Source organism: Ochotona curzoniae, unplaced genomic scaffold (genome assembly GCF_017591425.1).
Source record: "Ochotona curzoniae isolate NIBS_2020 unplaced genomic scaffold, NIBS_Ocur_1.0 contig_4877, whole genome shotgun sequence".
Lineage (NCBI taxonomy): Eukaryota > Metazoa > Chordata > Mammalia > Lagomorpha > Ochotonidae > Ochotona > Ochotona curzoniae.
The window spans coordinates 1-111,804 of NW_024466409.1; the positions used below are offsets into that span (position 1 = coordinate 1).

The 111,804-nt window shown below is 51.5% G+C and overlaps 3 protein-coding genes and 1 non-coding gene across 8 annotated transcripts; 1 reads left to right on the top strand and 3 right to left on the bottom strand.

The window, feature by feature from the left end:
* Positions 1-2,994: 2,994 nt before the first annotated feature.
* LOC121161847 lies at positions 2,995-3,116 on the bottom strand. The gene has a single exon (XR_005884730.1). It is a non-coding gene; the product is annotated as a small nucleolar RNA ACA64 (small nucleolar RNA).
* A 6,792-nt stretch (positions 3,117-9,908) lies between these two features.
* Positions 9,909-17,119, top strand: LOC121161826 (natural cytotoxicity triggering receptor 3 ligand 1-like). 2 transcript variants are annotated; one of them, XM_040988457.1, is made up of 3 exons: positions 9,909-10,376; positions 15,080-15,173; positions 15,918-17,119. In XM_040988457.1, the coding sequence occupies exons 1-3, from the start codon at positions 10,046-10,048 to the stop codon at positions 15,982-15,984; spliced, it is 492 nt and encodes a 163-aa protein (XP_040844391.1). In that variant the 5' UTR covers positions 9,909-10,045; the 3' UTR covers positions 15,985-17,119. The 2 variants fall into 2 exon arrangements, with proteins under 2 accessions (XP_040844391.1, XP_040844390.1); XM_040988456.1 differs by lacking the exons at positions 15,080-15,173; positions 15,918-17,119 and adding an exon at positions 13,540-13,824.
* A 5,633-nt stretch (positions 17,120-22,752) lies between these two features.
* Positions 22,753-24,338, bottom strand: KCNJ11 (potassium inwardly rectifying channel subfamily J member 11). The gene has a single exon (XM_040988432.1). It carries the CDS (start codon positions 24,252-24,254, stop codon positions 23,073-23,075), a length of 1,182 nt encoding a protein of 393 aa, XP_040844366.1. The 5' UTR covers positions 24,255-24,338; the 3' UTR covers positions 22,753-23,072.
* Positions 24,339-28,346: 4,008 nt separating this feature from the next.
* Positions 28,347-98,407, bottom strand: ABCC8 (ATP binding cassette subfamily C member 8). 4 transcript variants are annotated; one of them, XM_040988435.1, is made up of 39 exons: positions 98,213-98,407; positions 96,591-96,732; positions 92,295-92,416; positions 87,032-87,198; positions 85,541-85,780; positions 84,570-84,758; positions 79,035-79,199; positions 75,707-75,862; positions 71,903-72,037; positions 71,439-71,601; positions 62,952-62,992; positions 61,705-61,850; positions 59,474-59,579; positions 59,237-59,353; positions 58,818-58,893; positions 58,194-58,299; positions 50,397-50,429; positions 48,880-48,915; positions 48,225-48,323; positions 46,870-46,954; positions 46,145-46,225; positions 44,375-44,512; positions 42,542-42,667; positions 41,676-41,775; positions 41,293-41,534; positions 41,027-41,193; positions 39,990-40,059; positions 39,404-39,561; positions 37,481-37,573; positions 33,764-33,866; positions 33,140-33,253; positions 32,690-32,810; positions 32,469-32,599; positions 31,167-31,245; positions 30,890-30,998; positions 30,530-30,633; positions 29,761-29,894; positions 29,082-29,144; positions 28,347-28,584 (listed from the first exon to the last, which is right to left on the bottom strand). In XM_040988435.1, the coding sequence occupies exons 1-39, from the start codon at positions 98,358-98,360 to the stop codon at positions 28,447-28,449; spliced, it is 4,743 nt and encodes a 1,580-aa protein (XP_040844369.1). In that variant the 5' UTR covers positions 98,361-98,407; the 3' UTR covers positions 28,347-28,446. The 4 variants fall into 4 exon arrangements, with proteins under 4 accessions (XP_040844369.1, XP_040844368.1, XP_040844370.1 ...); XM_040988434.1 differs by having other exon boundaries at positions 85,538-85,780; XM_040988436.1 differs by lacking the exon at positions 50,397-50,429 and adding an exon at positions 55,840-55,875 and having other exon boundaries at positions 85,538-85,780; positions 98,213-98,360.
* Between the last annotated feature and the right edge of the window lie 13,397 nt (positions 98,408-111,804).

Consider the following 111,804-nt stretch of genomic DNA (forward strand, 5'->3'; position numbering starts at 1 on the left):
GGAAACCGAAATGGCCAGGAGGAGTAGGGGCTTGGCGTTCTGGCGGTTCTGGTGCCTTTTCCCGGTGCTGTGGGGTGCACTGCAAGCCTCAGGTAGGGCGGTGGGCACGGAGGGAACGGTGGGAGGCCCGGGTGCGGGGCGGGGTGCGGGGCGGGTGCGGGGTGCGGGACGGGGTGCGGGGCGGGTGCGGGGCGGGGTGCAGTGTGGGGCACAGGTCGCCGGCGAACGAGGGGATTAGCGTGGATCAACAGGTGGATGTCCCGCAGGCCTACTGTATTCAGGGCGGCATTTCTCCACACGGGGAGTGCGGGACTGCCTGGAAGAGTTTATCTGTAGGGATCATGTTCTTTAAGGCGCCCACGAGCGGTCCATGGTCTCCAGAACTTTCTGATCGTGGTCGCGCATTAGAGGGACAGATGATTGCGGTATTGTGGACAAGGAGGCGAATGGGACCCGGGGCTGGTGAATTATGGCCCCGGTGGGCACTCAGGATGAAGAGGAGGCGATGAATGACTTGCTCAGAAAGTGCCTTAAACACGGAGGAAATGCAGTAAACTTGGGCAACAGCGCTTCCGGTGGTTGGAATGAAGTGCTTGTCAGGACCAGGGCGCTTTAGTCCTGATCTGAGCAGATAGGCCAAGCCGAGAATGGGAGACCATCTGAGCAGGGGTGTGCCAAGCCTTGGGCCCCAATGTAGGAGCAGGATAGGACAGAGGAAAGTGAAATTTGGTGCTGCTCATGGTGAGGAAGACCATAACCACGAGGAAGAGGAGGAGGGAACAAAAGCTTCAGGGAAGAATTCTGTAAGAGATAAACCTCTAAAAGAGCACAGAACTCATGCCACAATAGGAGAGACAAAACCATAAAGAATCCTTGCAAACAAGCAAACAAACAAAAACACAACAACGCCGAGGAACCCGAAGGACCCCCATCTGTAGCAGGCATTTAAGCCTACAGGCCAGAAAGTGGAGGCCAATTCCTCAGTTAAGGGGAGAATCGACCCTGGGGTGGAGGGAAGCTCTGTAAGAAAACTGTGTAGGGACAGTGTGGTGCTGTGGCAGGCTTGGGCCTGGTTCATGTCCCGCCTGGGTAAGGCCTGGGAAAGCAGCAGAGGATGGCCCAAAGCCTTGGGCCCCTGCACCCACATGGGAGACCCTGAAAGCTGCTGGCTGCTGGCTTCTTCTTCTTCTTTTTTTTTTTTTTAATATTTATTGTATTATGTGACACAGTTCTATATAGGCACTGGGATTCCTCCCAACCCTCCCCCCGTGGTGGGCTCCTCACCCCCGTTGCGCAACCACAGTTCAGGTTTAGTTGAGATTCCTTCATTGCAAGCATACACCAAGCAGAGTCCAGCATCTCATTGTCCGGTCAAGTTCAGCGGCTTCTTGGGGAGACCCTCCCCGTTCCAAAGGCAGAGCCAACAGAGTAGAATCTCGGTCAATTAAAAGCCCCAACATAACATCAGCAACAATATATAACGTTAAGGGATGAATTGACAAAGTATTGAGCAACCAATTTGTCAAAATTGGGTGCATGGTCTTAACAACTTCCTATGACTATTTCAATGACATTTCAACAATTGAGGTGCGAAACAGTGTTAGGAAGGGTGTGCAGAGAAATCTTCCATACCTTGGTGAGGAGTACTTAATCCCCGTGTCCTACCTAGTAAGGTGTGTGTGAGTCCATGCTGACCAAGACTTCCTTGTTGTTCTCTGCCTATCCATTCCAATTTGTGAGTGTGTGTGTGTGTGTGTGTGTGTGTGTGTGTGTGTGTGTTGGGGGGGTGCTCTGGAGCGTCCCTCATGACCATGAGAGGGTGGGGACCCGAAGTTGGAGCCAAGTAAGAACCAGAGATAGTTTCTCTCCCTAGTCCCAATGGGAGTCCACTGTTCTGTTTCTGAAGACCGCTCAGATTTCCTGGTTGTTGTTCCGATGGCCTTGGATCCTATGATGAAGGATTCAGCTTCTTCCATCCCGTGTGGTAGGTCCAAAGGCGGGCAGGGGAGGATATTCTCTGAGTTCTCGGCCTCCGAAGGCATTCCAATCCCCCGTGGTCTCTTTGGCAGTTGGGATGTGGTCCTTGGCACCCATAATGATAGCCCTTGGTGGGGATCCGGGAGACTCCAGGTTTGGGACACAAGCCTCCTCCTGTCCACCTGCTCTACTCTGTGGTCCCCCACTGCTCTGTGCACATGACCTCCTGCCAATAGGTTGTCAGGGTTGCTCTTGATTCCCCCTGTATGTCTTTGTAGTTTTACTGTTGTCTAATGTTGTCTTGAATCTATTGTCTACAAGTTACCTCTTATGTGCCTGAGAGGTTACACTACACGGCTTCCTCACACGTTCACAGGAGATGGAAGGTTTCTTTGCTCTCCTGCCCAATTTCTGAGTAGTAAAAGGTTTTGAAAATATATTTGGTTATACAATTTTTTAAAAAGATTTATTTTATTATTATTATTATTTTTATTGGAAAGGCGGATATACAGAGAGGAGAGACAGAGAGGAAGATCTTCCCTCCGATGATTCACTCCCCAAGTGAGCGCAACGGCCGATGCTATGCCAATCCGAAGCCAGGAGCCTCTTCCGGGTCTCTCACGCGGGTGCAGGTTCCCAAAGCCTTGGGCCATCCTCGACTGCTTTCCCGGGCCACAGGCAGGGAGCTGGAAGGGAAGCAGGGCCGCCAGGATAGAACTGGCGCCCATATGGGATCCCGGGCGTGCAAGGCGAGGACCTTAACCACTTGCGCCACCGCACCGGGCCCGGTTATACAATTTTAAAAACACATGGGTTGAGACCAAATTAGGTAGAGGTCCATCGGGGGAGATTTACATCATCAGGAGTCTTTAGGGTTGATTCATGTACCCAAGGCCTGAAGGTTCATCATGGAGCTTTCTAAGCAGTAATCATAGAAACCAAATCCCACAGCCCCCATGCGGAGGCTGGAAGACTCTTTGGTTTTCTTTTTGCTCCTGCTTGTCATTTGTGTTTTGAGCCTGTCGGGGCCTGGGGCTCACCTTTCCACACAGGCAATGGGAGATGAGTTGAGGCTCCTGTTGGCGTTCGGCGCTGAATCTCATCCATGGCTATGGCCAAAGCTGCTGGCTTCTTCTTGACTCAAGTCTGGCCCAGGGGGGCTGTGTGCACAGTGAACCAGCTGATGGAAGACCTCTCTTTGTCTCTGTCCTTCTCTGTGTGGATCTCTACTTTCTTTTTATTTTTTTTAAATATTTATTTTTATTGGAAAGGCAGATATACAGAGAGGAGGAGAGACAGAGAGGAAGATTTTCCATTTGATAGTTCACTCTCCAAGTGGCCACAACAGCTGGAGCTGAGCTAATCCAAAGCCAGGACTAGGAGCTCTTTTGGGTCTCCCACGTGGGTGCAGGGTCCCAAAGCTTTGGGCTCTCCCGACTGCTCTCCCAGGCCTCAGGAGGGAGCTGGATGGAAGCAGGCTGTCGGGGTTAGAACTGGCAGCCAAATGGGATCCCAGTGCACTCAAGATGAGGACTTTAGCCTTTACACTATCATGTTGGGGCCCAGAACTCTACTTTCAGTAAATAAATAAATAATATTAATCTTGTAAGACAAGAACATATGGAGTTTGCTTTAATTGTGCTTCTGACTTCATTTCTCTAACTGTTGATATCTGACTGTCCTCTTTGGAATGGGGAGTGAGATCATTCCCTTCCATGTTTGATAAATGTTGTCCATCCGTGACAAGGATATGTTATTCAAAATGTCTGTTTAGTTGTTAAAGATGGAATGTGATCTTTGCTTTTTGTTTCTTTTTGAGATTTCTGATTTGAAAGTAGAGTTGCTTAGAGAGGGAGAAACAGAGAGGTCTCCCATCCACTGGTTCAGTCCACAAAAGCCACAATGGCCAGAGCTAGGCCAGTGTGAAGCCAGGAGCTTGTGGTTTCATTTACGAGTTCCATGTGGGTGCCTGGTTCAAACACAGGGGTCATTTTCTGCTGCTTTCACAGGCACATCCACAGGGAGCTGAACCAGGTTTGGAGCAGCCAGGACATGAACTGGTGTCTGTTTGGGTTTATCTGTTAGGCCACAGCGCTGGTCTCTGATTGTTTTCCAAAAGTGTTTTCTGCAGCTTTGTATGCCACAGTCATGCATCTCATGTTTAACACAGACTCTTGAGAACAGCAAGAGCCACATTGGGCGGCTGTCTTAGACCGGGTAGGTCTGTGCAAGTGTGCTCCATGTTGTTGCCCAGGTGATTAAATGCACCACAACCAGTTCTCACAATGTAGCCCCCTTTTCTTCAGAGATGCTTGCTTGCATCCAGAAATTGGGAAGGCACTGTCAGCAGAAATTTTAGAATGTCCTAGAAAATGAAATGGAATTGCCTGCCCATCTTAGACTGATGAAGTCAGCATAAGAGATGGCACAGATTGGATGGCTTGCACAGAAATGTGCTTTTGCCTGATCTGGAAATCATAGATACCCAGAAAAAATAAAAATATTGTGAAAGATATTCTGTAGGAATTTATGTTACTGTTTTCCCTTAAATATATTATGGATATAATTGTTGTATATTAAAAAACTCTATCCCGTAACAACTGATAAAGATACATTTGCAGGAGAGTTTGTTGACTTAATGTTTTAAATTTGCTTTGTAGAGAAAGGTACTCGTTGCTACTTTGCTGTTTTGAAATGTTGTACAATGTTGAATAATTTTACAAACACCTGTCCACAATGTGTACTTGATGTTGCATGATAAGTTTAGCATGATAACTCAGCACCAAAGCAGAGGGTTTCCATTCAAGATGAAGTAGCACAGGTCTGACAACTTTTCCATATTAACCCTTCATTTTCTTATGCCAGCTGAGATAGCATCCCCAGGATGGTTTGAGAGTGGGTTCACTTGGCAAGAACTGTGTACCAGTGATGCACCTTGGCTTTCATGGGGTGTTGTGGCTTTTTCAGAGCACCTGTGGTACCCTGACACTGGTTTGGCACTTGGTGCTGCTGAACACTTTTATCTATGCTCCCATGAAACTGTGTGTGCCAGCACTGGTATACTGCCATGTGGGATGTGTGGGCTGCTTATCATGTCCTTATGTTGGGATGAATCTATGTAGAGAAGTTCTGACATCAAAAGCCAGACACTGGGTATTGAATGTGAAGGCAGAAAACAAATCAAAAGGAAAAAGTTACTATTAAAATTTGGTTTTGGTCCCAGCATGATAGCCCATTGGCTAAATCTTCACCTAGCATTTGCCTGTTTCCCACATGGTAAATGGTTCATGTCTCGACTGATTCACTTCCCATCTGGCTCCCTAGTGTGGCCTGGGAAAAACAGGAGAGGATGGCCCAAGAGCTTAGGACTGTGCACCTGCATGGGTGACCCAAAGGAGATTCTTGGTTTCTGCCTTCAGATTGGCTCAGCTGTTGTGAGCACTTACGGAATGACCTAGCACATGGAAGAGCTTTCTCACTGTTTCTCTTTTTCTCAGTATGGATGGCTTTCCAATAAAAAATAAAACAAATGACAGAAAAAAATTTGCGTTTAATTCCTTCTGTGTCTTCACCAAATGATTTTCCTCTCAGGTTTAACAAATCTACCTGAAGGGGTTTGTTGGGCATGTTTTAGCCTTAGTCTGTCCTGTGTTAGTGTATTGTCTGTGATGGATAAGACCACATGTGTACGGAAACTAAAGTGTACAAAAGTGTTGGAATTCATCACTATTGCAATTTGAGAAGTAATCGCATACGGATATTGGCTCTGTGACATTCCGGTGCAGCCTGACCTGGCTACAATGAGTGGCACAACGTCCTAGGGCCTCAAGGTTTATAGCAGCATAAGTTACGTTGAATACAAACTATCATGTGTATCTCAGGAGATTGGGCTGCTATTCCATGACAGGGTAGTGCTGCCTAGCTTGTCCCAATTCCTATTCGAGAGGGAATCAATGGGTTTTGAAAAATACAAACTGTCTAAAACAAGATAATATGAAAATGAGGTTGTTTGTGTTTTTCATTTTCTGTAATAGAAAGAGAATCCCAGCTGCCTTCTTTGTTTTTTTTTTAATGATTTATTTATTTATTGGAAAGTCAGATATACAGAGAGAAGAAGAGACAGAGAGGAAGATCTCTGTCCGATGATTCACGCCCCAAGTGAGCACAACGGCCGATACTATGCTGATCCGAAGCCAGGATCCAGGATCTTCTTACGGGTATCCCACACAGGTGTAGGGTCCCAAGGCTTTGGGCTGTCCTCGACTGCTTTCTCAGGCCACAAGCAGGAAGCTAGAGGGGAAGTCGAGCTGCTGGGATTAGAGCCGACGCCAATATGGGATCCTGGGGCATTCAAGGCAAGGACTTTAGCTGCCAGGTCCTCAGCTGCCTTCTTTAGAGAAATTGCTGGGCTGCTTCCAGAACTCAAGGAAATCAGAGTGAAAGCCAAGCAGACCACCTTGCAAGAGAAGGACAAAGCTGCAGAGGCTTTCCTGTGTGTTAGGGAGGGCTGAAGGTGTCAGAGCAGGAATGACCAGAAGGCAGAGAGAACAAGTGGGCCCTCCTGTGATGCACAGCACTTGCTTAGCCCAGCTGAGAAGTTGTGCTGAGCTAGAAAGCAAGAGTGGTAAGGAAAGAGACAGAGAACATTGCATTGAGTTCTTTATTGAGAGACCTACAAGGTTGTCAGGTGTATATAATCTTTTCATTAACCTTTGCTGGCGAGCATGCTTACTGCTCAAAAAGCAATAAAAGCCAAAACGTGTTGATTCCTCAGAGGAGAAGCAGGCTGTGTTGCAAGGCCGCAGAGAGACCAGGTGGCTGGAGTTGTCTGTGCCCACTCCTGGGAGTATATTTAAGACAGATATCATCTCTTCACCCTACACACACACACACACACACACACACACACACACACACACACACACACACACACACGATAGAGCTTCTCATTTTCGTAATAATTGCACCCAGTGGAGCAGAGGAGGCCAAGAATGCAGCATGTGTTCACCCCACAACCCCAAACACTGTTTTCTTCCCTTTTTTTTTTTTTGATTTTTATTTTGACATTTTTTACATAGTTAATTAGGGTAAGCAGGTTCAAGGGCTACAGGAAAGTGGATAAGACTAGTATGTTTTCCATATTGTTACCTTCATGTTTAAAGGGGGGTATTTAAGGGAGAAGGCCCACCCGTTTTCCCACCCTCTCCAGGTACCGGATGTAGGGCATGCTCTGAGGTTCTTGCTCAAGTGGTTTTGATATTTCAACAGTTATGAATTGCTGTCAGTGTTGCCACTGCAAGCACTATGAGGTCTTTGAAAAATCCACTGATTGACATAGTCCATCATAGCTGAGATGGTTGGTTGACCTGTTCTGTCTTCTCTCTTTTCTTGGTTAGGGTTCTGAGTCCAGCATTTAGATTAGGAAGATCTCCAAAGAAACTTCTTGTATGTGCTAGCAAGTACAGGGCCTGGCACCGTCCATCGCTCCAATCAGCTGGTGGTTGCAGTTGCTGGGTTGGTTCTGTTTTCACTCCCGACTTCCACTGGAACCAATGGGTGTTGCAGTCCAGCCTGGTTCTGCCCTGCACATACGTGGCCCTCACATAAACCAGTGGGAGCTGCAGCCTAGTTGGAGCGACCCGCAATAACCCCCACCAGGCCCACCCCCTACCCTGGTTTGCCAGTAAGTGTAGCAGTAGTCCAGTCTGTCCCACACCCCATTCCACCCCAGCCGCTATCTTAGTTTTATGTCCTCCTGTGGAAGTGGTAACCCAAGAGGGATGAGCCCACTATTTCCCTCCCAGGCCTCTCCCACTCCCAGATTCCAGTTGATGCTGCGTCTAAGGCCAAACAACCCTCGCCCACTTTAATTTTGTTTGCACCAGTAGGAATAATCTGCCCAGCCCGGCTTTTCCCTGATCTAGTCCACATGAGGCATGCAGGTGTGGTAGCTCTGCCTAGTCTGGTCTGCCCCCATCCCAGCCTATGCTCTCTTGCGGAAGTAGCTGTCCAGCAAAGGAACCCTCCCTTATTCCCCTGCCGGCTCTGCCCACTTCCTTTCTTGTTCTCAGGCTGGTTGGGCGCTGCGGTCCCTTCTGGTACAGGCAACCTCACCTTCGCATTCCATAATGTGCACTAGTCTTTGTTGTGACCGACCCTGGGTCGACCCACACTGGTGCCTGGATTTGCCAGTGGATGATGTGGACAGATTCAGCCTGGTCTTGCCCCCACGTCTGCCAATTGTATGCCAGTGGGTAGTTTTCCATGGCCTTTTCTGGGCTGTTTCCTATCATGTTTCTTGCGTTTACCTGCTGGGTCTGTGTCCTGCCAGAGGAGTTGCCCAGGCTCCTCCATCAGAACCTCTCCCAATGCCAGGTTTCACGCTTACCAGTGGGTCCATGAGCCAACCCTACTCAGTCCACCTCCTGTCATAGCAGGAACTGTGGCTTTTCCTGACTGGCCTTCCACCCAATCTGGTTCTTGCTGTTGGATGTTCCAGCCCAGCCATGGTTTGTCCATACCCACGTATGGCTCACACATGGCTCAGTAGGGGTTTGAGACCTTGCCTAGTCCATCGCACATCTGCCCTGGTCCTCCAGGACACCAGGGGGTGTTGGGGTCCGGCCCGGTTCGGTGCATCCAATCCCAGTCCACAGTTGTGCCAAGGGAGACTACAACTGTTTCCAGATCAGAACGCAGCCCCCCTTCCAGGCCACGCGCCTCTTGGTGGGAACCTCAGCCCAGCTAGGGATGTCCCCTTTGCTCCCCAACCGGGTCTGTTCCCAGCCATAGGTCACTTGCCTGCCAATGGATGCTCTGACTCAGCTTGGCACAGCCCTTCCCCTGTCCCGAACGCTGCCATAGACACTGTGGCTTAGCGTTCCTGGCTCCCGCAGACCAGTAGGTACAAGAGCCTAGCTCGGCATGACCTCTGCTCCCTCCTGGTTTCTAGTTTTACTTGTGGGCTAAGGTTTGCTCAGTCGTGCCTGATCTACTCTGTTGCATTACCAGTTGACACATTAGCCAGCTGTTGGAGCTACTTTTGCAGGACAGGCCCCAAGCCATAGCTTCTACATGGACTGGTATTTGGTGGTTGGCATTATTAGTGATTACAAGTTTTACAAAGGAAGAGTTACTGCCTGTTTCAGGTCCAAGAAGCACAACGGCTTCAACCTGGAGCTAATTAAGCAGCGACTCAAAGAACCAAATCCCCAGAGCTCCCTGGCTGGGCGGCCAGCAGGCGGAACCTGGCACCAAATGGCGCACTAGCCGCACGGGGAACGGCTCACCATGTGCACATGGTGGCTGTCTGGGACCCAGGCATGAGATGCCCCGTCCTGAGACCCACCAGCTGCCGGGAGGCTGCTGGAGGTTTAAATAACCCAGGCCCAAGGTCGCGCCCCTCCCAAATCCCATTCACCACCCCATGAAGGCGGCGGGTGGGTCCCGGACCTGCCCAGTCCCGGAGGCCTCCCCCCTCGGTCTACTCACCCTGAAGGAAACAGCCTCTGGAACCCGGCAGGCCCAGGAACAGCTCACCGTACGCACATGGCGGCTGTCTGGGATCCAGGCATGAGACGCCCCGTCCTGAGACCCAACCCCAAACACTGTTTTCAAATTCCCTTGTTAAAACTTCTCATGAGACATAGCCACCAACCGCGCCCACCTCACCCTCCAGGCTCCCTGCTCTGAGGGGCTGTTCCTGCTGAAGGAGCCCTGCCTGGCTGCTGTCCTGTGAGCTTTCCCTTTGGCCCATCATCCTCTGCTCTTCCTCATATACGTCTGTGCTAGAAACTGCCCTCTTGCTGTGTTCATCGGCCTCATGCTTCACAGCGTGCAGCTAAAGATTCCGGGAACCAATAGGTTGCATGGGCCTGGATTTGAAGTTCTCCACATTGGAGCTGTAACAGGGCCATGGACAAAGAACCTGTGTCCTGAATCATTCCCTGTCCACTTCATGAAGTTGTGCATTTGTAGTTATGTGGTTCTGCTTGGAGTTGCAGGCGTGTTTGTGTCAAGGGTCTCTGTGTAACTGAGTTCTCCTGTTTCCACAGGATTTCGGGTGGAGATGGCAGGGAGGACTCAGACCGTGTTTCTCAACGACAACATCACCATCACCTGCAAGATCCCTGGTTCTCCCGCTCTGGACATCAGCACTGTGGGTGTTGTCTGGTTTGTGAGGAAAAAAGGATCAGAGGAGAAAGTTCCTGTGTTTGAGTATTATGGAGATCACGAGAAGGCATACCGAACTGGAGCCAACATCTCTCCGGAGAAGCTGATGAGGGGAGAGGCCTCACTGCACCTGCCAGCCATTCAGCTCAGTGATGCTGGAGAGTACTTCTGTAAGGTGGTGGTCACCCCTGAGATGGATGAGAAAAGTGTGCAGCTGGAAGTTGTGGGTGAGTGCCTGAGGGCAATGCCCGGGATCCCGTGGGCTGCAGGTGCAGAGTGGGATGGATGTTAGAGGCTGGTCTGGGGACCCACCGTGGGCTAGAGAGCTGGGCTTTGGTGGGTGGTGAGATGACTCTGGGCAAGGTGTGAAGCCTCTGAATCTCGGTGCCCTTGCTAGAAACAAATGTGATGGCATCTGCCCAGGAGGAGTGGGGAGAGATGGCATGTTGGGAAGATGCAGGTGAAATGTTGGATGTGCCCCTGTCTATGACACATAGTGAGTGGAAGACAGCAATAGTGGTTATTGCATTATTCCCACTGGGTGTGGGTTGTCATTTTATCTGAGCAGGTTCCTTGGGGAGGCAGCTGGGAAAGAGAGGGTTGCTAGACTGTGGTCCCCTTCAATTTTTGTGCTTCTAAGTGAGTGAGATAAACATTTAGCATCCTTGCACCTGGATTTCCCATTTCCAAAAAGGGATTCTTAGGAAGATGTTATGCAAGATGTGCAGTGGAGTGAGGTATGATGAAGCCTGACAGGACAGACACATCCCCAAATTCCATCTTGAGCTCCAGTGTGGTGTGTTACCCAGCAGTCTGGTGAATAGATGCTGGTGAGATGGGGAGAAAAGGAAACTCTTGCAGACAGTGACATGAAAAGTGTTTGAGCCCTTGTGGGGAACAGTAGGAAACGTCTTCAGATCAACTGAAATAGGAGGTCAGGGTTGGGCCTAGCAGTTAAGATGGCTGCATGTGGGGTCCGTGTTGTGTCATGGTGTGTTGTGCCCCTGGCATCCCTTAAGGTTGCTGGTTTAGTGCAGCTGCACCTCTCCCAAAGTAGTTCCCTGCTCTTGTTCCTGGGAAAGCAGCCCAGTAGGCCTGAGTGCTGGGGCTCCTGCCATCCATGTGAGAGACCCAGGATGGAGGTCCTGGCTTGCAGCTTCAGCCTGGCTTAGTCCTGGTTTGTGTGTTTATCTGGGGACTTAGCAATGTATGGGAGCATGCATTCTCTCTCTTCTGTTACTTTGCCTTTCATATGCATATATACATAAATCGTTAGACATGTAGAATGGAATATTTTCATAAGCATTAAAATGGAGAGACTCGGAAGTGATGGTAAGTAAAATAGCCATCCACTCAGACATGCTGCTTGTTTCTCTCATATGTGAAGTTAAGAGCCCTGCATTTGGACAACAGAGCTGATGCTCCCTGGCTGCACTTAGTGGTAAGTGGCTGGGGCAGCGTGAGTTGAACGAGGACCAGTTGGCTTGAAGAGCACAGGTGGTTTCCTCCCATTTGAAGGCTGTATCTGAGGCAAGGTGTCCGTATTGTTGGTTCTTTTGAGTCTTCTTTCCCCTGGCCTTCTTCTCTCTCTGTCTTCCTTAGCAGGCTATGGTGTGTTTCTCTTATAGAGTCTGGGTGTGTCTAATATATATATGCGTGCGCACGTGTGTGTATGTGTGTAAGCTTAAAGGCTATATGTGTGTCTATATATTTCTCTCTATATTTTTATTTGCATGTGTGTTTAAATTTTTATTCATTTATTTGTGAGGCAGAGAGAAAAAGAGAGAGAATGATACCTTACTAGTTGACTTTGAATTGTGTGATGCAGGCAGTAGGCCAGCTGGGAGCTGACTCAGTCCTCACCCCTATTGGGTTGAATGGACCCTGCCCTTGAACCATCACCACTGCCCCCTAGAGCCTGCAAAAGCAGATAACTGAAATCAGGGGTTGGTGCAGAGACTGAGCCTGAGTACCGTGGTGTGGGCACAGGCATTCTAACCTGCACCTGAACCACGAGACCGAATGTCCCCTTTGGCCATGTGTACAGGAATGTATGTCATTATTTTAATCTCCAAGTTCAGTTGATCACTACTGTTCTGTAGACAAGTAATTGATTTTTGTACATGGGCTTCTTATCTTGAGGCTGCTACTATCCTTACTAGTTCTCAAAGCCTTTTTTGTTTGTTTGTGGTTTTTTTTGGTTGAATCTTTGCGATTGCTGTCTATCAATCACATTATCTATGAACGAATATAGTTTCATCATGTTTTCAAGTCTGTGTACTTTTATGTTCCTATCCTATTTTACTGGTCTGGAGTTCATTGCAATGTACTAGGAATAGAGTGTAGAGGGAGCATCCTGCCTACTCCTGAAATTTTTTACTTTCTTCCTCAGGATGTTGGGCATAGATTTTAGGTAAAAGTTCTTTATCAGCTTGAGGAATTTCTCTGATGCCACACATTGTTCTTTGTTTTGTTTTGTTTTTGTCATATGGATGGATATTGCTCTTGCCAAACAGTGATTCTGCCATCTCTAAGTGGAGCTGCCATCTGATCATGGTACATGGCCTTTGTATTCCCAGCCATCACAGGGGAGTCCAGCCATTCTGCAAGGGCAGGGCACACTTGTCATCCTCAGGACACACTTTGATGGATGTGTGCTTCCAGGGAGTTGCTCTCACCACATTTCAGTGAATCTGGAATGACCAGACCCTCAGTTCACATGGCCAGACCAACCTTCCATGAATTCAGATGATATAGGCTTCATCTGGATGTGTTGTTTCTAACTGAAACTATGTAACAGAAATTAGGAATCAATGAGCATTGTGTCCCACAACAGTGCTCTAAGACTTTCTGCAGATTCTCCCAGATGTGTAGGAAGCAAGCAAGATGTGTGAGGAGACTCAGCTGCACTCATACTATGAGCATTGGGCTCTAGCATGGTGGCATGCTGCTGGCACTGGCCTTGACATTTAGTCAAAGCAGAGTCTGATTCAGTTCACTTGTTCTTCCTGAGGTGTTCTTCTGTGTCAGAAATCAGGTGGGTAATAAGCTTGTCCTCCCTTCCCTAGAGTCTGCTGTGGCTAGTGGGTGTTTCTCAGTCAGGTAAGCTGGGCATGGCTGCAGAAGTACCTGTGCCCCAGTGTCCATCTGTACAGTGAGTGTGGCTATCATGTACTGGGTCTTGTCTTCTTACAGAAGCAGTGAGGTGCAGATGTGTGTGTGTGGTAGGAGTCAGTGAGTGAGGGCAGGAAGAGTTGAAGCCTCATTCCAACTCAGTGTGTATCCTCTCTCTGGCAGCTACTCCAACCAGCAAAATATTTCAGGACCAGGTCCTGGAGAACTCAAAGCAATACACACGCATTGTGTGCAAGTGCAGTGGTTTCTACCCAGACTCTGTGAACATAACATGGGAGATTTGTCTCCAGAATGTGGCCCAGCCTCTGCCGATATCTGAAGGCATCTTCACTGGTCATCATGTCCAGAATGAGGATGGGACCTTTAATGTCACTAGCTATGTGACACTGAAGTCTCCTCTGGAAGATGCTGGGGCCGTGTACCAGTGTGTGGTGAGCCACATTTCCCTACACAACACCCAGAGACTCAACCTCACACTGAGTGTGACAGGTAAGCCTCTTTCTGGACATGTTCCCTACTCCACGATTTGAGGCAGTGCAACTTACAGCTTAGGCTCACAGGCATGCCAGGCGCTGCACTGGGAATTGAAGGAGAAAGAGGTAAAACATGGTGAAGAGGGAGCAAGCTGGGACAAGACCCAGCTAAACCAGAGTCAGCAGCCGAGACTAAGTCCCTCTCCTCAAAGGCAGAAGGTATGGTCAGCTCGAGTAGAGAGAGTGGTCCAGTGCAAATGGGCTACTCATCAGCTTGTGTCTCCTGGAAATTGGTTCTCAATGGTCTTTGTGGCATGGGGTGGTAAGCTTGCGTGCCTCTATGGGGATAGGGACAGGATTGTATCCAAATGCCCTGAAGAGAAGGGGTGGGCCCGGGTCAAGAAGCAGCCTTGCCACATCCCTCCCAGCAGGACTAGATCTATTGTAAATGATTTCCTGGTAGAAGCCAAGTAGTAGTCCTATGTTCTGTCCTGAGCCTGTGCCAGGCAGGTCAGATCTTTAGTGCAACACAGCTCAGCTTCTGCAGAATCCCTCCAGCTGTTGTTGGTAGTGGGAGGGTAGTCATTGAACTCATCATGATTGCCCTGGTCATGACTGTGGTGTTGTTGGGAATGACTCTGCTGGTGAAATGCATCTTCTTGGTTCCAGGGGAGTAAGGAAGGCAGAGTTCCAGGGGTAGGCGGTCTGGGTGTGCCAGATGAGACCTTGGATGTTCCCAGAGGGAAGAAGGAATTGTTCTTGGGCATACGGGTATTTGTGGTGGCTTGTTGCAAGGAAGTGCATGCAGTGTGTGGGGGAGGCACATGGAGTGGGAATGTCCTGTGTGTGCATGTCTGCATGACTAAGCATGTGTGCTGACACTGGCTGTAGAAGCTTTTTTTTTTTTAATTTTGCCTGCAAACATCTTTTTTTTACTTTTTGTTTTAATTGATTACATTGCATCATGCGATACAGTTTTACAGGCACTGGGATTCCCCCCTCCCCTCCCCAAAATGTGCCCTCCCCGCCTTCTCTACCCCGCATACCACCCCCTCCCCCGCAGTTGAGCTTTTTTCCCTTGCAAGCATACTGTAGAAGCTTTGAAGCTCTGTGTGGCCTGTGTATGTGGTGTTGCATCTTGCTGTGCATTTCTGACAAGGGCTGAACACACTGACATGTCAAGTTGCATGTGATAGGAATGGAATAGCTGTTCACCTGGTAGGGGAAAGGGAACAGAAACCACGTTGGACCTGGCATTGGTTGTGTCATGTTTTGGCCTTTGCAAGTAGCTTCTTCTTAACATTATTCTCTTTCTTTTGCAGACCCTGTGAAGAACAATAGCTACGTGATTGTTTTACCTATTGTTGCAGTGCTGATTTTAGCTATAATTATTGTGGTTTACTGCAATCTAAAATGGTAAGGGACTGCTGAGCAGAGTTTAGCCCAGTCTTGAATTTGCACTAGGAGATCAGGGTCCCAGTCTAGAGTGCTGTTGACGAGTCCTCAGAATTGATGCGAGGCTGTTATACATGTGGGTGGTTTTCCTTGTGCTGGAGAAGAAGTGTTCCATGTGATTTCCATGTGGTGTTGGGGCTCTGGGAGGATGCAGTGGCAGCTGCCCTCTGTCTGTGTGCTGCACAGGCTCCCTGTGAACTGAATCTGAGCATGCCTTTTCTGGCCAGAACTTGTACCTGTATGTGTAGACCAATATGTGTAGACCTGTGTCTGCTGTTGTCACTCATTGTGGGCCTTATCAGAGAGAGGTTTTCCTTCCTGAAATTGCTTGTATTATGTTAATGTGTCAGTTGGCCTACTTACTACAGTCTTTCACTGACCTGCAGTCATTCATTTTTGTTTGACTGATGCTACATGTTTCCAAGTGTTGATGAGATGGTTCAGGATAGTGAAATTGCTCCCAACAAGGCATGGTTCTGTCATGCTGAAATGGTGAACAGGAGCTGACCAGCTCATTGGAAATGCTTCAGGGAAAGGGGAATGATGTGTTCTTACAGGGATAAAGCTGCTTATCTAAAGTCAGCGGACTGATTCCTGGGACCAGTTCTGGTTGGAGCAAAGACAATAAGAGAGCAGGATGTAAAGCTGTTTTCAATTATTTGTAATTGATACATATTTCTGTCTTTCCCTGGTCCTGATATCCAGGCGCAAACAGAAAAAGCAGACATCCACTAGCATGAAAAAGATTTATGAAGCCGTGGACCAGATCTGAGGCATGGGGGTTTGTTGCTTGGAAAGCGAGCCATCCATATCTGTGTGCTCCTTCAAGTTCCGTTTGCTCTGCTCTCCATCCAGCTTCCTACTCATGCCCCAGAGAAAGCAGTGAATGATGACTAATGCCTGGGTCCCTATCACCTATCCAAACAATCTGGATGGAGTTCCTACCTCGGGGCTTTGATTCAGCACAGACCTCTGAATGTAGCCGTGTCACCTCGTAGTGCCTTCCATCATGGACTGCAGCCTTGACTGTATGCTCAATCCCATGACCTGCTTCATCCTATGCAATGAAACAGTAGTGGATGTGTGTCAGTCCCAGCCTAGACCTCAGGAGGCCATGTGCATTCATCCTTGGACTTCTGTGATGCTTCTGGGCTTGAGCAAGTGCCTAGTCCAAGCCTGACTGCTGGTGGAAAAGGGAGAGACCAGAAGCAGAGCCACATCATCCTGCTTGCTCTCAGGACACCAGCCTGGATCACTGGAAGCTCTGTAACAGCACTTGAACACCCTAGCTGTGGTCGGAGGAGCCTCAGAATCACCTCTCTCCACTGCAGCAGGAATATTTATCTCAAAATGTTTACGGTTTGTTTGTTAGGCAGCAAAACTCACTGATAGAGCTCCTTACTGATCCTTCTCTTAGGCAGTTGCCTCATAAATGTTTGAGGAAGTAGCAGATGGTGGCCCAATGCTTGGACTGCTGTACCCCTAGGGGAACTATGGAAGAAATTCCTGGTTCCTGGTTTCAGCTCAGATCATCTCTGGCCTTAGTTGCTATTTGGGCATTGAACCAACAGATGGCAGAGTTGTCTCTTTCTGCCATTCTTCATCTGTTAATCTGCCTTTTAAGTCACTTCAATAACTGTTGAAGAACAATTGGAATTGATGAAATGAAGTAAAGTATCAAGAAAGGTGCACCTAATCTGCACACCTAGCTTGCCAGATTGAGAATGACATAGTGCTGTAGTTTTAATGACACTGTGACTATTTTAAACTATCAGTGAGTGAAGATAAGCCAGTCTTCATTCGATTACTATTTATTCCATTGACTCTTTTTCTTGCTGGACTAACTTATTTAATTTATTGAACTCGGTCATTTACAGACCAAATAAAGCTTAGAGTATAAGGTGAAATTTTGAATAAAGTCTGGTGTCCTTGGTGGGGGAGCCGGTGGTGTGGGGGGAGGAACCTGAGGCCACTTTGTGTGGCAGAGAACCACATTTCCTGGTTAGGAGGCAGGTGACTGCTGGATACAGGCTCATCAGGGCCTGTGGCTGATGGAAGCTGATGGCTGCACTGATGTGTGTGGTGCCTCAAACAATGGTGGGACAGACCGGAGCACTGCAGGTGCTCTCTCCTTGTCCTGTTGGCATCATTGCCCACAAAGGAGAGATTTGCGGCAAAGGGAAATACAGCAGCTCACAGCCCTACACTCAAGTGGTCACTGGGCATGGCTGGAGTGGCACTGGGGGGTGTGTAGGGAGCACCTGCTTCCCTCTCTGTGAAGATAGTGTCCCAGGTGGTGTTCATGGGGGAGAATTTGGGGATCTCCTGAAATATGCATGGCCAAGCTGTCTGTTGATCCAACCACTCCAGGTGGACATAGATGGAGGCCTGAGCTGGCAGAATGGCAATGTAGAGAGAGAGTGGGCCTAGGAGAAGTTGGGTGAGTCATGCCCAGACAAGTGAGGGGTGCATGTGGTAGACTCCATGTGGGCCTCAAGGTGAAATCAAAGGCAGATCCCAATCCTCAGGCATTGGTTCTTGGCAGTTTTGTAGTGAGCCCGCTGGTCGTTTTTGCAGACTGGCAGTTCCATTGCTGGAGGAGAATGACCTGGCTTCCCTCCCTTGCAGAGCTCCAGACTGAAGCCCAGAACCTGCATCCCAGCATTCAGGGGAGCTGTGACCGGATATAGCAGGTGTCCCCTCAGGCTGCCCTGCCCCTGGGACTGGCTGGGGAAGAGCACCCTAGTAGGCGGGGACAGTCCTCCTGTAAGACTTCCCCAGGCCCTGGACCAGAGCCAGAGTTCCAGAGGTGCTAGACCTGACATTGGGACTGTCACAATATGCTGAACCAAAGTTCTGTCTCAAGGCAGGGCTCACAGGGCAACCCAGGGGATTCCTTTTTAGTTGCTGCTGTTTTTGTTTTTGTTAATTTTATTGGCAATAATGTTTGTCTAGTTGATCGGGGTAGGAAGGGTCGAGGATCTGGGGTAGTGAGACCCTTGTTTATACATTTTCTTCTTGTTCTTCGCATGTATAGTGGAGAGGGGGGTACAAGAAATTTTGGATATAAGGTAAAATGTTATTTCAAAAGAGCAATACATAATTTACTAATTTTGAATAAAGTCCACCAAGCTTCCCAGCGGCTTCATCATCCAGAGGATTGAGGAACTGCCACCTGACGTCAACCCAAGTTTCCTTTCGTGGAGTGTTTTCTGGGGGTTTGTTCATGTATTCTTGATAGTTCTGAGATGCAGCTGATATCACTGCTCCATGGATGAGGGAATCTTTCTGAGTTCGATTGGCTGTCATAGTCTGCCTCTGAGTCTCCATTGGCCCAGAAATTTGCTGTCAAACTTCACTGGGGTAGTTGATCCATCCTCAGCATACCAATGAGTGCTGTGGTCCAGCCCAGCCCTGGCCAACACATGCTTGATCCTCACGTACTGCAGGGGGAGCTGCAGCCCAATAACCTCCACTGGACCGAATCCCTCAGCTCTGGTTTCTGTGCCTGCCAACATATGCAGTGGACCGGTCCGGTCTGCCTCACATCCCACTGGGGTCTTGTATACATCATTGGACATAAAAGCCTAACTCAACCCAAACAACTTCACCCTCCAGCACACGCTCATGCCAGCGGGTGCCAACGCCTGTCCAGCCAGGCCAGCCCCAGTGCTGGTTCTCATGTTCACCAGTGGGAATTGCAGCCCATCAGAGAGGAGGCCACAACCCCTCCACTGGACCCACTCTTTGCCCCTGATCTTGCACTCTCTAGGTGGTTCTGTGGTCTAGCTAGATAGGGTCTGCCCTCTGTCCTAGTACTTGCCAGCTGATGCTGTGTCAAAGCCTAACCTGCTTGCCCTTATTCTGGCTCATGCCTGTACCAATGGATACAATTGGCTTCCCTAGCCTGGCTCTCCCCATAACCAGGTTCACATGTAGGTCAGCAGGTGTTGTAGCCCTGCCCAGCCTGATCTGTCCCCAGTTCCAGCTCTCACTCTTGCCAGCATGAGTTGTGGTCCAGCACTGCCTGGCTCTGCCCAGTCCACCCCCTTCTAAAACCACCCCTCATGGCTGTGGACAGCAGGAGCTACCATGTCTGGTCTGACCAACACCCAGACTTGAGTCTTATGTTCACTAGCAGGAGCAATTGCCCATCAGGGAGTTGCCCTAGTTCCCCCCCAGACCCACTCCCACACCCATAGTCCTTCCGTGCCAGTGGGTGCTAGGCTGTTACCAGTTGTAGGTTACCTCCTTTGACCTAAATATGTATGATTGGTGGATGTTGTGGCCTGGCCCACCCCATACCAGAGTCTTAGGTGTGTCTGTGGGTGCTGCAGCTTGGACCAACATAGTCTGTACCCAACCCCAGTACCCATGAGTGTCAATGGTTCCATGGGCAACCTATCACCACTCCCAACTCCAAGCAAACCAGTTGAAATTGCAGATCTAAGGGGTGGGCCCACACATTCCCTACAGAATCTGCCTCAAGACTGAGTTCTCTTGCATGCTGGTTAGGCACATGGTGCAGCCTAACATTTCCCACCTCTTGTTTCAACTCTTCTTGGTGAAAACTGTGATCTAGCCCTGCCAGGTAGGCAGTTCCCCTGCCCTAGCTTCAGTGTGCCCCTGTGAGTGGTATTTGGCATTGGTCATTACTAACTACCCCAGTTCCGCTATCTCTCTTGGGCTGCTGTGTTGCTCTGAAGCCTAAAAGTCCATGTATTCCCCTCTCAAGACCCCACCACTGGGTGGCCCGGGTGCCAAAGGCCTGGGAGCTCAGAGACAGGGCTAGCCGGCTGGTCTGGCTCTGAGCAGCTGGCAGGCCAATGGGCTTGGGCCTCCCTCCACACCCAAGCCCCGCAAGCCAGGGGGTTCTAAGTACATTTTGCTTATTGTTCTTGGGCTTTGTGCATCTATCCAACCTTCTCATGTGTAGGATTTTCTTTGCTAATCCTTAAGTCTGGGATCTCCTTTGGAGCCAGATGAAAAGCCTGGAAACAGTGACCCCAACTTTTCTGGGATCAAGCAGGTCTACCCTGTAGCCAGCAGGTGGCGCTAGGCCCTCAAGTCTGCAGGCTGTGGGCTCTGTCAGCAGTTTCAGATCTCAGCTGGTTTGCTGGAAGATAACCTCAGCTGGTAGTCCAGGATGCTGTTGCTGCCCAGGGTTCCTCATTTGTGACCCTGGCGCCTCCCATCCTCCTTCAGGACAGCCAAGCTGAGTCCTGAGAGCCAGATGCCACAGCCCTGAGCTGACAGTGTGGCCCCAAGCCATTAATGGTTCAGCCCTGTCTAAGAGGGCCTGTGCAAGAGAGCAGCTTGGAGCTCAGGTCACCAGCAGCAACTTCCTGGTCCCCAGGACCCTGCCTCTGGGCTTTTTAGGAAGGACCTTCCCAATTAGATAAAACATTCAGTGCTGGGAACCAGGAGCTTCTTCCAGGTGTCCCATGAGGGTAGCAAGGGCCAAGGTACTTGGGCCAGCCTCTGCTGTGTCTACAGGCCATTATCAAGGAGCCAGATGGATAGTGGAGCAACTGGATCTCCAATCCACCTGCTTAGCGGATGCTGGTGTTGCAGGCAGTGGATTTACCAGCTGTACCACAACATGAGCCCTGGATCCTTATCTTGGGCATCACTCATTTCTTGCTTTACTCAGCACCTATTCGGTTCCAGGCTCAGTGCTAAGTCAGACAAAGTCACTGATCTCAGGGATCCACAAACTTGCGGACTAGGGACAGGTCCACAAACATAGGACAAAGGAGAGTGCCAAGGGCCCAGAGGAGAGAGAGGCAGCCATCTCTTTTCGGAGAAATCTGGGTAGGGTTCAGGTGACATCATTTGTTCTGAATTTTTACGGATTTTTGTTGACAATAGATGAGGTCTGAATAACCCACACTAATGAAATAACATAGGCATAGGCTCAGTGGCATGGAGCTGGAAGCTGTGAGCATGGAGGGGATGGACAGGAAGCCATGGAAGTGAAGACTGGACGCCCAGGGTCCTGGCAATACGGCAGCAAGCTCTAAGGTTGGAGAGACAATCAGAGCCCACAAGTGCTACTGTGGTCCAGCATGCTTTGGGGACACCAGTGAGGGTGCCTCACATAGGAGGGGGTGATCCCAGTCTCCGGGGACAGCATACAGCAGCTGTAGGTCAGACCAAGACAAGGTTGACCAGATGACAGCCATTGACAAGGCACCTATTATCACAGACTGGGCTGGGCATAGGTGGAAAGTAAGAACCAGCAAATGTCTATGTCACTGTGGAGAGACAGAAATATGCTCTTTTCCCTTGCTTGGTCTGTTTTCTCAGCTCAGCATCCATGACAAGTGTTAGCACTCACTGCGTACTGATTACACAGCACACATTTAGGTATTTCCATTTTTGGCACCTGCTGCCACAATAGCAGGCCATTCAGCCACTATCAGTGAAGGTAAAACAACTGAGTCAGAGGGTAAGTCCCCAACTCCAGCTGAGCAGCTCCAGCCCAGCCCTGGCCCCCAGGCAATGCTTCTGCTACAATCACTGCTTACTTGCTGCAATCACTGTCCCCTCCCCTCCCAACAACAGATTCCCCAGAGTGGAAGCAGGGCTCACGGCTACAAAACCTAGTCAGGGCCCAAAGGCTGAGCAGGCTAGGCAGGCTGGCTGGGCCACAGGATCCCTTTCCTGGCTCGCTGCTGGGGCCCACAGCTCCTCCTGCCAGCCCCTGCCCTCCCTCTCTATCAGCATGCTTGCTGCCACCGTGGCAAGAAAAGTCCAGTGTGCAGATTCGGAAGGGAAAGCTTTATTGACTATGGAGAAGGCAGAATTCTGGGCAGCACTGGCCCTGAGAGTCCAGCTTCAAGCCTAGCCCATCAGGATCAAAACTTGGTGCACCTTATGGCCCCCACTCACCAACACCCTTCTGCATTTTCCAACAACTTTTCCAGCAACCCAGACACACACACCCTACCCTTGGTCACCCTTCAGATAACACGAGTCACAGTCATCATGGGGAAGCCAGCAGCTGAGTTGGGGTGGGAGGTCATTGTATAGGAAAGGCCTGTCTCTACTTTGCACGCCAGTTGTCTGCCCCCCACCCACTCCAGACTCACAGGATGGGGACAGAATGGGGGAGCAGACAGATGCAGCAGCTCCCCTCCAAGGGACTTTCTCAGCAGAAGGCTGGCATGTTAAGGGTGGAGGGGGCGGACACAGGGAAAGGGTGCCAGGCCCATCCCCTGCTCTCTGTGCCCGAGCAGCCCTGTGTCATTCTTCCCACCATGAACCTGTCCCACAGACAGGAGCCTAGTCAGCCTGTGCAAGCTGCACAGAGCCAATTCTCCAGCAGATACGTGCCCTCTCATCCACTAACCTCCTGCAGTGCCTGGCCCCACTCCTCATCCATTCTTCCAGGGACCAACGGCGCTGGAGACAAACCAGAGTCAATTTCTGGGATCACAGAGACACCACGCTGGGTCTGTGTTTACCCAGCCAACTGCGCAGCTTCAGGAAGGGTGATCGTCAGGGTCCAGGCTGGCCTGAAACCCAGCTTCAGGGCCCAGCACCTCCCACAGCCGCCCCGGCCTTGGGTAAAGGGCTGTGGGGGTGAGCCAGTCCTGAGCCACAACTGGGAGGAACAGGGATAAAAATATCCCAGTACAGGCTCCTCTGAAGCCAGAAATAGTATAGTGACTAGTGCCTTGTAACACCCTAGGTACGCAGCCAGCCGAGTAAGGCTACCTAAGGGGCTCCAGCTGCACGCCCGGTCTTGGCCTGGCCAAGAGGCTGGTCTACTCTTACATACCATGTCACACCATCCACATGCGCACTCGCAGGTGTGAGGGGACCGCGGAGGGACCATGATTCAGGATAGAGGTGCTATCCTAGAGATGCATCCTCCGGGGAGATGCTAAACCTGGGCTTAGCCTTGGCAACAGCCACACTGCGCTTGCGCAGGGGCCCACGAGTGGAGGCAAGGGTCAGGGCGTCCAGCAAGCTGCGATCCTCATCAAGCTGGCGGGCGGTGCAGAGTGGGGTGGGCACCTTGACAGTGTTGCCAAACTTGGAGTAGTCTACGGAGTAGCGGCCGTCTTCCTCAGCCACGATGGGGACAAAGCGCTGGCCCCACAGGATCTCGTCAGCCAGGTAGGAGGTGCGGGCTTGGGTGGTAATACCCGTAGTTTCCACCACACCCTCCAGGATGACGATGATCTCCAGGTCCTGGTGGTGGTGCAGGTCGCTGGGTGCCAGGTCGTAGAGCGGGCTGTTGGCATCAATGACATGGTAGATGATGAGCGGAGCCACCAGGAAGATGCTGTTACCGCCCACGCCGTTCTCCATGGGGATGTCCACCTGGTGCAGGGGCACCACCTCGCCCTCAGGGCTGGTGGTCTTGCGCACCACCTGCATGTGAATGGTCGCGCTGATGATCATGCTCTTGCGTAGGTCTCCCACGCGCAGCATGAAGCAGAGGCGCCCGTGGCGCAGGGCGATGACGGCGTGCTTGCTGAAGATGAGTGTCTCTGCCCGCCGGTGGGCCTGGGCAGTCTTCATGAAGATGCAGCCCAGCATGATGGCGTTGATCATGAGTCCCACGATGTTCTGCAGGATGAGGATCAGGATGGCCAGGGGGCACTCCTCGGTCACCATGCGCCCGCCAAAACCGATGGTCACCTGGACCTCGATGGAGAAGAGGAAGGCCGACGAAAAGGACTGGATGCTGGTGACGCAAGGTACGGTGGTGTCCTCACCGGAAGGCGCCAGGTCACCATGGGCGAAGGCGATGAGCCACCAGACCATGGCAAAGAGTAGCCAGCTGCACAGGAAGGACATGGTGAAGATGAGCAGCGTGTGCGGCCACTTGAGGTCCACCAGTGTGGTAAACACGTCCTGCAGGAAGCGGCCTTGCTCACGGATGTTCTTGTGGGCCACATTACAGTTGCCTTTTTTGGATACAAAGCGGGCCCTGCGCTCCCGGGCCCGGTACCTGGGCTCGGCAGGGTCCTCGGCCAGACGCGTCAGCACGTACTCCTCCGGGATGATGCCCTTGCGGGACAGCATGGTTGCGGCGACCCCAGGCAGGGGCTTCTCCCATGAGGCTCACCAGAGGCCTGGGATCCTCCCTGTGGGGTTCCCTGCTTGGGCACCTGCCTCAGCCCGTGGCTGCTGACCTCACTGACTGATTCTAAAGGGAGCCCCACCTCCACCTGGATCCGGCTTTCCTTTTTTCCTCTCTGCCTCACACTACGGCTCACTTGTCCATTGCCTACTCAAGCTCCCTGGCCCTGCGGATGCCCCACCTGACCCGGATCCCTGCCCAGCTCTCCTACCTGCTGGCTACCCTGAGCCTGCCACCCTCCCCAGACTCCTAGGCCCCACCCAGCCTGCCTTCTCAGCCACCTCTGAACTTGGCACCTGAGATCTTACCAACGAACTGGGTTGCACACCTCCCCCACGAGTCTCCCGCCTCACCCATCTCTGTCCCCTTTCCCTCCGGGATCCAGCTTCACGTCCGGGCCACCTCATGCTCTCCACGTAAGCCCCAGCCTCCTACCCCACCCATTCTGCGGCTCGCCCTTCGGATCCCCCTCCAGCTCGCGCCCTCTCTGTCTCCTTGGGATCTCGCGCCCTTCGGAGTCACCACCCTTCCCAGCTTGCGCCCCACGCGCGACCCCGCCGATCTCGCTCTGTCCGGGTCGCGGCCTCCCGGGCTGGTCCAGCCGCACGCCTGCCCGTCCGCGCCGCGGCCCCCGCCCGGCGCCCGGTGCCCGCCCCGCCCGCGCGTCGCCGCGGCACCTGCTCCTGCTGCTCAAGCCGCGGCCGCCGCTCCCCCTCCCGTCGCCCTGCTGCGCGCGGCCGGCAGATTTCCCGTCGCCGTGGGTCTGTCGGTCCGGGCAGGACGACCCGTGCTAGGCTGGGGTGGAAGCCCGCGCGCCAGGGGGGCGTCCGGGGAGCCCAGAGGGGGCGCGGGGTCCGCCAGGGGGAGCCCGACCTGTGCCGGAGCGGGAGTGGGGCGGGCACAGGGCGCACGCTCCGCCCATCGCCGATCTCACCGCCCCCCAACACCTCCTGGCGCCTGGGACTCCACTCCCAACTGGCAAAGAGGGTCTTGGTGCCGGCCCTCCCAGGCTGGGATGGCTGCCCCCCTGGCCCTGGCTTCCCTCCTTCTTCTCTCCCATGTGCAGTCGGGTCGGCGTCGGTCTCTCGCCCAGCTCTTGGGTTTCCAGGGCGAGAAGCCGCTGAGTCCCCGCTGTCGGGTCCGGGTCCGTTAGGTGGCCCGAGGACTACTAACAGTCCTTTTGGATGTGCTCCTGATCTTCTCTCCATCCCGGACCTTCTGAGAAGACTAGGAAATCTCGGACTCCCTCTCCACTAACAAAACAAAACAAAACAAAACAAAACAAAACAAAACAAAACAAAACAAAACAAAACAAAACCTTGCTTTCCTAGGCGCAGTCCGCCTCCGACCTAGTACAGGGTGGCCGGGGTCCCTTGGACCACCCCGTGCCCTGCACACGTGTTTCATGAATGCTTTGAGGACTCCCTTTAATCCCATTTTCCATCACCTTTCTGAAATTCCCTCGTTTTAACCTGGGAAGCAGGGAGGGGCCGGCAGGATGAAAGCCCCAGGGGACAGGGAGGAACTTCTGAGGTTGCTACTGTCGCTGAGCCTTGTGAAGAGGAGTCTGGGTGAGCCTCCAGCCCAGTACCACCTGCCTGTCCCTCCCCATGGACGGTGGTGCGGAAGGAGGGTGGGTCTGCGCTGTGGGAAGGCTGGGGCTGGGCTGAGGACACTGGTTGGATCAAAGTGGCTTCTCTTAGAGGGGATGTTCTTGGCTGGAGGGTGTGTGAGCCAAGGCTGGTGAACACTCTGGTACTTTATTGCGGGGTTTGGGACTGAATGAGGATTTGGGCCTTGGGTGTCCAGCAAGGCTTCAACGCGGGTCCTTATGTGCCCCACTGCTTCCCTCCAGGCCCTGGGGCTTTGGTGGATGGCTGAAGTCCTGAAGGCCTGCTTCCCTGTGCTCCTTTCCTGAGAGATCCCACGATGCAGGGGAGTGCAGAGTCCCAGGGTGGAGACATCTCAGAGCTGGAAGGGCTCAGCCTGGAGGCTTCCCCTGTTTCCTGCTGTGCCATCCAAGAGGGTGCAACTTCCGCTTCTGCTTCCTCACGCTGCTCCCTCCCTCCCACTGTGCTGCTGCGGCCCTTTCTGGCTCCAAAGCCCTTTGTGCTCCATTTGCACTTTGTGATGACATCCAAGGCGCTCTGCTCTGCTCCCTCCCTTGCCTCCCTGGTCAACCAGCATTCCTAACTCACCCTAGGCCCTGGCTCCTGCTTCCCCTTTTGCCCTCATGATCTCTTCTAACCTTTTGTCCACCCAATGTGAACGAACTCCTTTCCTGTCCTTCATGCAAAATGTAACATCAACAGATACATAGGTAAACATATATATATGTATTCATCTAGAGGAGCTGTGTAATAAACACCAGCATACCAAAGAAGTGAAGATACATTGCAGCAAGCATCTCTATTCCTGAATAAAAGATGGACTCCCAATGAAACTGTTAAATATGTCTTGACAGTAGATGCTGGATTGTCAACGATTTTCTATATACCTACAATGTCATGATACACTTAAATATGGACTTATAAATGTTGCTAAAGGACTATACTATTATAATAACAGAGGAGAACAGTAGGGGGTTGGGGGAATAGGAAGGGTGGAAGGGGAAATCTCTGAGCCTATAAAACTGTATCATGAAGAATATAAATAAGAAAATAATAAATCCTGCCTTTCCCAGGCAGCCTGCCAGGCCTCAAGGGACTCTCCCTTTCTGAGTCCCTCTGGCTTCTGGAACCTCCAGGAGGGTCTGCCCTGAGCCTCCCTTCAGTGACAGAGGAGGGATAGAGTCCTCATGTGGAGTCTGATCCCCTGGATGCAAGCCCAAGATCCCTTGGCTTGTGCCCCCATTCTGATAAGCCAGAATTGTAGTCAACATGTAAGTTAAAGCAAAATGATGTGCAAACAAGCACCTGCCATTTCCTGGCCAAGGGCAGATGAGCACTTCCGTGGGGTGATGGAGAGGGAGTCAGGACAGCTTTTGTTTTGGCCTCCCTGGTATCTGGGCTCTAACCTCTCCCAACCACCCCCTGGCTGACTTGTGGTACAGGCACTGCGTGTTCTCTCTGAAGAATCAGACAGGGATGGGGATTGGGGCAGAGAGATGGGGACATCTGATCCAGGGTGTATTCCAACTCTCTGACTCCAGGTATTGGGCAAGGGTAGGAAGGAGTTTCAAGTTGGTACATTGAGGCTTTTGCTGTGAGTTTGGGGGAGGAACATAGCTCTTTCTTCTTGAGTTTTCCAGGGGACAAAGTGTAAATGGTGTGGTCATCCATCATCCGCAAGGGAGAGGAAATGGAGCTTAAACATGGAGACCAATGTCAGAAGGTCCTCAAAGTGGTACAGCCAGCCACACTCTATAACAACCTCATGTTTTCATTTGAGGTGGGTTCCTGTCATTCACAGTGGAAACATTAACAATTCAGGATATCCAGCTCATGTGATTTCAATCCAAGAATGACAAGGGCAAGGAAGGGGATCCAGCTGTATGGAGATATCTTAAGTGAATCATAGCAATGCCATCAATCACCTTTACTATGGACCAGAAGGCAGCCACTTTTCCCTAGCTCATAGCTCCTAGCCCTAGGTGACAGTAGAACTGTGAAGTGTGGTCATCAGTTTCAGGGAGGCCAGAGGGGTGGGTCTCCAATCCAGTATGACTGATGTCCTTATAAGAATACATACACAGTCCAGAGGCAGGTGCAGAGAGGAAGGGCCACGTGAAGACGCAGGGTCTGTCTGGAAGCCAAGGACCAAGGTCTCGGGAGAAAGCAAACCTGCCAACACCTTGATCTTGGATATGAACCTCTGCAATGGTGACGTGAGTTTCTGTTGCTAAGGTCTCCCAGTGTGCGGTATTTTGTCATGACAGTCTAACAAATACAGTCCTTGGTTCACAGATGAGAAAACCTCCTTTTGTCCATGCCCATGTGGATCCTTCAGTTCTGCCCCATGCCAAAGACAGGCGGCTCCTGATACCCACAGTCCGCTCGCTGCCCACCCCTGCCCATCAGACATATGGCTTCCAGTAGCAAAGACAGAATCTCTTTATTCACAAGCGATTGGAAGGTAGAAAACCCAGGCTGGGGGGCCAGAGGACAGGGCAAGAACAACCCCAGCTCTGGCAGGTCACTTGTCTGCACGCACAAAGGAGGCGAAGACGCTGTCCTTGCGGCTGAGCAGCTTCTCAGGTTTGTCAAACTCCAAGATGGCACCTCGCTTCAGGACAATCACCAGGTCCGCGCTCAGGATGGTATGTACACGATGCTGGGTAGGCAGGAGGGGCTGGTCAGCGTAGCAGGCCGGGCGGGGGTGGGGGGTCAGAATGTCTCATCTGTGGTAATTGCTTCTTCCTGAGTGGCTCTGAACCAAGCCTGCCATCCTCAAATATTGCCCTCTCCCCTCACATCTCTGTTCTCCCCTCACCTGACTGCAGCACCCAGAGGTCCCCATAGCTCCCCCACCCAACGCCTACTTTCTATGGATTAGTAACCCCGGCCTAGCTCACAGGGCCTTGGGATGGGATGGACCTTGGAACCTGGAAAAAGAGAGGGGAGGGCCAAGGGAAGCAGGTGCACCCCAGCTCCCTACCCTGCAACCCAGGCTCCCTGCCAGTCCTCCAGACTGCTGGCTCTGACCTGCTCCAGGGTCCTTTCTTGATTATAAGGACCAGGCCAGCCCTGGGGCTGCCCATGGATGACAGTCCCTCAGGAGGCCAGTCCTTTCTCTGGGGTCCCCCTACACCCCTTTGAAGGGCCGCTTACCGCGATGGTGACCACAGTGCGGTCTGCAAAGGCCGTCATCACCACCTTTTGGAGGATGTTCTCCTGCCGGGTGGAGGCAGCAGCTGTTGGCTCACATGTCCCATGGATGTAGTACCCAGGTCCCATTTGACCCCAACCCTGGCCCCAGCCACCTCTTATCTGATCCCAATCCCTGTAAGTCGAGAATTTGAGAGTTAGACTCAGACAGTCAGTGTCTGCATGGGCTGGAGATGGATGACAGGTGTAAAGTCTATGTGTGTGATGTGTATGGTGGTTTGATGTGTGGTCTCATGTGTGCGACTGTATGTGTGGTTAGTGTGTGATTTTATATGTGTGATTGTGTGTGGTTTGTAGTTTTGTGTGTGTGTTTGTGTGTGTGTGTGTGGTATGTGTGTAGTTCTGTGTGGCTGCTTGTGGTTATATATATGTGTGTGATTGTGTATTATGTGTGGGTGTATGTAATTGTGGTTGTGTATGTGTTTGTGTGTGTCTGTTTGTAGTTTTGCACATGTGTGGTTTTGTGTGTGTGTATAAAATGTCCCTAAGACTAGAGGGAGTCAGGCCCGCAAATCCTTTGCCTTTTGGATCACACACAGCTCTTAGCCTCAGCACCAGTGTGTGCACACCTCTCTCTAACACCTTCCACAACCCTGCCGAAGGTCTGCCTCCCAGCACCGACCGTGGCCATGTCGATAGACGCTGTGGCCTCATCCATGATGAAGATGCTTGTCTTCCGCACAAAGGCCCGAGCCAGGCAGAACAACTGCCTTTGGCCCTGGCTGAAGTTCTCCCCACCTTCCGTGATAATGGCATCTGCAAAGAGCCCCCAGACAGGGAGCAGGATCATGTTAACCCCACGCCACACGTGAGCCAGACGGGGCGGCTTAGGGAAAATGCAGACTGGGTACAAATAGGTGGATGTGGGTCCGTGAGCTCAGGTGTGTGCAGTGTGGCTGCAGCTGACCCAACAACACAGCCTGCAGTAAGAAGGGCACTGAGTACATTAACACGACCCTGAGCTGCCCTGGCTGCCTCTGTGTAGGCTTTGGGATGGGGACCAGGCCATGAGTGAAGCTGTCCTTTCCTCTCCTGGGCAGGCAGGCAGGTAGACGGGGCAGGGCAGGACTGAGGACACTGCCGCGGTACTGAGGAACCTGCCATCTCTGTCTCATGGGGACCCACTTCCAAGGTCCCCCTGTGTCCTGCAAGAAGGACCATACCCAGGACTGACAGGTTGTGTGACTGGGGCAAATCCCCTGAGCTCCCTGAGTACCTGCATGGGGAAAGGAAGAACTAAACGGTCTCAGGGTGGCAGGGACAAGGGAGTCCTGCCAGATCCCAGGCTGCCAATAAGGGCACACCTAAGCCATGGGCACATGGCTTCCCTCTCTGTCCCTGATGGTTCCTTTAGTGCCCAGCATCCCAGGGACGTGGCCAGGAGTAGTTACCGAGGCCTCCTGGCAGTGCCTTCACCACCAGCTTCAGTTGGGCAATCTCCAGGGCCTCCCACAGTGTGCTGTCGGAACACTTCTTCTCGGGGTCCAGGTTAAATCTGGAGGGGCACACAAAGCCCCCGTGGAGAGGGCAGGAGGGGGCAGAGTGAGAACTGATGGCCCTGAGGGAGCACTGGAGGTGGTGTGGCAGTGGCTGTGGGACTTGTTACCAGCACCTGCCTGGGTGGTGATCACCACAGACAGGCCTTCCTGTGAGCTGCCCGCCCCATCCCCACCCTCTCTATGCATCCACTCTGTGGGAGCCTCCCTGCCCTTGGGATAGGAGGGCCTGGCAGGGCAGTAATGGGTACTCACCGGATGGTGCCGCTGAAGAGGACGGGGTCCTGCAGGATGATGGAGAGGCGTGAGCGCAGAGTGTGCAGTGGCAGCTTGGCAATGTCAATGCCATCTATGATGATGCGCCCTGTACAGAGATGAAGGCACAGGGCCAGGGCCAGGGTTAGCCTGGGATGGGGCACCTGGTTAGAATGTCCAGGAAGGTAGCAACACCTGACTCTGTACCGAGGCTGGTTATTGTGAATGTGTGTGTATAGGAGGGATGTGTGTGACCCGCCAGTGCTGTGCAGCTCACCTTCAAACATGTCCACCATGCGGAAGAAGGCAAGAGAGAAAGAAGACTTCCCACTGCCCGTGCGGCCGCAGATGCCAATCTAGAATGAGAGAAGCAGGTGGGCTTCGGAAGCCTTGGGGTTGCTGCGGCACCATCCGGCTCTGCACTGTGGATGTCATGCACGGTGGGAGGTCATAGGGTCCCCTGCTGTCCAGGTCTTGTGCCCAGCCAGCTTTCTTTGGGCCAGGGCTGGGTTCAGGATGGGGTTTGTTTCCTGCGCTGAGTGCAGCAGGGGCCCATGGTGGAGCCCGAGAGAGAAGCACAGGGTGCAGATGTCCCCTGGCCGGGGCCCTCGTGTGGGTCTGCATGTGCTCCGTGTGAGGCTGCTGCATGTGCCACATTGTGTCTCTACGTGCACAAACTTGTGAGGCCGACTAAAGCATGCAGGGATGTGCCTGTATGCCCAGCTTAAACTGCAGCCATGTCTGTATTGCCTCCTGGTTCTCGGGTAGTGGCAGAAATTACAGTGAGGGGCTGGGTCTTGGGCGTGGCGGTGCACAGGCTGCTTGGGACACCTGTATGCTGAATGGGAGAGTCTGGCTTTGGGTCTTGGCTCTGCTTTCAATCCCAGCTTGCTGCTTACATGCACCCTGGGAAGCAGCAGTGAGAGCTCGAGTAACTGGGTGCCTGTCATCCCTGCAGGAGACTCTGCTGGTGTTTCTGCTCCTGACTTTGGCCTGGCCCAGTTATGGCTGTTGGGGGCATCTGGGGAGTGTGCTAGCAAACAGCAGATGACTGTCTACCTTCCTAATCAATGAAAACAAGTCATAAAAACCAGAATCAATTATAATCAATAAGAGGCCAGGCCAGAGACACGGATGGACAGGAGCGGATGGGACGGGGACGGGGATTATATTTAAAGGCTACAGTGAGGAGGTCAGTCACAGACAATGACAGAGACAGAGATGGAAGGAGAAGTAGGGGAGCAGGGGAGGTCAGGAGGATGATTTGGGTGGGAATGCTGGCCAAGCTGGATCCCTGACAAGGGCAGCCTTACCCTGTGCCCCTGGGGCTCAGGGGGTTGTGCTCTAGGGAAATCCCTAGACCATTTGCAAGGAACAAGATCCTGACCGCACTGCCCCTCTCCCATCAGGAGGAATCCGGGTCATCGCCTCCTTTGTGGATAAGCCAGGAAACAGGTGTGTGTGTGTGTGTGTGTGTGTGTGTGTGTGTGTGTGTGTGTTTGTGAGGAGCAGCAGCAGGAGAGGCGAGGACAGGGAAGGTGGCCTGAGCCCGGCTGGCAGCTGGGGATGGAGATCTGACCTTCTGCCCCGGGGAGATGAGAGCGTTGACGTGCTTCAGCACAGGCTTCAGGGAGCTGTCGTAGCGCACACTCAGGTTCTGGATCTGGATCTTGCCTTGGTCTGGCCAGTTCTTAGGGATCAGTGAAGGAGCTGGGGGCCGGGCTGGGGGTCAGCCAGCAGGCGTAGGCCACAGCCAGGACCTAGACTCCCACCCATTCTTGCTGTTGCTGCACCCCTCACCCAGCAGCCCCTCGTAGCTCTCTGCTTCCGTATTCAGGAGCCCGTGGATCCGCTTCACAGCCCCTAGCTGCAGCTCCATGTCTGCCAGGTTTCTCACCATCCAGTTGAGGTAGTTGGAGACCTGTGGGGATCATGGCTGTCATTGGTACTCAGCTGTCATAGCTCTGTCCCCAGCTGTCAGGATGGTGGAAGAGGCTCACAGCCCTCCCATCCTCCGATGTCCTTGCTGCCTACCAGCTGCCCACCAGTGGCCCATGTTGGAGGGTCACAACCAAGATAGCTTCTCACCTATCACCTGGCTCCTGCAGGCTGTCTCCCTGTTCAGTGCACTGGTCCCTCTGAGATGAGACTCTGCTTATCCTCAACTGGGGTGACTCACGTGTCAGCTGGGGAAGGCACAGTCCTGGGGCTGGAATATGACCCCACCCCTCCCAGCCCAAGGTCACTCACCATGAGGGCATATGTGAGGCCCAGGCCCACAAGGCCAGCAGAGAGCTCCCTGTGCAGGGAGTTGGAGATGGAAGTTGCTGCCGCGATGAGCACTACACATGCACCAATGTACTCCTGCAGAGAGAACAGCCGCCTGGGCCCTTGGGGGCTGGAGCCACAGACTCCCATCTGGCTCGCCCTCCTCCAGGGCAGACAGCAGCTCTACTGTGCCTGGCTCCAGCTTTGCCACTCATGCAAATGGCAGCAGCTGCAGGAGGCCTTGAAGCCTGGGGTCCCTGGAGCCAGACTTTGCCCACATCCCAACTACCTGCACACACCTGTTCAGGTGGTCCTGCCCAGGTAAGCCTCATTAGTTGGCCTGTCATGCACACAATACACATGCATCATGTGTCCCTCAGCAGTTTCACACTCATCACAGTTACACACACAGTTGTCCTGGCTCCTGACACAGTCCCGAGAGAGCCAAGCCTCCAGGTAGTAACTGGGGGTGAAGTTGCTGGGAGGACACCAGGCCTGAGCTAGGCAGTGGCTCAGTGGCCTCGCAATCCAGCTCCCACCCCCTGGTTCATGTTCGGCTCCACAGCCCTATCAGAACCCTGGACTGTGGCCTGGAGTGGCACTTGCCATGCGAACTTCTAGCCACCTGTTGGCAGCCGTGAGGAAGAGGGAGGCGATGTTGTTGGAGTCTGTGTATTCAAGGAGCTTCTGCTGGAACCGGGCCTCATACCTGGGAGGGAAATAAGGGCCCAAGAAGGTCCAAGGAGCATGTGGACTCTCCATCCCTATGGAGGGGCCACCTGAGCCTCCACAGACGCCAGACGTGCCATTCCCACCTGGAGACCCCTGGCTCTTCCCCACCTGTGCCATTCCCCTCTGGAGACCCCTGGCTCATCTTGTCTGATCCAAGCCTGATGAGGATGCTGTCTGCTTTACATTCCTGCCTTCCCTCCAGGACCTGTTCTTTTCCCCATGTCTTTCCTGTTAAAATAAAGGACACTTCCATCCCTCTACCCGGCTGCTGAGGCCAGAAACCAAGGCATCACCTGCCTCACTCCAGCCTTCTCAGAAAGTTCCCTAATGTCTTCTTCAAATAGTCCTTGCCTCTGCCCACCTCCCTGCCACTTCCTACCCAGTACAAACTCCCCCATGGGCTGCCGCCTCAGCTCCCTAACAGGTGCATCTGCTGACTCCCTAGGTGTACTCCACCTAGCATCATTGTTCTACATCAAAAACCATGCACCATTTCTGTGCTGCTCAGAGAACAGTCTCCCATTGCTTTTGGGATAAAGAATTGTCCCCTTGCCAGGGGCCTGGGTGAGTTGCTCCTGCAACTTTATTCCTTGCCATAAATGCCTTTGCTCACTATGCTGCCCCAGGCTTTTAGGAACTTTGTGACAACACTGAGCTCTTCTGCATCCCAGGACCTTTGCACATGCTGGCCCCTGTGCCTGGACCATTTTCTTTCTCTGCTCTTTCCAAAGCTCCTTCTCCCCCTTCAGCTCTTGAGTGGTATCTTCTGAGAAAGGCCTTTCCCAGCCACTACCTTATCCAAAGCCTTTTGTCAAATTTAAGCTGTGCCGGTCTCCCTCATCATCCTCTCTTTGCAACCTGCTCGTGTCGTAGGGTCTGTTTGTGTGATCATTTCTCTAGCTGCTTTGGTTCCATTTCTTGCCCTGGAAAATCCATGAGAATGGAGGGCAGGCCTGATTGGGCACTGCTATATCCTAGCACCTGGCACTATCTGTAACTATTTGTTGAACAAGTAAATAGAAGCTTCCTGACCATCTAAGGCAGATGAGATCTCTCTATACAGAGAACTCTAAAGGGTTCTATCCCACCCCCATGTCCTCAACGTGTTCCCCTGCATGACTGTGCTTGGACCTGCCTCCTCTCTCTGACCAGTCTGGGCTCCTCAGCCACCTCCCTCAGGCCTTGCTGGTGTTTGCTGAGAGAAGCTGGCAGGAAGTGGAGGGAGTGCTTGCTAGAGTCTGAATTCGCAGAATGGATACTGGTTGATGACTGAAGGGACAAATGGAAAGCAGTTTCTGGAGAGGACCAAACTCCAGGGACACAGAAGGGCTCCAGAAAGTACCTTACATTGGCTGCTCCCTCCCAGGAAGTGCTTGTTGGCATTTGCTTGTTGCTGGGCGGATGGTGTGTGTCTGGGGAGACAGGAGTGAATCTCTGGGCAGTGAGAGAGTGTGTGATTGCACAGCTGCAGGGTGGCTGGGGCAGGTGTGTGATGTGTCAGAGGAAGTGTGAGCTTGAAGAGTTTGAGCAGTGTGTGCTGAAGAGGTGTGTGTGTGCGTGTGTGCATGTGTGTGTGTGTGCATGCACAGGTGTGGAAAGGGCCCCAGCTTTGCAGCAGTGCACAGTCAGATTGCATGCCGACCATCAAAACCTGTGTGTTAGGACCAAGCCTCCAGTTTCCTCATCAGCAAAGTCGAACTATTACTAGCCCAACAGGAGATGACTTCTGAGCCCAGTGCTGGGCTCTCCCGGAGCTCCCTGGGGGAAGCAGCAAGGAAAGTTCAGGAGGTCAGACTAGCCCTGGCACTCAGCACCTGTGTGACCTCGTCTGGGTGCCCAGCCAGTCTGTGGAGGTCTCAATTCTGTAGCTGTGGAGCATGGCTCCTTGTACCTGTGCCATGGGGCTCTTGGGACGCTAACTGCAATGATGCACACACAGCACTGAGTAGGATTCCTGGTGTGTGGTGCGTGTGCAGGCAGGAAATGCCACTTAGCTCTCAACAGGGCCACCTGCTGGGCTAAAGCCAGGAAGCGAAACACACTCATGGATGATTAAAAAGTCTTTTGTCAAATTTAAGAATCATTTGCCATGTCAGTGTAGTGTAGTATGTGAGGCTTTGCTGGGCAACAGCTCCTTGGGCCAACCACAGGCTTGCCTGGCGCTGGGGACAGACAGGATGCTGGAAGTCACTACTTATGAGAGGGTCTGGTGTCTTCCCCCTGTGTCAGCCCGGAGCTCCCTGGGATGCCAATGGTGAGAGGGAACATGAGCAAGACCTAGAGTAGAAGTGAGGCCCAGCAGAGGGTCCAGGACCGGCAGGCTGAAGGCACTGGGGAAATGCAGGCTGGAGACGAACAAGGGGCTTGCATGGGGTCAGGGGAAGTCCAAGGGGCTAAGCCACAGCCAGGGGGAGCATGGTCTATTTCATTTAGCTTCATTCCCACACGACCCATAAGAGGGTGTTACCCTGTGGCCCCTGGGCTTGCATACTGAATGTAGTGCTGCCCAGGGGCCTGGGCACCTCCTGACACTGGGCTGGACTTCATAGGTTAGGGAGGAAGACACCAGCCTCACTGGGGAAGACCTAGGCTATGTCCTGAGAACAACCCTAAGGTTACTCCTGGCCACAGGGCTTTGTATCACATGTAATTGTCATGCCCACAGCAGCTGTGCCATCCTAAAACAACCCACTATCACTCACTGGCTGAGACTCAGAGCCCGGGGCTCAATTCTCTGGGCCAGGAGTCTCTGGCCTGTCTGGCTGGAGGAGTGGTGCCCGAGACCCGATCCTGGGGCGGCTATTGCTTCCTCACTCCCCGGCAGCCTCAACACTCCCATCCAGCCAAACGTCACTCTGCAGGGTGGCAAGTAGATGGCAGGACACTGACTTTTTTGGGAAAGTCTTCCAACCTGGTGAATTTCTATCCATCCTTTGAGTCCTGGGTCTGATGACACCTCCTACATGAAGCCCTCTGTGACTGCTTCCCTTCTGTGTTCTCCCACAGCCCTTGTCTTTCCTTTCAGAGTGTCTGCTCAAAGCTTGGCCTATAAATGCCTGCAGCTTCACCTGACTCAGTTTTTAGTGCCTGACATGGAACACACAGTAAGCACTCAGCGAATGACTAGTGAATGAACTGGTAGGTTCATGTGTGAGCTTTGTGGGGCCTTTTGTAGAAAGTTCTGCAATCTCTCTATAAGGTGTCTCCTTGTTTGTGCAATGGGAACAGTCGTGCCCACCACCCAGGGGTGCCATGCAGCATGAATAAGAATAGCAGAGTGCTCAGCATGACACAGTTGACTAAAGAAGGCCTCAAGCCTGGTCCACATCGTCTAGAACTTTTCTAGCATGTACTCAAGGCCTCATCTCAGCCTTGTTTCCATGTGCCAGGGTTCACAGGCATCCAGGGTCTGCCTGCAAGGCTTGAGTTTTCTTCTCTAGATCCAATAGCTGATGCTCACCTGGCCTGTCCCAGCCACTGCACATAACCAGTTCTTAGGGCCTGAGGAGGGACCCCGAGAACTGAATCTCATGACCTGAGACCTGGCCCCACCCTCATGCCACTGCTACCCTAGGGGAATTTGACTTGTACCTGAAGGCCCGGATGGTGGTGAGGCCTTCCACAGTCTCAGCAAAGTGAGAGAGCAGTGGGAGTTGGGTGGTGTCATCCAGCTGTTGCAAGTCCCTGTGCCGGGGACAGAGAACAGTGGTTAAAGGTGTAGGCACAGAGCCCAGATCAGGTCCAAACTCAGCTTGACCCAAGGCTACTGTCTGGGCCTTAGAGAGACCACCTGTCAGGCTGTTGGGGACACTGGGCCAGATTTGCATGCAAAGAGTTTTAACATTGCCCATAGGTACAGGGCCTGCCATCCTGTGCATGACTGGGGACATGTGTGGACCTGTGCATGTGCATCTGCTGCACAGCCTCCTGACCCAGTGAGGCCCGACAGTGACAGTCCCACCCTATAGGAGGACAGTTTGAACCTGAGACTCAGGCCTTCTAGGGCCTCCCTCTCCAGTAATCACAGTAGGCTTTGGCACCTCATAGGGCAGAACCTAAAGAGGGAGGAATGGCCAGAGATTTCCATGGTAACAGACCCACTCCCCACCTTCCCTATAGGTCCACACTGTCGAGTGTGCGAGGACCCAGGTGGTAGGGCTGGGATGCAAGAAGTGGCTTTCTGTGCAAACCATCTCAGGACCTGAGGAGCAGGGAAAACATCTCTGCAGAAGGCAAGAACTGTGGACAACAGCTTGTGCCATGTTCAGGAGGTGCCTGTTGCTGTGCTCCGAGTGCATGCTTAGTGATTAGGGCCAACCCAGACCAGCCTCTGTGTAGACAAAGCTAGATCCCAGGGGGCAAGTAATTGTGGCCAAAAGGCATCTAAATTGAATCATCATTATTGTTAATCAGTCCTGGGACGGTTCCTTGCCAATTCTGTGTACCAGGGAAAAGTAGTTAGCCTTCCTGATGACAGCCTGCAGTAAGAAGTGCGTTTTACCTCACAACTCAGTGCACACATCACGTCCATGACCTGGATAAAGGTTTCATGAAGCAAAGCTTATGAGTACTCCATGAGTACAGTCTGATATTTTCTGTCCTACTTATTTTCTACAAACCAGGCTGTGGGGCTGGCATTGAGGCATAGTAGGTTAAGCTACTGCTAGCAATTCCAACATCCCTTATCAGAGTGCAGGATCATGTCCCAGCTGCCCTGCTTCTGACCAGCCCTTTGCCAATGTGCCTGGAAAGCAGTGGAAGATAGCCCAAGTGCCCAGACCCCTGCCACCCATGTGGGAGACCAGACTAGAGTTCCAGGATCCTGGCTTCCATCCTGCCCTGACCATTGTAGTCATTTAGGGAACGAGCCAGCAAATGGAAGGATTATTTCTTTCTGTTGCTCTGTCTTTTAAATAAACAAGATGCTGGTTGGGATTCATAATATTCATTTCACAACCCACTGATGAGCAGTTGTTGGGTGTTTGAGAAATACTGGCCCCAAACTTTCCCTCTGATTTTCAAAGCTATTAGCTTAATGGAGTCACTGCCCAGAGGATGTGGCAGAGAAAGTTCTCAGGAGGAAACTCAGAGTGGGAAAGCAGGGTGCATGTGTGCACGGTCCTAGGGCTCAAGAGGGCAAATGTACCCAGAGCAGATAGATGGCTGGCAGAGGCTTGCTGCAGTGCAGGCACAGGAGCTGTGCACTGGGCTTTCTGTAACACTCCATACCCCAGGGGCCCTGGTGTCACACATTGCCCAGCAGCCTGGCCAGTGAAATCATACAGCCTTCCTAGAAAACACGAATGATGGGCACAGATTTGACCACACTCCACAGGAGCTGATTCAGACATGATGGTGTGGTGTGCGTGCTGACATGTGCTTCCCTCAGGGCAATGAAACACAGGCACTGGGGAGCAGGACTCCACTGCAGTTATGATGACAATTCTAGGAGATGAACCAAGCCGTCCACTGCCGAGCACCCTTCCTCCCACCTCTGAGGCTGCCAAATGTCACCTGGATGCCACCCGGAAGTACTTCTGGATGAAGTAGCACACGATGGCCAGGGGCAGGAGGGCCACGAGGAACACAGGTGTGACGTAGGAGATGACGGCCAAGGCTGAGACACAGAGCAGCGTGGAGCGGCTCAGGCACTCCAGCGTGGAGGGGATGTGCTGCAGGAAGCCAGGGGGCAGAGAGCCTGGTGAGGTTGCTGTTGGAGGTCACCTGGTCTGCACACTGCTCTCTCCCTTCTCACTGCAGGCCCTCATCTCATCTCGCTCACTCAGCCATTAGCTCTGGGCAGCAGGACTCAGGCCTCTGCTTTTGCATCATCTAGGACAGTGGCAAGACCACAGACTGCGCCTGGAAGAATCTCCTCCACACAGTGAGCCAGGTAGATACAGAATCAGCCAGCAGGTCATGGATCTTGCTTGTCTTGGCTTTAATATGAAGGTCTTAGGGTGGCCCCAGACCTTTAGGCAGCATTAGAAGCTGATGGGGGACCCCCCAGCTCCTCTAACATGGGGTACCCACCCTCACAAGGAGAAGCCCCTGGTCTGATCTCCCTGACCCTGGGTGGGTGTGGCACAGTGCTCCATACCTGGTCAATGGTGTTACAGTCAGATGAAAATCTGTTCAGGATGCTCCCAAGGGGCGTGGTCTCAAAAAACCTAAGATGTAATCAGAAGAACAGTTCCTTAGCCGTTCATCGATCTACTCCTATTGAATGGAGTGAGTCACCTTTCACTGCAGTGTCTTTGAGGCCATCCACAGGGATAGCTTTCTGGGAGCTGTTGGCTTTGTGGGTCAGCAGACATCTGGCTCATGTCCCTGAGCATTCCTGTGCCTGTCCAAAGTGGGGCTGGCCTCTCTCTGGCTCGCTGAATCAAGTCCATATGTGGCCACTGTCACCTTCCTGGCTGTTGGCTGGGCTTGACTCACTCAGCAGCTGCCCTCCAGACAGACAGCCCATCAGCTGACTAAGCCTGGCAGGCCACTCTGGCTGTCAGTGCTCCAGCTGGGACCTGAAGTCAGTCCAAGCCCAGGCAGAGGGGCAACCACAGACTGGGGGCAACAGAAAGGAAAGGAAGCTTGGAGGCTACAGGGGAGCTCATGAAGCTGCAGAGTGTAGCCATGGAAGAGGGGTCAGTTAAACTGTGCACCTGTTGAGATTTTACACAGAGTTGGAACCAGTTCGGCAGTGGCAACAAGACACCCCTTCCACACCCCATAGCCTGTAGGATTTTCGTCCACCCCATTATTGGGGATTAGATCAGCTCCTGCAAGCTGACTGAGGGAGGAGGGAGCGGGGAAATGAGAGCTGAATTTGTAAATGGGAGGACAGGCAGGGGGCAGTGCCTCAGGAAGGGAAGTAGTTTTTCCCCAGATCTGCAGTGCTTATTTGGAAGGACTGTTGTGGCAATTCCATGTACTAACCATGTCAAGTGCCTAGCCCGGTGTCTGGCTGAGTAAATGCCAGCTTCTCCTTGCTTCTTGCAGGAAAACGACACAGGTTTACACTCACTGTCCCACTGCCTCACTCCCACAAAGCGAGGACAAAGTCTAGCCTTACCGCCCATTTTCGAGCACTGAGAGCTGAGGAGGCAAGCAGGAGCAAAGGCCAGGAGCTGGGGGTACCTCATGGGCGCCAGGATGATCTGGTTGAGCAGACTGCGGTGCAGCCTCTTGGCCACCTTCAGCCCCGTCCACTCCACAGTGACAGAAGTGACAAGGCACAGCACGATGCCTAGGCTGCAGAGGACTGTGAACACCATGGCGTAGACTGTCTGGTCCAGGGTGCACTCCTAGATGGGGAGAGGGTTCCGGGTGTAAGGTGTAGGTGGGGCTCAGTTCCCTCCTCCACCATGACCCCAGCCTCCCCTCCATGGGGCAGCCGTTCACACCTGGGTAAGGGAGCAGTTCCTGGCAGTGGGGTTCAGGGTCAGGGCACTGTCAGTCCACTTGGCCAGCCAGTAGTCGATGGCTACCAAGACCATGTGCTTGAGCAGCTGGGAGAAGACAAGCAGTGACAGAAGCAGGACGCCGGCTGAGGACAGGTACTTGGCACAGGCTCGCCATGGGATCTTGGCACGCTGGTGTAGCACTGAAGACAGGCTGTCGTCCTCCTCGCTCTCGGCCACCTCCTCTGCAAGCCCCAAACCCGTCCCATGGGGCATTTTATACCCAACTTACAGATGGGGAAACTGAGGCACACCATAGCACAGGCTTTCATCAGAGGCACCCAAGTTCAGCTAGAACCCTTTGCCTGAGTCCCTGCTGTTTGTACCTTCCTCCTCTTCCTCATCCTGCAGGAGGCCGTCTCTGGAGGACATGGCCCGGGGCAGGCCCTGGGAGGGCTCCGTGACTTTTCTCTCCACAACAGTCTCCTGAAAGACAGATGGGGCCAGGCTCATGTTCCCCAGCTGTGCAGAGGAGAGAACGGAGGCTAGCAGGGCAACCATTCTCGGTGCTGCCCTGAGTTGAGCAGCCAGTTGGCTCCTGCCTGGGAGAGGTTCCAGACAGCCAAAGTTCACCCCTATGTCCTGATGGGGCGAAAGCACCCCAGTGACCCTGTGGGGAACTACCCCTCCCTTCCTGTAGTCTCTATGACTCGGGTGGGGCTGGCTCCTCTCCCTGTGAGTGGGGCACATAACCCAGGACTCGCCAGTCCCCACATTCTGCAGCCCTGGCTACCAGGATGCACCTAGCCATGGGCACAGGACCAGCTTCCAGGAGAACCAGTCCTGGGGCTCTGACTGAGCCCCTGTGACAGAGGCATCCCCTCTCTGGCCATGTCTTGAGCTGGGAGGAATGTGAGCCCATTACTTTTGCTGCTCCTCTCTCCTTAGTTTTAAGAGATAATCATTCTTTAACTTCCCACCATTTCCCCCCCCACCAGTTGGATTTGTTTTCTGGAACTTTGCAATGAAATGGTATTTCCTGGTGTCAGAATGAGGGAAAGGTGCCCCGGTGCTTTTGCCCTGGATGCTTGGCACAGATCTTGGCTCCCCTGTGGCAGGAGCAAGTTCATGCCTGCCCAGCTGCCATGTCTGTCCTTGGGAGTAGTGAGGCCAAGAAGGCCTGTCTGAATACACCTGCTAGCAGAGCTCTCCCTGCCAGAGCTGGCCAGCTAGACCCCTGGGGCGACCTCACCTTCTCCAGCTCTTGGTCCTGCCGGTTCATGAGGGTCTTCCAGTGCTCAAAGAGCTGACTCTCACACCTCTGGAAGTCCTTGAGGGTTCCCTCCCTCTGGATGGTGCCGTCCTTCATAGCAATGATCTAGAGGGGCAGAAGCATGCCATAGTGTGAGAGGGAGGCACACAGCCCCATCGCAACTGGGAGTGGCCTTTGGCTTATCTAGGACAGTGAGACCATCAGGAGATCCACCCTACCCCCTCACGCTCCCAGGTCTTGGAGCTGGGCACACTTCAACAGTCGAGTTGCACAGTAACTTGGTGCATCCTGGGCAAGCCCATGGTTCACTCATCAGGATGCCAGCAGCAGCTGCAATGTACATACAACCCTGGAGCCACCGGCAGGCTACCCTGTGTGCTGTGTGAGTGCATACACCCATGGTCACCAGCAGGCTACCTGGGTGCTGTGTGTGTGCACACCCCCAGGGTTGCCACCAAGCTAATCCTGGTTCCTCCTATGGTGACTTTCTAAGGTCCCGCCAGTGCTTGGCAAGACATTGGTTGGTCTGTCCATGTGAACATGCCTCTTTAAACCCAACAAAACTTTCCATTGGAAATATGCAGGGACAATACACAGTAGAATCAACAGGAGTAGACACCTACCCCAGCTCCCCTCGCCCCACCCACCCCACACTGGGCTTTCAGGAGAATGCCAGAGAATCCTGCTCCCTGACACCTCACAGATCTTCTGTGTCTGCCTTCTCAGATGGGACTACACTAAACAACCTTGTTGAGGTTGCTGCAGAAGAACAGAAACACATTTTGCACTTGTTCCAGGAGCTTTGAGGAAAAAAAAAATTTTGAGAATTTATCTGCTTTCACAGTAGAGGAGGGTCTCATTCATCACACATGGAAGGAAGACTTATTGGGGGTGGGCCTGAAGCTCAGAGAGGGCCTCAACTCCTGGCTGCTGCTTCCAGCAAAACTCTTACAGGAAAGGGAAGCACCTACATTTGGAAAGTCACACAATCACCTATCTTAAAAATGAATAGAAACAGTGTGATTAACCAAAAAGTGATGATTTTCATGGGGCTGGCTAATTCTCTGCTTGCAAGTGCAGGCATTCCCATAAGGGCATCAGTTCATATCTGGCTGCTCTACGTCTTGTCCAGCTCCCTGCTTATGGCTTGGGAAAGCAGTGGAGGATGGCCAAAAGCCTTGGGATCCTGCACCTGCATGGAGTACCGAAGATGCTTCTGGCTTCAGATGGGTTCAGCTCCTGCCGTTGTAGCCATTTGGGCAGTAAGCCAAATGATGAAAAATATTTCTTTATCTCTCTCTGTAAATCTGCCTTTCCAATAAAAATAAATGAATATTTGAAAGAAAAAAGAAAAGAAATAATTTTCTAGCTTCAGCAGAGCATGGGAACTGAGACGGTGTGGGGCCTCACATTACACTGACCCCTCTATGCCCATGCCCTGTATTTATCCTCTGACCCCAACATGAATCTGCCCTTGCCTCTGGGAAAGGCCAGTAGGTGGGAAAACAGAGCCTGCATTCAAATAGGTACCTCCTTCCCTACCCTGGCTGGAGGCTTTGCCTGGGAAAGAATCAGAAGGTGGGATCTGTGAGTCTGCTTCTTGCGGAAACCTCGGGCTGCCAGCATGGGATGCTCTTCCAGGGGCCCAGACAGCACATCTGGGTGTCGCCATCCCCTGGCCTACCTTGGATGTTTCTGAGCCTCACAGGCTGCAGGAAGCCATTACAGCGGAGACCCCTGACTGACTCCCTCAAAGCTGCCCAGCTGCATGTCTCAGCCCCTCCTTAGCTTGACCCCCTCCTGGCCCCTCACCCAGTCTGCATGAGGCAGGTACTGCAGCTTGTGGGTCACTAGAACCACGGTCCTCTTGTCATCCCGAAGCATCTCCAGGATCCCCACCTGCATCAAGTGGTCACTCAGATGGACGTCCAGAGCTGAGAACGGGTCATCCTACATGGAGGGGAGAGAATGGGGGCAGGTGTGAGGGAGGAGCTAACAGTAGTGTAAAACTTTTCAAGAGTTCTAGCAGTTTTGCTTGGGCTGGGGTGTGATACTAGCTAGCTGTGTGGCCTCAGGCACCTCCCTTAACCTCTCTGAGCCAGAGTTATCACTCTCAAACAGATGTGATCATTCGGTCCCTGACTCCTACACCATCAATGACTTCTCACCATCTATAAAGTCCATAGTACTCGACCCTTCACAAGCTTACTCTTCTGTCTTGCCTTGCTTCTCATCCATCTTCCCCAGGCTCCCGACAGGGGATAGATAGGTTTTAGAGGAACTGCCTCTTCAGGCCTCTGCCCTAACAGCTCCTTCTACCTGCAGTGCCATCTGCCTTTGGTCTGCCCAGTGATCTCTCATCCTTTACTTTACAAGCACCACTGCTGCCTGTGTCCTGTCCTGGCCCTCAGCCTCCCATTCACTCCCTCTCTGTGACAGAGGTACCCTGCACAAAGTTAGATCAGAGTTAGCTGTCCTAACCATGAGGTCCCTGAGCACAGAGACCCCCTTGTGCCTACACGTGGCAAAGAGCAGGGGCTTAGGAGAAGTTTGTGGAAATGCCACCACTCACATTACTTTAACAGGATTGCTTGAATTTCAAGTGCAAGCATGCACAAGTCAGCACTTTGCACAGGGTTGTGGGTGTGTCAGATGGTAACAGAGACAGTGAATTTTTACATTAGATAGTGTTGTAGGCAAGAATTGCTCGTGTGTGTGTGTGTGTGTATGCACACATTTGGGAGCACATGTTGAGGGGAGGAGAGAATGAAGCTGAGGTCAGAGACCTGAGGTTCTTTCTTCCAACTCCCTGTCCACATCGCTTCCCTCTCCCTTCCTGTCCAACTGATTCTTCAAGGCCGTCCTCAGGAAGCCTTCCCTGGTGGTGTCAGCCCTCAGAGTCATCTTTCTGGACAAGGGCCCTCATAATCTGTGCTACAAGTTGGTTTTGAACTTGACTGTACATCTTGAATGTGGGTGAGTGTTGTCTCTCTAACCAAACTCCTAGTCTGTGAGGTCAAAGGCTGGATGGGGCTTAGCATTAGCCAAGATGCATCTTAGCCAAGATGCTGATGTAGAACGTGGTGTCAAATAGGGCAGGGGTAGCTAGTAAGTTTCATCTCATGGTTGATATGTGTTGGTTCTCTAAAGAAGGGTTCTGAGTTCCATGGGAAATAATACAGCGATCAATTAGTGATGCTTGCTTTGGGCATACAGTGGGAAGCAGCAGCAGGAACAGCGTGTGTTCCAAGTATTTGCTCACCAGGCGGTTGAATTGTATAAGTGTTGACAGCCTGGAGCTGCCCATAGAGAGGCAGCCTGAGCTACTTGTCTTCCTTGCTGGCTATTGCACAGCTCAGAGAGAAGTCGGCCGTAGTGTTCTTGCCTGCCTGTTCTTTTCCTACCAAAAGAGCAGGGAGTCTCAAATGGAGTGGTTTACTCCTGGAGGCAGTTGTTACATGATGCCACCTGGGTGTGGGTGTGTGTTAGGTCAGTGAAGTGGTCCCTCTTGGATCCCTCTGCACAAGGGGGACCAGTACCACATACAAGGGCCCTCAGGTGTGTGCCCGCTGGTAGACTCACCAAGAAGACAACGTGGGTGTGCTGGTAGAGTGCACGGGCCACGCTGATCCGCTGGCGCTGACCACCAGACAAGTTGATGCCCTGTCATCAAAGAGGAGGAAATAGTCATGCCCTTGGCCACTCAGGGGAGACTGACCCCTCCGGAGGGTGAATCCATGGGACAGAAGCCCGGTTCTCACCACCACATGGCCCAGCTTCTCCTTGTGCATACAAAAGGAACTTGAACCTGTCTCCTTACTTCATTGGGAAGGGGACAGCATGACTGCTGAATTTTGAAGACTCAACATGCAGATAGCAGGGACCAACTGTCCACTGTCCAAAAAGACAGAGGAAGTGGGCTTGAACTTATACACGAAGGGGGTAGCCACAGGAAAATCTTATTTGTCTATGTTTATGGAAAGGAGAACAAATAGGAACAGCACAACCTCTGACCCAGGGCAGAGTAGAGTTGGCCCTCAGAGCACATGGAGGAAGGCGACCTTGTCATCCTCTCTCTGGCCTAGGATGATGACCTTACCCCCTAAACAAGCCTGAAAACCCATCCAGGGAATTCAGCCTCAAGAAATGATGGTTGACTCCACTGCAAGCTTTCCCCTCACTCCTGGTTTCCAGTTACCCAGTCTCTCTGTGAAGGACCTTAAAACCTGGTGGGATGTGGGTGTGCAGGAGATGAGACCAGGGCAGGGAGCCTGGCTCGGAGAGACTGACTAGATGGCTATACTAACCCGCTCCCCAATCTGGGTCTGGTCTCCATGGGGCAAGATGTCGATGTCCGGCTGCAAGGAGCAGGCTTCGATGACCGTCTTGTACCTGGAGCAGGCGGGGGTGGGGGTGCAGCCCATCAGCTTGGCCTGTGCTTTCATGGATGAGTGCCTGGGGAGCTGCAACCCGGTGCACGTTGCCTTTGATGGGCCTCCCGTGTGGGTGCAAGCAAACAACACGTGAGCTCAGAAAGAGCTGAGGTCAGCACCCCACACAGTCATGGGGAAGATTAAATATTTGAAAGGCAAAATTGGATGGGAGCAAATATGCCAAGTAAGTGCCCAGAGCAGGTATGCGGCCGTGGGGAAGTTTGAAAAAACCATAGCTAGAGCCCGTGCTTGGGCTGCCGCCTGGGAAAATCACTGCTGGCTGGTTTTGACAGTAATGATGATGGCTGGGCAAATATTTGTCCAGCCTACTCCTCTCAGCCTCCTCCTGGTCAGCCTGTCACCTGGGTAGGTGCCAGCTGGGGGCCACGAAAGCCTCAGAGTGGCTTGGCGACAAGCTTGCACGTAGGTGTCTGTTGCTCATTTTTGGATATGAAACCCATTGCAGTCACTTCCTGGCTCAGAAGGCTTGGACAAGAACATAACCTTTTTTTTTTTAATTTACATATTTAATTAGCCTGAGTCGCATAGAAACTGATACAGATCTCCCATCTCCCCAGATCTCTGCAAGAGCTGAGAACTCAGTCTAGGGGTCTCATGTGGGTGGCAAGAATTTAACTAGCCATCACCTGCTGCCTTCCAGGATACAGGAGGCTGGAATGAGAGCACAGCTGGGATGCAAACCCAGGTATCCCAATAAGAATTGCAGGGTGGTCCAAGTAGCACCTTAACCATTGTACCAAATGCTCATCCTTATTTAAGCTTTCTGAGCCTTGGCTTTCTCACCTATAAAGTGGAGATAACAACAGTACCGGTCCACTGAGGTGGTTGTGAACCTTAGAGGAAATTGTGTATCCAGAGAGCTGAGCCTGGTGCCTGGCACCTGCTAAGAGCTCAATTGATGCTGGCTGTTGTGATCACTGGAGGGAAACAGGACCCCAGTCTCAGAGCTGGGGTGGGAATCGCAAAAGCAGGCAACCCTGGGGAGAGAGGATCTGCCTGCATGCCAGCCTCAAGTGAGGCCAGCATCACTCTCCCTCCCCTCCCCCAGCACTGGAGCTCTTCCAGATGGACCATATGGAGCTGGCTGGACTCCAGGGCAATGGCCTGGAGAGCAGGGTGTGGGTGATGGGGGAGAGGCAGGGCTCTGTGCTGGGGCTCAGGGCCTACCCCCCCTCCCCGCTGCCCGCCTGTCTTCTGCAGGCTTTTACCGCTGCTTGTTGAAGGGGCTCTCAAAGGTGATGTTCTCTTCCACAGTGGCGTTCAGCAGCCACGGCTTCTGAGAAGCATAAGCCACGGGGCCTCTTTTCCTGGAAGCAACAGGGGAGGGTTGGGATTGGGACCTCCCTGGGCGCTCATCCTTAGAGGGGCTAATCCAGCCAAGGGCTTAGACCAGCGTAAGGGGTAGCGCCCAGATGGAAGATACTCTTAGCCTGTTGACTGGAATCTACTGTTGGCTTCTAAGTGGTCTCTTCCATACCATCTCCAAGGCCTGACCAGCTTTGGGAGTTCTGAGTCCCAGCTGATTGGGGGAGACCTCATTTGTTCCTGCTCAATTCCCAGCCAGCCAGGGACCTCTGATTTCCTCCCAGCAGAATTGGCCTGGAACCACTCCATCCCACATCCATGTGCTTTTATAAAGTGGAGCCAAGGCTATCAGTGTGATGTGCTGTTAGGGCCCCCGGTTCCCAACAGTGGCAGGGAGCAAACAGCAAGATGGAAGTAGTGGTAGCTCTCAAGCCACCAGTTGCAGGACACAGTTCCTCCTGACCAACCCCAGTACCCCAGCAACAGGAGATGGGTCTTGAGGCCACTCTCCAGGGCCACGTGGTTCCCTCTATGGACAGTGCTCCCAGCACCTGGTACCTGACGTCTGAGTCGGCTGTTGTCTCCTGCTCTGGGCTGCAGAAGGGAAGAAAGACAACTGTCAGAATCCTCCCTCCATGCCACAAAACCCCTCCGGGTTTGTTCTGCGATACAATCTGGAACTCCCTCAGTCCCCACCTGAGCCATCACCCCTGAAGCCAAGTTCACAGCCCCAAGGGTTGCACAGAGAGGTGTGGCAGGGGTGGGGTAGGGTGGGTAAGTGCGTGTGGCCATCCTGGGAGAGCCTCCCAGCCTGTCTGTGGACTTGGGTGTGGGAGGAGGTCCAGGGTCCTGGTTAAGAAGGACAGAGGAAGAATGGGACACATGATCCTGCTGGATCAGAGGAGGATGCGGTCCCCTGCGTGGTCCCATCAGGCTCAGCCTCTGCACTGGGTTCGGATGAGCAGGCTGAGGTCTCGGGCAGAGAGCTGCACCATGGCAAGGGTAGGGAGCTGGGATGGGCCAACAGTGGCAGCTGCACTTTGTGGCCAGGAACCCAAAGCTGACAGAGCTGATAAGGGCACTGAGTAAGGTCGTAGTCACATGTGGCCTTGTCAGAAGACAACTGTGGCATATAGGGACTCTGCCAGGGAAGCCTCATGAGCCACAGGGCCCATGGCTGCAGCACAGCCCAAGCTGCCCTCAGTGTCAATGGTGGTGTTACTGTGTTCTTGTCATGCAGGCTTGTACTTGTCACATGCCACACCTGACCTTTGGCTCGAGAAGTGAGAACACTGTGGCTGGATGGGCAGGGCTGTCATCACGCCCAGGCACTTGGGAACAAAGTGGGAGAAAGGGCGGAGGCCATATCAGGAAGTGGGGCCCATGTGGTACTGGAGAGGAAGGTGGGAGGTTTGGCCTAATTGACAAGGGCGGTCTTGCCTGCTTGCTGCCCTGTTTCTCTCCACTGAACTTAGGACACGTGGGGGCAGGAGGGTGTTTGGAGCCTCAGCAGTCTTGCTCTGTGCCTTGAGGCTTATGCATGGAACAAATCAGCTAGGCCACTATGTCTAGCTCCTCTTTTGACCATCTTTCAGCTTCTTCCTAGAGGTATTGTCATGTATTTTCTAACTATCTCTTCCCAGAAGCACTCTCTCTATAGCTCAGCAATTTTTTTTTTGTTTTTAACATATTCACAAGGCTGTGTGGCCATCACCACCAGCTAGCTCCATCCATCACAGTCATCAACCAGTCACCCCCAAAAACCTCCACAAGCATTAGCAGCCCCTCGTCTCTCTCTCCACTCTCTGACAACTAATAATCTACTTTCTGGTGGTATCCACTGTGAAATACTAACCCCACAGATATGCTGACTCTTGTTCACATATTATGAGGCCCTTTACATGGGCACAAAGCATTGCAATGCCCACATCCCCCGCCATGCCCTTACTGAGAATGCATTGCTTTGGTTCTCCAGCTCTGAAAGCAGGCTGCTAACCACGCCCACAAGCCTCCCATCACCAGCTGGTCCCTTCCCTTCACTGGGACCCATTTCTCACCCAGTTCCGTGGCTGTACCTGTGGTCATCCCCCGTCTCACTGTCAGCAAGGCTGTTGAGACACAGAAGAGAGCGGTCACAACTCACTTAGTATCTCATTACCTTTGCATGAAATCTGATCTTCAGAAAGAAGCAATCTCCACCCTCCACCCTCCACCCTCCTACTCTCTCACCCACATCTGCATACCAAATAGCTTTTGGGGATCAGGTACTGTTCTTCCCAACCCCCAACCCTCCCAACAGCCCCTGGACAGGCACCTTCCAAGCAGCCTGCACATGACATCAGTGTACTTGGCAATGACACAGAGACGCCGTGAGGCTTCTGAGGTGTCAAGATTGTTGGCAAAACTAAGGCTCAGAGAAGCAAGGGGATTCTCCCAAAGTCACAATCATTTCTCATAGTGCTTCTCAAACTGTGCACAGGAACCCAACAATCAGGTAGGTAGACTACCGTGGCTCTGAACCAGAGGTGGGGGAAACATCCGTGTGTGCTCACGTGGGTAAGATCTTTCTTATGTGGGTCAAGTCTTCCCTCTTACCAACCCATGCATGAGCATGACTGAGAGGACCATACTATAAACTGCATTCTGCATCATGGGTCAACCCAGGGGACATTTTTGGAAAACACCAGGTGGGGTGACCTGAATTGTGAGCCAATTTGGCCAGTGTTCCTTCTGCTCCAGGCCATGGCTTTCTAGGAACCAGAGAAGTGTGTGCTCTTGTTATGCACAGGGGTGACAATCCTCTCCGGGCCATGCAGATTTCACTCTTATTACAGTGAAAACAGCCAGCAGTTACTGAACTTCCTAAACCCTGGGGCAAGACTGCAACAGGTTTATCTCTTTAGATGTTTAGATAAAGGTTTCTAACTTTACAGACAAAGCAGTGAGACACAGAGCCGAGTCATTTGCCCAGCCCCTCCGCCAGCAAGTGGCAGAGCCAGTAGATCTGACTCCAGCGCTTTCTGCTCCTGTTGTCCACAGCACATGATTTCCCCATGGCCTTCCTGCCCCATAGCTCTAAAATGTTCCTCCCTGCAGGAACTCCAGGATGGCCGACACCAGGGAGAGGAAGGAGCCTGACCAAAATCCCTCTTGGGCTGAGGGCAGAGGACCAGAGGCAGAGACCCCTGGGCTATGTGGTTGCCTGGCCTCTCCATCCTGTTCTTGATCTCTGCGGTCTCATTTCACTCTCTCAAGCTTGCATCCATCTCACCAGATTGCTGTAATTTACAATTTGCAGATAAGTTGGTAATGTGAGACAGATAAAACCATTAAGCTGATGAATTCCAGCTCTGCAGCCACAGCCCCCATGAACAGATCCCTGGAGTCCTCCCAGCTTGACTGCTTCTGGGTCACAAAGTTGTTATTCAAGCCTTCGTGGCAGTGGCTCTCAGAAGACCAGGCTCCAGCCCTAACTCGGTGGGTATTATGATCTGGATCAATTACCCTCCTAATGGGCAACCTTGTTCCCTGATCAGCTCGGGGGTGGACCTGTCACCCGAGTGCATATCAGGGCTGGCAGGGCCTGTCAGCCCCCATAGTGTTCAAATCTGTAACAAACAGAAGCAGCTGACTCTCACAGTGATCACTAGAAGGAAGGAAGGGAGCGGATGAACACCGTGCAAGGCTGACCACACTCAGCAGCTTCTGGCAACCCTATCTCTTCATCCTCACTTTATAGGCGGGGAAACGGAGGCTCAGAGCTGGCACATCTGCCCAAACTGATGCAGCACCAGGAGGAGGGGAAGTTGGGGAGTGAGGCCAGGGTCAGATTCTCTTCTCAGCATGTCCCCCAGTCTCTTAGCTTGAGTATCTGTAAAGCTGTGGTGTATCTACCTGAGCAGGGAGGCATGGCATGGAGTAACCAACTGTCAGGCACTTCCTCCTAGTGAGTGCTGAGATTTCTCAGTGAGGGGGAGAACATTCAACTCGCCCTCTGTCTACACTTTGGGGACCAAGCCCTGGATTGAAGGGATGTTTCTCTCGGTTCTCTAACCTCACGACCTTCCTCACGACAGTCAACTGGAAGCTAGGTAGGTGTTGCACCAACCTGAACCAGGGCACAGAAACTGTCCTGTCAGGGCTTACAACCTGGCAGGGCAGACTGCTCAGATAAAGAAGTCAGGAAGTTGTAAGAACTGAGAAGAGCAGGAATGGCAGAGTACTGGAGAACTTTCTGAGGCACGCACTGATGCTCAGAGAAAAGACCAAAGGCTTCTGGGTGATGCGGTGTTGGGTGGTTTTTATCCTTTCTATGCTTTTTCTCCTAATTGAATGGGCATTTTTTAAGGGTAAGCAATCTAAGAAAAACATGATTTTAACAAAGCAGTTTGGAGGAGAAGGAAATCTAAGACAATAAGGGAAAGTATATAGAGAAATTGACAGCTAGGAAGAACTCTGATGGACAGGAAGGAGTGGGACAGCGAAGGCGGAATGGGGACAGCATCGGGAGACAGGCAACGAAGAGGCTGGGGAGGAGGATGGGTTCCAAGCACGTGTGTGCTTCAGGCTGCTCTGGTCACTGTGAAGTCCAAAGCTCCTGTACTTAGAGGAACTTCTCTGTAAAATGGCAGTGAAGGTAAAACCTCACAATGATACAGCTGTCACTGGGTCCCAAGGCCAAATCTCCCAGGGAAGAAATCCAGGATCTTCCTCATGTCTGGAGGAGGAGACAGCATCCGAGAGAGGTGACATGACCTGCCCAAGGTTACAAAATTGGCAGAGGCAGAATCAGGACTGCACCTGACACCCTCTGGTCCCCAGGTAGGCCTGCCTCCAGGCGTTGCTTCTGCACACTTCCCTCCTCCTGTCTGCCGACTCACTCACTTGCTGCACCTGCCAGGAAACACTGGTGCATCTGAGCATCTGGCACCAGCTCTTCCAAGGCTCCAGGAACCTCATGGGCAGATCAGACCAACCAGGGTCTCGGCAGGCAACAGACCCTGGGCCTCCAGAGTGGGCACAGAGAGACGGGACAAATAGTCCACATGGGAGGTTTCATTAGGGAGTGCCCTGAGACAGGAGCTGCAGCCCCACTTGGGGCAGCAATCTTGAGCCAGTTCCTCAGGGCTTTGCTTCCTGTTGGCTCTGTAGCAGCATTAAAGGGCACTCCACCATGCAGAGTAATGGCCTTGGTCTTTATTCCTAGTAAAATGTATGCACTAATATTGACTTTCCATTAAAACGTTTTCCTCTTAAGATGGCCCAAGTGCTGGGGCCCCTGCCACACATGTAGGAAACCCAGATGGAGTTCTGGACTCCTGACTTGGACCTGGCCCAGTCACATTTAGGGAGTGAACCAATGGGTGGAAACCTCTCTCTGTCAGGCTGCCTTCCAAATAAACATAAGCAAAACAAATGTTCTCCTTTAGGGATTCAGGGTGGTGGTGATGGTGGGGTGTTTGCAAATTCCCAAGTTGACAATTCACACAGAGCCAAGCAGGGACAGGGAACTCTTACAGGAAATGTTTGTGAGCCCCATGGCCCTGAGGCCCTGGATTCAGGCTCCACACCAGCAGGATCACACCGTGGATCCTGCATGCTCCCCCTGGGACTGTCTCTACGTCCCTTTCCACCTAAGCCTTGTAAGCAAGGGCAGTGAGCAGATCTCTGCCTCTGTAGCCTCCACAGGGCAGCTGCATGTGGACTCATCCCCCAGGATCCCAGGAGGAGGAAGATGAGATGATGTACCAGCACATCATCACAACATGAGCCAGGCACTCCACCCCAGTGGGCAGAGGAATTTCTGGTTTAGGGAAACCCTGTGGGAGGGAGAGAGCTCAAGAGGTCTTTATAATGTCAGACAGCACCTTGAAGGCTGTAAGCTGTTCCTGGTTCAACCTTTCTGCGAATGACTCAGTTAGCAAGGCACCAGGGCTACAGAGAGATAGGACGTGATTCATGTCTCCAGGGAGCTCACTGCCATCTCTCTCAGGAGATAGCCTGGAGTATAATTAGAGAGCCTCAGTGGGATTTTGTTTCTGGCAAAGGATGCTGTTGAGTAATGATATTTGCAAGGTATTCCCTCCCTGCTTGGTGCATCCTCCCATCAACCTTGTGGGTCACAGAGGGGGAAACTGGGGCTGACATAGAGGTCATTGTCTGTTCTAAAGCACACAGCCCAGATCTGAGCTTGACAGCCTGGCTCTAATGTCCCAGATGATCCTTGCCCAGCCACTGCTCCCTTGGTCAGTGCTGGAGTAAACAACGCCTTGTGCCAATCAACTAAGCACCTTCTCTGTGCTGGATCTCTAAGCCCCTCCACATCTGCCTGCTGCCTCTTGGAACTTTCTGGCTGCCTGGCTCCCTGGACTTGGCCCTGCTGTGAGTGAAAACCATGGGAGCAGCCCCTACATCATCCTTGCCTCTGGCTGCAGAAAGTGGAGCTTGGGAGCAGTGGCCAGGTTGGTCCCCTTAGCTAGTGTATCAGCTCTCTGTGGACCTGGCTCAGTGACAGCTCCAGGCGGTCACCAAGGGGAACCCCCATGTGCAGTTCCCCTGTGCTTCGTTCACTGTCCAAGACAAGTGGCTTAGCAGAGCCAGGATTGGGGGAGAGGGCAAACAGCTGATGAATCCAACTAGATCATGTCTACCTAGAGTCTCCCTCCTCTTAGCCACTGGGATGCATTCTTAACTGTGTATCCCTTCTCCTCCTCCCCCAACTCTCTCCTTCTCTTCTTTCTGCATCACCAGCACGCTTCTATAGCCTTTCAGTAGAATCTTATTTCCTGGGTCTGAAAAGTCTGATCTCAGACAAGCTTACTGCCTCAGTCCCATCTCCAACCCGCACACACCATACATCTAGTGCTCTGGCTGGTAGAATCGTTATTACCAGCAATCCACTGCTCACACTGCCACCCCTGCCTGTGACGCCTTCATCTCCCAACACTGTATCTTAAGTGTCTCTGCATTCCTGATCCTGGACACAGGATCTGGTACACAGCAGGTGCTCAATAAATGAATGAAAAAACTAGAGCAGGAACACACACTCAGCTTCCTGTGAACTAACCCGATGCCCCTCCCTAGCTAAGAGAGAGCAAAGTGGATCCTGCAGAAAGGAGAATTTTCTCACCACCTCCCCTTCCCAAGGATCCAACAGAGCCGGGGCTGGGGCCTGGGACACCGTGAAGGAAAATAGGTGTTGACAATGAGGACAGAGCTGAGAGACCTGGGCAAACGGCTCTGCTGAGGAGGCAGGTATGTGTGTGTGTTAACACGGTCAGCGATGCTCTGTGCCCCTGCTCTTGGGACACTAGGGGAAAGCCCCTGTGTTTGGGTACCAGATTCCACTTCTGCTGCCAAAAGCACTGTGCGGCCTTGGGTGACCTGTTTCGCCTCAGTTTCCTCATCTGCAAAAGGGGCTCATAATCACAGCTGTCATACAGAGTTTAGTGAAGACTGGCTGAGGCAAGGAAGTACCTGGCACAGTGCCTGGCACATCCTGAGGGGCTCAGTGTGTGCTGCCCTGGAGGAGGTCCTTGTGTCTCTGGGTGAGAACTTGAGGGCTGGTACAGCTTGTAGAAGAGGTGGAGGCCTGGCTGAGCCCCAGCCACATATGACTGCCACATCGGCGGAGCATAAGGAGAGGTGCTGATGCCGGCATAAGGGCACCAGAAGTGGGTCAGGAGTGGAGGAGGGGGCAAAGAAAGAAGGCAATGGATGTGGCTGGTATTTAGGGCAGTGTTGTTACTTGGGATGCCGACACCTCATACCGCAGTGCTGGTTTGAGCCCTGGTTCCTCTGCTGCACATCCAACTCCCTGCTAATGTGCACTCTGAGGGAGCCAGTGATAGCTCAAGTACTTGGGTCCCTGCCACCCATGTGGGAGGCCCAGATTGAGTTCCAACATGCTGGCTTCAGTCTGACCTAGTCCCAGCTGCTGTGGGTATCTGGGAGTGAACCACTGGATTGGAAATCTCTGTCTCTCTGAGTTGCAACTAAAGTGAAGATAAATAAACAAAAATTAACAGAAGAGAAGAAAGAGGGTAAAGGGACCAGGGGAAGCAGTTTTGATTTTCATGCTGAGCAGAACACTGGCAGCCCAGGGGAGCCCAGGGTCAGCTACAATCTCTGAACTCTGTATTCCCATCTAGTAAAAAGTCTGCCCGCATGGCTGACATTGTGGTGTAGTGGGTTAAGCCACTACTTGCAATGACAGCTCCTATATAGGTGCCAGTTCAAGTCCCAGCTGCTCCACTTCATTTCCAGCTCCCTGCTACTGTGCCTGGAATAGGACTGGAAAATGGCCCACATGTATGAGGCCCTGTACCCACATGTGAGACTTGGAAGAAGCAGCTGGCGCTTGGCTTTGTTGGGGCCTTGACTGTTGCAGCCATCTGGGGAGTGAAGGTGCAAATCACTCTCTAGCTCTCCCTTCCCTCTCTTTGTAACTCTACCTTTCAAATACCTTACAAAAAAGGACAGAAAAGATAAAATGAAAACGCCTCCTGGGAGGAGGGCACAGATCCAGTCTGCTCTCTAAGATTAACTCCTGGATCTGGGGTTCCCAGGACTCCAGCTCAAGGCAGTGGCCAGGATTGAGGAAAAGAACTTAGGTGTAGGGTCCCTGTTCCACACAATGGCCTGCCAGGCACCCAACCTCTCTAAGCCATAGTCCCTGCCTCTATGAAATGAGTGAGAACACACACCTCCAGGCCTAGGGGGCTCATGCTTACAGTGTGCTTGGCAGAGGGACTGGAAAAATGGCCACAAAGCCAACACCTGAGTCTTCCTGTCAGACTGTGCTGAATTTCACCCCATAAGATGGAGAATGGGGGTAGGGACACTGTTGTCCTACACAATACCACAGTCCACAATGTGGTTAAGGCCAAGAGATGCACCAAGACTTCAGGAAACCAGGGGCTCACCTGCCAGTCCTGCCAAGAAGGGAACCTTGCTTTCTATTGGTCAGGGGCAACACCCAGGACATTATAGAGACAGGAAATGGGGGCTGCCTGCTGGTATCTAGAAGTGGGGCTCAGGATGTTCCATTCTGCTTCATGCTTATGAAAACATGGGATTCCAAATGATCATCCTTCCTGGAAATGACTGGAGGGAAGACCTATCTTTCTGCAGAATTGGCCATGACCTTTATTCTGGAACAAGAGTTGCCAGCCCGTATCGGATGCTCTTTTTCCTTAGCTCCGGTGCCAGGCTTGGTGCTATCCTCTGCCCAGCTTTCCAAACACCTCGCAACCCTCCTCATACCTCAGCTCTTTTCTTGCCTTTTTTGAAAGGTTCTATTTTATTTGCATGCTTTATAAAAGAGATTCAAGTGCTTTTTGGACATCGATGAACATAAATAATTGATTTATGATTGATTCAGCTCAAGCTTCTGGCTCTTTAATTAAGATCATGATCTTTTTCCAGAAACCAACTTTTGTCTGGGCTGTCTCATGCTCCTTCAGGCACCCACTGAATGATCAGTGTCATTTCTGCTGTGGCTCACGGTGGCACTGCAACTTTCTACCTTGGGAGGCACAGTTGCTGAGCATACAGGGCAATTGGAGTCACCCAGAACTGAGTTCTAATTCTGGCTCTGCCACCTGTTAGCTGCATGAATTAGGCCAAAGGGTCTGCTCCTTACCCATAAGGTGAGAATTGATGGTAACCTTCACATTGCTGATTATCACAGGGATTAAATGAAGTAAGGCAAATTGAAGATCTAGCAAAGAACCCAGCACATAGTGAGGTTTGGATAAATACTAACAATAGTGATGAGAAGAACAATGAGCAGCATTTATTGAGTACACAGAGAGTGCCTGATACATGCATGGTAGGAAAGAGGAGCACCTGCCAGAGGGTGCATTCCTTACCTGTTCCAGAAGACGGCCCCTGAGACCTTCTGCATCTCCCCCAGTGTGGCAAGCAGCAGCGAGGACTTGCCGCAGCCCACCTGCCCCACAATCATGGTCAACTGGCCTGCAGGGAGAGACAGAGGCGTGTCTCATTATCCAGAAAGACAACCAGGCAGACACCCTCGGCCCTCTCCCCCAAATCCCTGTGACATCCTCCTTCCACTCTGAGCCTTTCCTCCCCCACATCCATGCCCTCCTCTGGCTGCACAGGATCCCTTCCAATCTGCTACCTGCCCCCTTCCTTCCTCCGCATGCCCTTCTCACTTCTGATGCTTCCCAGTGTGAGCCCAGCCCCTTGTGTTCCCCTGGGGACCATCCTGGTTCTCAGCCCTGCAGTGGGATCATGACACTGCTCATGATGGGACAGGCTGGCAGGGACCTCACTCATTCTCAGAAACCTCCTTCCTCACTATGCCTCTCTTGGTTACTCCACTGGGCTCCTTCGAGAACTGAAGTCCCTGTCCCTGCTCCCCAATCTGGCCTGCCCTGTCTGTGCAGCCGAACTTGTCTATGGATTTGTCTCCTTCTCTACATGTCAGTGCGATATGGTGATAAGCCTGATAGGGGAGAGTTGAGCTGTACCTCGGGGGATACGGATGGTGATGTTGGACAGTGTTGGGAGTCCATCAGGGGTCCAGGTAAAGAAGCCTCCGATGATCTTTGTAGGCCACACCCCATCGCGTGGAAGAAAACAGACAGGCAGCTGGAGGTCTCAGGTGTCTCTTGCTTCCTCACTCCCATGAAAGTCAAAAGACACTGACTGATCGATTCCAGCTCCCAACTTACTTCTGAGCCAGGTGAGGGAGCTTGCCCTGTCCTGCTGATCCCTGCCCAGGGCACCCTCCCGAGAAGATAACTCCGTGGAGTCTCTGCTTTTAGGACTCAAAGGGACCCTCCAGGCAGACAGGCAAGGAGGCCTCTGGAACGCAGACCCAGCAGCTTGGTCTCTGGCCACTGGACCTGTTCAGGTGCAGCCTGTACATGTTGAGTCCAGGGCTCACCTGGACACAACAGTTGTCGGTGTCGCCTTCTGCGTTGGGGGCCAGCCTCTGCAGGGGGTTCATGAGTTCCCGACAATCCTCTCGGGCCGGGCGCTTGCGGTTCACCACCTTGAGGGGCTGGGGATGGTCAGGAGATGAGGGTCCATGGGAAGAAAGGTTGAGGTTGGACGTAGCCAGGCACGATTGGCAGACTGTACAGGATAAGCCTGGGAGCAGCCAGGGAGGCTGGGCACTCACCACCGCCTGGTACTTGCTGGCTTGGCTCTGGGGGGTTGGCTCCCGGGGGGCACACTGCTCCTCACGGATCTCTGCGCTGGACAGGAACTCGCTCAGCTTCTGTACGCTGCAGAGGAAGCACAGAGATGCCCCTCACCCCTGCCAGGGACAGAGGAGAGGGGCAGGGAGCAGGACATGCATGGCCCAAGAGCACAGCTCCCAGAAGATTCCTGTCCTGAGATGTGGCTCTTGCAAAGCCCATGCTGGAGGGGCTGGACCAGCACCTCCAAGAGACAGGTCATGGGCATGGTCAAGGTGTGTTAGCCTGGGGCTGGAGCAGGTCAGGGTCTGGATGAGAGGTGGGATTGGTTTGTTTTAGAATTAGAGGTGGGATGGGTTAGCTGGGATGACTAAACTGAAAGATGATCAGTACTGGGCTTATTAGTTACTGTCAGAGCTAAAGTTAACCTGTGGGAAGAGTTGCTAACTTAGCATTGGTTATTAACCACAGTAAAAAATGTGTAGGCAGCTCCCACACACCACCAAGTTAATTGCTTTATAAGCAGGATAAAATCTAAGTCCCATTGCAACCTGTTGTGGGGGTGGGTGGGACCCTTCCCTTCCCTCCCCTCCCCTCCCCTCTTCTCCCCTCCCTTCCTCTCCTCTCTCTTCCCCTCTTCCTCCCTATCTTCCCTCTCTCTTCTCCCCAATTGCCCTGTGGATTCTGCTGAGGCCCTGGACTTATCTCTTTCAGTTCCTTCTCTCTCATCCCGGGGAGTTGGGAACCATCTAGGGAGGCTTGAAACTAGTCTGTGTTCCCATTTTCTCCCTTTCCCTAAACTTATGACAGCTTGGAACAAGACCATTCCAAAACTTAGGGAAAAACAGCCCGGGCTGCAACCAGGCTGTGGTTCAGTGCACCTGACCCTGGGAGGAGCGGACATCAGGCTCCTGCCTGCTCACCCCCATCCTCCCTCTGGAACTCTCCCTGCAGTTTTGGTGAGTGGGAAGTGTGGCGCTGATCTTCAGCTCTTGAAGTGGAGCGTCAGGCTGTGTCTCATCCTGAACTTCCTCCTTAAAAAGGCCTTGGCTCCCCTGGTGCTCTGTTCTTAGAAGTCACAGATTGAAACAAGAGAACATTGGGACAGGCCCAACAGAGTTTTAGCGAGTGTAGGATCCTGGAATCTTTGTTTTCTACACAGAACCACAGGGCTGGAGCAGAAGTGGCAGGGAGGGGGACAATAACCCAAAGTCATAATGCCTTGGTCTATAAACAGTGAAGAGAGCTGAGCTAATCACACCGTCAGGCCAGTTGTTCAGGTCGGATCCTTCTTGAACCATCATCTCACTGAGATGTGCTCCCTTCCATCTTGGGGCCCCTACTAGTGCTTCTTCATGCAAGTTAGTCCTCCACCAGCTACTCCATTTCAACAGCTACTCCTTTGCTACCAGCTGCCCAGAAACACCCCTCCCCCTACCCCACCACTGCCATGATTCAAGGATGCCACTTCCTTCTAGGCTGAAGAAGGCACATTTGTTACCAACTGCTTCCACTAGCACAGGAAAAGGACAACCAGCTCCCCCAGAGACGTGTCAGGCCCTGGATGACAGGAGCTATTTCAGAGGACCGAAGAGGTCTCCACGAACCAGGCATGGTATTCCATAGCCAGTGGCACAGCCCTCCACCTCCAGATCTCACTCTCAGAGGATGATGCCTTCGGGAGAGTGGCTACATTACCACGGGGCCTGGGAATAGGGAACTCTCAAGGTTGCAGGCCAACACATCATGACCAGCAGGCACTCGGGGACATTGCTTCCCTGACAAGGGCTGGCAAGGCTCTGGGAGTCTGGAAACCCCAGAGGATGCTAGCTGGTGAAGAGAGGCATTCAGGGGGATACCTTCTGGCATCCAACGGGCTGCCATGTAAGGGCACTCATTCTGGAAGCAAAACTAAATCAGTGAGTAGAATTTACGAAGATGCCAAGCTGGCACAACAGAATTTTTCAGAGTTGTCTTGGTAATGACAAGGGATAGACTACAACAGGTTCTCTGCCAGGACGGTGTGCCAGGAACCCCCAAGGCTGGTGTCTTCTGCCCAGCCAAAGCCAGCTTCCTGGAGACCTGGATCAGCGGGGTGGGGGTGGGGAAATCCTGGGAACCAGCAGCCATGACTCCAGGGGTCGTTAGGGCAAGTTCTGGGGCTGGTGTGTGAGCTGTCCTCACAGTGCCCCAGCCTAGCGCCTTCTCTCACCTCACCAGAGCTTTGACTGTTGAGCGGACCACACTGGAGAGCAGAAAGAGCGGAGTGACCAGGATGTGGAAGAGGGACAGGGAGGCGAAGGCCACTGAGGGTGAGAAGTCGGCCCCTTTGAAGAAACTGACGTGGCCCACGAAGGTCTGGGAAGAGAAGCATGGCTCGGCATGTGGGCCCTTTTCATCTGGGAAGCATTCAGCCCCTCTGCCCCTGTTAGAGACACCCTCATCCTTCTCCTGTTGAAATATCTCCAGCAAGTGCAGGACATCAAGCTGCAGAGCAGGACTGACAAAGCCCCTCCCGGGCCAGTGCTGCCCCCTCTTCCCGCAGCAGCCTAGCACCAGTGGGAACCAGGGTAGACACAGGAGATGCGAGGTCAACTCCCTGCCATGCCTGACCGGGCTACCTGGCAGTCCCAGAGGCCCCAGTTACCCACAATGCCCCACAGTGCCAGGCCGCCAAACAGCCCAATAAATCAGGTCAAAAGAGAATTCCCAGGAGTGCTTTGACAGGCTGTGAACCTGCCACAGCTCAGGGATACGAGCCCTGGCGGGAAAAAGAATGCTTCTTTTTAAAGAACTGCATCTGTCACAGTCAGGGGTGGGGAGGGAGGTGGCTGGGGTGGGGGAGGCTTGGCTTTTCTGGAGGGGATCTGTGGCTAGCTCCACGCCTGAGCTCACCCACAGTTTTGGGTTAAAATCACTTAATAATAATAAAAAAAATATCTTGATAGTTCATGACTTGGAGAAATGGGTATGGCATGGGCTCAAGTTTAAATGAATAAAAAACAGAACTGGTTACAAAACGGTATGTGTGGCACAGCCCTATTTCAGTCAGGATAACATATCCTGTGCCTTAAAAAAAGACTGGGGAGAAACACACTGAAGATGCCGCCACAGCCTTGTGGGCGATTTCAGTTCTCTTGGTCTTCCATGGTTTTTATCATAATCAGTACAAATTATCATCATGAACACACTGGATAGCTACTCTGGCACGGTTAGTTTTATCTCTGGATTCTTAGCCTCGAGTCTCCCAGGCTGGATGCCGAGGCCTCTGTGTGTCCAGGGGAAGGGAGGGACTTTGCTGTTTTCTCCCTGTTTCAGTCCTGCTGTTTGGCCTGCCTCCCGAAGCAGAGGAGGTGATCTGGGCAGCCTCTCCTGACATCCTCCTGCCCAACCTGTTTAAGCCTCCCCCTCCACCTCCCGCCCGTCATCGCTGGGAGAGGTGGGCATGCGTGTACTCACAATGAGGACAGCTGCGATGGGGATAGCCGTGTTCATGAAAACTGTGGAGGAAGCACACGGGCCTGTTCAGTGGGAGGCAGGAGGCAGATGCCCAGGATGGGCCCAGGAGCAGCAGCCCCGAGGTGCAGGGTGGGCTCCTTCCCCTGTTCTTCAGGGACTCCTATCGCACATGCCATGCCCCAATCCCCAATTCCCCCCAACAGTAAAGGAGAAAATACTGGAACTCAGCTCTGTAGGGATGGGGGTGAAAGTGCCTGGGGAACCTGGTAAAGGGTAGGGCTGGAGAACTGCAGGTGTTCCGGAGGGCACCAGCGTGCTACTCCTTTCTCCTCCCTTTGCCCTCCCCACCAGTCCCTGCAAAGCCAGGCTTTCTATGAGGCTTAGGGACCTGCTGATGTCCCCCTGGTCTGGGGACAGTTTGTGCTGCTTCACACTGCACAGGTACACAAGGACCTCAGCTGGTGAGAACATGCCTTCCTGAGAGCTAAGGCTACACGTTCATGTTCAGGAGGCGTTGAGGTCCTTTATGGAATGCAGAGTGAAGAGAGCTGGCAGCAGTGGGTGCAGTCCCTGTTGTCACAAGCTATGTAACCCTGGGCTTGCCATTTACCCTCCTTGTACCTCAGTTTCCCCACTTACTATTTATAACCTTACACCTGATTACATATGCCCCCATTGTTTCCGAGGCCCAAGGACATCACGTAGGTAATGGGCTCTGTAAACCTTAAGTGCTGCCTATCACACAGCAGGGACTCCTAGCTTAGCCCTGCTCCTAGATCCCTTTGCTCTGATTTAAGGAGAGGTACCCAAGGCAGCCCTAAGCCCAGGCTTTAGTTTTCAGAGGGAGAGAGAAGAGACAGAAGCTGCCTGGAGTGAGGGCCGACCATCCAAGCTGCTGCCTGCCTATCTCATCTCCCTGCTCCCAGTATCTTCCAGGTCAGCCCACATAGAAGTGTGGTGCTGTTATGAGCCAAATTAAAGCAGCAGGAGTGAGGAGCCCAACGACCAAGGTCAAGGACAGCCTGCCCAGATGGCTGCTGTCAAATGGGTGAAGTCCAGCCAGCCCAGTTCTGAGAGGCTGATTGTCCACTTACCCCAAGAATCCTGCATTGTGCAAAGTACGCATCGGGAATGTGGCCCCCAACTTCCAAGGCACCCCAAGTGGACAGACCATGGCCCTACCTCAGGGGATTTCCCACGCTGAGGAAAGTGACAAGAGCTGTGCTCCCAGAAGATCCTGATAGGACGGGGGAGACACAATACGTGGCGTTCCCAAGCAGACAGGAAAGACATGAATATTACCTTTGGAGAAGCCCTAATCTGAAAGCAGAGGTGAGGCCCCTGTCACTGGAGAGTTCCTACTGTGGTAGAGGGATGAAGGTTGGAGCCCTGGAGGTGTAGCTAATCTCTCAGACCACAAAGCTTCTTAATATGAGCATAGGTCATTCATCTCTGTGTTCATACTGCCCTGTCCCATGAGGTGCCCGCCTGCAGTGCCACAGCCCCAGTTCCAGTCCCCAGCTGTGGGCTCTGCCCACAGTTCAGGAACCCAGTCTGGGACACAAGACATGGCGTGGCCATCACTGCAAGGGGAGAATGGGGAGGATCATGGCCATCAGGCTTGGGCCCTTGCTCGTAAGCAGTACGGAAATCTCGGCACAAGCAGCCCTGTCCATGCCCATATCTGACCACCACCACCAGGAGCAACTGTCCCAAAGGTGTCCATGGGGGCAGGAGCCTCTCTTCCACTCCTTCCCTTCCCAACACCACAGATCCCAACTGAGGAGACAGCTCGTGCACCATCCTTGGCCCTCTGCCCCACCCTCGGGCCCGTCTTCCAGCTGAAGAGTGGGCTGGAAGTTGGCTTGTCCCATAGCACAACCCGCATGGAAAGCAATCTGGTGCCTGGTAGCTAGAATGCCACAGAAGTTCAAACCTTCTGATCCTGCACTCCATCTCCTGGGAACTTCTCATAAATAATCATTCCAGGGGAGCACAAAGCGAGCAGCAAGATGGTGTTTGTTCCACGCAGTCTGTTACAGCCACACAAAGCCGCAACCACAGCAACAAATCAGCCCCGAATGAAATAAATCGAGAGAGTCCAACGGGAGTGGGAAGGAGAGGGCGTTCTCGCAAATGACCGCACCTCCTTGCTCTGGGAGGCCTGGAAAATGTGCAATAATTGACATCCCACGGCACCTTCTCCTTCATCATGGCTTTCTTTATGTTTTTTAATTTTATTGTCTTGTTTCTTGGAGCTGCCTGGATTCCTTTGAGGGATGAGTCAAGCCATAAACACATTTAAAAATGAACATTTCAAAGCGGAGGCAGCAACACGGAGCAGGCTTATGAGATAATTGCTTTCTACCCTATTCTGGTGGCTCTATGACGATGAATGGGGGTTCCCTGCAGGTGGGCAAGGGAGGAGTGAGATCCCAGTTGCCTGTTAGGGTGGGTGTAGCTAGGGATGGGGGTATTGGGGGCTTGGGACCAAGGGGGGCTCTGCTTCCTCTCTGGGACAGCAGCCAGCCCTACAGGAGCCCTACATCACCCACATGGAGGGTGATGGAGCCAGGGAGCTGGCCTCTAGTTGTGGTTGTTTGCAGATCTGAGGCCTTGCCCCCATTTTCCTGATCCCCTCCCCCTACAAAACTCTCTAAGATTTGCAGGTGGTAGCAGGAGTTGGAAACCTGACTAGGAGCCTAGCCACAGGGCAGGTGACACATCTTGATCTGATTTAGAAAAACAAAAACAGAACGCACAAAATGGCAGGCATGTTAGCACTCAAATTATGAATGCGAGGGAGCAAGAATCACAGGTTAAGCTGTGTGAAGTTAAACAGAGGTTACAGAAATGGCGTGTGGGGGCGGTAGTGATATGGAGAGGTTTGATGGCAGGTAGGCGGGCCCAGAGGCCACCAGCCACAAAGTGCTTCTGCCACTATGCAGAGAAGCAGGCCCTTGTGTGTCATCTCCTCCAGTAACGTTCTTTCAGAGCTATTCATTCATAGGTTATTTCCCAAATGTCTCCTCTTCCCGGTCTCAGGGCACAGGAGTAAGCCTGTATATCTGTTTTCCTTGTCTCTCGTCTACCAATTAAGCAGAATTGCAACCCCAACTCAAGCAGGTCTCAGACCACCCACTCTCCTGCCTGTGTCCAGGGAATACTGTCCGACTTGGCACCAGCAGCTTCTGGTGCTTCTCCTCGACAAAGTACAGATAAATATTTCAGAAGTTGTGTGTCCAGGAGGCCCTGCCAGTTTTGTCCCCAAGGAGGGACCAGAGAGGGGCTGTGGGCTCCCAACTTGGCCCTGACGGTAACTTGCCTCTACAAGGAATGAGGGGGAATGGATTTTGAGGGGCACACCATCTTTTCCCATTCAGTCTGACAACCAGGGACATCAGCAAGGGGGAGGAAGGGAGGCAGGTTCCCAGTGTGTGTCAGTGTGTTGGCTGCCAGCAAATAGAGGCCGTGCAGCCAGCGGCCCTGCAGTCACATTAATTTCTACCTTCTTCTCTGACTGACTGAAGAGTCCCCTGGCTCCAACCAGGCCAGGAGATGCATCAGCAACCCACAGCAGCCGCATTAGCAGGCAGAAGGAAGAACAAGTGTTGAAGGAGCTGTACTCTTCAGTGTCAGGGCCCCTAGTGAGCAGGACAGAGGAGAGCAAGGGTTTGCAGACAGGTAAGGTCCCTGGTGTTTGTGGACAGGGACCATGTTGGCTGTCTCGGGTATGGGTTCGCTAGCACCATCCTGCCCACTTCCTACCACCACTCCCTGCCCCCGCCTCACCACCCTGAAGGGTGGTTGAGCTGGGGAGCTTGGTTTGGTTCTGGATTATTTGCTTGTGTTTTAGGACACTCAATGAGGCCAGTTACAATCATCCTTGGAGGTCCTGCTGAGCAGTACAGACCCCTGAGCCCAGAGCACTGAAGACTGTAGCCAGCAAACGTTTCTCTGGCTTCTCCTCTCCTCCTCACATGACTTCCGCCACAACAGAAAACCTGAGAGCTGAGCCCAGCACACAAGGTGCTGCCTGAGGTGGTCTGGGTCTCCACTCCTCCCTGGATTGTGCTGGAGTCTTGACTATGCTGGGCTTATCCATACCTGCAGCCTTTGCGGCTGGGACACTCCTCTCTCGCCTGGCTGGGTTCACCTGGTCATCCTTTGGCACCCTGTCATGGGTGAGCCTTCCTGAGACTCCTGTCCCTAACAGCTCATAACCCTATGGCTACCCAGGGAACCCCTTTTGGCTTGTGTCTTTACAACACTGCTGTATGTCTGTTCCAACCTCCCCATGTAAAGTAGACTAAGCAACCTGCAGACTGGGACCACTATGCCTTCTCATTACCACATCCCCAAGGGCCGGCACACAGTAGTGCTCAGTTAAGTAAGTGGCAGATGGGAAGAAGCAAGAGGCTCAGGGCCTGGCAAGTAATGCACAAGACAGAGGTATTTACAACAGACCCCATGGCTCTGACCACATGCACAGCCACTGTTCCCATGGTTGGTCATGGTTGGTCACCTGTAAGACCATGAGCTCTGGGACCATGGCCGTGCTCACTTGCTCTTTAGTGGCCCCACCTTCTGCAAAGCCTGGCTCTGGGGCATGAGCTGCACACAGAACAAACCGACAGCATCTCAGCTGGTTGACTGGAAGATCTAGGAACTTTTTGTCCTCACAGAGGAAGCACTTAGAGTCACTGCTTCTGCAGGATTCAGGGTTAAACTGACTCCTAGAGCAAGAGGCCACAGCTCTTACCTCCAGCTTGTTCCCCCACTTTACCTTGCACTCACCAACCTCCTTTGTGCTAGGTGCAGTCTGATGGTCAACTATGGAGTCTGTGTGAACTCCCAGCCCACGTGGGCTTCTCTCTCAGTGCTCTGCCATTTATTCACTGAGACCTTGGCGAGGCATTTCAACTGACTGAGCCTCACTCCTGTCTGCTGCAAAATGGGACAACCGAGGAGCACATCTCACGACATTGCGATGAGGGAGCATCACATGCTATCAAACTTGTTGGGCAACTGGCTGTAAGGTTTAGTGCTCACTGCATGGTAGTTCCTGAGGGTGGTGAGGCATGCCTTATTATCCTCTGCATTCTTCCTGGAGCTTGGAATAGAGCAGGGCATCCTGATGGGCTCATTCTGGGAGACACTCTGCCCTCCTTGTCCTGTCCAATGAGGCTCAGAGCTCCATACCCAGGAGCTCTTGGGCCTACTGAGGGCAGGAGAGGGCCAGAGGCAAGCTGGCCTGCCAGTCCGCCTGCAAGGTGCACAGACAAGCAGATGGAGAGCCCCATATACTCCCTTGCAATGAGCCTATCAGGAAATGTAACCCTGCAGCTCTTCTTCAGTCTACATCCTGAACCTGGCGCCAGTGGGAGACAAGAGATAATCATTACTTTAGTCTAACTGCCTGGGTCCTGAGCCCTGGTAACACAAGAATGGAAGTCCCGGAGGAGGGGAAAGAAAACACATTTAGAGCAGGCATAGCTGGGAGGTGTCCCAGAGCCCAACCCTCTAACTATCCCCCACTGCCAGCTAGCGGAAAGGAGCACATCCCAGAATGAGCAAACACACTGAGCAAATAGCACTGGGCTGCACAGATCCCCCGGACAGCCTTCCCCCACCCCTTGCCTTTCATCTCCCCTCTTCCAGGGGCCACGCTGGAACCACCAGAACTCCTGCATAGGTGACAGGCACTGGGTGTTGCCTGCTTGCTTTCAGCAACCCCCTGCCTCTTCAGAATCACCCAGCTCTGGATAACATGAAGCTTCCTGTCCCCAAGTCCTGCTGGTCCCAGGCCAGTCACAGAGCCAAGGCCTGAGTGCTAAGTGTCCTGTGGGACAAGCAACACCTAGGACATAGACTCCAGGGGGTCAGCCTGGGCACCAAGGCATACTAAGTTCCTGTTTATGTGGGAAAGCCTGCCCCAGTTTGCTGGTGGGAAGGCAAGAAGTGAGTCCTGAACTCCACCTGTCCCCAGGAATCTTGGGGAGCTAGAGCTCCTCTCATTTTTTTTGCTGCGTCCCTTCCCTCTACAGCTCAACAGCAGTGAGCCTGCCATTCTCAGCCTGTTATGCTGGCGTCTAGACAGGAAGTGCCTTGACTACCTGGAGAAGCCTTCCCTCACTTCCACAGCTATTCTCACTGCTGGGGGGCTGCCCACAAGTCACTTGTCTGAATCTCTGGGGTAGGAGAAGGGGGAAGTGATAAACAATGCAGTGACAGCTAGCAGCACCACACCCTGGTGGGCCTGGGGCTGAGGACACTGGCTTTTATGAGCTCTGCATATGTTCTCAATGCATTTCTCATCTTGGAGAGTACTCAGGCTGATGGTGTTCACTGCAGCACAGCGTCAGAGGAAAGATCCAGAACTCGGAGGCTCTTGGTGGGGAGGAGCCTGGGGAGCCATGGCTGCTGGCCATGCCTGCAGCTCCAGTCTCAGAAAATCAAGTGTGGCAAGACTTTCTGCAGAAAGACTCCATGGCTTGAGCTATGACTGGTAGATGGCCTCACCACTGACAATGGCTGGACAGGGTCCTTGCCTGAGTCATGGCACACTGTGGTCTGGCTGGAATGACTAGGCTATGAAGCCTTATGTTGGAAGGTGGCTCCTGGACCCATCTAGGCAGCACAGACTCCAGGAACACATAGATATCTTGTTCATGAAGTTTCAAGCCATCACTGGCTCAACTGCTGCCCTTCCCCTTGCCACCACACAGGTAAGCCTCTTTCCCAGAACAGCCTTTTTGACCAGCAGTCTTTCTTAATCTTCTACCCTATTTTTCATCTTGCCAGAGCCCAGGCTAAGAGACAGTAGCTTCCCCAATGTGCGACGAGTCTTCTTTACTTCACACGGGTGTCCAGCTTTCTATGGCAACAGTGCACTAAGCTGGGAACCAGCAAGTGTCAGAGGCTCCAGCCTGAGTCAGGCTGCTGACCTCAGGGGCACACTCCCCTATCGCCTTGATTTCCCATGGGGTAAGTGGTCCTCTGCAATGACAGAAAGTCTTTTCCACTTTCCCTTCTCACCACAGTCTGTATAATTTCCACAGACGTCTTCCAAACAAAAAAAAACTCTCTTTAGTGATTTTTTTTTTCACTTCATCTACACACTTTCTTGGTTTAATTTCCTCTCTTTGGGAGCTTCCACTGGGCTTCCTGACCATAAACTGGACAATGAAGGAACAAGCAGGGGCTCTTCCAGCAGCTAAACCTCTGCACCGAAGAGGTAGCCACAGTGGGACGGGCCTCAAGTCCAATTGTGATGACTGCCAATTGCCCGACCTCTGTAAGCGCTCCCTCTGGCCAGGGGGGCATTATTTCCTTAATGGATTTCAATCACTGAGGTTTTAACTTATGGAAGCTCTTTTGGTTCTTTAACCCCCATACTTTCCTCTGTGACCTTAAGTATTTTTTGCTTTATTTTCACTATTTTTTTTCAAGATTTATTTATTTTTATTACGAAGTGGGATATATAGAGAGGAAGAGAGACAGAGAGGAAGATCTTCCGTTTGATGATTCACTCCCCAAGTGACCGCAACGGCCGGTGCTGTGCCAATCTGAAGCCGGGAGCCAGGAACTTCCTCCAGGTCTCCCACATGGGTGCAGGGTTGCAAGGCTTTGTAGTGTCCTCGACTGCTTTCCCAGGCCACAGGCAGGGAGCTGGATGGGAAGTGGTACCGCTGGGACTAGAACCAGCACCCATATGGGATCCCAGCGCATTCAAGACAAAGACTTTAGCTGCTAGGCCACCGCATTGGGCCCTGTTTTCACTCTTTAAATACACTATTTCAGATCTGTTTTAGACGATGCTGTCGTCTGCAGGTACTCAGGGACTACTTCTCTGGGGAGCACTTTTTTTTTCTCTTATGGCTTTTGACTTTATTATTAGTTTAATACTCAACAGGAGACATTGTTAGGGGAGTCTCACTGTGTCTGTCACATGGTTTTAATGTGTCTGCTGGGACCTTAGGAATTTTCCCAGTGTTTCTCTTGTCTTTAGAGCTTCCAAACCACCGGGCTAATACAAATTCAAAGCCTACACTAATGAGACACCAAGCTTGGCTTCTGATCTTCCAGGATAATGAATTTTTTTTTCACAGGGTCCATGGAAATGAAAGCTTCCTTGTAGCTACTTAGGACAGGGGAAGCTCTATCTGACTTATTGAGAAGCCTCCCACTCTCAGAATTCAAAAACTGCTTATTTGGTTGCTGGCTGCTGCCTGGTCAGAGCATAAAAACCCCTGGAGAAATGGGATCTTGTGTGCTCCCCTCATCATTGTATCCTGATGGCCAGCACAGTGCACAGTACCCAGTTCATTACAGTACCTGTTTGCTGGATAAATGAGTGAGGGGTTTCAGCTACCTCCTAGGGTTGGGTCTCGAAAACCATCCTAATGCCGTTCCCCCAAACCCCGACTCTCCCTCCAGCATATGGGCAGTAGCAGCAGCCGCCAGTGCTGTTGGATTGTGACTCACTGGAGATGGAAGTGTAGACAGCAAAGGCCTTGAGGCTGGTCATCTCCTTCCTACGGGTCATCTCCACGCGTGCGCAGAAGATGTTCTCCCAAGCATACAGCTTGAGCAGCTTGATGCCACGAAGCATCTCGTTGGTCTGCTTCAGCCTCTCATTGGAATACTCCTGTGGGCATTGTTGCGTCTGAGGGGAGCATCCTCTGCTCCCACCCCACCTGAGACCAAGGCCCCCTGTCAGCGCCCTCACCACCCTGTCCCGCTCACAGCCCTGCAGGGATGCACCCTGCCCTCTCCAAGAGCCCCATTTCCCAGATGAAACAGCTGAGGCCTCTTCTTCAGAAAGTGACTTACTAGAGATCCAATGGCATGAGTGTCTGAGTAGACCTGCTGTTGTGAGTGGCAGGGGGACAGGCAGACATGGGGGGTGGTTGGGACAAAAGGACCCATGCACCCCCTTGCACACTCACCAGGGTGCTCCGCTGGGCTTGGGAGAGCTTGGTGGCCACGAAGTACTGCACAGGGGCCAACAGAATGATGACTGCTGCTCCAATCAGGGCACTGACTCCGAGGATGTAGTAGAGCAGGATCACACCCACAATGATCTACAGAAGGGGCCAGGGGGAGTGTCTCCTTCAGCAGAGGGTGGGTATTGGCTAGCACCATCCCCCACATCCCCAGCTCCCTAGAATGGGATGTGCATGGGAGCCCAGGTTTTCCCAGCTGTCTCTGGGAGGAGGGAGAAATGCGATTTCAGAAGGCGGGATTGTCGTGATGGGCACTGGCTGCAGCCACGTTTCTGGGCTGGCACCACATTGCATCTCATGCAAGCCTGGTGACCTCCTCTTTCTGTGAGGCTGGCTCAGCGCTCACCCTCTCCTAGTTTAAACCAAAGTCAGAAGTCTACATGATGAATGTGACAGCTGGCAAAGCTGACACGTCAACTCTCCCTGAGACAAACATGACACACAAAGGGACGAAATCTCAGCATCCAGGCCAGACCACAGAAGCCCAGGGTTGGAGAGACTGCTCTTCCTTGTCATGGTACTGGTGTCTCTCATTTTTTGGTGCATCTAGCCAGGATTCTCTGAAAAGCAAACTCTTTCTGCTTCCAGCTCTATGTAAATGACTGCCTACTTTGGAATATTTATGGGAAGTGCAAGTGACTCGCACGAGTGCCCACGGCACTATGATGGTGTCTCATGTTCCCTTCAAAGACACATGCCTCTAAAGATGGGGCTTCTCCTAGAATACATAAGCTGAGCTGAGCTTCTAGGGTAGAAAATGAAGGGGGAAATGCCACCTGGCTTGGCCCTGCTGCTCTAGAACCCACACCAGCTGCACACTGCTCTCCCTGCACTGCCTCAAGTGGTGGTGGTGTGGGTATGAGGCTCTGGACTTGCCATTCATGACTGAATCCTGCCTGGCAGGTAGCTGAGAGGCTGGGAAGAGAGACTCCTTCACCACATGCCTCCAACAGTAAATACCAGCTTGGACAGGCAAAGCATGCTAGGAGACAAAGGAATCTCCTACCTCTGCTGGTCAGCCCCACCTTCCTTCTGGAAAGTTCTCCCTGGCATGCAATCCTGTCACTAGCTTTGTTCATGTGGGAGCAACAACGGGGTGCTTCAGCCAGCTGGGCTGTGCCAGACAAAGAGGAGGCTCCCAGAGCATCACAGGGCTGCTAACAGGGCACCTGCAGGAAGGGGTCAGTGCTCGTGCCCATTCACCTCCAAGGGGCTGGCACAGCTGGGACAGGAGATCGCCTTCCTGCTCCCTAGACTCTTGGGTCCCTTTGTCCCTTCTGCAGGGGTCTGAACACCTCTCACAGGGCGAATGCCAGAAATCAAAGGTTCTTATGTGCAAAGCAGGGATGAAAGCTAGGGAGCCGTTCTGTTGCCTAGTCATAGGTCAGGAGGAGCTTGGTGTTCCTGAAGTCTGCAGCCTGTGACTGTGGCCTCAGTACTTAGCAGCACCATCTTGGGCAAGCTGTACTATCTCATAGGAATCTCAGCTTCTTCATCTTTAAAGCAATGATAATAAGGCCCACTTACAGTGAAGGTTAAATAAAGGTCTGTGCTGAGTGCCCAGAGCAGTGCCTGCCAAATAGCTGGAGAAACACAAGGCAGCTGACCCCAGTTGAAAGGAAAAAACAATCTTTCTCGGAGGTCATCCACAGACTGGAGCCACCTGGGTGTGGTGCTGCTGTTGGCTCACTGTGTGGCCCAGGTAAGATTCCTGCCCTCCCTGGGCCCCAGATACCTCTGGAATAAGGAAACACAGAGATGTCTACCATGGCCAAGTGCCTTAACCTGGTGTCCTTGATCAATTTCAGAAGGGCCCATGAAGCCCCTGAAATTGTAGGCTAGTGTGTGAACTTTCTTTTTTGAGAAAGTGGCATAAGATCTTCAAAAGTGTCTGTAGATAAGTGGTTGCTAGGAGCTGGGGGTAAGGAGGAGGCTTACTGAAAGTGTGGGGAATTAAAATGTTCTAGAAGTGTGGTGATGGCAGCAAAACTCTGTGAATATTGTGAAACCACTGAATTGTCCAAATGAATGCATTCTATCTCAGTATGGCTGTTGTTGTTTTAAGTGTATGTGACAAGAGGAAAAAAAGACAAGGCCTCAGGTAGAGCGCTTGGGATTTGCCTTGGACCAGGGCTCTGGAGCTAACTGCAGTGAGGAGCTGTGTGTGTCTGTGGCCGGCCAGCCTGCGGACAGAATTCTGGGCAGATGCAGTCTCTGCATTTGGACTGAGATGTGTCAGTTCACAGTAGCAACTAGCTCTTCCATTCTGGTTTAATTTCTAAGTCCCAAAGGTATAGTCGTTGATGAAGCAACTGATACTTCATGATGAATAAGCAAGGTCAAAACCTCCCCTCATACCCCAGTGCCTGGTTGGGAGGTCAAGTGACACAGGTGAAAGGGGCTGGGCCAGGGCCAGCACAGGGCAGGGGCCATGCGTTAGTCCTACCAGCAGTAATGCACGCACAACAAACAATGGCTGTGATTACAGAGCTGCAGGCTTAGTGGATGAGATTAGATGAGACAGTTTGTTCAGAGGCATACTCGAGAGTCTTGGGGATAAAAGGCTGTGACTATCACATGAGCCTTCAGCCTTCGGACAGCTTTGGGCATCTCTGATCTATACGGCAGCATGGGAAGGGTCAGATTGGGCATGGGTAAGTGCTAACATGGATGTCCGATATGACTCTGTTCTTGTGGGAAAAAAAAAAGACATCAGCTTTCCTCCCAATCTTGCCTAGTTTTCTGCCTGTACAAGCCTCTCCTACTTTGATCTAATATCTTCTACTTGCAAGCTTTACAAGTAAAGAGGACTAATACAAGCCACAAGAACCAAGAAGCAATGGGTTAGCATAGCCTCACTCAGATCAGACACGTGCAAGTGAGAGGCAAGTGGGTTTCCTAGGGGCCACTCTGCTAGGCACGCCACCTGATGCTTTACTAACACTGTCTAACTGAGTCAGCACAACAAAGGCTAGGATGCAGGAACCAGCCCCATTTCATAGGTGAGAAAACTGAGGCTCAGGGAGGTGACATATGGGAAGCTGCCTGTCCCATCCAGGTCCTGCCACTCTCTATTACACCTGCATGCTGCCACGCAAGCACCAAAGGGAAGACTCATCCTCAGGCCTGGTACATCATCCAACTCCACTGTGGAAGAACTAAGGATGGCAAGGGGATAGCAGGTGAGGCTAGGGCAAGTCCAGAGGATTCCCCTGCAGCAGGGAATGCGCCTCCCAAAGCTTGTCATGTCTGCATCCCACCACCCCCCCTCCAGGTACTCCACGTTTGCTGAAGACTTTGGAAACACACAGAGAACAAAAAAATTATCTGTACCTCCACCAGACAGCTTTCTAGCTCTTTTTGTTGCAGGAAGCTGTGCAAAGTATGCAAATGGGAACTCCAGTTCAGAAGGATGCACATTGTACAAGCTCTCTTGTGCTTTAATCTTACTTTTAATGTCTGAGGAAGCATTCTGTGTGTGGTTACTTTATGATTCAGTTAAGACTGGTTGCCTTTTACAAGTCTTAATAAAATGGCCTTCTCTGACCACCAAGAAAGACAACATACTCTGCCTGCAGAGCAAGGCATCCTATAAGGGCCCCCCCCCCCCAGAGTGCACCCCACAGAGACTCCCGGGGGGGATGGAAGTCATAGGCAAAGAAGGAATAGAGGAGGGATAGTTGCACTGGCTGCCCACCTGTCCCCTCACTCCCCTCCCTCCCCCAGCCACAATCCCACATCTGGTACCTGTACTGGCATGGCCCAGAGGTTTGGGCACAAGAAGAAAAACCACATGAGTTGGTTGGTGTCGATGGCAACCAGGTTACAGATCTGGCTGGCGGTCATCTCCCCCATGGACAGGTTGGAGGTAGACAGGTGCATAATTTTATTGTAAATCTTGGTCTAGAAATGACAGCAGAGAATTTCTCAGTGGTCAGCATCACCACCCTCCTGGGTGCCCCCAAGACTACCTGTTGGTGCTTCTCAGATGCTCTAGGGGCGAAGGGAGGATGGGCACTGCATTGCTATGCTACAGAAGGAAGAAAGGCAGACAGGCTCAGGGAGGCTTTGGTAAAGACCCAGGAGGCAGCATCTGGGTGAAGATCCATGCTGGCAGGGCGAGCTACTTCCTCAGCCAGTGAGGGCTCTCCTCACGGGGAGAAGATTTAATTTGCCCTTAAATATTCATAACAGATCTTCACATCTAGTTGCTATCTTGATTTACGAGGGGCCATAGAGCACACATTTCAAAGCCATAAACATGATGAAGTGGTTCGGCTGTTTGACTTACTATGTCCACCACCTCCCCGCTGGGGAAGGGGTCCATGTCTGGGCCAAGCTCCTGTCACAGTCAGACCTCGCAGCAAAGCAAGGCCTATGTCTGGCTGATGTGAGAAACGACCATGAGTGTGGATCAGCCTCAGTGCCATCTCAGTGCCCCAGCATGCCCAAGGCCACTATAGGGGCAGACTGGGAAGCAACCACAATAGTGGCTTGGCCTAAGTGTGGAACCTCAAAGCTTGGTACACAGACTGACTGTCCCTCCCAGAGAGATTGCCAGGCTGCATGCACAGGAACAAGGGCAAATACATTCCTGTCTTCGGTGTCTGAGCAGTGCCTGCTTTGGAGAGAAATTCTCCTGCGCATTCTGTTGTAAAATGGATTGCGCTGGATTCATCTTTTGTGTGAGCCTGGGCCATTGTGTGCAGCAGATCTCCCTAAGGCATTAAGCTAGTCTACATTTTTATGAGCTGAGACGCATCAGGGGCAAGTTTTCAGATAACGGCAATAATTTTTTTTTTTTTGACAAATCTATGTTCTTCCTAGGTCATGTGAGATCAGGCTTCCAAAGTCTGTCACCTTATTCAGCAAAGTAGACATAGAGACATGCATCCAGTGGAACCCTACGAAGTCCAGAAAAGGCTACACAAATAGGCACACCCAAATGGTAGAGGGTATGTTTTTCAAAAACTATTATCTATAATTCAGTAATTTTGCTTAATCGCTTTAAATGCAAAAACCATGATGATTCTCAAACTCATGAAGAAGCAAACTCTCCTTGATTGGGGTAAGTTTTCTATAAATAATTTTCTGTAAATCTCTGAAATCAGGAAGAAGGTTGTTTTCTCATCTGATTTGCTTTTGTAATTAATGCTGGTATTTCCTTTTTGTAGCATATGAATTAGTCTCTCTTATTAATGCAAAAGATTTAAACAGTTTGATAAAAGCAATTATACGCTAAAGCATTAAAAAGCCATTTTTGGCTCTCTCAATGTAATTGGAAAATACTTGGGTTGGTGAGTGATTGATGATCTACAAGTAGGAAGTAGGCTTAATCATAAAACTGCCCAACTTCCAACTTGGCTGATGCTTGTGCTGTGTGAGTCAGCCCTTGCTGGAGAGGTCTGAGTAGAGGCTAGAATTTTTAGGTAGTATTTCTGAATTGAAAAACAGTTGTGTTCCTCCTGCCAACGAGCACCCATGGGTCTTACAATGTCACAGATTTTGCTGGGTTCTTTCTACCTTCACAGGATAACATTCCCCATGGAAATGCTCTGCTTTTCCAGTGAAAAGTCACTGGTGGCAGGCAGTATGGTCAAGTAGCGCATAACAGGTTGCACACTGAACAATCACAGGGAGCACCATTTATGTGGACTACATACCAAGATGGCCCGAGTTGGGTTCCTGGCACTGTCTCTATGCCAGCTATCTCCTCCTGCAAGTCCCCTTTCTGTGAAGCTTCTGATCTTGGCTCCCACAGGACCAGTGTTAATAGTTGGGAGGATACATGAAGGTAACAATATGGAAAACATACTAGTCTTATCCACTTTCCTGTAGCCCTTGAACCTTCTTACCCTAATTAACTATGTAAAGAATGTCAAAATAAAATAAAAAAAAATAGTTTGGAGGAATATTTTTAAGAATATTCCTCCCAACTAGTTTGGGGGTAGTTTGGGGCTCTTGCTACAATTTTACGGCAATTTTGGTTATGGTGGCATTCCCTAACTATTCTCCTCAATGTCCATTTTCTCTTTTGTACAAAGATAATTTCTTGTATGATATACATGATTATTGGTGACAGAAATCACACTTCCTAGTCTCTGTGAGGATGGCCATTTGGTCAGTTTCTCACCAATGGGATGAGAGGGGGAATGTATAACTTCTATATTATGATTCTATAAGGGAGAAGCACCAGAGCCTACCGCTGCCCCCAAATGAAGGAGACATCATTTGTTTCTCTTGTCCCTTCTTCCTTCTTGCTGGTTTGCATGATGGCATGATAGTGACAGCTCCACAGCCAACCTAGGCCATGAGACGAAAGTCACATAAGAAGCTTGGCCGAGCAGCAACAGGGAAAGAACCCAGGTCTCCTTAGCTGCCGAGTCAGCCCTGACTTGACATGAAAAATGAGCAAGTTTGTATTGAAAATGCTGACTCCTGGGGCCTTTTTGTTCCCATAGCTGAAGTGAAATTCTGATGAAACACTGGAGTTGGCACAGCTGCCATCACCACTTTCTGCCAAGGAACCTGAATACACTCTGGCTTTGATGATTCCTCTTGCTGATTCTAAGAAGGAAACCACAGATGGCAGCCCTGGGAGTCTGGCCCACCCAGACAGAGTCCTCAGGACCTCAGGTTTAAGTGCTCCAACAGATGCTCAGATTAGGCAGACCTGGGACGTATGCAAATCCCTCTTGCTTCAAAGAAAGACTGGCTGATAGCAGAATTATGGAACAATATCTGCAGAAGGATTCTGAGTTGGCATCTGAATTCACAGAAAGGAGAGCTGTGATGGATTGGTGTTGTCTGCCATGTCCAAGGATGGAGAGACCCAAGGGCTGAGCAGAAGACATCCCTGGTCCACAGCAGAATCAGAACTAGAACTTGTACATGCCCCCCAGTCCAGCCCAAGACTCCTGCCACCATCCACCCTGTTTTGTCTACAGCTATTATGCCAAAACCCCATTAAATGACAACAACAACAGCAGCAAAGCTTGAAGCAGAATTATTCTTGAGTGCCCATGAAGAGGAATAGTGTGAGCCTTCCTGTGAAGTGAACAGCTTGTCCGAGTACCTGTATGGCACCTCGCAAGTTGATTCCAGTTTCAATGGCGACATAGTAGGAGGCTTGCAGGAAGGTCCTTTGTAGCAGCAGGGCGAGGAATAGGAGCACGGCTAAAACATAGGCATTAGCCAGGAACTCTTGGGAGGAGACAAAGTAAACTCCGAGAAACTGCGTCTGTGGCAAAGAGAAATTCGAGGGCAGCGGTCACCAGTAGCCACTCACCTTTCCTAAGTAAGCCTCCCTGGGCCCTGGAGCCATGACAAACACAGCCTGCGCAACAGTTCACATGTGAACAATGGGACTGACAGTGCCAACACAGCACTCCTCTAACTACAAGGGGATGCCTGTATTCCCTTCCTTTTTCCACCTGGGGGCTCTCAGCACTGTGGTCCCCAAGTCCCAGGGAGTAGTTTTTGAATGGCATAAGAATCAACAGAGCAAACCAAAGAGCAGGCCCATGCACAACTGTTGGAGTCACACGTCTGCTGTGTGTTTTTGTCATGCAAGCAAAGGCAGCTGAGACCTCAGATTGTACTCATGGGCAGCCTGCACCAATGGCAACCACGGCCCTGCAGTGCTCCCCAGGGAGCGGTGGGTACTGTGCAGATTTCCGGCTCCCAGCCCCCGTGTCCCCAGTCTCTCCTGTGGGATTCCAGGTCCCCTTGCTGCACTTTCAGCATGATCTCAGGCGATAACTTGTGAAAGAAAACATAAACTTGAACTTTGTTGCTGAAGATGCCCCAGGGGAATGGCAGTGCCCCTGTTTCCAAATTCGGCCTCCGTGATACAGCCAAACCTGTGGAGCTGCTGCTTCTGGGAACGCGGAGTGTTACCCTGTCTCTGCCCTGAATGCTTCTGTGCCACTGGCAAGAGAGTTGCTGTGGGGCAGATTGCAATGGGAACCGAGTGCCAAGAAGGAGCCCGAGGGCATGTCCTTCACCTGCACCAGGCATAAGAGCAAGGGGGTCTTTGCTTTGGTTAGAAATTCCTGCATCTTGGCTGCAGGGATTCCTGGTAGGAGAAAAGTCTTCACTTCCTGTTTTAGTAGAGGTCCTCCAAGCCAGTCCTCACGTCCCCTGCTCCTGGGTACAATAATCTTTCCCTGTTAGGGACAACATAGAGAGATAACAAAGGGATACAGGAAAGAAGGGCCCTCTGAGCCCTGGAGCCCCTGGTGCTCTGTGCCAAGGGAGGCAGAAAGAGGAGGAACAAGGTAGAGGTGGGAGTGGGTGGGCGGCAAGGAGGCTGCAAGGCCACATTATTTCTGGGGTGGAGCAGAAGAGACTACAAAACCCATAGAAGTGTTCTGCTGAAGGGAAAGGCCAGGTTGGTTACAGTGCATGTGAGAACACTGTGTACCCAAGAACACTGAAGAACACACTATGTCTCCAACAGTATGGAGCACTGCACATGTACTGCATCGCAGTGACACCAAACACGAAGCTAGGCATTAAGGGCTGCAGAGTCAGCTGATTACATATGCTCATAGACAGACCACAGGGAGTATTTGCTAACTATTTGTACATTTTAGACAAAGCAGTACAGTCTCTTTTTGCAGTTCCAAAGGCAGCAACTTGACCCCTGCACTCCCCACCCGCTTCCACAACTCTTATTTACCCTGGGTCATAAAGTCACATCCCTGTGGCTCAAGAATTCTGTGCTCCTGTCAAAATGAAAATCTTCTAGCAAGTAAAATCATGAAGTCATCACCAGATCTCTCTTCAAACATAAATTTATAGCTGGCTTTTGATGGAGAAGTAAGTACCAGGGAACCAGTGCTACGGCACAGCTTCCATATGGAAGCTGGCTCAACTCTTTGAGATTTATTAATTTATTTATTTTAATTTAGAAGGCCGATTTATAGAGGAAGGAGAGACTTTCCATCCACTGGTTCACTCCCCAAATGGCCACAATGGCCAGAGCTGAGCTGATCTGAAGCTGGGAGCTGTCCTTCCATGTGGATGCAGGATACCAAGACTTTGGGCCATTCTCTGCTGCTTTCCCAGGCCATAAGCAAGAAGTTGGATCAGAAGTGGAGCAGTTGGAACACAAACGGGCACCCACATGGGATGCTGGCACTGGTAGAGGATTAACCTGTGGAGTCATTGAGCTGACTTTAGCCCTAGGTGGCAACATTTGAGCAGAGTCTTGGTGGCTAAGAATGGGTGGGTGAAGTATAACAAGCATGCCAGGGCAGTTTGTCATAAGTATCATAAAGAGGCCAATCCACAAAGTCACAGAAACACAAATGCATGTAACTTCATTAAGCCACCAAACATGGCCAGCCAAGTGGGGTACACATACACACAGAGGAAGGGAGGTAGAGAGGGATAGAACTGTCTGTAGTCCATAGCAGAAGCCATTCAAAAACAAGTGCTCACACATCCATGCATGTGCGCACACACACACAACCACACACACACACACGCTTTCCCATTGAGCATCAGAGGCCTGAGATCCAAATCAGTTCTTCCTTTCTTTGGCCTGGCCAATGGCCTGGAGCAGTACTGGCAGGCCTCTGAGGAGGAATCCAATTCCCTCACCCTGCACCCAGATCAGTGGCTTCCATGGCAGGAAGGCAGGCGACAGATTGGGATGGGGGTTGGGCGGGAGAGGGGGCTGCAAAGAGCCTGCTGGCGAATGGAGCCAAGCCTGGTACCCAGCTTTCCCTGGCGAGTGCTGAGGCAGACAGGGGCAGCACAGGTGGGGCACAGACCCTCTCAGTAACTCAAGATGTCATCAACAGCGGTGACCCTGGAGGATGCCAAAGTGTGATGTGATTGCTGCTAGCCCTGAGGGGTGTGCAGCAGACTCAGAGACAGTGAAAAAGTGCCAGATGCCCAGCTGTCAGGCTGCAGCTGGACGAATCCAGGACAGCAGAAGGAAGGGCTCTGTCGTCCTGTTGGGGTTAACCTCCGTGACTTGTAATGGCGATTAGCGTATCACCCCACTCTCAAGGTTAGAACTGCTGGGAGGCAGGAGAATGTACGAAATGACCCCCATCAGTGAACCCCTCTTTCTCCACATTTTCTGGGTTCAGAAGTCCAAGTGAGGATGGGGCCCCATCCCAGGCAACCGCTCTCTGGGGCTTTGCTATGGAAGCTGGAGGCTCTATTTACTTTCACCTCTTGTTTCTATGTTGGAAATTTGCTGATTGTATCTGGGAGGCAGGGAACAAATATTAAATCTGATAAGGGCCATTGCCACTGAGGCAGGACCATCTGTCTCTGGGATTTGTGTGCTGATAAGTAAATGGGACAAGAACATTCCAATGAGACAGCAATAAACCTCAGGGTCTGTGTATAAGGAAAGAGGAACAGCATGGCCAGGCGATGAGGCGACGGGCAGGCAACTGAAGTTCTAAAGGGAGGCTTGCCCCAAATCCTTGGCACTGATTGCCACAGAGCTCTCTGCACAGCAGAATGGCCCGAGGGATCAGAAAACATGATGAGAAGAGGGTGGCGTGGAGAAGCCATTAAAAGCGCTGGCCTATGTCATTTCCCCCAGTACTGACATCATGTTCCACTATGCTGCGGATTGCCGATGTCTAGCACTTGAGCATCACCTACAGTCCATGACACTCCTGTGGACAACTGAGGCAACCTCCCTCTCTGCTGTGTGGGCCTTGTTCAGAGCTCCAAAAGCCAGAGAACATCTAAAGAAGCAAAAAGCACTTACGCTTGACTGAAAAAGAAATCTGTACATCTCAGCATGGCTAACTCCTACTTATTCATCAAGGCCCCATTCAAATACTCCCTCCTCAGAGACAGGTGGTGCTGTAGTGTGTTAAGCTGCTATTTGCAGTACTGGCATCCCTTACGGGCACCTGTTCACTGCTGCTCCACTTCTGATCCAGCTCCCTGTTAACGCACCTGGGAGAACAATGGAGGATGGCCCAAAAGCTCGAGTACCTGTGCACACGTGGGAGACCAGGATGAAGCTCCGGCTCGTGGCTTTGACCTAGCCCAGTCCTGACTGTTGTGGTCACTTAGGGAATGAACCAGAGGATGGAAGAGCTCTCTCTGTAATTCTGCTTTTCAACTAAATAAAATTAACTTTCAAATATTCCCTCATCTAAGATGTTCATGATCTCTGGTTGATTGGTCACTCTCTCCTAACGGTCACAGGTAACATCTCCCCCATTGGATTTTGTCATTCTTGCAGCTAGAAGCGAGGGCTTGATTGCAACAGTCTATTTAGAATCATGGCTATTATTGCTTAGACCATAGAGTTAAAAAGGTTTGGACTGTGTAATCTGCCTGTGACTAACTGGGAGACCCTGGCGAAAGTGGGTCCATCTCTTTGAGTCTTATGTTTCTCATCTAGCAAATGGGGATAAGCATTTACATCTCATGAACTGTCAAAACAAACAAACAAAAAAACCAAAAAACCAAAAACCAGAAACAAAATCAAAAAAACACTGTCAAGGGTCACCTTTGGGATTCAGTGGCAGGTGGATGACTTATGTACATAGTCACATATGTATCAAGCTGTTGCTAACTGACTGTCACTGTAGCCAGGGCCTACATTTTCCCACAAACTAATACAGGTCTGGCACACAGTAGGTAGGGCTCAATAAACACTGGCTGAACAAAATTACACAGACAGACAGATGTGGGCAATCTTACATGCCTTACATGTCTAGGCCATTCGGCTGGTACATTACATTTCCAGAACTCACGTAAACCTTCTGAAGGTTAGCTAGCTTGCAACTGCAAGATAAGTTCACATTATGCGAGGGGCACTGTAAATTATTAAGAGCCCTGATGATGACTCCTCCACATTGTTTCAGGCTGTCTGTGGTGGAGATGTAACAATGGCATCCTCATCAGGCAAATAAAACTACAAGCCTCATTAGAGATGAAGCGTTTTCCATTGTGTGGCCACATCATCCCAAGAGCCTGCCAGAGGACAGACAAAAGCATAAAAGAACCCCTGGGCCTAGAGTGGCCATGATGGCCATGAGCAAGAACAACTGTGCTGGATGTTCAGTGCAGTTCATACCATCTCTACAGGTGAAAAGACCCCTGGACTACACCTGGCTTAGCAGGTATCCAGTCATTTCCACGGGACCCTATTTTAAAGAAGAAATCTTAATGAGAAAGCTCAACACATTCATTGTCCTGGGATAGCTGTGAAGGAGCGTCAGAGTGGAGGAAAAGCCATCGGTTAAGGGGTCCCTTTCTCCTGTCCAGGCAGCCCCAAGCTAGCCCTTGCAGAATTTTGAGAGCGACAGAGTTGAGGGCAACAGAGCCCTGGAAAGCCTCTCAGAGTCTACGCAGATAACATCAGCTGAAAGCCAACAAAAGCAGCCATCATAGAAACTCCAGACGCTGGGGCAACAAACGGACTTCCTGTCACGTTCCAAATGACTTAGCAACCAGTGGAGGTAGTGCCAGGGGTGGGGGGTGGGGAGGGTGGCATTTCTGCAAGGGTCTGTCCATGCAGGAGGGGCCACCACAGCATGGCCACAGCTTGCACACCCTGGCCTTGATCACTCTCACACCATGGTTGAGAATCTTCCCGAGGGTAGGGGAGGCCTACCTTAGGCTGGAAGACGCGGTTCTCCTTCCCGAGGTGGTCCACGATCCCAAAGATGCACAGCGGCCCAGCAAAGCCTAGCAGGTCTGCCAGGATACGGAAGGTGCTGCTGAGGACCAAGCGTCTCCCAAAGGCGTGGCACAGAGCCTGCCAGATAGCTCGGGCACCCTGTGGGCTCTGGACATCCTTCCGCTGCCCAGAGAGACCAAGGGCCAGATCAGAGGGGCTGAGGGCTCCTTCACGACAGGGCCTGGCCTCCCGGGATGTTCCTGGGGCCCTCTGCCTGGAGAAACCCCGGGGTCATGTATGTCCTCTATAAGCAAGTAGACTCCAGGGAGAATTCATGTAACAACCAGGTATACAGAGGAGTGGTTGCCATCAACACTGACATGGGCTATAATGGGGGAGGGAACTGAGGCCTGTGACCGATCCAGGTGACTTGGCTGGGAAGTGACTATGCACACTCAAGGGAATGAATGTCATACTGAATCACAACCACTTGCCACCAGGTCTGCCTTGGTGTCTCCTGGGGTTCTAGGGCAGACACAGGACAGGAGCATGCACTGGGCTCACTCACAGCTCTCAACGCTGGCGGTTATAGGCCAGCGCTGGGCAGGCACAGCTTCTCTTAGAACCTCAGTTGACTTCACAGTGTGTAGTGCTATGGAGTAAGCCCTGTGTGGCCCAACTCACAGACTTAGGGCCTTCACATCAGTCTGCAGGTCCCCCATCTGGGTGGTAAACCAAATGTCCTAAGTGGTAATGCCCACTTTAACCATGACTGCTTTGTGACCTGAGTCCTGGAGTTGTCCCTAGTTCACCTATGTGACTTAGGTCCATCAGTGGGCCTCAATTTCCCAACATATTCCCTCATAAGGGATTTGACCTGACGCCTTTTGAGGTTCCTGTCTGTGACCCCTCCTGCACTGCAAATAAGGGGATGGGCCAGGTGCGGTTTTGCCCCGACTGACCGCCTGTGCATCAAAGGCCTCACAGAGCCTCCGGTAGTTGGTGAGGGCCCGCATGGCAATGGGTAGCTTCCCGATGGCCCGCAGGTCGATGGGCTTCTTGTGGGCAGTCTTGATGAAGGCGTTCATCCACCAGTAGGTGCCCTTGGACAGCAGATTCACGAAGGGCTGTAGGAAGCGCACCCCCAGGTCCTGCAGATCCTCAGGGGGCTTCACCTCCCGTGGTGTCTTGAAGAAGATGTATCTCTGTGGGGCACAGGGGCCGCAGCATGGGGACCTGTGACTCATCGCCAAAGTCTTGCTGCCCCAGCAGGATCTAGGGCTGGGACAGACTGAGTCCTTGACCTCTAGTAGATGAGCCATTTCTTGCCTGTAAGGATTCCCTGGGAAAGGAACCCAGCTCCTACTAGTCACCCCCTGACTGTGCAACTGTACACAGAGCATAGTAGGATCCCATTTCAGCAACAGTGAAACAGATGCTAGGTGGGGCTGGGGGAGGAAATCTATTTGGTTACATGTGTTGAGAAAAAAAAGTAAAGTATCCATAAAGTCATGTGTTTAAATTGGGACGTGTGTTATGTTCACAAAAGCAAAGCAGGAAGTGACTAATAAGGCTGTTCATCTGTTTACCTGGGGTGGTAGGAACAAGCGCAGAAGAAGGGAAGACAGACTAGGGAGGAGAAGAGAGAGCGAAGGGAGCCAGTGAAAAGGAAAGCAAGGGGCTGGCGTTACGGTATAGCAGGTAAAGCTGTATCCTGTAACACTAGCATCCCTTGTGGGTACCAGATCAATTCCTGACTGCTCCACTTCTGATCCAGCTCTCTGCTAATGGCGTGGGGGAGCAGCAGAAGATGACTCAAGTGCTTGAGCACCTGCACCCACGAGAGAGACCTAGATGGAGTTTCAGACTCCTGGCTTTGTCTTGGCCTAGCCCTGATCTTTGCAATCTTTTGAGGAGTGAGCCAGCAAATGAAAGCTCTCTCTCTCTATCCCTATCTCTTTGAGTAACTCTGCCTTTGAAGTTAATAGAATAAATCCTTTTCAAAAGAAATAATAATAATAAAAGGAGGGGAGCGGAAATGAAACAGTGGAAGATGTGTTTAGTTACGTTTACTCATTTGTGTGGTATGGGACCACATGTGTGCATCCAACAGCCACAGTTCCTCTAACCTCCATAGTGAGACCAGGAGAAGTCAGTCCCTCAAGGGGTTTGTTCTCTCTCTGTGAGTGAACTCTGTCCCGCTCCACTGGCTCCTTGCATCCTCTCCAGCCCCTCCAGGAGGAGGAGCACAGGCAACAGGCCCTAATGGAACCTCTCTGCTGAGACTTTAACCACCAGCCTCAACTTCCCTTTGGGGGAAGGCAGGACGAGCTGGCACCTGCCTAGGCCTAGTTGGACAGCTGGGTGGGGAGGCCTGCACACATGGGTCTAACAGGGGATCGGACCTCCCACCCCCAGCCCTGCCCTGACATGTGTGTAGCCAGACATTTGCTTACCCTCACCCTGATGACGTTGATCTCCACAAGGAGCAGCATGCCATAGAGGATCACCAGCAGCCCGGTGAGGCAGAAACGCAGCTGCGAGAAGCTGATGGCGTGTTCATAGAACTTGACAAACTTGATGGTCTTGGTGATGAAGGCCAAGGTCCAGTAAATAAGCAAGGCTGCAGAGGAGAGACGGGAGGGAGGCGTGTGTGCATGCTCCTGCGGGTATGCGCAGTGGGTACAGGTGCATGGGAGAGGAGAGAGAACTGTGGCAGGGAGGCAGGGGTGTGTGTGGTGCTGTGCAGGGACATTGCTGTGTAAGGGGCCGTTCATGGGTGGCTCTATCAGAGCTCATCCCTGTGAACTGATGCACATACACTAAAACATCCCACCTAAACTGCAGGTGACCTGGCAACAATTTCTCCTTTCTAGAAGGTTCTAGAAAGATCTGCAGTGCAGACTAATCAAGGGTGGGAAGACCATGGACCTGAGCCAAATGCTACTCAACATCTATTTTATAAACAGAATTTAACAGGAATAAGCCCCAGGACCCATGTTCTTGACAGGCAAGTTCCAGAAGATGCAGTCGATGCCTCAGACTGGCCAGAGAAATATCCCTTCACTGTAATGAGAAACATAGGACAAATATCTCTTGGACTGAGCACCATACCAGTAAGTACTTTAAATACATTATCTCATGGGTTCCTTACAATAGTCTCATGAGGGAGGTATTGCTGCCATCAGACAAAGGCTGAGGTGATGTAACTGATCCAACTCAAGAAGCTGTGAATGGCAAAGCTGGGTGAGCCAAGGCCAGAGCCTGTGGATAAATGCCACTTATACTGACATCCTTGTCTCCAAATTGGTCTCCAACTGGAGAGATCTTAAATGCCCACCTATCTAGCCATTCGCTTTACACATAGAAAACTCTGGCTCAGAGAGAGGGTGTGACCTGCCCAGGCTTTCTGCCAGCTCCTGACAAGCAAGAGGATGCAGAGCCCTGTCCCACCCCAGCAGGATGGTGTTTCCAGAGGCCTAAGAGATTTAGAGGGGAGTGCGGTATGGAAAAAATGAGTCACTGCCCTGTGAGGCAGTGTTGGATGGTGGTTAGGGAAGGAACTGTAGCCAGATACGTCCAGGCTCAGCTCCTGTAACACAGTAGCTGTGTGACTCTGGATCTGTCACCTGAGCCAGCTAGACCTTAGCTTCCTCATCCATTAAATAGGCATCATGAAAACACAGGATCAAATGTTGTTGTGAGCAATGCACAGAGAGCTTTGGTCCAGTGGGTCAGACACCCAGCAGATGCCCTTTGGACATCTGGTATCATTTTCATCTCTAGACGGCAGACTGAGCATAAACATCAGAAATTCAAAGAAGATTCTATCTGGAAGTCCCACCTTCTCCCACACCCCGCATTCCATGCTAAGCCCCGTCAGTGTGCCCCAGCAAACCAGTAGTGGCAAGTGAAGCCACCTCCTTCGGGCGCAGTCTGCCCTGTGCCTCCTAATTCTGAGAGCTGTGGGCAGCTGAGATGGGCATCATATTCCCCACCTCCCACAACACCTCCTTGGAGGGCCACTGTAAGAGAAGGAGCCCTTCATCTTTCCCTCCACTCCAAGCTGGAGCAGGTCACAATGCCAGGCTACCTCCTGGGGAACAAAAGCTGGGGTCCATTGGTCTAGCTCAGGGGTAGGAAGCAGATGGAGAGGTTGGGCCCCACCATATGCTCAGGGAGGAGCACACTTCGCTGGGGACAGGGGTTGGGGTCGGTGCCATCCAGTCCTGGTCCGAGGAGGACACCATGACTGAGGGACAGAGGGTCTACTTTCTGACCCCAGTTGTCAAGATTGGGATGACAGCCCCAGCTGTATCTGGCCTCATGGAGCAGCCATGGACCACTCCCCCAATCCCTGAACCCCCATGTATACACTCTCCCGGGGAGACTAGACCAGGCACTAGAATCTCTGTAACCTTGGGAAGGGCAGCCTTGCAGGGCTGCAACACAACGATACATCTCATTCTGGCCCTGCCCTTGCCACACCACAGGGTGGCCCTAAGTACATCTTCACCACAACCTCTTGACTTGGGCAGGGGTTGTAATGTCTGCCTGGCTGGAGAAGTGGAAACCCACAGAACCTTGCTGTCTTGCACAGGAACAAACAAGGAGTCGGCAATCACAGGGCTGCTGGGAGGGAGTGCCAGGGTCAGAATTCGCAGGGAGAAGATGCTGTCTTCTCCCCCTGCTGTATTCCCTGCACCTCCCCACCCTGGAGCCCACCAGCATCCCTCCAGTGTGGCCACACAACAGCCCTGGCCAGGATGCCTGCACTGCCGCACTCCAGAACCTGACCAGGGGTTCCATACGCCTCCTCTTGCCTTGCTCCAGTCTGACCTTACGATCATGTTTATAACCCCTCAATGCATTGTGTTCCCAGCAGTACTAGACACAACCACCCTGAAGTGGGAGTAGCTCAAATGTCCACTGCTGACACATGGGTAAAGAAGCTGTGGGGCCAGCACTGTGGTGTAGCAAGTAAAGCCACCGCCTATAACACTGGCATCCCATATGGGTGGTGGTTCAAGTCCCAGCTGCTCCATTTCTGAACCAGCTCTCTGCTAATGCATCTAAGAAAGTAGTGGAGGGTGGTCCAAATTCTTGGATCCTTGCATCCACGTGGCAGATTTAGAAGAAACTCCTTGCTCTCAGTTTCAGAGCAGCCTAGCCCTGACTTTTGTGGTTATTTGCAGAGGGAACCAGTGGATAGAAGATGAATCTCTCTCTTGCTAGCTCACTCTCTGCCTTTCTAACATAAATTAGATCTTGGAAAAAAAAAGAATGGTCAAATGGTAAACTGTGAGTTATGTACATGCTACCACACATACAAACACAGAGTCCATACAAAGTCGCCAAGTTAATTCCCCATGGGCTCCCATTACCTGTAATTTTAAAGACCAATGTCCGTGGTGTGGCCTTTGAGACCCTGCCCAGTATAGACCCCTCTGAAGCTCAGCCTTTGAAGTCTAGTTTCCCTTCTGCTCTCGACACTCCAGTCATCCCTTTGCTTCAGGATTGCCTAGTATGCTTTGTCCCCAAGCCTTAGAACAGGATGCTCTCCTTGCCTGAAGCATTCCTCTCTCCCTCCTCTCAGTCCCCACCGGCAGTTCTCAGCTGCAGCATACGTTTCTAACAGAACTATTCTGGGACTCTGACCAGGGCCTGATTGTGGGTCTTCTGTGGTCCCATGCACTCTGCATTGCAGTTTGCCTTTCTGTGGCCACCAGACCTGTGCCATCAGCCTCCAGAGGGCACTGACCACCTCCCCAATGCCCAATGCCTTTAGACCCTAGGGTACAGTCCCTCTACTTTTCCCTGTCCCAGACTTTCTGGCTGTGTGGAGCCTTCTTTCTGGGGAACACAACTCCAACCAATGTCTCTGTGGGTGGTAATTCACTTTCTAGAGCAGGAAATGAAGTCAGATGCCAGTGGCGTGTTTCCTGTGTGGGAGTGGATGGAAATGAGGCTGTAATTAGCAGCTGTCCTGTGCATCTGCTGCCCCTGGGGCCCAAACCCACTCACATTGAGGCCCGCTGGATAATCTAGATGGAGCGTGGACCATACCTTGCACCGGAAGGCAGGCCGTATGAAGTTCAGGAGGGGCCTTGGTGGCACTGGCTCAACACAGAGCCTTCCAAATCCTGGGTGCCTGTTATCTGCTGTGCCTCCCACTCTCAGTCTGATCACATGGTTACCTGCCAGAGGTACAGCCAGACCTTCCCATGCACACAGAGCCCAAACACAAGTACCACCCAAAGATGGATACCTCTGCTCCAAGGACAGGGTCCAAGGATATCCCTCCCCCATAGACATGTAGTGTTGGAAGCAATCAGGAGACTCTGGGCTTTGTCCCTGGGCCAGTTGAACTCAGAAGCCGATTGTAAGTTACTGAGCCCTGAGCCTTTGTTTTCTGATTGATGTGTAAAGCCAAACTAACAGGTATAGTTAGAGGGAGGTTGAAAAGGCTCAGGTAAGTTGATACATGGCCAGTGCTCTGGACAAAGCCTGGCCTGTGACAAACACTCTTGAGTGTCTGTGGGTTTCAACTTCCCTGAATCCTGCATTGTGTAAGGGAGGGAGGATACATAGTATTAGTCATGTAGTTATGAGAATTAAGTGAGGTTATGCATGTGAAGAACTGAGTGCTGAGCCAGTCAAGGTCAACAGGGAAACCTTGGGCTCTGGTCCTGGGAGCTTGCTTTTCTCCCTCCAGAGGACCACGCCCAAGCTCTAGCATTATCAGTGGACTTTAAACAGCTCAAGGAGGGGCCGGCACTGTGGCAATGCTGGCATCACCTTGTGAGTACTGGTTCAATTCCAGCTGCTCTATTTCCAGTTCAGCTCCCTGCTAAAGGGCCTGGGAAAGCAAAGAAGACAGCTTAAGGACTTAAGCCTCTGCCACCCATGTGAGAAACCTGGATAGAATTCCAGACTTTTGACTTCAGCTTGGCCAATTCTGGTCATTGTGGCCATTTGTGATGGGTGTGAACTGGTAGACAGGATCTCAATTTCTTTCTCTCTCCTCTATCACTCTGACTTTCAAATAAATAAATCTTTTAAAAATCGTTTCATGGAAAAAAACAGGATGTTCAATTATTTCATCATATGCATCCTCCATGGACTCTGTTTCATCTGTATGTCCATGGCTGCTCAAATGTTTATCCCCTGCCCTAACCTCTTCATGAGTGTCCAACTCCCTCATCTAACTGTCCCTTTGCCAGGTGCTAGTACCATCATTCACCCAGGTGCTCAGGTTGAAGTCTGGCAGTTTCCCTAGCCGTCCCCTCGGCCTCTGACCTCAGCCCCTACCACTTACTCTTGCTTACTTGGCTTTGCCCACTTGCTTCTCTTACCAGCATTCTCCTAAAACGAGGCCTTTGCTAATCAATCCCTCTTAAATAAGACTCGTTAATCCAATCTTTGTGACTCATTTTTATCAAAGACCTCTCCTCCCTTCCTTGTGTAGCAGCGTCACCTTCACTCTCATTCATCCTTTCTCAGCTTGATTATCTTCACAGCACCATCACCACCACCACACTCACGTGTCTGCTTGTCTGTCTGCACCACCCAACAGTAAGCTCCACAGAGATTTCTCTCCTTTGCTCCTGAAGCTCTAGCACCTAGGACAGTGTCGGCACACAGGCAGCACCCAGTGGGCACTGTCACAAAGAGTGAATGAAGGTGTCTCCTTCCTCCCTCCTCCGCCCCCTGGCTTACCGATCAGCAGTTTGGGGAAGTTGGAGGTCTCGATGTTGTGATAGTAGATCACAGAGGTGACAGCAGCCATGAACGCCATCCCCGCTGGCATGTATAGATGGAGATGGCGGGATTCAGTCACCCTGATTTGGGGAAGGCAAGGAGAGAAAAAGAGAGAATGTGGATATATTAAGTACCGCAACATAGCAGCACAGGCCTTGCCCTGAGAGCCCAGCACATAGCAGGGTTTCAAGAACAAATCCTCAGCTTCCTGCCAGAAATCAACAGCTATGCCTAGCCTGAGTGCACCTGTTAGCCATGGGGTCCAAGAGTCCAGCCAACAAAGCTTCCAGCACTCAGTTCAACCTTGCCATTTTCTCTCCTGGCTCTGCCTAGCAGAACCCAGCACAGGGGAGTAAGCTTTGGTGGTGGTAGTGGCAAAACTGGAACGTACTCTTGGGGCAAGGGAACACAGCTGGGCCCCATCCCTGCCTGAACAAGGGTTTGTGCACCACATGTCACTCAGCGATAGCCCCATTTAACAATCACAGCATCCATCAGCATCAGCACATCTCCCCAGATGTTGTAATAACAACAGTGACTAGAGTCAATATTTATGGAGCATTTGCCCTGTGCCAGACCCTGCCCTAAGTACTCAGTGGACATTAACTCATTCAGATCTCCATAAACTCCACGAGGTTCTCTCCATCTCTCCATTTCACAGCTGAAGAAGCAAAGGCAAACTGACTCTAAGAAACATGGCCAAGGTCACTACTCTGTCTTCTCTCTTGGGATGAGGTTCATGGACAGCCCATCCCCACCTGTTGCCCCCTGATGCTCACTCACAGACGCCTTTGTGCTGAGAGCACTTGGGCACGGGTACAGAGCTGAGTGGAGCTATGGGTCTCCACACTCCAGGGCTGATGAGGAGGGTGACCTCATGGGCTCCACAGTGCCCTATCCCAGCTCCCTCTGCAAATGGCAAGCTCCACACTGCTCAACCTGGCTGGCACTCGAACCTGGGTCATGTAGCCTCCAAGGCACTCTTGTGATCCTCTCCTGCATGCCCTTACTGTTCTAGCCATGTTGGGACCCTGTGAGAGCCTTCTATCCTGGTGATGCTGTTGCTGGTACTACACCTTGAATAACACAAGATCCTTGTCCTTGGGAAGCTGACAGCTGGGAGGAGATGCCTGAGCTAACTGTCTAATTCAGTAGCCCAGGGAAGTGGTGCTAGAAGTGGACAGGAAGCTGAAGGATACAAAGTGGACACAAAGTCTGGGTTGGCAACCCAGGAAAGCTTCACAGAAGAGGTGGTGCTAGCCTAGATCTTGAGGCTTGTTGGGCTTCAACAAGGGAGGAGCGGACTGAGGTCTTCACATGGGTACATGGGCCCAAGCACTAGGGCCATCCTTCACAGCTTTCCCAGTTGCATTCGTGGAACGTTGGATCGAAATGGAGCAGGTTTTCGAAGTGGGACTCAAACCCATACCTATATGGGATGCTGGTGCTATAGGCAGAGGCTTAACCTACCACAGCATGGTGACTCCTCTCACACATTTTTTAAAAAGATTCATTATTTTTCTTATTTGAAAGGCAGATTTTACAGAGAGGGGAGAGGTAGGGAGAGGACATTTTCCCTCTACTGTGATCACAGGAGTTGATGCTGATCTGAAGCTGGGAGCCAGGAGCTTCTTCTGGTCCCCCACATTGGTGCAGGGTCCCAATGACTTGGGCCGCCCTCCACTGTTTTCCTAGGCCCTTGGCATGAAGCTGGATCAGAAATGGAGCAGCCATCTTGGATGCCAGTGCTGCAGGCCAGAGGATAGCCTGTTGTGCCACTGTGTCGGTCCCTCTCTCACATATTTTTAAGATGGCATCTAAAATGTTACATTATACATTAAAGTAAAATCTTTTTTTTGCAAAAAGAAGTAGAAATATTAAAAATTTTATAATATGAGGATTAACTATAACTGGAATAAATATTTCATGGTATAAATTATTAAAATAGGTTTTAGCTACTTTACTGGATATTAGACACTGAATTATGTAAGAAATTAAGGGTAGATGTGTGGTACAGGTCTTTGCTTGGGATTCCTGCGCCTATAGTGTGGTGCCTGGTTTGAAGCCCTGGTATTCCCCCTCCAGTCCAGCTGCCCGTTAATGTGCACCCTGAGAGGCAGCAGATAATGACTCAAGCACTCGAGGATCTACCACACATGCAGAAGACCCAGATTTAGTTCTGGGTAACTGACTTTGGCTTGTCCTAGTCCTGGCTGTTGGAGGCATTCAGGAAGTAAGCCAGCACACTGACATTTTTTTCCTTCATGTACATGTGACATTTAAACCTACCTCACTAACCTATACATCTTTAATTGTACTGAGTCCAAAGCATCTCACACGAAAATTGCACCCCAAGGAAAACAGGAAGTCCTATGTTCAAGATGCCTCAATTAGCCACCTACAAAGGCTTATCCACACCACACACGAATTTGTAGGCCACTACCAAAGCCAGTCCCACTTCCACTTGCTCTCTTGGCTCTGTGGACTCTTGGCTCGCTCCAGACTGGGATGCACTGGAGTACCTCAAGGCAAAGCCTGTCCCTTCCCCACACTCCTCCCTCACATGTGCCTGGGTCTGGGTTCATGAAGACCTGGTGACAAATGCCCACACCCTGGGGAGATGACCTACTGTGCCGAGCTGGAGAGAGCATAGGGGCACAGGACAGGCTGTGAGTATTGCTGGTCAGAGGGCTCACCACACACCTTCCCTGAACTTCTGCTGCTTTGGAAGGGGTGTTGGAGGAAAGGGGTGGGAGGCCAATTTGTCACCATGAGCTGGAGAAATGACCCGTGCCCTATGGCCTTCCTGCTGGCCCAAGGGCCCCTGGCCCTCTGGAGGGAGCCACTGCCTCAGAGCCAGTGGATATCACAGGGGTCACTGCTGCAGCCAGGATGTGGGGACACTGTGGGATGGCAGGGTGAGGGAGTGCGAGGATAACACCCCCTGCATGCCAGTGGAAGGAACCTGGGTGTGCTAGCAGACGGAGAATCTGGGCTCAATCAGATTCCAGATCAGAGGGACCACACTCAGACACTCCAGCCCAACGTCCTCCTGCACACCAGCCCAACACCCAGGCAGTCCCCAAGCCTTGCTGCTGTTCCTGCAGGAGATGGCTACCCCTTCTCCCCTCTGCCCCTCTGCTGACACGTCATTCCCAGCCACCTTGGCTCACATCTGATCACTGCATTCACCTGCCAAGTACTGCATCCACCTTCAGCCTTCCCAGCCTCCAGCCACCCTGGAAACCTGTCATGTTCTTACCTATCAAGGCTGCACCACTGTCATCTTATCTGTTCCAAACTACTGGCAGGACTCAATACACATCCAGTCTGTAGTATGAAGCCCTCCACAAGATGCCATGGCCTGGCTCCCAAGCCTCATCCCTGGCCCTCCCCTGGTATCGTTAATGTTCTGACCTGGCTGTGTTGCTCCCCAGCTGTCCCTGCTGCTTGTCTGGCACCTTAATTCTTCTACCCCCCAATCTTGTGAGCTCCTCTGCTCAACAGAACCCTCCTCAGACTTGCAGGCCTGGCTCACTCAGCCAGAGAGCTGGCCCTGGCAGCCTCTTCTCCTCCCCAGCATGTCCTTTATTCTTCTAGGGACTCCAATTATACTCCGAAAGCTTTGGCATGTGCCTTGCACTGTGAACAATTTCTGCATTCTAACCCAGGGGCTTTGCTGACTCAGGAGACAGTTTTGCAAATGAAGGTAACACACAGTGAGATCTGTGCTACAACAGAGATGTGTGTATGTGTGAGCATGAAAGTGGTAGTGGCTGTAGGGGTGTGGAAGGGATGTGTTGAGTGGCCCAGGGGAAAGGCAAGCAGACAGAAACAGGCTTTGAGAAACGGGCAATCAGCAGGTGCCCAGGGACCCAGGGACTGCACCTGGTCAGCAAAGGACAGCCAAAAGAGATCTTAAGCAACAGTGATCTGTTACGTTTTTCCAAGAAGGTAAATGCTTGTGGCAGAGGTGTACTAACATACTCCAGCATTGCTTTATCACATCCTGACACAGTCTGACATGCAAATCCATGTCCCCTCCTCCAGCTTGGTCCCAGAGCTGGGTCTGGATATCTCTGTGGGAAGTGCCCAGTTCAGAGAGCCTGACCCACAGAAGATATTGAGCAATGGTTGGATTTGTTAGCAAATGATATGACTTGTGGAATGCACATGAGATGAGGTGTCCTGGGCCTGTCGGGAGGTCCCTCGGGGCAGACACATATACTCTGGCACCCTCAGAGAGTGACTCACCCATCGGACAGGATGCCCTCCGCGATCTCACACACCAGGACGAAGAGCAGCATGAAGGTCAGGATCCAGCGCAGGTTGTGCCCGGGGAAATGAAGCCATGTGCTGTGGTGGATGTGCACCTTGGAGCTCTGACTGCCCCATCCTGTGGTGGGAAGGATTGGAAGAGGTGGGATGCACAGCCCACCTGGAGGGCGGTGCTCAGGCAGGTAAGTGGCCTGTGCACACCTGTGCTGGAGAACCCCCAAGGCTGGCACACTTGGCCGGCCTTCCATGGGGGCTCATGTTTTGCGTGCTGACCTCTTATATAACAAGTCATCCAGTAAATGTTTGAAAACAGGGTAAATGTTAGCCCCTTTTCTCCTATTGTTAATACATATATGAACTTCATTGAAATTGTTTTTGTCCTTGGCAATAACTAATAACTCTAATTCTACAGTAGCCTCTTGCAAATTTATTTGGATGACCATCTCTCCTTTCCTCCTCAAAGCCTGACATGAAATTTATGATTTGCTTTTCTACATTTTTATTTATTTTATTTTTAGAGGTGGGGAAGAGTGCTCCCATTCATTGGAATACTGCCCCCTCCCCTAAAAAAAAAAAAAAACTTGCAACAGCCAGGGTTGGGCCAGGCATGAACCAGGAGCAAGGAATGAAATCAAGTTTCCTACATGCAGGGCAGCGACCCAACTACTTGAGTCACTCACCACTGTGTCCCAAGGTGCACATGAGTCGGAAGCTGCAAGAGGAATTTGAACCCAAGCATTCCATTGATGGAAGTGGCCTTCCCAAATTGCATCTCAATAACTATGCCAAAGTTATTTGCTTTCTTTGCTAAAGCGAATGAGCACGTTTTGGGGAAGCAAAGGCTAGCCCCCTTGCATTTCCCAAAGAGCCCCCGAACAAAGAAGCCCACATAATTGTCTCCACAGGGTCGTCCAACTTTGCAGAATGCTTCAAGCACCGGTGCTGGAAGACCTGCCAGGGGCGCTGTGTTTACAAGTCAGGGCTGCTCCACGGCAGAGCTGCGAAGTTGCGTGTGCTAGGGAGATGGGTAACAATGGACCGGCTCCAGGTCTCCAGCTCCCACCGCGTCCTTTGATCTAGGGTGTGCGGGGATGGGGTTGGGAGAGGGACGGTCCAATACAGAGGAAGCGCCAGGATTCGCGTGGCCTCCATCCCGGCCCGGGAGCGCAGGCTAAGCCTTGTCCCAAGTGGTGGAGAGGGTATCCTGGGGGAGGGGTGACCCCGCTTCCTTCGCTCCACCACTGAGGGTGTGGCGCGACCCACCTCCGACCCTCTGGCGCGTGTGGGGACCTTGCTCTCCCTTTTCTCCATCCTGGTCACGGTCGTGTGGGGGCAAAACTTGGAGATGGCTTACTTAGGTCAGGAAGGTCCGTTGTGGTTGCCAAACCACTCCGGGGGCACCACAGGGAGCGCAAGGATGATCCGGTATGGGAGTGCGGGGGCCCGGCATGCAGACTGGGGGCAAGGGGACCCGGCAGCGCGGTGTGCGGCAGTGGTGGGCCGGAAGGGCCGCGGAGCGGTGCGGCACGCACCGCCTCCTCCCCCGCCCGGCTCGCCGCTGCCCTCCCTGGCCCGCAGCCCGCGGCGCGCTCACCCACCGATGAAGAGGATGGGGAAGGTGATAAAGAGCAGGAAGACGTGCGGCACCACGTTGAGAGCGTCCACGAAGCACCCGTTGTTGAGGACGCCCTGGTCCACCCGATAGGCAGCGGAATGATTCTCGCTGCCGCAGAAGGCCAGGGGCATGGCGGCGGGCTGGGCTGCGGCTGGTTCCGTGCGCCTCGCGCGCCGCTGTCCCTCGCAGCTCCGCTGCCCGAGTCGGCCGCCAGGCCCCCGCCCCCGCCGCGGGCCCCGCCCCGCCGGCACCCACCCCGCCCCGGCCCGCCACCTGCGGGGCCCAGGGGGCGGCGCGGAGCCGGACCAGCCCCGCCGGGCCCGACCCGCGTTCCAGCGGCCGCCCGCGCGCGCAGATGTGCGCGGGGGTCTCTTTGGGAGTGTCCCGCTGCGCGCGTGCGCTGGCGACAGACGTAGGACTGGGACCGGGATGCTGGGTCTGGTGGGAGGGTGGTGAGGTGGCCGTTGACCAGAGGAGGGTGCACAGGGATCCTGAGAGTGTGGGTTTGAGGTGTGAACTCCCCTGAACACGGCATGCTTGATGTAGTGGGGTTTCGGGGTCCCGCAAGTTCCTACTACAGATGGATGAGAAAAGCGGTGATGAGACACGGAGGACGGGAGTTGGGAATTCTCGAAAGCAGTCCCAGGCGCCAGTGGGCTCCTAAGTGCTTGACAAAGTATCCAAAGTATCCTTTTACATCAGGGATTTCGGAGCACTCCTGCCAAGTACAGTTTTGTTTTGTTTTTTAAAAGCTATTTTATTTTTGTTTTTTACCTGGTGAGAAAAGCCAGTTCAGGCAGGTAACGTGACTGCCCCAAGGTCTCACTGCCAGCTGGTGGGACAAGCAGCATAAGCTTGAATCCAAGTTCCTCTCAGCCCCTCCATTTTCTTTCCTGCTTCTGGACATTGCACCTGTCCAGTCATTGGCAGGCAAGAGGGTTAGCTGGGTGCCAGCTCTGAACTCTGGAAAAAGAGGCACTGTAGAAAGGGATCTACCAGAAGTTAGGGGCTGGAATGCTGACCCTGGCAAGGGTTGAGGACACAGGGAAATTCCAAGGGTGATGTTAATATGTTATTATGCCTAGCAATACCACCTTGAGCAATTTCTATGAGACTGGTCCAAAACAAGTGTGCATGTCTTGCAGGGAAAATCCAGCGGGGCTTGGGTCGCCTGGCCCAGGTCTCAGGGCCTGCGTACTAGGTAAGTGCCAGGTTTGTGAGCTCCAGGGTTGGGGGGGTCCTGCGATGCTTGGGATGCCTGGCCCAGGTTCTTGGACTCGCCTGCAAGAACATGTCCTACTTAGTGGAAAAGGTGGAGCAGTGGACATAGGCCCTGTTGTGAAAGGAGATTATGGCAGCTCATTTGGTGACATACAAAAAACGATGACAGCAAAAAATCTCAGTGAATGGAGCCAACGGACACTGAGAGGGTGACATCATCCTACGATTGGTGAAATCGGCAGCATTCCAGAACTATCCAAACCACTGGGACAGAACTCTTGGAATATGTGCACATTGAGACTCTGGTTGATATGAGGTGGCAGTTCCTCATCCCCGGGTGCTGGGATGCGTGGAAAGTCATGAGTGGTTTCCCCCTTTGTCTCTCCTCTTCCTTCAAGAACAACAAGAAGAAATAGCAAATTTGGAAGCAATGACTTTACCCAATTTTCCCTAAACATCTCTTCATCTCACCCTGATCAACCATGTCATCATTGTTAAAAATAAAATTAATTTTAAAAATAATAAAGAAAAATTAGATAACTGGGGCTGGTGTCCTGGCATTACAGGTTAAACTGCACCTTGTGACACTGGTATCCTATGTGGGTGATGTTTTAAGTCCTGGCTGCTCCACTTCTGCTAATGGCCTGGGAAAGCAGCAGAAGATGGCCCAAGTCCTTGGCCCCCTGCACCTGTGTGGGAGACCCAGAAGAAGCTCTTAGCTCCTGGCTTCAGACTGGCCCAGCTCTGGCTGTTGTGGCCATTTGGTGAGTGAACCAACAGATGGAAAATCTCTTTCTCTGTGTGTGTCTCTCCTTCTCTATCTGTAATTCTGCCATTCAAATAAAAATAAATGAATCTTTTTTTTTTTAAATAGATAAGCAAGATTCAGAGATTTGATGCTGTGCCCATGGTCACCTAACAAGATTTTGTCTTTCCAAGTTTTCTCATGCCTTCTGTGATGACATTTGTTTTTGTGGTGACAAGTTTTTACATTTTCCGCTGTGGTGTCTTGGTAGTAGCATCCTAGACAAGACATCTGGCCACTGATGGCCCACAGATCTGGTGCTGGTCCTATAGGGCTGTGCCTTCTGGCGATGAAACAGCCATCACAGTTTTTATCAGTCCCTCTGATGGTGTTCACACAGTGATGGCACTCCCTCAGGACGCTTTCTTGCCAGGAAGTGATACGTGGCTGTCGTGCTGGGTTTGTTTATCAACAATAGGGGGCCTCATTCTGGTTCTTCCCTGCCCATTGTGCCATTTTGGACAAGTCATCAATCCGTACTTCTGTCTCCTTGTTTTCTCCGTGGAAAAATGACAACATGGACTACAGTGGGGTGATGGCTGTCCCTGTGCCTTGTAAGCTAGGGAGGTGGTCCATGGCACTTTGTCCCCTGCCTGGGTGCACGCAGTAGGCCACCAGTCAAGAGGGTTCTTTCATCACACAGGGCCTGACACAACTTCTTCTGAGAGGTAAATAGAGTGTGTGGAGGTAAATAGAGTCTCTATCCGTCAGCTCATTTCCCAGATGCCTGCAGCAGCTGGAGCTCAGCCACAGCCCAGGTGCATTGCAGGTCTCTCCTCCCTCGTGAGTGGCAGGAACCCGACTGCTCCAGCCATCACCACTACCTTTCCTTAATGGGAAGCTGGGGTCAGGAGTGGAGCTGGAAACTGAACCCAAGCACCCCAATGTGGGTGATCTGAACAGCTAGATTACACACCTGCCCTTCCTGGGACATTTAATATAAACAAAAACACAGACCAGTTCAAGCTGGACTTAAGCATAAAGGGCCATGGAAGATGTGTCACCTTGACCAAAAGGAGTGCTAGGTCTGTTGTGAACAAAGCACAAGCCTGCTGTGCAGTTGTGGGAAAATTCCACCTGCCCTGCACCCTACAGTGAGGGAATGATGCACCACTGCCCATGGCCTCACGGGTCCAAGAGCTACTCTGAAAAAAACTAGCTGCACATGGAGATCAGAAATGGCCTTGTCTACAGCCTGGGTTGTAATCTTGGGATCAAGTGCTCATCTGTATGGGCCTTAGGGAAAACAAACAAACAAAGCAGTGACCTGTCCATACAACACGATACTGTGGGGGCGGGGTGGGGACAGCCGGCAGTATAGGCAACAGCTCCAGACCAGGATACCTGTGACTCTGGGTAAGTGCTGGGTCTCTGGGGGCTTCCCTGCTCCAGGATGTCTTTTGCTTTCCTTGCAAAAGAGGCTGGAAGAAGCCCACACACTACATGAAGCCTGCTATAAGAAAGTGGAACCCCCCCCCCCCTTGGAGAATACTCCGTCCTTCTCCTTGCAAAATGTAAATCCTGGACTGGATTTAGAGGACTGGATTCTCATTCCTTTTTAAAAAATTTTTTTACTTCTTCTCCTTATTATTATGTTATTGTTATTATCATTATCATTTTATGATACAATTACATAGGCCCTGGGATTTCACTTACCCACTCCCCAGTCCCTTCCCCTCTCACTGAGTTCCCCAACATTATTATTATACTATAGTTCTTCATAGACAGTCACATGTCCATCATAACAGGCATGGACAATGGCAGAGAGTCCAGCATTCTATTGTCAAGATATAGTAAACAGTTTCATTGGGAGTCCATCTTTGGTCTGGAAGTAGAGTTGCATACTGCATTGTATCCTCACATCTAGATATGTTAGTCTGTATTACACAGCTATTATACATCACCTCAAATGAAAAGCCACAATACAAAATCAACAACAGGAAGAAAAATAGAAATTTACAATGCCATGAAGTTAAATAATTTGCTACTAGATATGATAGTCTCTATTACACAGCGACTGTACATCCAGTTAAATGAAAAGACAGAAACAAAATCAACAAGATGAAGAAAAAAGAAATTAACAACACCATGAAATTAAATAACATGCTACTGAATGACTAATGTGTTGCTGAAGAAATGAAAAAGAGAATCAAGAGCATTCTTGAAGAAAATAATGGTACTCTATGATCCATGAGTCATTGAAGATTTTGATCGGAAGAAAGCGTTTTGAAGATATGAAACTAACAAAAATAAAAAATCCATGAGTTATAGTTTCCACTATTCTTTGTTGGTGAGATATGTCTTCTGCAGGCAACAAATAATGGTGTTTTTTTTAATCCAGTCTACTAAACTGACATTTGATTGATGAGTTGAAGCCATTTATATTCAGGGTTAATATGAATGGGTGGTAATTTGGTCCTATTATTTTAGCAATGGGTTGTTCATTGATTTAGTCTTCTGTTGTTATTTTACTGGGATGTTCTTCACATTTGCCTTTGGTTTTGGTGGGTGCTATTCCTCTTTTCTGTCAAGAGAACATCTTGAAGTATCATTTGTAGGGCAGGTTTGGAAGAGGCATATTCTTTGAACTATTCTTTACTGGGGAAAATTTTTATTTCATTTACAGAGAAAACAGAAAACTTTGTTGGTTGTGCTATCCTGGGCCAGCAACTTTTTTTTTGTTTTTCTTTTAGAATCTGGAATATGTCACCCCATTCTCTTCTTGTCTGTAGGGTTTCCTGTGAGAGGTCTCCTGAAAGTCTAAGTGGCATTCCTTTATGTGTCAGTTGATTTTTTTCATGTGTACATTTAAGGATCTTTTCCTTATGTTCAATTGAAAAGAGCTTGATTATCATATCTTGTGGTGAAGATTACATTTGGTGAAGCCTGTTGAGAGTTCTGTGCCCCTCCTGGATCTTGTTTCCCAATTCTTTCTCTAGATTGGGGAAATTTTCCCTTATTATTTCATTAAACAGATTTGTAAAAAGCTTCTCTTTCTGCATTTTCTGGGACTCCTATAACTCTTATATTTGGTCTTTTAATAGTGTCTTTCAATTCTGGAACATCTTTTTTAGCTTGACCCAGCGCTGCATCCAACTTTTTGTTTCTCTCTGGTGAGAGGAAATATCTTCTAACTTTGAGATTCTTTCTTCTACCTCCTTCATTCTATTTTGGAGACTCTCGACTGTACTTATAATTTGCTCCCCTGTATTCTTCATTTCTGATATATCAGGTTTCACTTGATTAATTTCCTATGTGACATATTCCTTAAATTCCTTGAATACCTGCTTTACATGCTTCTCGTTGTTGATAAGAAGTTTTATAATAAGTGTTTTGAATTCTGTATCCCCCATTTTCTCAATGTCTTCCTCAATGAACTCTGAGTTTGGCAAAGGGTTTTGCTCCTTTGCAGGGGAATCTTCAGTAATGTTCATTGTACGTGTGTCTCTTCATTTGCTCTTGATCATTGTACTTCTGGTTATTGGATTCTTTTCCTTGGGGCAGGTTTCTAAGATCTGTTACTTGCATGTCTACAATTTGATTTTACTTATTGTGGTTTTCAGTTTTCAGTCACATGTGCCATAACCTCCAGCGAGTTGCAGGTCTTGGTTCTTATGCTAGATTTCCACCATGGTCTCCATAGCCCCAGCTCCTGGGTCTTCACTCTCCACCTCCTGTGATACTGTGCTGAGGTTGCATCGTTATCTGTACAACCTTTCTCCCAGTTCTGGTTGAAGCAGGTCCCAGGATTGGAGAGACACCAGGTGTCCTATACGGCTAGGATGTTGGTAATGCTGAGCTTACTGGAACCTGATGGCCATTAGGTCTGAGGGCTACACGGACTTGTTTTTACCTGTACAATGCCAAAGTCTGCATTATTTTCCCTACAGGATCAGTGCAATTCACTGAGCTCAGTGTGTTTACTCCCAGCTCCATGCATGCACAGCTCACTGTTGTCCCTGCTGTCTTAACACCTTTGCTACACTGTACAAAATGGCAACTGATGTGCCACTATTAAAGTTCTTGATTTGTTGGCCGTCAGGTATGAGGGCTACCCAGACCTATCTTGGGTGGAACCTGTAGAATGACACGTTGATGCGGTTCACTGAGTCAGAAATGAGTTTACTCCCAGCTCAGCGTATGCTCAGTCCTTTCCCTTAAACTTTGCCTCCTTAAACAAAATGGCACCCGATGTGGCTCTAGTGGGGGACTGGCTGTGAAATCCACCCTGTTCCCACGATGCCCCTCTGGAACCTGCCGCTGTCTCTGCTCCTGGTCAAATCAAACAGACCAGCAGGATGAGCAGTTCTTTGGGTTTACCTCCTGAGTTCCTGGTGAACATCCCTTCCCACCTTGCTGCTGGTGGAGTTCTGGCTGCCACTGCAATTCAGTTCACCACTCGCTAAATGCCACTAGGGTATCAGTCACTGCAACATTGTGTCTACTGCTTTCTTGTGTCTGTCAGTCTCCAGGTACCCCTCTGCTGTTGTTCTGTCCTCTCCTGTTTTCTGGAATGTGCCTTCTCTGGTTCACACTGGCTAATGTTTCTCTGTTTAAACCTGTCTTTACCCTATTTTGCCATCTTGATTCCCCTGGATTCTCATTCTTGAAAGAGCAGGGTGAATATGGCTCCAGATGTGGGGACAAGAAAGGTCTGACACACAGTAAGGATATAAAAATGCTCCCAAGTTCTGCTTTAGGTCAGGCATTAGTGATTGTTTATCTGTTTGGCTGACTGCCTGTGCCAGTGGTCATGGCAGAAAGGGTCCTTCTTTTGACAATGGCCCTTGACGGTGCTTTTGTTGAGATCAGCTCTCTGAGTACAGAGGAGCAGGAGTGAGGCAAAGTGAGGCACTGCTCACTCATCTGCCTTCCTAACTCCCCCATCTCTTCCCCAAGGTTCCTCAGAGCCTACCTGGACCCGCATCTGTCCTACTTGGGCAGTTCAGAATCCTGGATGCATCCTTTACCGACATCATGACCTTGAACAAGTCAGCCTTCCTGAGCCTCTGCTGTGGGATAGGAGGGAGCCTTCCTTGCAGATTTGTGTATGAGGTACACAGTGGGCCTTATAGTTGGGCTTTCCCACTATGCGAGTAGCTTCTTGCTTGTAAACCCAAGATGTTCACTGATTCTGAAGCAACTGACAGAGCTCCAGCCCATTCCCAGAGCCATGGCCTCATCTGGCTTGAGCACTGACTCTTTTCAAGATAGGCATTACAACCGTTGTTCCACAGTGGGAGGAAGGCAGAGGGGACCACTTGGTTGTACAAAGCCACGCAGCAAAGCAGGTGGTGGGACCCAGCTTCCACTGGGGTCATCCCTCTGAGGAATAGGTGGGGTTTAGCATTGGGTGTGGGACTGGGGTGGAAGCAGCGGCTGGGAGAGCCAGGCTGTGCTCCTGTATAGACTTGGCTGGCTGAGCTTGTTCCTGGATGTGGCATACACGGCTGACTTCCTGATTGCAATGGACCTGATTGCAAGGAGACTTGTTTATGTCTCCTCACAATCTTAATCCCTCAGTGGCAGCAGAGGGAGAAACGGCATTAGGAAGGTTTGATTTAGGGAGATGATTAGGTCCTGGGGGTCGAACCTCAAGAATAGGCTTAGAGCCTTGGAGAAGAGGTCCTTGGAGGAGGTTGTCTGCCATTTTCTACGTAGGGGTCCAGGACACTCCAAGTGGGTACAGGGAGAAGACCACATCACTGAGGTCCTTCTGTATCCCATGGAACTGCCAGCATCTGGTTCCAAGCTGCCTAATTTGTGATTGTTGTTCTTACAGCAGCTGGAAAGGACTCATTTACTCTTTCCCTGGTGAAAACATGGTGTGTGAATGCACTAACACCATGAGTCTGTGTACCAGAAGGGTGGCAAATCTCTCCCTTGGGGCTTGGTCAGGAAAAGAGCCTTTCACTACAATAAGTAAACCCTTGAAGGGTAGGAGAGTGGGGCTGAGCAACCAGAGCCGTGGAGACAGACTTGTGGCCCCCACCTGGCGTGCACCTGCTCTAGGGAGACCATGCCTCATTTGAGGTCAGACCTATTTTTAGTCAAACTCTACTAAAAATTCAAATAGGTGAAAGTATTCAATACTGTTTTATCCCTATCATGTGCGTCCTTGGGTGAATCCTTATTTAACCACAGGACAAGGTCTGGGTTTGGTTAGAAAGAGCCAGGTCAGTGACTCAGAGAGAGGAGTCCCATTGTCTCATCAGAGCTAGGGAGCTTAGTTTAGCGCCTCGTTGGGCCCAGAGATCAGCCCTTTGTTGGGCCCAAAAGATCAGCCCTTGGCTGGAGGGAGTGGGAGAATGGTATTACTTACTGCCTTACAGGGAAGGCACCTCCCTGGCTCAACCTGTGCTCTGGTCTGTAAGTGAGGCGGTCAGTAATGGTCAATCACTGGGCACCTGCTATGTGCCTCTTGGGTCCCTCTGTAACCCTACAAAGTGTTGTTCTATCCTCAGGGGGCCAGGCAAAGTGAGATGCACCAGATGAGGCTGGAAACCACATGCGGCTGGATCTGGAGAAATGAGGTAAGGATACATTTAATAAACATCCTTCCTCCGTCCCCCTACCCCCTCCCCGCCCCCCCCCCAAAAAAAAGAAAAAGAAAAATTCACTGGGGTTGAAGAGGTAGGCGACTAGAGCACCAGAGAAATGTGGTTGTAAGAGCAGGCCCAGTATTCAGGTAAAGAAGGTAAAGATTGGTTGGTTGGAGAAGCGTAAAGGTGGGCAAGCTGGGATAAGACCTCCCATGTACAGTAAGTGTGCTGCCAAATCTCACTAGGACTTGAGAATCCTTCTGCTCCAGGATTCTCAGGTAGGGAGTCCCCACATGGATTCTGCCCCTGCTGGCCTCCTCCATCTGACAGTCCCTGTTTAAAAAGTAGTTGTGGCCCAACAATGGACAATGAAAGCTAAAGGCAGGGCTTCTCAAAGGCTGTACTGCTGGACACGGTCCTCTCAGTTCCCTAGGCGTCTCTCAGTCTGCTTCTCAGTTTTCAAGCCCATATGGGCTCATACATCTTTTCTCAGTGGGGGCTTCCCTCTTCCTCCTCCAAACTGGGCTAACTTTAAGGATCCTGTCCTCGGTCACCCAGCACTGCATGAGATCCTTGTCATCACCCTGTATCACCCAGTTTTGTGATAATTCAATTACAGATCTGTCCTTCCCACTGGGTTGGGAGCTCCTCCTATAGAGTTGGTCTGGCAGAATTAAATAATGCTTATCGGATGGACAAAGGAGTGGAGAATAAATTAATGACAATCAGGAATCAAGTTTACCCTTGGACATAATTGCTTTGTGCTTATGCAACTAAGAGACAAATTGAAGTCTATAAATTAGATTCTTCTTTCTCACTGACTTAAATCAATGGGGATGCATTTCTTGTCTGTTTTTTTGTTTTAATTGGAGAGTCAGAAGAAAGAGAAAGACAGTTTCCATCTATTAGTTCATTTTTCAAAGGTTCACAACAGCCAGCATGGAGCCAGTCTGAGGCCAGAGGTACAGAACTCGCTCTAGGTCTCCCACAAGGGGAACAGGGACCCAAGCACTTAAGCCTGTGCCACTGCCTACCTGGGTATGCATTAGCAGGAGTTGGGAGTGGAGCCAGGACTAGAACCCAGACACCCTGATGTGTTGTGGCATCCCTGCCCCTGTTAACCACTGGACCAAATATCTGTCCCTTTGTTTCTGACAGATTATTCTTCAAGCATTGATTGATGCATTTGTTTTTTGGTAACTGCTGTGTGCTGGGGTACCTGGTTAAATGCTGGATAAAGTGGGGGATCCACAAACTGCATTCAAAGAGTTCACTATCTGTCTTCTAGAAGTTTCCCATATCTAATTAGCAAGGTTCTCTCTTTCTCTCTCCCTCTCTCTCTCTCTCTCTCTCTTTATCTCATCACTCTTTTATGAGCATGATTTAACCTCCACTAGAGCCTCAGTGTTTCTGAGACTCTGATAACAACTCTGGATTCCATCTGCAAACAGGGATCCAACTGCTGGGATTTCAGAACCCTCTCCAGTCCGTCTGTGGAGGTTGAGTTAGGAAGCAAGGCCAGAGGTGACCATGTAGAGAGGTTTTTGAGTTGTGTGCAGGGTTTGGAGGTGCAGCAGATAAGCATTGGCTCTGTGTCATCTGTCAGATGAGTGATGGGGCTTGAGCTCACGTACTGGACTTGGAAAAACCCTTGATTGATGAAGAGTACATGATCAGAGGAGCTGCTGGTGTCACAGACAGGCAAAAAGAGGGAGACTCTGCTTCCTCAGAGGGGGCTACCTGCAGTGGGGCCAGTGGTGCTCACTGATAACCAGCCACTGTTAGCAGCCTGCAGCCAACATGCTTCTTGAGAAAGTGTGTACCATGCAGAATACAGCCTCCTTGGATTTCTCAGTGCTCCTGTAAGCAGCGAAGCCTCCTGAGACCATGAGACATGGAAATGCATATGACATAGAGATGGGAGATTTGCCTTCACTTCCCCTAGAGGCAGTTTTGCCCTTCACATCCATGTGCGTTCGAGGTGCAGCTATTTGTCTGGGTCATGGTTTGTTCCCAAAGGATAATGCAACATGTCCAGCAGTTCCACTTCAGGACATTCTTGTAGCCTCAGAAGAATCCATGTTTATACCAGCACTGTCAGAGTAGCCAAGAGGTGGGACCCAAATGTCCAGTGACGGGCAGATGGAGTACTCAACATTACCAGCCATTGAACAAAATGTGATTCAGCCCTGTAAAGGAAGGGAATCCCAGAGTGCTACCATGTGAATGAGCCTTGGAGACATTACGCTGAGTAATATCAGCAGCGTACATCATGGCAAATGGTGTCTGCTTCCACTCACATGAGGCACAGACAACACTCAAGTTCATAGGACTGGAAGATGGAGTGGTGCTGGCCCAGGGCTGGGTGTTGCAAGGAGGAATGGACAGTTGCAGTTTAATGGTCCCTGAGTTTCAGTTTTGCAAGATAGAAAGGATTTTGGAGCTGGATGGTGAGTGGTGATTGTACAACTCTGTGTGTGTGTGTGTGTGTGTGTGTGTAGGTAGGACAGCAAGTTGCATGCTGTGTATGTATTACTGCAATTTAAAAGCAACATCAAGAAAAGATATTTTTAAAAAGCTTTCTTTTATCCCTAAGAGGACCAAAGGGATACAGCCAGGACTAAGAGCCTGGGGGAAGAGCCCCCATGGTACCAAGAGGCTATAGAGTGGTCTCCCTGGTAGTTACATTGTAGAGCATTAGGATAAGAAGTCAAAGTTCCTGCTGTCAGTTTTCAAAGAAGCAAAGTTGTTTTTTCCCCTTCCTCTCTATTTGAAAGAAAGTGGGGAGGCTGGTGACTGCCTGTGTCCTGTGTGTAAAAGGAACACACTCATTGTATCCTACATGTGAGACTTTCTCCGCTTGGCCTTCATCACATCATCTTTAGGGTGATGTCTAGGGTGAGGAGGGCCAGGTACCTGTTAGTTACTGTGAGCGGATTCACAGGAAGCACGTCTCTAACCTATCTTGTGTGCCTTCAGGACAAGTGAGTATAAACCCACTGTGTGCAGGTGTAGATGCGCATGTGCACACACACACACACACACACACACACACACACACACACATCCTGCTGATCGCTCTGTTGGAGAGAAACAAAGGTTGTTCCCCTTGAGAACCCAAGGAGTAAAGGGAGCTTTCCGTACTTGTGTGGCCTGAAGAGAGCCAAAGGCTCTGCCTTGTGGCTCCAGGCCCAAGGGTGGGGAGAACTGAGCACAGGGTCAGTGTTAGGGACAACCCTTTGCCTCTGGGATCACCTACAGGAAGTCCCATGCTCAGAGGCAGAAGGGACCGTAGGCTTCTCTTTATCTAGTGCCTACCCAAATTTTCCTAAAGATTTATTTATTTTATTGCAAAGTCAGATATATATATATAGAGGAGGAGAGACAGAGAGGAAGATCTTCCATCCAATGATTCATTGCCCAAATGACAGCAATGGCCAATGCTGTGCCAATCTGAAGCCAGGAACCAGGAACTTCTTCCAGGTCTCCCATGCGGATGCAGGGTCACAAGGCTTTGAACCATCCTCAACTACTTTCCTAGGCCAGAAGCAGGGATCTGGATGGGAAGCAGGGCTGCCAGGATTAGAACCGGCGTCCATATGGGACGCCATGCGTCCCTATGCGTTCAAGGTGAGAACTTCAGCCACTAGCCCACAGCGCCGGGCCCTACCCCAGATTTTTAACAAGTGTGATTTGAGGCCCAGTAACTCTTTCTAAGCACCTAATCTGTACAATTTTAAAAGACTTATCTAAATGGCAGGATTACACAGAGGGAAAAGAGATACAGAGAGCAGGATCTCTCATTGGCTGATTCACTCCCCCAGATGGCCACCAGGTCTCCCACATGGGTGACAGGGGCCCAAACACTCCAGCCATCTTCTGCTGCTTTTTCCAGTCATTAGCAAGGAGCTGGATCAGAAGTGAAGCAGTGGGGATACAAATTGGCTCCCATATAGGATGCCGGCACTGCAGGTGGTGGCTTAACTTTTATACTACAACACTAGGTCCATCTGTACTTTTAAAAATTACTTATTTATGTATTTGAAAGGCAGAGTGACAGAGAGAGAGAGAGAGAAATTTTTTTGCAGGTTCACTTCCCAAATGCCTACAGTGACCAAGCTGGGCTGCAGTCAGAGCCAGAACCAGGAGCTGGAACTCCAGTCCAAGTCTACCATGTGGGTGGCAAAAACCCAGTTACTTGAGACATTGCCACTGGATCCCAGGGTCTGCATTGGTGGGAAGCTGGACTTAAGAGCCAAAGCCAGGAATGAAACCCAGAAACTACAATGTGGGCTATGGGCATGTTAATCACTCAGCTAAATGCATTTATACGCTTTTTACAATTGAAGAGAACAAAATAAACAGAGATTAATATGTCCAAGGTCATGTTTCATTTCTCTGAGGACATTTGGGGAACAAGTATTATAACCACTTGGAGGGTCCCTTGGTCAAAAAAGACCCTCCCAGTGCCCCATTTCTCAGCTCCAGTTTTGGAGGTGGGGGGCGGGGGCATAAACTGAACATCTGGACCTGACAACTGGGACTTAGTAAGGGTTCTGTGCTCCTAGGGAGTGAGTCTCTGGTGCCCTGAACTGTGGGTTCCAGGGTAGGCTGCAGGGAGGGGAAAAGGGAAGAACGAAGGAAAGGAAGGAGTTCCTGGGGATAGACTCCTTGGAAGACACCCCGCAAATCTTCCCAACAACTGGGATGCAATTTCCTTTTGGAGCCCATGCCTCCATTTTACTTGATAGAGATGGTCCTGGTGTGGCTGGGTTATGTCTGACAGGGTCTGACCAGTCAAGAATAGCCTCTCATTTTGAACTTAATGAGAGGAAATCTTTAGGATTTAACTGGAACTATTAAGACAGAAATACGCATTGGTCTGGTGTGGTAGCCTAGTGGCTAAAGTCCTCGCCTTGCATGTGCCAGTATCCCATGTGGACACCAGTTCGTGTTGTGGCTGCTCTACTTCCCTGCTTGTGGCCTGGGAAAGCAGCAGAGGAGGTT

Coding starts and splice junctions, on each gene's coding strand:
- LOC121161826 (XM_040988456.1), top strand. CDS start 10,046: ATGGCAGGGAGGACTCAGACCGTGTTTCTCAACGACAACATCACCATC. Junction 10,377..13,539: donor TGTGCAGCTGGAAGTTGTGG/GTGAGTGCCTGA, acceptor GTTTCTACCCAG/ACTCTGTGAACATAACATGG.
- KCNJ11 (XM_040988432.1), bottom strand. CDS start 24,254: ATGCTGTCCCGCAAGGGCATCATCCCGGAGGAGTACGTGCTGACGCGT.
- ABCC8 (XM_040988433.1), bottom strand. CDS start 98,360: ATGCCCCTGGCCTTCTGCGGCAGCGAGAATCATTCCGCTGCCTATCGG. Junction 92,417..96,590: donor GAGGGCATCCTGTCCGATGG/GTGAGTCACTCT, acceptor TCCCCAAATCAG/GGTGACTGAATCCCGCCATC. Junction 32,600..32,689: donor GAGCTACGAGGGGCTGCTGG/GTGAGGGGTGCA, acceptor CCCGGCCCCCAG/CTCCTTCACTGATCCCTAAG.